The 142,727-nt window shown below is 36.8% G+C and overlaps 12 protein-coding genes across 23 annotated transcripts in view; 4 read left to right on the top strand and 8 right to left on the bottom strand.

The window, feature by feature from the left end:
* admb (adrenomedullin b) overlaps positions 1 to 1,881 on the bottom strand; it is a 2,386-nt gene extending 505 nt beyond the window's left edge. Inside the window, exons 1-6 of one of the 3 annotated variants that reach the window (XM_065282711.2) lie at positions 1,767 to 1,881; positions 1,238 to 1,350; positions 979 to 1,107; positions 636 to 890; positions 300 to 512; positions 1 to 213 (exon numbers count right to left, since the gene is read on the bottom strand). The exon at positions 1 to 213 is cut by the window's left edge and continues 505 nt beyond it. In XM_065282711.2, coding sequence (XP_065138783.1) covers positions 341 to 512; positions 636 to 890; positions 979 to 1,107; positions 1,238 to 1,338 — 657 coding nt within the window. In that variant the 5' untranslated portion in view covers positions 1,339 to 1,350; positions 1,767 to 1,881 and the 3' untranslated portion in view covers positions 1 to 213; positions 300 to 340. Of the gene's footprint in view, positions 513 to 635; positions 891 to 978; positions 1,108 to 1,237; positions 1,351 to 1,766 lie in introns of all 3 variants that reach the window. The other 2 variants (XM_065282710.2, XM_065282712.2) reach the window with 2 other exon arrangements.
* Positions 1,882 to 43,683: 41,802 nt separating this feature from the next.
* On the bottom strand, positions 43,684 to 70,690 carry swap70b (switching B cell complex subunit SWAP70b). Its single transcript, XM_065283359.2, has 12 exons — positions 70,541 to 70,690; positions 69,595 to 69,735; positions 64,702 to 64,875; positions 60,568 to 60,792; positions 59,122 to 59,268; positions 58,920 to 59,028; positions 56,752 to 56,933; positions 54,103 to 54,210; positions 50,822 to 50,988; positions 47,414 to 47,612; positions 47,168 to 47,264; positions 43,684 to 46,753 (listed from the first exon to the last, which is right to left on the bottom strand). Exons 1-12 carry the CDS (start codon positions 70,640 to 70,642, stop codon positions 46,635 to 46,637), a joined length of 1,770 nt encoding a protein of 589 aa, XP_065139431.1. The 5' UTR covers positions 70,643 to 70,690; the 3' UTR covers positions 43,684 to 46,634.
* Positions 70,691 to 70,874: 184 nt separating this feature from the next.
* On the bottom strand, positions 70,875 to 76,960 carry wee1 (WEE1 G2 checkpoint kinase). The gene is made up of 10 exons (XM_065283358.2): positions 75,873 to 76,960; positions 74,998 to 75,203; positions 74,600 to 74,666; positions 74,322 to 74,494; positions 73,951 to 74,219; positions 73,708 to 73,800; positions 73,531 to 73,616; positions 73,025 to 73,195; positions 72,767 to 72,912; positions 70,875 to 71,926 (listed from the first exon to the last, which is right to left on the bottom strand). Exons 1-10 carry the CDS (start codon positions 76,341 to 76,343, stop codon positions 71,770 to 71,772), a joined length of 1,839 nt encoding a protein of 612 aa, XP_065139430.1. The 5' UTR covers positions 76,344 to 76,960; the 3' UTR covers positions 70,875 to 71,769.
* A 595-nt stretch (positions 76,961 to 77,555) lies between these two features.
* Positions 77,556 to 87,602, bottom strand: znf143b (zinc finger protein 143b). 5 transcript variants are annotated; one of them, XM_065283355.2, is made up of 16 exons: positions 87,483 to 87,602; positions 86,428 to 86,552; positions 86,255 to 86,344; positions 86,023 to 86,118; positions 85,829 to 85,909; positions 85,533 to 85,717; positions 85,349 to 85,417; positions 85,122 to 85,238; positions 83,960 to 84,035; positions 83,748 to 83,873; positions 83,423 to 83,602; positions 83,075 to 83,302; positions 82,828 to 82,964; positions 82,545 to 82,700; positions 82,157 to 82,300; positions 77,556 to 77,920 (listed from the first exon to the last, which is right to left on the bottom strand). In XM_065283355.2, the coding sequence occupies exons 2-16, from the start codon at positions 86,534 to 86,536 to the stop codon at positions 77,837 to 77,839; spliced, it is 1,878 nt and encodes a 625-aa protein (XP_065139427.1). In that variant the 5' UTR covers positions 86,537 to 86,552; positions 87,483 to 87,602; the 3' UTR covers positions 77,556 to 77,836. The 5 variants fall into 5 exon arrangements, 4 of the variants coding, with proteins under 4 accessions (XP_065139427.1, XP_065139428.1, XP_065139426.1 ...); XM_065283356.2 differs by lacking the exon at positions 87,483 to 87,602 and adding an exon at positions 87,250 to 87,460; XM_065283354.2 differs by lacking the exon at positions 87,483 to 87,602 and having other exon boundaries at positions 86,428 to 87,460.
* Positions 87,603 to 89,042: 1,440 nt separating this feature from the next.
* c9h11orf16 (chromosome 9 C11orf16 homolog) lies at positions 89,043 to 92,977 on the top strand. Its single transcript, XM_065278607.2, has 7 exons — positions 89,043 to 89,252; positions 90,671 to 91,024; positions 91,113 to 91,246; positions 91,333 to 91,474; positions 91,622 to 91,862; positions 91,975 to 92,538; positions 92,742 to 92,977. Exons 1-7 carry the CDS (start codon positions 89,049 to 89,051, stop codon positions 92,975 to 92,977), a joined length of 1,875 nt encoding a protein of 624 aa, XP_065134679.2. The 5' UTR covers positions 89,043 to 89,048.
* A 124-nt stretch (positions 92,978 to 93,101) lies between these two features.
* akip1 (A kinase (PRKA) interacting protein 1) lies at positions 93,102 to 94,593 on the bottom strand. 2 transcript variants are annotated; one of them, XM_073815684.1, is made up of 5 exons: positions 94,433 to 94,593; positions 94,019 to 94,196; positions 93,861 to 93,941; positions 93,666 to 93,782; positions 93,102 to 93,497 (listed from the first exon to the last, which is right to left on the bottom strand). In XM_073815684.1, the coding sequence occupies exons 2-5, from the start codon at positions 94,163 to 94,165 to the stop codon at positions 93,354 to 93,356; spliced, it is 489 nt and encodes a 162-aa protein (XP_073671785.1). In that variant the 5' UTR covers positions 94,166 to 94,196; positions 94,433 to 94,593; the 3' UTR covers positions 93,102 to 93,353. The 2 variants fall into 2 exon arrangements, with proteins under 2 accessions (XP_073671785.1, XP_073671786.1); XM_073815685.1 differs by having other exon boundaries at positions 93,666 to 93,779; positions 94,433 to 94,587.
* A 2,251-nt stretch (positions 94,594 to 96,844) lies between these two features.
* Positions 96,845 to 105,349, top strand: LOC135773653 (uncharacterized). 4 transcript variants are annotated; one of them, XM_065283349.2, is made up of 7 exons: positions 96,845 to 97,576; positions 97,726 to 97,839; positions 98,047 to 98,157; positions 102,435 to 102,626; positions 102,726 to 102,882; positions 103,221 to 103,400; positions 103,542 to 105,349. In XM_065283349.2, exons 1-7 carry the CDS (start codon positions 97,372 to 97,374, stop codon positions 103,720 to 103,722), a joined length of 1,140 nt encoding a protein of 379 aa, XP_065139421.1. In that variant the 5' UTR covers positions 96,845 to 97,371; the 3' UTR covers positions 103,723 to 105,349. The 4 variants fall into 4 exon arrangements, with proteins under 4 accessions (XP_065139421.1, XP_065139422.1, XP_065139420.1 ...); XM_065283350.2 differs by having other exon boundaries at positions 96,847 to 97,576; positions 97,707 to 97,839; positions 103,221 to 103,409; XM_065283348.2 differs by having other exon boundaries at positions 96,852 to 97,576; positions 103,221 to 103,409.
* A 2,802-nt stretch (positions 105,350 to 108,151) lies between these two features.
* On the top strand, positions 108,152 to 110,624 carry LOC135769532 (apoptosis facilitator Bcl-2-like protein 14). The gene is made up of 6 exons (XM_065278894.2): positions 108,152 to 108,211; positions 108,539 to 108,685; positions 108,875 to 108,967; positions 109,087 to 109,148; positions 109,387 to 109,641; positions 109,767 to 110,624. Exons 2-6 carry the CDS (start codon positions 108,565 to 108,567, stop codon positions 109,809 to 109,811), a joined length of 576 nt encoding a protein of 191 aa, XP_065134966.2. The 5' UTR covers positions 108,152 to 108,211; positions 108,539 to 108,564; the 3' UTR covers positions 109,812 to 110,624.
* On the bottom strand, positions 110,179 to 116,435 carry tph2 (tryptophan hydroxylase 2 (tryptophan 5-monooxygenase)). Its single transcript, XM_065278893.2, has 11 exons — positions 115,824 to 116,435; positions 114,204 to 114,347; positions 113,918 to 114,104; positions 113,651 to 113,790; positions 113,490 to 113,557; positions 112,063 to 112,259; positions 111,835 to 111,970; positions 111,638 to 111,764; positions 111,138 to 111,233; positions 110,912 to 111,045; positions 110,179 to 110,812 (listed from the first exon to the last, which is right to left on the bottom strand). The coding sequence occupies exons 1-11, from the start codon at positions 116,058 to 116,060 to the stop codon at positions 110,638 to 110,640; spliced, it is 1,641 nt and encodes a 546-aa protein (XP_065134965.2). The 5' UTR covers positions 116,061 to 116,435; the 3' UTR covers positions 110,179 to 110,637.
* Positions 116,436 to 117,419: 984 nt separating this feature from the next.
* tbc1d15 (TBC1 domain family, member 15) lies at positions 117,420 to 128,758 on the bottom strand. Its single transcript, XM_065278895.2, has 17 exons — positions 128,615 to 128,758; positions 127,573 to 127,668; positions 127,288 to 127,359; positions 127,026 to 127,167; positions 124,832 to 125,036; positions 123,462 to 123,561; positions 122,852 to 123,049; positions 122,605 to 122,733; positions 122,007 to 122,110; positions 121,831 to 121,925; positions 120,848 to 120,964; positions 120,350 to 120,450; positions 120,069 to 120,168; positions 118,634 to 118,731; positions 118,374 to 118,490; positions 118,208 to 118,294; positions 117,420 to 118,111 (listed from the first exon to the last, which is right to left on the bottom strand). The coding sequence occupies exons 1-17, from the start codon at positions 128,636 to 128,638 to the stop codon at positions 117,902 to 117,904; spliced, it is 1,995 nt and encodes a 664-aa protein (XP_065134967.2). The 5' UTR covers positions 128,639 to 128,758; the 3' UTR covers positions 117,420 to 117,901.
* Positions 128,759 to 136,126: 7,368 nt separating this feature from the next.
* chtf8 (CTF8, chromosome transmission fidelity factor 8 homolog (S. cerevisiae)) lies at positions 136,127 to 137,632 on the top strand. The gene is made up of 4 exons (XM_065283344.2): positions 136,127 to 136,323; positions 136,403 to 136,496; positions 136,582 to 136,699; positions 136,859 to 137,632. Exons 2-4 carry the CDS (start codon positions 136,474 to 136,476, stop codon positions 137,090 to 137,092), a joined length of 375 nt encoding a protein of 124 aa, XP_065139416.1. The 5' UTR covers positions 136,127 to 136,323; positions 136,403 to 136,473; the 3' UTR covers positions 137,093 to 137,632.
* Positions 137,633 to 137,778: 146 nt separating this feature from the next.
* The window catches only part of has3 (hyaluronan synthase 3), a 19,703-nt gene continuing 14,754 nt past the window's right edge, over positions 137,779 to 142,727 (bottom strand). For both annotated transcript variants that reach the window (XM_065278897.2, XM_073815764.1), the window contains exons 2-4: positions 142,352 to 142,727; positions 140,721 to 140,822; positions 137,779 to 140,597 (exon numbers count right to left, since the gene is read on the bottom strand). The exon at positions 142,352 to 142,727 is cut by the window's right edge and continues 254 nt beyond it. In XM_065278897.2, the coding sequence (XP_065134969.1) occupies positions 139,668 to 140,597; positions 140,721 to 140,822; positions 142,352 to 142,727 (1,408 nt within the window). In that variant the 3' untranslated portion in view covers positions 137,779 to 139,667. The remainder of the gene's footprint in view (positions 140,598 to 140,720; positions 140,823 to 142,351) is intronic.

Genomic DNA, 142,727 nt, shown 5'->3' with positions numbered 1-142,727 from the left:
GATGTCCTCGTTTGCACGTTCCCAAAACGCATCTTGAGGACAACGATACTTAATATTTCCAAAAAGAGGTCCAGGATTATTAGCTTTAAACCGTCTTAGTCCTCTTTCCCTCTTGATATATTCTCGGTGTCCTCCTCTGTCATCGTTTGGCAGGTAGAGTAGGCAGTGGTCGTGTCCTTGGTTGTTCCCTCGTTCCACCAGCAGATGACACATCTGTGCTGCACAAGAGACAGAAAGTCAAGTCCCAAACGGTCCATAAGAATGACAAGATTGCTAAACACACACAGAGCATTGACCACCTATGTCCTCTCGTACTGCCTTAGACCCAAACAAGACTTTTTTAAAAAAAAAACATCAAATTTTCCCCCAATTGACGGGGAGTCCTCCTTATCCCACAAGCACTCATTCTCTCCAAGCGACCTGAATCCTTCTCTGGCCAATCAATCAGGCACATGATGGAGAGAAGGATGATCCAGTTGCTTGGACTTGTTGTTGTCTCAACACCTTTGTGCCTGAGAAGAGTACACTAACGTTCAGCATAGATGTTTCAGTAGTATTTCACTTTGTAAACTGAGCCAAATGCTCTGGACAAACCACAGAAGTGCATTTGTTAAGTCCCTTTTCAGGTGCCTCGCCTTTTAAGTTTTTGGATCCAGGCCAGCTTTAGACGGCCTTCATCGAAAGTTGGGAGGGTTGGTGGGAGCGACCGCCTTCGTCGACGACCGTAGCCCTTAGAGCTGATCTTCTCAGGGGGGGCGTTGTTCATCTTGGTCCGCATTATGTGCAACAGGTGGGCGAGCTCGTGCACGGAGCAGGTGGCAAGGTTACAGCCCGCCTTTTCGATTCTTTTTACAGAGTAGGCTGGTTCTGTTCTCTTTGCCCTTAAACTCCTGGAGAGAGAAATAGAAACACATTCATGTCTGTTCTGGATTTCTCTGATATGTTTACTCAATGAATGTGACTGGATGTTTTGCTCACCTTTGCTGTGGTACGTATGACTCCGTATCACTGTTCTCTTCAAGAGGCGGAGACGTTGAGTCACCCTCATGCATCAGAGACGCACTGCGAACATCTCTCCACACCCCACCCTGAAGCCAATCACTGAGCCTAAGAGACCCATAATGTTTACATTTTTACCTTTATGCATCCAAAATGACTCACAAGTGGATTCAAGCTATACAAGGTTTAGCGGCAGTCTGAGTAATTTGAACAAGAAATCAGTAAATCATCAGCTTACCTTTTTAAATCATCTCTATTTAGAGGGTCCGCACTTGTGATTTTAGGTAGAAGCGTAGAAAGCACACAACAAAGGAAAGCCTTTTGAAGCACCAAGTTCATTGTGAATGCAACCTGTGGAAGAAAGTTTGAAGATGTATTTACCATATATTTACCAAATGCATGCTAAGGTTAACCCTTTCCAGAAATGGTCCATTCCTCAAAAAAGACATCTTATGATTTTCTCATAAAAACTATATTGTATAACATGAATGTTCTTGGTGGACCCCATACTGGTCACCTATTTAAAGTAAAAAATTTGGTCAAGCACGCATTAGCAAGTCTCATCATTGTGTGGAGCTTGTAGAAACAAGTGCACGCTTGGTGCTGTGCTGCTCTATTGGAGTGCATCAGGACTGCCTTGTTGCAAAGTGATAGAGACCAACCAGAAAGTCAAACGTCTACCTAAGCATATTATTACCTTGACCTTTGGGGTGGCACCAAAATGAGCCACAGTTAACAACCAGTAGTAGCATTTCAAGAAAACATACCTGATAAATTCTGTAAACTCAAGAAATGAAGTCCGCAATTTTGGGTAAGTCCAAGTAACGTCCAAATCTCAGTTATTTATGGTTGAGTATTCAGCTGTGACACTTCTAATAGTCTGAGTTTCACAGAAAAACCTGAGTGCTTTATATGCTTTACAGGGGGTGGGAGGGGGGCGGGAGTTGTCTTGAGTGATAGCAGCCACATCCTTGTTCTTAGTTTACGTGCCCTGTCCCTAGGGGATGGAAAATATACCCCTAGAGAAATGATTTCTTGAACATTCCTGTAATATCTTTTTTAATTATAGGTGACACCATTTGTTTTGGTTTTTATCATTCTCATTATCTTTTGTTTGTGTGCATTCACAGGGCTAAAGGTTTTGAATTGTAGATGGACAAAGTCAAGATTCATTTACCAGACAAATATGCTCCGGTATCAGACTTGTAAACATTTGATGATTAACCTTCTTGCAAAGCATCTGGAATGCACATCGAATTGGTGATCGAGAGTTTATTTCAAATGGTGTGAGTATAAGATGTTGTCATTGGAATAATGGCTCTGAACAATCCCTTGTGCATTCCAACCACCTACACTAACAAGTTAGGAATGTGGAATTAATGATTTCTATATCGAGAACAACTAATCTGATACCAGATGCCCTGTCAAAATAATTTGTGAAAGAAATATACCCATATTTGTATCTGGAAGAGACAAACAGTCAGAGAAGTTTATTTTCTGGGAATATATATTCCACATTTTAGGATAATAATAAACTCTGGAATTACACAAATGTAACTATATTATTTTGTGAGCAAATACATCCAAATTGACCTAAACAGTATTTGACCCATGTATATAATTCAACATATAGTTTTTTTTGTCATTTACTGTTTTCTAGATAAAATCATCCTACATAATTGAAAATACATTCTGTGAAAATATAACCTTGATATATATAAACATTCTGTGAAAATATAACCTTGATATATATATATATATATATATATATATATATATATATATATATATATATATATCAAGGTTATATTTTCACAGAATGTTTATATATATCAAGGTTATATTTTCACAGAATGTTTATATTGATTGAGTAAGGCCATGTCAAAAATGGAAATCAAAGTTTAATGCTCCCAATCTAATAATGATTATGAGACTTTAGCTTGGATTTCACAGACAGGGTCACAAATTTAAAAATTGTATTTAGCAGCTTCTTCTGTTCTCACCTAGGGATGATTTTTAAACAATATTTAAAATAATTTTCATCTATTATGGGCTCTTATTGGCTGCTTTTTCGTTATCATTTGGTCCAAGTCACAGTAAAACTTCAAAAATTTGTTGCACAATTATATTTTTGTCTACAATGTAATTTCTAACATTTAAATGTATACATTCAGAATAAAATATTTTTTATATTATTTTTATAAATGCTTCAAAACTTCTATTCTATTCTATTCTATTTTATTCTATTCTATTCTATTTTATTCTATTCTATTCTATTCTATTCTATTCTATTCTATTCTATTCTATTCTATTCTATTCTATTCTATATATTTAATAATAACAAGATGTGTCACTGTTGTGTATTGATATGAATGGGGAGTTTGCAGCGTTCAAAATGGCCATTCTAGTCCTGCCTCGGAGTGATGCGACTTCCTTAAAAGGATGTCTAGTCTACACTATACTATACTTTACAATACTATAATATACTATCACTCCTGAAGTTTAAGGTATTTTTGAATAAACTCAGATCCAACTATATTTTAGGCTAAATTAAATCTCAATTTGCCAATATTCACTAATGTTACTAAAATTATCTATGTGTTCTACACAGTTGCAGCATGCCAATTTTCTCTGCGCTCTGTCTGGTTTTCAATGCACTGTTCCAGCACATTAGACAAGCTAGAATTGCAAATAGACTGTGTGACTATGGTAACATCACGTGAAGCGTCTGGTGAAACTACTGGAAATGTTCCCGTCAACAGAAGATATGGTCTATACATGCTCAGGAAACACAACATTACTTTAACAAGCTTCCTTTTGAGTGGAATAACACCCAGTTCTATATTTAAGTCTGAGCAAAGCTTCTGACGCCTCGCCGCCTTTATCTGTAAAACAGTTTTGAATATTACAATGACACTGTGTGAGTGTTTTAAAGTGATAAACTAGGATGTCTTAAAACATTGGCTATCTGCTGTGTTCCAGCTGGGGTCTCTGTAGTGAGTAAACAGCAGTGTAGTTGCCAGCTTGAAAAGTTTAAAGTTTACTTTAAATTGAGTTTTATTATTTGTCTGACTTTATAGTCAATCACATTTAAATATTATATTCATAGTCAGCTCCATATATGTTGATGATGAATGAATGACAGTTGAGGTAGCAGCTGTGATGCGTTTTCTGTGTTTTGGCAATAGAGCGATAACCTTCATGTTTGTTCCTCGTATCTGTACATTACCAGCTGTTAAATGTGGCTGCAACAGGTTGAAACCAGACTCGGTTATATCTGTGTTTTAGTAAAGACTGGAGAAAAAAGAGTGTGATGCTCTTCCAAGCAGATGGAGCAAGTCCCCTTGAGGCCTTGTTATTGCAACATCATCAAATCGATGAATACAGACAGCCACAAATTATTTTAAGCCTCAACAAGAGGATCTCCTCCATGAAAATGACACATCTTATCATATCGTCGTGTCATAACATACATGCCCTCCTGTTTTCATATGCCAAGTAATGCATCGCTAAACCACAATGATATATTTGATGCAAAATTCCTTCCTTCCACTTTTTATTATTTTTATTGTCATTTTGGGTATATGTGAAAGGCAGTTTTGTACAGTGACATCGAATCTAAGGGCATGTGTTACTTATTTGTTAGTTTTAATAATCTTTTCATCCACAATAATGTAAAGCATCACAGACTGATTGTATAAGTCCTATAGTGGACATTCAACAGATTTGATTCAAAACAAGAGGGTCGTGTCTTTTATACCATCGGTCTGTGTATTTCGTGTTTAGAGGGAAAGCACAAGCAGATTTAGGTGGTGGTGTTACGTAAACTCTTGTGTCATGAAAGCATTTATGTGGCGGTGTCCGCTGTGGGCCTGTAATAGTTTGGTGTTCATTTTCCCCTAGTAGTTTCTGGAATCATTCAACGTTAAGTTTAAGACACACTCAGCTTACAAGTTTATTTTCAATGGCATCTGAACATGAGGTCAAATGAGGCAAGAAATGAAGTTGTTAAATTTTTATCTCCTATTAAAATCCAACCTTTTTTGATCGTTTTTAGAGTTTCTCTTTCGATTGCTTAATTTAGATCAAACTTGTGTAAAGAACAAGAGCTTACATACTTACATGTGTAAATATATGAAATAACTTCCCAGCACCTACAAGTGCCGGGTTTTCTTGGGAAAACAAGTGCGCTTAGCTCAAGCCTATACCCTTGTATTTAACAGAAGAGTCTTTCCAGAACTGTGGATGATTCAACGTCTTGTTTCTAACTAAAATAAGCCAGAAGCATTTCGGTTAATTAACGTTCTAGGAAGCATCACCTGTTAGGTGAAAGTACGCTGACCTTCACAGCTTCCTGTACAAAACTAACTGTTAGGTGAAAATGTCGGATAATGTTACAGTCATCATTGAAGTTTGGCCGTTCGTGCACCTGATAATCCATGTCTGTCCTCTGTTTTGTGTTTTAGTCATTTCATCACTTCAATCCTAAGGCATTTTTGTTCTCTGGAAGCATTTATATTAAATCTGCCATGGCATATCTGTAGCTATTATTGTCTGGATTTTTATTAATCACAGTTGTTGGTATTTCGCAGTTTTTATTGGTCAGTCATTTTCCTTATCTGATTTAAGGTAAGAGGCTGTGGATTCTGACAAAATCGCTTATGCGTCAAGCCGAACGTGGAGTGAAATATTAGGCTTAGGAATGAATTCCTTAAGTAATGCTTCTTGGAAATGCAAACATGCTCCCCCGGGGATAGAGGTCATGCATCTGTCCTCATCACAAACTTTCGTCTGTCTGTATTCTTAGCTGTTTTGTGTGTTCACTTGTGACGTTAAGGTTATATCTTTGTATTATCTACATTTCAGAAGAACATATATCTCTACAGGAACAACAGAGAAGAGAGTGGTGCTAGTAATGCTTAGGGTTATGGGTTCGATCCCCAGACTGCATGGACCGATAAAATATATATACAATGTTTGTTGCTTTGCATTAAACTGCGTTAAATATTATTCAAAGTTATTGAACTAAGGTTATTACCATCACTTTGAATTTCATACAGATTTATTATAAATCATACTTGAATGAGCTTTATATATTATCTGTTGGCTTGTTTTATAGGCATCGCATAAAACAATTTTTATTTTTTTTTTACAGCTTTCTCCTGGTCCAGAGGAAACCAGGTCCACCTAGTGGTCTACTTTTTAAATGCACAACAGGCATGGCATTAACTGCAGCAAGGTAAGCAAATAACATAAAAAATTATGTTGCAGAGAAAGTCTATACAATGCATGTTATGAAGCAAAGATACTAAGATGGCAAACTAAATGAGGACACAACAATATTACTTCACCTGGTCATTGAGCATTCACTAGAATGCTGGTAACTGGAACACCATGTGACTTTCTCTGAAATTACTGTACAGTACAGTTTTCCACTGTATTTTTAAAAACTGGGTGAATGAATGACACAAATGAGTTGAGCTTTGTGTGAATGACACAGAGCGTTGTGTGACTGACACAAATCTCCTCTTAATAGTCACAATGCAGTGAATACCTACATTTAATATTTTGTATCAGGGTAACTTTATAATAATAGTTGGTGATGTAGTAAAGAGCATCATTAGCATAATTCCTCCCGCTTCAGACTCCCGTCAGCATTGCATTGTGCGCAAATTTTACAAACACGGTAACGAGCGGCACATTTTCAGCGGACGTCAGAAGTATTCAGGCCAGTCACAATGTACAAATTAGCTGGCCAATCAGGGACACAGAGCTTTTCAAATCAGTGCGTTTCAGGAAGAGATTGAAATCTGGAGCTACAAAAATGTACGGTATGTGATAAATAATGTGTTTTTAACCATAAACCACGTAAACACATTGTTTTATACAAAATACACATAATAACGTTGTTCTTAGCAGTGAAATAGGTGCTCTTTAAAAGTTGTAACTGTTAACATTAGTTATGCACAAAAAAACTAACATGAGCAATTACATTGGCATTAACCAATAAAGATAAATAAATGCTGAAAATTCAGACCCACTGATTTTTTTATTTGATTTGTTCCTTATGCCCTTTGTGTGCTTTCCTTATATAAGTATGTTATCTATATAAGCATAATCTTTTATTATGTATTATGTCATCATCATTGTAATTAAGATGCTTAAAAATTTTAACATTTCAAGAATTCTTCTTTCAGGGAGGTCTATCATAAAGTTTCCTCACAAACTAATTATATCTGATTTCAGAACATATGAAAGTGGAAGTTACAGCAGGTTTCTGTCGAAATTAGATGTTTTTTATTCTTGTAAGATAAACCCCCCCAAAAATACGTTTACACACAAAAAAAACTTATCTTCATACCTAATACTTAGGGTTATGTTGGGGTTACTTGAAAAATTTCCAGTCTTACGCAAGTATAACAACCAAACTTTAACGTTGATCAGCATCTTGTCTGTACTTCATATCGCCTTCAATCATAAACGCTTGTGTTATTTCAATACAAAAACCCATTTATACCAGCAAGACCTAATGCCTGCAAAATGCTTCCAGCAAAAGCATGTTATTGGACAGCTCTGATCCATTGTAAATCATGATATGTGCACCCTATAAATGACAGCATCACTTCACCTATGAAAGAAGGGCAACATATGTGAGAAAAAGTGTATAAATGGGTTTACTCATGTTATACCAGATGGGCTCTCTATAGATTTATTACAGAGCATTACTTCTGCTTTAAAATTAAAATTATCTACCCAAAACCATTGTACACTTGCATGTTCTCCAAAGTCACACCAAATGACATAATTTACTGATACCTACTGTCTGCATGAACCAGAAATTGGAGATGTGAAATTGTCCCTCCCCACCTGTGTCTGGATTAACTTGAACCTGAATAAACTTGTTTATGAATTAACCAGCTCTCGCCATGAATATTCTGGAATGGCGTAAAGAAAGAAAGAAAGAAAGAAAGGAGGAAGAACCAGAAATTGAGACCAACTTTACATTAGTAATGTGTTTTGTTTTTAAGTGAAATGCACTCATTAAATATAAAAAAATAGGCTAGCTCATTTTCTCCTCGTGCAAATTTGATTGGCTATAGAAAATAAGGTCTATTATACAAAAATGGAGTTGGCAGAAGACTGACAGTTGAAGGTGGGGGGTCAAAAGATGTTCTTCCCAAACTGTCAGACTGACGTCATTTGAGAATAAACGCCATTTCAGAGGGGGAGTACATTTTTTGATTAAAGATAACGGAAACAGAAATTGTGTGTTGCACAATTACTTGCGCAAAACTAGTAATTTTGCTAACAAGGTCAATTTTGATTCATGTGGAATTTACTTAAAGGTTATTATTAAATTCAATTCAAATTTATATCTATAGCCCTTTTACAATTTTGCATTGTTGCATAGCTTTACAGTAAATACAAAGCAATACAGGCATATATAAAAATAAAGTCTTATGAAAGAGATATGTGAAGAGTTTGGTTCCAAAACGCAACAAACGCCCTTAAAAAATTTTACTACCAAAATTAGTATTGCATCTGGTCAGTATTAAAAAGTAAATTCTTAATTTTACATAAAATCCGATATCCGCTGTGTTATTCTGTCATCGGTTCTCCCTTTTTTCCCCAAATCATCATAAACGCCAGTCCTCCTACTCTGCAATAAATCCGTTTCAACAAATCACAGCGCACCATTCCACGCATTGTAAACATTAATGGCAGTGCTTTGAATACACAAGGAATCCTAGTTTTCCTCATCTACTTTGTACTTCATGATCAACAAAAACAAAATAATAATTTGATGGCATTGATAAACCTGTGGTGGTTTTCTGTGGTGTGGAAGAAGGGAGGCCCTCGGGCGAAGGAAAAATGCCGGCTGTTGCTTGTTCTCACACGACAGCATCAAGCTTCTGTCATGCTAACACATTGATCCCAGGGGATCTTATGAAAACTTTCCATTATTTTACTCGAAGTCAATGAAAATCAAGCAGGACCAAAATATTTTACAGCTGATCGCTGTCAATAATAAATTTATATAACTTGGCAAAGATTTGGAACATTTGGAAGTTTAATGTAAGGGAAATGCCATTTTGGACATTCTGTGATCTAATGTGATGTTGTTCAAGTTCTTGTTCATGAGGACATTTTCTTTTGTTGTTGTTGTTATTGCATTAACAAGATGATCTGTTGAATTTATTTTGGGAGTGATGACTGATTGAAAGTATTTTTGGTCCAGTGCCTATATATGGTATTAGTATTAGAATTGACCAAGTTCAGAGGCTGTCATATGTTGATCAACTTACTTTGTTACTTAAAAAAAAACTTTTCATGGATTTATTGCATTTTGCAGAAAAAAATTATCAGTTTTTATAATAAATCTTTGAAAATCAAGTTATGGGTTTGAATTTTATATGTTATTTAAACCAAAACATGCTATGTGAAAGTTTGTAACAGAAAAAAGTGGTTTTCATCTTGTTACTTTCTTGGAATATAATTTTTTTTACCGAAATTAGTCCAAATTGATTTATTGCGTTTTGGAACCAAATTCTTCATATGTTATTTTGAAAAAACACTGCGTAAACAGTCAGACCATTAAATTCATAGTGCTTTCAAACAAGCCCATGTCGTTTTTTTTCATTTAATATTATATGCGCAGTTCCAACTGTAAAAATTGTTGGAACAGAATTGTTGTGTTTTTTTATCAAATTATTGATTTAAATTTAAAAAACATAAGTAAACAAAAAATGTTGACTAGGTTACATGGCATTGTTACCATTTTGGGATGCAGGTACTTTAAATTGCATTTAACTCCTGGAATGTGAAGAATTCTGCCATTATGATTGGCCACAAACATCTATGTTCAAACATTCCTAACTTCTGAGCATGAAATATGAATTAAGCCCCACTGATAGACCATCTGCACAGTAGACATTCTGCACGGTCCAGAAATAGCTTCATCAGAACTTATTATCAAAACAGAAACATGGCATTTATCTGTTTATCTCTTGTTTTATGAAATGATGATTTCTGCTGTAGTTCAAAACATAAATGATTGATGCTTCCTTTTTAGGCACCAGGGAGTGGTTTCAAACACGCTTTGTAAAGATGACATTCGTGCAAACGAATTATTTTTAGCAGAGTTGTCATCAAGCTTCATAATCTGCTTCGGGTAAAATGTCCCTGCACTTTTCTTCATTCTTAATCTGTGACCGCATTCCATATTCACATCTTGACTTAATCCAGTTTGGTCCTTTATTTATGGTCCATGACAGAATCCAGTTCCACAGATGAATTTTGACTCAGCACTTCAGAATTTCATCCAGTTTAATAAGCATTGTCACTTGGGGATTAAATTAGCCTTTCAGGGTCAAACGGTTACGCTAAGAGTATAAATAGTCAGAATTATTTACGTCTCAGATTTATGCAGGACAGTTTTTTTACATTGTATCTTAGTTCTTTAATGTGACAGTAATAAGATTTGTATACAAACTAAATTACATTGCGGTGAAATGAAGCTTAATGTTGTGCAAACTTTAGGCAGGTTATGTTTATGTTGGAAAGCTTTGCAGGATATAAAATATCAAATTCAGCCACAAACACTGATACATTTTTAAATTGATACGTTTATAATTGTTTGTTTAAACAATATATAATCTACTTTCACTTTTTATCATCTTACAGCCCTCGAGAAGATATCAATGAAAGTAAAGTCAGATTAGTTTTTTAGACGGCATAGGAATTTGTCCTCATATTTCTATGTTGTTGATTTTTAATTAAATATGGATTTTTGATTAGAAAAGATTTGTGGTTTTTCCGACCTCAAATGTGACTTGCTTTGAATCGTTTCATTTATAGAGTCAGGTGGGGTCATCTTGTAATTAAAAACCTGCGTTGCACATGTACGTTTTAAATACAAAACATGTGCTTAGTGGCTATTTCAGTCATTACACTAATATGCTATGATTGCTTTGAAATGCATGACTTAGCTGTTCTGTAGATGCATCTTGTTTATCCCCCAGATATTATTTGGCTGAAATGATACAGCAGATACTGTTCGAACATGTGTGTCCAATCAAAATGATGTAGTGTGCATGGAATGTGTGGCATTTATAGTGACTCTGGTCTCAGAAGTCAAATAAACGGCAAGCTGTAGCGCTGAATGTATTGAACTCTTGCTTTTTAGCTATATACACATACTGTGCATAAGTGCATAGTACAGTGATAACACCATGATTGAAGTGATAAATAAAAGACAATAAATATTTACACAATAATAAGAGAGCATAAAAGTAGACAATAATCAATAAAGTGCATAATGTATCATAGTAAAATGCTTAATGTGAAAATTGCAGGTGTGCAGTGAGAAAAGTATAACAACTAGTAACTAATATGAATGAAATATGACTTCTATTATGTTTTTTGCATTACAGTTATATACCTCTAACAGATGCTTTTATCTAAGTTTAGTGAAAACCCATGATTTTGCCATCGCTGGTGTTATTTCCTACCAAATGCTTTACAGAAACATTGTTTACAGGTGTATTTTTTGTTTTACACTATTGCTATGGATCTATTGCTTGGAAATCTTGGTGTGTTGATTCAACATGTTGCTGTAATTACAAATCGACAGAGCGTAAGTAAAAACAGCATATAGCCCGCAGCACTAAGACAAAAGGAGAACCGTTCCTCCTGCGCTGATGAAGGGGAACCGCTAGATTTGTGCCTTTTTTAAGACATTGTGCAAGAGATAAGTGCCAAGTTGAGACACAAGACCTTAACCATCTCCAGCCTGGCAAACTGTGACTGCAGTGTCACAACATCATGGCAAATTGTGCATAATAAACGAGGCGTGCAGTATCATCATCACTCCTGACTACTCCCTCTCTCCCGCAAATTTGCGTCAATATTACTGCACCCGAGGTCGATGTGCTGCAAACTAAGTGCTCTTCCACCATACAGTATAGTTCTCATTTTTTGTCTGCTTAAAAAATCACCACTTTTTATTTTGTGCCTTTACTAAAAAAGTTACTCGTGTAACTACTCATGTAACAGTCTTTAAAGGGGCCATTGCACAAGACTTTTTAAGATGTAAAATAAATCTTTGCTGTCCCCGGAGCACATATGTGATGTTTTAGCTCAAAATACCATATAAATAATTTATTATAACATGTTAAAATTGCCACTTTGTAGCTGTGTGCAAAAATGTGCTGTTTTGGGTGTGTCCTTTAAAATGCAAATGAGCTGAAGAAGTGCAAACACTGATCACAATGATGGTGGTTTGTTGCAATTGAAATTCAATTATGCTGTGAATTATTTTCTCTCTCTCTCTTTTTCTCTGCACTAAATGGCAGTGCTGTGATTGGATAGTGCAGATTAAGGGGTGGTTTTATTATAATAAGAGCTCCATATGACATCATAAGGAGAGCCACATTTCAACAACCTATTTTTTTAATGTGCTTGTAAAGAATGGTTTACCAAAACTAATTTACTGGGTTGATCTTTTTCACATTTTCTAGGTTGATAGACGCACTGGGGACCCAATTATAGCACTTAAACATGGAAAAAGTCAGATTTTCATGCCATGGCCCCTTTAAATGGGGAAAACATGAAAGTGTTTGGTGGCTTCCAAAGTCATCCCTGTTTGGATCCTAAGGAATGAATGTGGCTAGGCTAAATTTCAACACATTTACGATGCGCTGTACAAAGATTAAGTAGACGCATTGAAAAAAGATAGGTATGTATTAATTTGTCTAAGCTGAGGTAAGAACCTAGTAAAATATTGAAAATGGTGGTGTTTTCCTTTAAAGTTTCAAGTTTTATTTGCCATTTGTACATGCACAGATAAGAGCAAAGCTCTTAGAATCAACAATAAAAAGGATGAGCAATCATATAATAATAATAATGTCAGAATTGTCAGGGCTTTCCCCAAATAAATTAAACACTAAAACAACCATAAAATGCCACTATAAACATCAAAGAAGATACACACTTATTCACTTTAGCCTACTTTCATTTATAAATATAGAGATAAGAGACTAGAGAAAAGAAAAAAAAGTTTTTATATATTAAAAGCTGAAAGTGCACAGGGGTTCTGAAGTCTAAGAATTTTTTTTTTTTTTTTTTTTTTTGATACTTAAATTGCTTGATTGTTGTAATTTTAAAGACTTGCTACTTAAATTATGCAAGTTTTTAGCTGTAATTTAGTTACAGTATATAGACTAAATCCTATCTCTTCTATATTGTTCCCCTTTTCTAGCTCTACTTGTAAACATGACCTTGTAAACAGCAGTTTATCTTTATTCTTTCTTTAACATTCTGTGTGCCTGATCACACATATAATTTACTTGGTTTCCACTTTGTTTCCATGGTTACTTACTAACACATGCACAGACAAACAGCAACAGCATCATGAGCGGTAACTGTAATACCTGCACACCCCAATCTCAAACTGGAAGCGTGGGTGTCATGTTACTCGAGTTCTGTAAACCGGGATATGGCAAAATACAAATATTTGTGTATTGTTAATCTAGCAACCGTGACAGAAACCTGACAAACAATCACGACAGCTGACTCATAAACCGCTGACTTGAATTCTTCACAGTAATAATGTGATAAATATACTAACAGCTGTAATCAACTGCTATTTTTAAGGTCCCTTCGGTAGATGTGGGAATACAGCTGTGAATGACAGCACGCAAACATGGGACAGTAAGAACATCTGACACCCCGTACGATACCCTCTGGTTTGAATTAGACCTTCATTCCATCGGGTCTAAGGGGTATCGTAAAAACAATTTATATTTTGCCAGAAATAGTCCAGAGAATGTTATCTGTCTGTTGGGCTGTCTCTGGAAACATTTGTAGTGATGCTTAAAACGCTGTCTGTTTCGATTCTGGTGTTTTACGATTATGTGGCTGGATTCTGGGTAAACATGCAGGAAGAAATCAGCAGAATCTCTTTACCTCTGGTGTATTTTGTAACGTTTTTTAATAATGATGTAAGGGCCATGTGAGTTTAGCACCCATTCTGTATATAAAAGTTCTGTGGATTCCAAGAATTTTGTAAGAAATCTCCTATCTCTCCATCTGTGTCATCCTGACTGGAAGACGTAATGTGTTTTGTTTTCTAATTAAAAAAAGATTCACACTTGGGGGATCTGCAGATGGGTTCTATGTTAAATGGGATTCCATTTTGTCATACTTTAAAAATTTGAAAGAACTACTTAGTGGTTAATGGGGTTCTCTTTTATTTATATTTAATTTATTTATTTTCTCCCCCCACTAGTTGCTATACAGTGGGTGAAATAAGTATTGAACACGTCACATTTTTTTCGCAGTTAATATATTTCCAAAGGTGCTATTGACATGAAAGTTTCACCAGATGTTGTTAACAACCAATGTAATCTATACATACAAAAAAACTATACAAATAAGTTTCGAAATTAAGTTATGTGTATAATGTGAAATGACGCAGGGAAAAAGTATTGAACGCATAAAGAAAGGGAGGTGCAAAAAGGCATGGAAAGCCAAAACAACAGCTGAAAACAATAATTAATAAGCAATTCAGCCCCCTGCAAATTAATATCAGCTTGTTCAGTCCCAATTTATGGCTTACAAAAAGGTCTCATTGCCAAGGTGTCACACAAGACACATTTCATGAAGAGCTGTCTCAAGACCTTCGCAACCTTATTGTTGCAAAACAAAATTATGGCATTGGTTATTATTGATGCAAAGTCCGATTCATTTTTGCGAACTGGCTCTTTTCAGACAGTTCGGCTCATTGAACCGGTTCAAAAAGCAGATTCACCGGTTCCTGACATCGTCAAGAAATTACGGCACTACGCATTTATTTTCTAACTACTTGTATCAATGAAACATTTAAATAAAGTCATTTGTGTCAACACATTAAAATATTCAAATAAAAAGTTGTTTTTGTGAAGGCATAGCTGATTTATTGCCTTTAATTCAAAAGTTAGTAATGTTCGTGGTCACAGTTTCAATCGCGGATTGTAAATGCCAAAAACAACTGACCAGTTTTGACTAGCCTACACCTTGGATAAGATTCCTAAAAGTTTGGCACCTACAGCACACATTACAGACACTGATGCACAATTGCGGATGTGTTAAGTATAAAGAATAAATAAACTTGTTTTTTTAAATCATTGGTTTTCCTTAAACAACTAAAATATGTTTTACATGCACAATAAATCGTACTAAAACGAAAGCTTTTTAATAAAACAAGCATATCAAGAAAATTTGTGCATCACGCTCATTTAAATCCTCTGTGATACACACGCAGTGTCAGCAACTCATTTGTTAGAATCGTCAGCAATCCTCACCTCGGCATTCATCGATAAACTTCGACAGTTGGTTGAACCGGCTCATTCGCTTTTATTTGAGTCCGACGTGCTATTTTGGCTGTGCGTCTTGTGTCATCAACCCAGAACCTATGCTGAAACTCGGCAAACCTATTGTGAACCGGCTCGACGGTTACTTTCTGAGAACCGTCTCAAAAGAACAATTCGTTCAAGAACCTAACATCACTACTGCTTATAGGCTTTTTTAAACTTCTGAATGTTCCAGTGAGCACTATTGGGGCCATAATACAGAAGTGGAAAGACATTTCACCATAAATTTGCCTTGACTAGGTGCTCCTTGCAAGACTTCTGACAGAGGAGTGAAAATAATGATCAGAAGAGTTGTCCAAGAGGCAAGGACCACTTGTGGAGGGCTTCAAGAGGTACTGTTGTCTCAAAGAAAACCACCGCCATGGCCTGTATGCACACTCACCACACGCAAGACTCCATTGCACATGTTAAAGCTCATTTAAAGTTTGGAAAATCCAGTGAAATACTGGGAGAATATAGGGTGGTCAGATGAGAGCAAATTTGAACTGTATGAACATAAAAAAAACTTCACATAATTGGAGAAAGGATGAATGGGCAAATTTATGGTGAAATGACTGTCTTTCCACTTCCGTATTATGGCCACAACAGTGCTCAGTGGAACATTCAGATGCTTAGAAATGCACCTATAACTAATGCCATCATTATGGTTTGCAACAATTCGTTTGCGAAGGTCTTGAGACAATCTTTGCCTTTACCCATCATGATATGTGTCTTGTGTGACACCTTGGCAATGAGACCTTTTTATTGAACTGAACCAGCTGATATAAATTTACACTGACAGGGGGTTGGATTGCTTTTTAAGTACTGATAGTTTTCAGCTGTTGTCTTGGCTTTCTTTGTACCTCCCTTTCTTCACGTGTTCAATACTTTTTCCCTGGCCGTTTCTCGATATGCGTTCTTGTGTTTTTGTGGACTTGTGAAACGTCATCAGTCGTGGCCCAAGTACTGTTCCAGTTCCAAGTTCACATCAAGCCAAGTTCACATAACATCCCCGGATGTGTTCTTGATCCACCTATTTTATCAAGGATGCATCAGGAGATGAATTGTGTGGACTTAAGATAGCCAAGTTTCCCAGAATGCATTGCGCGTCAACAGCAATGACTTAGGCTTAAAACTTGCACAATATTCCAAATATTACTCTTTCTGTGTCATAAAAGTTAGTTTTAAGAGCTGTTTAGTCAAGAATATAGATTAATAAAATTCAAATATGTAGTCGGTTTGTAAAGATAGCACCTATATTAAAATTTCCTTTGGATATGTAAGTTCAAGGGATTCAGCCGGTGGTCAGCGGCGTGTACACCGCCGAGGGTAGCCTCATGTCGGCAAGTCCTTCTGAAATTTGCCACTGTCTCAGTGCAGCTCTTCCCTTCAGTGTCTGATGGTTAAACATAAAATATTCGCTCTTTGATATATCTAACTAACATTTTTTTTTGTCTCATTAAAAAAATAATTATTCATATGAAGTTATTTTAACTGGATGTTTTTCTTGTCTTTATTTCATGTTGAACAAATGTTTTGTGATTTATATCATACTTCACTTTGTAATAAATACATTAAAGCTAATCAGTGTATTCACGTGTTACCTTAACCATATATTTCATATTTTCAAAACAAAAACAATGTTTTTGCATTATATGTATTTTTCATTAAAAACACATTAAAATAAGAATAGCCAGGACTGCACGTATTGGTTAAACTGAATGATGACCTCAAGTACTCTGCTGTTCCATTTGAAAGATAACCGGACTCGCGTCCTCCCGTCATCACGAGTTCGTTCTTTCGAGTCTGAACTTGCAAGTCCGAACTACGAAGGACGCAAGTCCGAACTTGGCGTACTTGATATTGAGAAACGCCCCGTGTCATTTCGCATTATTACACTTAACTTAATTTCTGAACTTATTTGTTTTGGTTTTTTGTATGTATGGATAACTTGGGTTGTTACCAACATCTGGTGAAAATGTCATGTCAATAGCACCTTTGAAAATATATTTACTGAGAAAAATGGTGACGTGTTTAATACTTATTTTACCCACTGTATATGTACATTATACCAATAACAGCCTGGTTTTAATCACCTTTACATAAAGGAAGCCATGCACGTGTCCCAATCTTATTGTATAGACCATTTTGCAAGATGTAAACAAAACTGGTCCAGAAACACTTCCTGTGTCAGTTTTGTAACACTGAACAAAATATTAACATTAATATTGGAACAAAATACAACCAACAGAAATTTTTAACTGAATCAAAATGTAAAATAAATGTGAACTAAAAAACTTTAAAACAAATGGAAATGCTTCTGGATCAGTGTTGGTTACATTTTGCAAAATGGTCTATGCAATAAGATTGGGACCCCTGCATGGCTTCCTTTATGCTGTCAATGGGGCAGTACGGGTACATATTTTGACCATTTGTTCTGACAGTGAATGCTAAAATGCTCTTAAAGCTCTAAGTAGAAAAGCAGTAAGTAGAAAATCTTTTACTAAGTACAAAATAGAAATTGCAGTAATGGTTAAGTTAATATCCTAATATTGTGAAATAGCATTGTTTTTCGAGTCTCTCGTGACCAATTGCATCATTATGATGAGAATTTGAAGTGCTATTGTCTGTTGTGACCAACTGCGTCATGCTCTATTTCTGGTTTGAATGGAATCTTACTGTGTGCGTTACGTTCATGGATTTCTTCATATAAAGTGATCATAAATGGATTCATTTTGCAAGGTTTGCAGCGCAAATTGTTTGTAAAACATTTATACTTTTTTGCCAATTTATGCAATAAATACCTGTGACTGTACTTTTAGATGCATGTTGGGCTTTTGTTTGAGAACTGCTTGGGTTTAGGGTAAAAATATCTTTAAAACCATACATGTTTATGAAACGATTTCTATATTTACAAATACAGAAAATGAATGCGCCTAATCTAACGTAAAATGCAAAAAAACATTCAACCTTAACCACAGGTTGTTAAAGCTGCTGGAAATTTATCCCTTACATGTACCTTGACGTCGTAATAAAATGCTTGCACCAACAAACTATTCGGTTGTTATTTTCGGAGGACAGTCGCAATAGTAAGGGTGCCAATCATGTGGCATGTTTGTTATAATGTTTATTAAACATTTTCAGAGCCAGCTAATCTAATTCACAACAGTCTTCTGTAATCTCCAAAATAATGGCTTCACCCCCCACCGTCCAAAAGATAATTGCATTTGATTTACATTAGTTCAAAATTTATACCATAAACAAAATTGGAGTCTTAGAGAATCCTTCATGCCTGCATACTTTGTGTGTGTGCAATTTAGTTGGAATGTAAATGTTTGATAGATAAGCGGCTGATAAGGGGACTCTACAAAGACAATAGATAAACTTTTTAATTCTTCTTTTCTTTGCTTCTTATCTACAAAATGCAGGATTTTTGAAAGAGACTCTTACAACAAAAATTATAGCAAAAAAATGAATTTTTTGGACTTCTGCCTCTTTATCTTCCAACTTCTATAAATTGCTCTGAGATTTACATCATTACATTTTTAAGAGTCTGCACTGTGAGCTGTCAGATACAGACAGGTTTCGGCAGGCATAGCAATGATGTAATCAACGATGTTGTGTGTGTTACTGAGAAGGGGTGTAAAGTTGGTGTGAGCCAAATGTTTTCGCATGATGCATCATAATGACTAAATTATTGGCTGTAGTTAAAGGTAAACAGGAAACAAAGAGTGCATTTTTTCAGTTCCGATAGTCCGTAGGTCATCCACTTGCTTTGCCTCTGACCCCTGCAGATATTTCCCAAAATCAATCCAAGTTTTATTGCAAAATGGAAAATACAAGAATAAATCACATTTCCAAACTCTTTGAACCTGTGAGGCCGCAGACACATTTTTCCTATTTAGAGTCTCTTTCGAAGTCTCTCTGCATCCACAGTACAGCATCCATTCCAAGAGTGTTGCGTGTTGACTGCGAGTACCGCACTCTGTTCCTTGCTATTTCCTCCCATCAGACCACAGGCTTTTTTTTCTTCATTTGATTAATGCTGAGTTAATGACCCCCCATAGACCAGAGGAACAGGCACAAAAATGTTAAGCATCTTAAACCATTGCAGCTTGTTTGCTCGAACTGTTTATGGGGCACAAGGACACGCTATAAACACAGAGTAAAGAGCGAGCAATGGAAAAGATTATGTTCGCTGTGGAATGCGCTGTAGAAAGTCATTTGCTTTGTTTGGAGAGAGATGTTTCATACGTTGATGAATTACTGTCCGGCACCCCATGGCTAATACGGGTGCAGTATTTTTTTGGCTTTTTGCTTTTCCTCAGAACCGCTTAGGGTTGGGTGAGATGTGGAAATGCATCTTTTTATTGCCTTAAAAGCCATACATACTACATGAAGAGTTTGGTTCCAAAATGTGATAACTTTTTATTGTGTTTTATTGTGCTGTATTGTATAAGTTATGAAGGCTTAAATAAAAAAAAACCAACTGCAGTTTGATTGATATTAATTGGAATGCACAATCAAAAAACAAGATATTTGATTAAATTTAAAAACGGAGGTAATGTTATTTTGAAACCAAACTCTTCATATATTGTTGTATCTAATTATATTGTAAAATATTCTTAACATCCATTTTTAATATGCATTGGGTCCATTCATATTTCATATCGCCTGCACTGTCAGAAAAAAATGGCACCTACTGTCACTTGCGCATATGTGCCCTTTCTAAAGTGCACCTTTGCACCTAAAAGGTTCATATTAGTTCTTCAGAGGTACATATTGGTATCAAATTTATACATATCTGTACATAAATGGTACATATCAGGATCTTTTAAAAAGGATAATGCCTCAGTGACAGCTTGGGATCATCTTTAGACAATTTTTCTGACAGTGTGTCTGTGGGATATACCAGACTGAGAATTTGCATGAAAAAACTTTTGTGTCATGGATAAACCCATAAGATAGACATTAATTTAAGTGATATTTTATGTCACTTTAACTTAACAAATTAAGTTAAACAATTTCAACTTGTTATTATAAGTTGTGTCAACTTATAACAACTCGTTATAAGTAAACGTAAAAGTAAGTTGAATTGACTTCTATAACCAAGTTGTTTTAACTTGATGCTGCATTTTTTTACAGTGTACCCTGATCAGCCGAAACCAATTCAGGAGGTAACTTTACAATGCATAGGTGTCAAGTGTTTTAGTGTTAGACATGGCTACTGTACAAACATGCCCTTGCAAATGAACTCGAGATCTAGAGGACTCGTTGAGGATGGCACGTACACTTTGCTTTGCTGAAAGACAATATTAATGTAGAGGTTATAAAGATGCGTTTGATCACGTTTGACTGAATGCAACCATGTTTGGAAGAGTGTGTGAAGAAGAGAGACTTTAATATGTGCTGCATGTTCAAATAGGACCAGCTGTGTTTGTATCTACCCAAAGCATTGTTCTGTTTGTCATGTTCCTGCACCAAAAATCAGGTGTCATACTGTACATTCCTGGGTTTCACAAACCTCTTGTGTAACTTGACTTGTGTCTTAACTTCACAGCTATACTAATTCAGATCCTATATTATTCTGTAAGGTTTTAATGTGTTTAAGGATGAGTATCACTGTAAAAAGTGACTTAAAAATAACATAAAATTTTGAATAATTTGAGTAATTCTAAATTAACACATTATTGAGTAAATTCAACTTCATTTTATCATGTTTAATCCACTTTAATTTGTAAGAAGGAATTAACTTAATAATTTTGTGTTGACACTACATGAATGATTTTAGTAAACATTACTAACTAGGCAATAGACTCGTAGTTCCCAGCATGCTTTGCATGGGGCTGCATTTGGAGAGGAAAATTTGAATTTAAACGCTATTTTATGTGTTTTTAACTAAAAATAAAGACTTGTTAGTGTTTAATGTTCATTTATCTTCGAGATTTAGAAGAGTTTCCGTTTGTTTTCTTTGATAGTTATCATTCACTCAAAAAAAATAACTTTCACTTTTGCTAATTTTACTTAATCCTTTCATCTTGTGATTACTTAAAAAATCTAACTTAATTTAATCTAGTTTATTCAAGAAAAAAGTGTGTCGTCATCAAATGATATGTTCAGCCAACATAACATTGTTGCATAAAAGTAACAGATTAATAAAACCAATACAGACTTGCATCTCATTGCCTGAGGATTTTGCAGTGTATTATGGGTACTTGTTGTTCTGGCACTCTCTTGCAAAAGTGTAGCACCATTAGATAAGTATGTGAGTAATAAGTGGCCAAGTATGAGTCAATGAATTTGTTCTGATATATTTTAGAACAAAACAAACAAACAAACGGTTTGAAATGTAACATTGCATTTGAAATTATGAATTGTATTGAGCAGCTGCACTCTTATTAATTGATTCGGTGTTATGGACTTAATAAATCCTAATTAAAGGGGGTGAAGTTTATAAAATGGCATTATTCTATTTTTTGTCATCATTAATTAAATATTTTATGTACGATTAACTCGATTGTTGTTTGTTGACTCTACTAAGGTTTGTTAGGTTTACTTAAACTTCTATTGTAAATTGAACTAAATTATTTGTTGTTGAGATTACTTTAACAAATTGCGTGGAACCTGTTGACATAATTTTTTTAATTAAACCCAACATTTAATTTTTTGAGTGTTGTTCAGAAGACTGGTGCTTGTGCATAGATGGCATACTGAAGTTTGTTGCGCTTTACAACTGCTCAAAATTAAAGCGGGCGCGTATATTGAATAAATGCTTCGTGCCCTCATCTCACAGAAAAATGAAGTATAAATCAATGTGTATGGAAACAACAACAAATATCACATATATGTAGTTGATTGTTCTGCCATCAAATGTACTGACTCCATATAAACTCGTCAAATAACCGGAAGAAAATGCACGACTACATATTCTGAACATTCTTAATGGGGGCGGGTCTTGAGGCGAGATGATTGAATGTAGTTGATAACGTTCTTTGATTGACAGCTGCACAGGATTACCTAATGTTAGCTAGTTTTGCTCGTGTTCATAATAATAACAACATGATAATAACTTTCTATCGTAGTATGTTTACCGTAAATACACAAAACAAGCCACAACTAAGCCAAATGATATTTTAATATTCCGCTATAACACACTATCAATCTTATTTATCGAAATTGTGCAAATTTCTTTTTTTCTCATGTAAAATGCAAAATGAAAAAAAATACCCGTGAAAACAGGGTACAATGTCTAGGGTTCGATTCCACTTAAAGGGCAAACCATTAAAAAGTATTGGACAGGTCAGGTTCAATTAAATATCATTAAAAAGTAAGAGATTTGAATTATATACATTTAGTTACTATTAGACTATATTTGAAGAGCTCAGATGCAAAACCCCCTAAGGGTGTCTGAAATGTTTTCTTGTAAATGAGCATTTTTTTAATAAAGTTTAGGTTCAGTGCACTTTAAAAAATACTGGGGTATATTTAACCCAGCTTTGGGTAAAAAGTGACAAACTGTGGTTGGGTTAAATTAACCCAGATAATGTTTATATTTGAGTTAAAATAACCCAACATTTTGTGTTGAAAGAACCCAGGATTTTTTAGATTGTAATTTTACAAAGATAAGGTTAGTAATTGAAGTGCCTTATTGTCACAAATGTCACTTCTTTTACTGCAAAAACCCTTTTGTGCATGCAAAAATCTCCATTTCTAAAAACTTGTTTTTCTGAATAAAGGTGAAAAGATTCTTTCATAGTAAACAGTTGCAAAATCACTAAAGAATTAGAAACGTTGCAAATAATGAAAGTCAGAATTCAAATGGTAAAAATGAAAACTGAACCGGGTTGTATTCAGGTCTAAGTACTCACAAGGGTCCCAAGTTTTAAATGTGGTCCATGGTCAGTTCACATTCGTCTTCTGTGCACTTTGAGGACTTTGGTGAAAAATCAGCCTGCCAACAAACCACTATTTTTGGCCTGGTGCTGGGATTAAACGGATTTGAATTGAACATATAATACGTGGGGAGAGCTTTCGGTTAATATCATTATTTTATGTTTTTGCTGAGGTGGTGCTTAGTGGATTTTGCATCTGAGCTCTTTATTTACTAATTAAGAAATATTGCATTATTGTGAAAAAAATCATTAAGCGATACTCCAGTCAAATATCAAAATTACCCCACAATGTACTCCTTCAAGCAATCTGAGATACATATGTCCATTATCTTTCAGACAAACATTTGGAGTTATTTTAGTGATGTAAGTGATTAAACGTTAATGACTAAATGTAGTAAAAGTCATTGCATTTCCAAGCTTATAATGGGAGAAAACATGGATCAGGGAACAACTTCTGAATTTGAAGCCCAAAGAATTGCATTCATCCTTCACAAAGGTAATCCACATGACTCCAAAGGGGTCTTTCGCAGGTAATCGATGCAATATTGTAAGAAAAATATCCATATTTTAAACATTATAAACTAAAATAACTAGCTTACGGTAATGACACCATCTTGGTCTCATGTGATTTGATGTTTGGCTGAAGTATATCTTTAAGGCATTGAATAGTCATTAATAAGAGCTTGTAGTGTTCACCAATTAATTTAGCAATCGAATTTGGTGAACTTTCTGAGTTGGGATAGTTCACCAAAGACATCTTCAGTGTAATATGGACACGTTGTTGTGTTTTAAGTTATAAGTGCCACAAGTAGTGATGCACCGATGTATCGGCCGCCAATATTTATCGGCCGGTTTTTGATGAATTTGAAACCATCGGCATATCGGCAATAGCATGAGAAAGGCCGATACCGATTGTTTATTAATTAACTGCATAAAGAAATCCATTATATGTAAAAAATGTTGTTAATAAAATAAATGCTGAATAGCAAAAGCGACCTTTGAAGGTTGTCATGCTGTCTTCTTATATTTGTTTTAGCTTAATTTGTGCCTCTCTTATTATGTTGCTCAGTTGTATGTTAATTAGATCCAATCCATGTTCAGTAAAAATAATTTGATGCAGAAATAAACTAGCTAATAGACCAACTGTATAGTATTTTATACAAGTGTTTAATATCGGCATTGGTATCGGCCAGAATTTGTCTGTTTAAATAGGTATCGGCCCAAAAAGAATCCTATCGGTGCATCCCTAGCCACAAGTGTTGTGTTTACACTCTTTATTTTTAAAGTTATTTTAAGGGCATTTTCACCTTTAATTGTAAGACAGTGAGGACAGGAAAGTACAGCGTGGGAAAAGGGGAACACCAGGAATAGACACCTAGCCGGGACTGCACAACACTTCTGACTACATCAGTAGGTCTCTTAACAATAAAAGTGCTTCACGATGCCATAGAAGACCCATTGCTAGTTAAATTAAAAAAAATTGTAGTGAAAAAAGGTTCTTCAGAAGAAATAGTTTTTAAGGAACCAAAATTGGTTCTTCTATGGCATCGCTGTGAAGAACCTTTTAAGCACTGGAACTTTCAATTGCGTAAAAGTTAATCTTTATAAATGCATCATAAGACCCCTTGGTTTTGTTTTTACATGCTTTTTCTCCCTGCAAGTGTTTTTTTTCTGTTTGTAATGAGGTTTGGCGATGCACATTGCCAGATCGACATTTTATGTGCAGTCCAGGGGATACATTAATGACACTAAATTAGCAGCCTCACTAATAAAAGATGAGCAGAGGGTGGGCTGACTTAAGGAAGAGGAGAGGAAGCACCTGCACGTGGGTGGTTATGCACAGCAGCTTCTACGAAGTTTGTGCCGGGGGTGGAGGAGTCATGAACAGCTGACCAGGGCAAGGTGAAATTCAGAAAAAAACATATCCCCTTACCTAATTACAAAAATAACATACCCATCTCTGGAATTTCCCTCTGCCTGTTGTTATTGAGACGTTTCCAACAAAATTAATTACACACAGCTTTCTGTACACAGATGTCAGGACTGTAATTTTTATCATTACTTTCATTCCAAATGTGTTCGTTCTGTGTACATAACTTTTTGCTTCCTCTCCCGCATTCTCTCTCCACTGTTTTCCAGAATTGTTGTTGCTCTTTGATGATAGTAAACAAAGACTGCGCTTGTTTTTCTTATAAAAAAAAAGTAAAGCAGGTGCGCAAATCCTTTGAGAGACAATGTACATCAGTGAAGTATATGTAATGTCCTCTTAAAGACAAAATGCTGACTATCCCCTCTTCAGCCCCTGTCCTCACATCATCATTCTTCTGTCAAAACGATTCAAACCAAACAAGCATACAGATGATAATAAAAGTAAGTACGTCAATGTTAGGAATGCAGAACTTTAGTTTGGTTAACATTGTTGTTTTCGCCATTGCACGTTGAAATGTTTATCCATTTGACACAGAAACAGAGACTTGGCCATGTGTTTGTAATAAATTTCGTGTGTGCGTAACCAAGGGACTTTTTACACTTGCTGCATAAAGACGTCGGATTTAGATGGAAGACTTACGTGGGACTTTGAAAGACTAAACCAATTATCACCTCATCCTTCATTGCAAGGATGTTATACGGTCTCCTAGCATTAATCACTCGATGAACTTCTGCCCGCTCTCATATAATTACACTTCTAGTAATTGCCCCCAGCCTTCACCCTCTGCCTCCTTGTGTACCATTCAAAGACCGCCACCGGCTTTCTAAAAATAGATTTGCTTAAGGAAAAACACATGTGTACTGTAACCGAAGAGTGCAAACAATGTAAGCGAAATCCTGATGGATTCGGAGCAGGGGTTTGAGAAGCCATCTGTCATCAGTCATCAAATGTAGTGCGTTCAGGGTCCAGTTCATCAAGTTTGGGTCACTACTGCTCAAGATAAAGATAAACTTCCTCAACTGATATATGTTATGTGTCCAGACCTGAAAACCTCTTAAAGCTTTTATAAATTGATTTATGCAACTAGTACAATGCAGTGCATGAAGTATGATGCTTATGTTTGCGTCACTTTGTATATATTTTTTATATATTTAATATATTAGTATATTAAAGTGATTCCCCTATGATTACGAGCCATTGACCCACTTTTAGTGCTATTTAGCACTTAGTGTAGACCAGTAATTCTTAAACCCCCCCAGTGGTCCACCAAAAGATGAGCTAAACTAGGCAAGTGTTTATACAATAGTCACTTATTTAAGTAGATTTTTAATGCACTTGCAAAACTGTGATATCAGTTCTTGCCATTTTGTTTTAATAACATAAAAATGGATCAGTGGTTAATCCAAAGAGGAGTCAAAAGAAAAGATCAAGCGTCAACTGAAAGCAGCTAAAATCACACCACAGATCTATTAGTTTTGTAATGTACTAGTTCTTGCTTCATGTGTAAAATCCCTGTAAATTCAGTGATTTTGGACATTATGGGGAACATTTTTTTTTAGCATTTTATTGTTACCATACTTACAACCATAGACTTCATATACCCACCACCTCAGTTTTAAACTAATGGCTCTTTGGAATGACATTAAGTGAGACCTAGGCTGTTACAGTATGTTTAATTGCACTTTTTTTCATATGTGCAGTTTGTTGTTCATATAAAGCTGTGCCTTCGACTCATTTCACATTTACTTGTTCAAATGAAATAAAATTCATATAATAATGTCTGAACATAGTTTTTGATTGAAACAGTTGCATATTAAACTTAAATGTAGCTTATCCTTCCTATTTTGTTGTTTTTTGGGGGCATGTTAGAGTGAGATTCTGTTAGGTGGTCCTCAGAAAAAAATTGGAAGATAAAGTGGTCCTTGGGCTGACAATATATGTGCAAAAGTTGAGCATTTGACTGTCGTCTATAATAACAAAGTGATTAATATTTTTTTTGTAAGTCGCTTTGGATAAAAGCATCTGCTAAATAAAAAAAATGAAAATATTTATTGTCATATTTATTTGGATCTACCGTAATATTTTAGATTCACACCTTTATGGTTTGTCACGTTGTCCTAATATCACCATTTAGGTACAGAAAGATACCTTTGAGGTACCAATATGCACCTTTTAGGTACAAAAGTGTAGGTACAAAATCTGGGGTATAAATTTAGGTAAAAAATGTTTTTTCCTTTACAAAAAAATTCAAATTCTAGTTATAACTATGGTACAAATTTTGCAGAATCCTGATATTTTGGAGCACCTTTTGTGAGGTCTTTAAATCACATGATCAGTTTTCTGATTTTATCAACAACGGACATTGTATGATAAGTTCACTATATTTAAATATGTACCACCAGAGGCGTCATGCCCATTCAAACTGAGCCTCAAAATCAAAGAAGCGACCATTAATCTGTTATTTGTCTTTTAATCTGTTTACTATGCACAATATTATTAATTCTGTGCTGCATCCTTGTCACTTTTTGATAGTGTTTTGATCGTGTTACATTACTTCTGGCGGCAGGCGCTTCGCATTAAGCGCAGTCGCTGACGTCATCAACGTCTTAGCGCGCTCACGAGCTCTTTGCTATTGCTGGCTGCTGCATTTGGCTATCTGAGGAATTAAAACGTGTAAGAAACGCTCATAACATTTCCAAACCCCAGTACGGTAATGTGCAGTTAACCTCCTCTGTGTAGAAATTGTATGGTCTCAATGTGACCGTCTCAACGTTATATTAGTAGAGATTTCTAGATTCATCTTCTTGGTACAACGCCAGAGTTCACGGGGACGCGGAATCACATATGTTCACATATGAGGTAAAGTTATGCAAAATCCGTTCCTCTAATAATTTTTATCTAAACATTTTTAGAATCATTATTGAACATTAAACTCAATCACGTGGCTATAGCTTATGTAATTTTCGTTGTTTATAAACTTTATGGATTTAAAATTAGATTAATTGTATAGGATTATGCAGTTGTTGTGCAAAATGAATTGACACAATTTAACAAGTCATTAAACAAAACATAAATAAAAAAACATGCCGTTCCAGATGTAAATATGATGCCAATATGTCATTATTCCGATTGAATAGTATTTAGTCTATAGAAAGTTAGTCAACACTTTTATTTTGGAGGTTTTTGCATGAAGGCAGGAAGGCTCAAAATAGTGCTATGGAAAAGACTGAAAGCTCTATAATATTTCGTTTGATGACCGTGTATGCATTATGATGGGAGAAACGAAGCTTTTTGAAGCTTCGAATCAATTGGTATTGCTTCGAAAAATGATTCATTTTTTCAAAGCAGTTCGAAACACCACACACGCTGGCGACCCCTGCTGGTCAAAATAGTGTAAAGGCAGATATGTCCAAACATTTTACACTTTTTTTTACAAAATAATAGCAAGATTTTTATTAAAATATGTTTAAAAAAATATTTAACTTAATTAAGACATAGTTAAAAGTGTATTATGTGTTTTTAGTTTTATTTGGGGCAAACAAATCATCAAAACTAACTTCCCCATGACTTTGGGCCAGTTTGAAACATGCTCCGAACCACTGATTCGAAACAAAAGATTCGTAAATGTTTCGAAGCCTCATGAAGCAGTGTTTCGAAAATCACCATCACTATGTATGCACACATTTCTGTAAGTTTCGAAAATCACCATCACTATGTATGCACACATTTCTGTAAGCTGTGCACACTGTGCCCCCTTAAAAAAAATTGGTGCATGACGCCCCTGTGTACCACATTTTAAGACCACGTTCGCAAAATCAATCATTTAACCCTTTGCTTCCTGGAATTCCATGGGATTATTAAAAAAACCTTTTTGCAGAGACGTTAATATATAATCACACGTTTGAGTATGAATAACTTTTTTAGCAAGATAATGTCACAATCCACAAATTGCTTAATATTCACAATCATTTTCAAAAATTAACGCTTTTTGGTTTTGGCTCAATCATTAATTATATTTTTACATAAGCAACACACACATCTCTGCTACAAATTAATATTTGAAGTTTGTTTCTATTACTTACCATTCTTGAACCAAACATGAAAGAATTGCAAACGTTACAAATTACCCCATTGGTGGGGTTAATTGTAACAGGCAAGAGGTTAGTTGTAACACTTGCTAAATATTTAGTTTGCATGCAAATATTTCAATACTATTTTGTCTATATACTTGAAGTGGATATTGTTTACATATCTGTCTATAGTAGACAGGTACACTATTCACCCCTCATCTAACCATAGTTCAATTATAAATGGATACAAATGTCTAAATATATGAGAAAAAGCAGCACAATTATGACAAAAATATTTTTATATGTGACTCAGTCTGTAAAAAACAAAGCCATTAATTTTATTATGATTTTATCTTTGACATTACCTTATTCAATCAATATTAAAGATATGAACAAAAATACATTTTGACAAACTATTTTTGATAATACAGGCACATTTTTTTGTTGGCAAAATTTTTTTTCACTTAAATGCCACCAAGACACTCTTTCATCAATTACTCTATAGAAAAAACATTATACCTTTCCAAAACTTGCGGGAGGCCGTCTTTTGGCAGCATGAAACAATAATGAAATAACAAATCGCTCAATCCTGTGCAGCAATGTAAACGGTCTGTGTTACACCTAACCCCACGTTAGTTTTTTCCCCGCGCACCCCTATTATATGAAATTAAATGTTTGATAGTCTTTAAATAGCATAACTCATGTATGATTGGTTTATATTTAGTTTTAAACAAACACTCTGATATCTCCATCACAAAACATTTGTAATCTCTCATTCAATTAAATTTATAGTCCTGATTTACATTCTCAAGTTTAGTGAAATTCATGTTTCGAAAGAGGTTAAAATAATTGTATATTATTGTGAAACCTTCCAGAAGCATTTGTTTTGAAAGAAAACAGTAAAGCGTGATAATCGTCATTGAAAACAATTAAAAACTAACTGCAGTGAAAAATATCCATCAACGGCTTCATACATGACTTCCTATAGCCTACTGACACTGTCCACTGCTGCCGTGAAGTATCATAGCCTGTTTTTCTTGAAAGATTACACCGATCTGTAATAAAATAAGGTTCCTGCATTGTGTTGATCGATGGAATGGGTCATAATGTTTTCTTTCCAAACAGAAATTGCTATTATGGCGTTTTCAAAATGACCCTAGGGCATTACAAAGTACAAGTGATAAGACCCAGAGATCCCCTTTACTGTCTCCTTCTATTCAATGTTCTGTGCAGTGATTATAAATGAAAAATGAGTCTCTCTCTCTGTTCTCTGTTCAATTCTGTGTGACTGCTAAACCATTTAAAGCTACTCTTACATTGCTCATTCAAGTTATCCTGATTTATGTTTTGAGATTAGAGGTTTTGGTCTAGTTTGGTTGTATGTTGGATATTTAAAACACCAGACATTCCAAAAATTCAGCCAAGCAAAAGGAGAGGGTCTTTTCAACACCTTCTGTGCCCCTGCTGAACACTTTAGATTGGGTTTCAGTCCAGAGGTCAGATGAGGTTAATTTGGCTATTGGGACTTTCTGTTTAGTCCTACACTGATAAAATAATACATAATACAATATGTAAGATGACATTGAATTTTGCTCATCTTGTTGTAATTCTTTAGTTTAACTTAAATAATGTAAACTTTTGCACTTTTTTATTTTTACAATTTCAGAAATTATGGTCAAATAATGGTCCGAAGCTGTCACTGGGGCATTATCCTTTGAAAAGGTCCTATGTATACTGTAAAAAGTGAAAGTTGGTTCTTCTTAAACAAATTACTTGAATTGGTTTTGTAAACTTAAATTTTTCACCTTAAGTTGAAAAAAATTAAGGATAAAAAATTTAAAATGACTTCGATTGGAAACACCTAAAAAGAAAGCTTTATCAACTTTCTTTTTTCACTGAAAGTGAGAACATTTTAGCTAAAATGTTACCGATTGAAGTAGGGATGCTAAACAATTAATCGCGATTAATCGTTAGCAGAATAAAGTTTTTGTTTACATCACATATGTGTGTAAACTGTGTATAATAAATATGTATATATATATATATATATAAATATGAACACATTCATGTATAATTTTAAGAAAAAAAAATTTATATATTAAGTATTTATATTTATATATAATATAAATTATACATAAATATACAAATGTATATACACATGTAAACATTTATAAAACATATACATGCATGTGTGTACATTTATTTATACAAAGTTATTATACACAGTTCACACACATATACATATGATGTAAACAAAAACTTTTATTCTGCTAACGATTAATCACGATTAATCGTTAAGCATCCCTAGATTGAAGTAAATTTTAAAGTAAATCCAATTTTTTTTACAGATATGTATACATTTGGTACCAATATGTATCTTTGAGGTACTAATGTGCACTCTTTAGGTACAAAGGTATACTTTTTTAAAGTGTACCTCCCCAATGGCAATGTAAAAAAAAACTTTTTTCATTTTTTTTAAGTATAATCAACTTGAATTTACAAGTGATGAGTTTCTGTAACTTATAAGTTAAAATAACTTAAGCTTATTTAACTTTATTTATAAGTTACAGTAACTCATTACAAGATCAAAAAACATCTAAGTTGAAATATAAATTCAAGTTGATTATACTTAAAAATGTAAGTGCAATTCTTTTTACGACAGTGTAGTCTTTAAATGACTATTTAAATGGCGCTAACAAATATTTAGCATAATACATACTGTTACACTGTAAAAAGTAGAATTTGGATAAACTTTAATTGGTAACCCTAAAAGTGAAAAATTTAAGTTGAAAATGTTTAAATATTATTATCAAGTTGATAAGTTTATATTATATCAGCTTTCACTTTTTACAGTGTATAGCTTGTAAGTCATAAATGTGACATGTTCATCTCCTATTTTTTTAACACAATTTATTATATGTGACTGTCATTTAATAAATATTTAATAGATAAAGACAGATAGAAAAATGAGACTTGTGGGAATATTTCACCTCACAATATCAATTTCTGCACTTTGTAAAGTCTTTGTGTGCGGTGCTAGGCACGATTCTAACATCTTTTTGTATTCTTTGCATGACCCCTGTTAACAAACGTTGATTTTGCATGACTCATTTGCTGTAGGGTGCTCTCATATGATACTTTTTTATTTTCATAGACTTTCGAGAATAAAACAGTCACAGGTTCATGACCTGCCAAACAATTTAGGTGAGTGAATCACCTGTTAGCTGATATGCAGTGGTCTGTTCAGCTTTTAGTTTCCATACAAACCAATGTGAAAATCAAAACATTAGAAAATTACCCAAAGTGCATCTCAAGTGCACAGAGCTTCATCTTAATAGTGAAATACAGCAAAGTGATGATATACTCTACATTGTATACAGGCTTAAATTAAAAAATAGGTCAATGGATCATTTATCAAATGTGAGACTGAACATTTCATGCTTCAGAACCCATTACTGAATGATTATTTAAATAATCATTTTCTTGATAATTTTTTCACACTTTATACAATCATCGCTATTAAAAAAGTGATGCCTGAGAACTTCAAGCACTGCAGGATGAGTGACACACATGCAGAAGACAAGCGTTCTGCTGCAGTTATGACACATCCTGACATCACTACGACCGCAGCCAATACACTGTCAAATTAACAGCACATTGAGTTACCGGATGAGTGACACACTGTGGTTAAGGAATTAAGACTGTTTCATTCCAAAAGCATTTTTATGGCATTTTAGTAACTTTATAAACTTTGTGGTTGTGATCCCTGTGCTCACTGCTGGCAACATTCAGAGCAATTTGCACATCTATCAAACAATGACCTGCTAGAAAAGCACATCACGATCTTTACAAGCTTTGTTGTAATACGTCAAGAACTCGCATATGAACTATGGACTCCAGCCCCCACCCCATAAAACAATGTAAGCTATTGTTTAAAACACCTATACAACAATTTTAGGAAATCTGATAGGCTTGCCATATAAAGATTGCTAATTGGTCAGATTACTTCTTAAATGCTATGTTTATGTTACTGGCCACTGGTTACAGCTGAATACGGTAGTTAAACTTTAACCAATAGCAGTTTACGCAACTAATCATATCTTTCTTGTTATGAAACATAGAAGATGAAATGTAATTTCTCTATACAAACAAATACTTGAAATCATTGCACTGCTGTTGACTCTATGTTGAGATTTATTCAGACACTGCCTCTGATTTAGATTCATTACACTGTAAAAAAAATCCGTAGAAATTGCAGCTGGGTTGCCGGTAATTTACCGTAGATTTAAATTTATGTTATTTACTGGCAACATATTGTTCAAAGTTGAATGAACATTTAACATTTACAAGTCTTTGTCTTTACAGAGTAAAATTAAAAAAACAGCATCAAGCAAAACGTTCTGGGAAACAAAATCTGAAGCAAAAAACAGAAAAAGGTTGATGATGATTTCTGGTTCCCAGAATGCTTTGCATGAGGCTGTTATTGTATAGTTTTATTCTGTTAAGATAAAGACTTGTTAATATTTAAAATTATTTAAAAACTGCAATAACATTGTAATTTCTACGGATTTTTTTACAGTGTACTTATTGCTGGAAATGTTCATGTCTTTAAAGAAAGTGTATTATATGTTTCTACAAGACGAAAAGCCATTCTTGTATTGTTTCAGGCTACTTTTTAAAATCATTTTCCATCGCTGAGTAAATATTTGCATTTATTTAGTCCCTTTTCACTGGCTTTTCTCCCAGCTGTCCATTCTGTAATATTTAAAGCACATCCAGTTCTTAAATGAACTAGACCGTCTGCTCCAGCTGGCTACAGATGCAGAGAGTTCAGAGGTGCTTGTATTGAGTTTCCCTAATAGTCTTTTTTCATTCAATAGCCGGAGGCAGCTAGAAACCATGACATAGACAATGTTTGCTATAATTGTTATATTTTATGGGTTCAGGGGTTAAAGTTTTGTTTATGCTGTTAATAAAATCATTGTGATCTCCTGCACTGCACTTGAAATAAGATTTATTGCATACGTTTGAGAATCTGCAAAGACAAGCAAAACCACTAGGTGGTCCATTAAGATAAGACAGATCAAACACTCACATCCTAAAAAGGGAAAGTTTAACAAAAAATGAAAATTGTCTCATTGTTTACTCGCCCTCGTGTTGATCTGAGCTTCTTTATTCTGTTTAACACAAAAGAAGATATTTTGAATAAATGATGATAGCAAAAACAAATACTATGGAAGTCAATAGGTATGTCTACTGTGTGCAGTGTCCTGCATCAGTGTTGGGTCAATAAGAGATTAACTGAACATTTTCTGGGTTGTTTCAACCCAAAATGCTGGGTCAAACATATAACATGTAGTGGAGGTTTTCCCAGACAGGCAGACTAAAATGCATGTTTGAGCTGTAATTTAATCCCCAGACAGGGTTTAGATTAATCCAGGACTAGGGCTTTTTTACAAACATAACTTAAAAAAAAAAAACATTACTGATGTGCATTTTGAGACAAAATAATGGCACTGATATTTGTTAAGATATGTGAGTGCAAGGTTTTTTTTATTAAAACAGCTCACACATGCATTTTAGTCTGGGACTAGGATAAGCCCTGTCCAAGTAACTGCCTCATAAATTTGAATGGGTGATTCTCTCGAAATTAGACTTATGAGGTGTCATGAAACATTTTGATGAAAAAAGTAAATGCAAAGTAAGAGTTTCAACAAGAAGCATACAGTTACAAACATCTCTTCATGTACTCTTTTTCACATGATATCAAATGACATCATACAAACCAATTTTGTTGTTTTTTACACATTTAAGGGGAAAATGTTCATTACCGCAACATGTCCATGACCATATTTGGGTTCTTTGACATTGAAATATTTATAATAAAAAAATCTAAAAAATAAAAAGCTTTTATTGATCATTGGTAAATTTAGAGACAATAATAAGGAATATAAATCTGTCCAAGACCAATTTTCTCATCCTCCGCAACAATTTTCAATCATTGTTTAAGCCCTTAAGGAACTAAAATTTTCAAAAAAAAGATTAGTTGGAAGGGGCATAATTGACTGTGACACTCAAAATGGCTACCAGGTAAGCAGTTCTTATTTTTTCTCTCCAGATAAAAGTTACAATTTTGTTTGTCATAGTACCTAGACAACTTTTTAGTTCTCATTATCGAAACACGAGTTTGTAAATGCATATATTTAATGTAATGTCATGTTGCGGTAATGATAATTTTTGATAATGATAATCTAAAAAATGTAAATAATTTTATAGGAAATATTTTTGGTAATGGTTATAGTAAGTTCAGACCTAAATCTTATATATACAAAAATTTAAATTGGCTTCAAGGGCTTTAAAAAAATTCTGAGGCTGAACACCTTAATTCAACCCTAATTTAACCTCATCCTGGGTTTGTCCCTTATTGACTGGGTTGAAAATAACCCAGCATTTTATTATTGTGTAGTTCTTGAAATCTACACTATTTCATTTTTATGCAACTGTCACTAATTAAATTTTCCTCTGTGTCCCCACACAAGAATGACGGGGGGTCTAAACTTGTCACACTGGACATCTTCCAGACATTGGCTCTGGATTGTGAGCTCCAGTCTCCTGCCAAGAGAGTAGGAATTTGTTTGCTGCCAGTCAATAAGACTGACCCAAAAATAGACTTACTGTACGAGTTATTCTTTTATATAAATGAAAACCCACTATGGTCACCAATACAGCTCTGCTAGTGTTGCACAAGTGTTGTTAAACATCAGACGGGTACCAGATGTGATTTATTCTGTGGTATATAACTGTTATATGTGCCATGGTTGGAATAATGGAACATTACCAACCATTTTTATTGTAGTCAATCTTACGACCACAACGTGATTAGAAAAAGGGATCATATGGAAATGTGAATTGAACAGATTGCATGACCATTGTACACTCTTGGATCTACACATCTGTGTGCGTTAAGCTTATAACACATTATGTGTCATTTTGTGTTAAAATATAAAACAAGTTGTGTTAAAATGTGTTGTTTCAATAATAACACAGAGATGGGTGAAATTCTGGGACAACGCATTTAGTGTGTTGTCCAAGAATCAAGACTAATGTGTTGTTCTAAACACATTCGTTCTAAGAGTGTACAATGTCTTTAAATCCTGTGTCATTGCCTAAACAGAAAACGAAACAAAAAAACTACTGCTTCTAAAGTAAGATACTGCATTTTTTTTAATAAGGGTAAACAACAATAAGGTTGTGATTGTTAACATTAGTAAATGCATTAGCTAGTATGAACTAACAATGAGCAATTTAGATTTTAAGCATGTATTAATCTTGGTTATTGTTAGTTAAGGACAATATAATTGTTGATGTTAGTTTATTGTGCATAACTAATGGTACCAGTTACAATTCTTGATAAAAAAAGTATCAGAAAATGCTAAAATTGGCTTAAATGAGTAATGTATTGTTCATGCATTAGCATATGTTTCAATATATTCAGCAACTTACATTTGCATTTACATTTGCATTTACATTTGCATTACCATGAGATCCTAATATTATGTTTTGTGTCACAGTCCTTACATTTTTTTAAACAATTGTAATGTACCGAAGCCCTCATGAGTTTACAAATGTTTACAATCAGCAAGCATTGAATTGTTATCTCATAATGACATTTCATCTTAAAACCAATGACCCCAAAAAACTTTTGGTCCCTTTGTAAACCTCTCTCTCTCTCTCTCTTTCTCTCTCTCTCTCTCACTCTCTCTCTCTCTCTGTGTGCTATTTTCAGAGTTCAGTGTAAATTTCAGCAAAAGCTTGCTGGTAAACAATATACTGGAACTTCAGATTTCTGAAGCAGGCCAGACGTCTGAGCCAGAGGAATTATAAGGAGACACAGATTTTGAGGAGTTGGCAGGGAAGGGGTCAGATCCATGGGGGGCCGTTTGCATTTTTTTTGTCGAGGCACTTATGTTTTGTATTTGCTCATTTGCTCACATTTCTCTAAGAAGAGGAGAAACAAGGATGAGGAAGGATTGTGCCTAAAAAATGCCTCCTAGTTATTGGCACATTCACAGTTTCAAACAGATGCACAAGTGCACTCTGCCCTATACTCAAGGCAGGCTCCCATAGGACACGAGAGGGAGAGCATGCAGTGGTGAACTTCAGATTGTTTGCTGTCTGACCGTCCTTTCTATTTAAACTTCTTCTTTACAAAGGTCCATGTGGCCACTGAGCATATTTATAACCATATAGAACAATTGCGGAGAGGTTGGTTCAGTAGTTTTTCTTTGAAAACGATCCAGGTTTGTTACAAAATTATTTTGGGCTCAATCTTTATCACAGTTCCTCAGGAAGAGGCCGAGAAAAGAGGTCAAAAAATAAGCAAGGGAAATGACACCATTCAATTTTATTACAGTATCTAATCATTACTCCGCATATTTAAAGGGACCAGTGGCTGCCGGTGACTTCTTTAGGGGTTGTGTACACCAAAACTTTTACGCCCGCGGCCGGCGCATGTTTTCAATTGTATCCAATGGAAGCTCGGCGTTTTTCAAATAAGCCAGCAGCTAGCGGGTTTTTTCCGCCCTGAAAACCGGCGCTCGGCGGTTTTTCCGCGCTCGGCGCTGAGCGTCGAGAGTTGAAAGAGATTCAACTTTGGGAGAAAAGCTCCGCTCGTCAAAGTCAGTTCTCACACGGCCACCCAATCACAGTGGAGGAGGGGCGGGACATTCCCACAGCAACCAACCGGCTCGCAGCTGAAGTATCACAGCTATCAAAGCGCTCAGCTGAAGAAAGCTGGCACTCAGCCGAAAAACAGCTGGCATTCGGCGTCCTCAAGGCGTTTTCAGCCGCGTTTAAAAGTTTTGGTGTGTCCAGCCCCTTATTTTGAGGGCGCTCGAAGCGAAGTTCGTCACAACATGTATGTAGCCCGTCATGTGTGTGGTTCCTTTTTCAAAATCTGTGTTCTGCGCATTTAGAGATCCTGTGTGCATCACATGTCTTGTCAAAATAAGGGCCTGGTGCAGGGTTTGTGATAAAAGAGACGCTCGCGTTTGCCAGATACTCACATAATCTCATGCATAATCAGAGTTTATTGTTAAGGGAGTGTCTTGCATGTATTTTGTATTTATCATAAACGGTTTTGACGCGTGTGCAGCAGGCACTTATTTTGACAAAACACGTGATACACATGATTCACATGATGCAACAAACACATATTTTGAAAACGCAAGCAACACACATGACACTCTGAACACTTATTTTGAATTAAAGCCCATTGGATAAGCAGACACGAGCCACCACTGAAAAGGACTGTAAGTAGATTTTAAGTGTTTTATTCATCAAAATCAATGTCTTTATTCATAAATATGTCCTCATTGGTGTCAAATGACCTCTGCCAATGATCTGACTTTTCTTTGTAAGCTTAGAATTTCTTCTCTTTACTTACATTGAACGGGTAAGTCCAAAGCAGCTTCTATGTCGTTCCGCCGTATTTATAAACTATAATAGCAGAGAGGGACAAAAAGCACTAGCCTACCAACATGTTTCCATTCAGAACACGTGAACCAGCTGAAACGGACACGGAGATCAGTGATAACATAACAGCTACCGTAGTTGTAACACGCATTTGGAAAAGCGAGGCGCTAGAGAGTACTATTCATTTGAATGCAAAATACAATTTCACCACTAGATGGGGGTAAATCCTACTTACTGTCCCTTTAATGCATTTTGCACTACTACAATTTTGTTGAATCTGATAATCCATATTTTCTTATAAATAATATTTATATGTTATTCTTACAGGATCTCATATGGAAATCTTGTATAAACTTTCAAAAACATTTAATCTTTATCATTTATAAATCAAATATAATGTAAAAATTATACAATAAATTATCATTTCATTACTGCTTTAATGCATTTTTGTGAAAAAATATCACCTGTAACTATATTTACATTAAATCATCCTCACATCTACTGCATATGTGAAATAGTAGATTTTAGGTTTAGGGCAGTCACAGCTTGTTTAGACTGGATGTATGCACTGGGTTTTTGACCCATGTTGAGTAAATATGAGACAGAACACGCTGCTGGGTTAAAATTGACCCAATGCTGGGTTGTTTTAACCAAACTGTTATTACAGTATACCCAGGTTGCATAACAACAACCCAACATTGGGTCATTTTTAATGTGTTCTGTCCAATATTTACCCATTATGGGTCAAAAATAACTCACTGCATTTTTAGAGTGTATATCCAGAAATAGCAGGAGCAATAGCAGGTATCATCTAAGAGTTTCTCCAGTGCCACATGTAATGATGTTGATGTGAGTAGTGTCATCTTTTAGGCAGGGGTGCATGATATGCACCTCTGATTAGACCCTATAGTTTTTCTCATATTATTCCATAAAAGTAATAGCCTACATTGAACAAAATGAAATATGATTGGAACAATTTTATGGGTTGGATGAATGCCTCCATGCTATCAGTGGTGAACACGTAACTAATCGATTCCATGGATAGCTGTGACTTTTTTATAACACACTGACACATTCCAAAGACTCGGAGAATTGAAGCGAACATACAGCTCTCCAGAGGTGCGAGCAGCTTCTCTCACTGTGCAGATGTAAAACGCCTCTCTGCGGACACTCCAGAGCGCCTTTTTACAGTATGTACGGAGGGGCCACGGACAGGCATAACCCGACGATGTATTCCAGATCAGGAATTTGATGTATTTCTGTTTCACATCATTTCTCTGGAATGTTGCGCTTGTGCAAAAGGCCCCAAACCGGAGCTGATGGATTCAAGGAAGTTTAAAAGTGGAATGATGGGATGCAGGCGCTGCTGGGGAGCGGGGCGCATCCGGAGCGCCTCGCGAGCACCGCCGTTAATGACCCTCTATCTCGTTGCGTAAAGAGACGCCAGTTAGCTCAGCCAGAACGCAGTGCATCTGGATTGCACATTTACTCAGAACGTGTTTCTTACTCTCCGTCACTCATGTAGTATGCAGATATTTTCACAGTGTTTTATTTTTTTTAATACATAATTGTTTTTGAAGGTCGTTGAAAAGAGATTTTAACTCAAATCTTGTGGGGTGGTGAGACGTGAGGTCCCTGAAGAAACGGCATTTGATGATGGATAAAGGGCTGCAATAAAATTAATGCATATTATTCTTAGATTCTTAGTGCTGCACTTTTTCTGGATGTGATTTTCAGATTTTGCAGGAATGCAAAGAATTGCTCATTTACATCACTTATGACGTCTTTCGCAATCGGCCATTGGGGTCATAGATGAGATAAATATTGCTCCTATCATCAACTATCTCATTGCACGCAAGGACTGCAGTAATTGCCCAAATATTGAAGCATAAATTGACTGCATTTTTTTGCAGTTGCACGTCCTGATCAATATGGTTTTCATTTATAGTCTTAAATTAGAGCTTACAATGCCTCAAAAGCGAATTGCAAGTTCTTTGAAAAATATATTTTAATTAAAATACCTTGCAATCTGCCATTGGGATCATAGATGAGATAAATATTGCTTTTATCAACTTTCTAAAAGCACGCAAGGATTACAGTTTAAGCCAAAACATAGAAGCATAAATTTTGCAGTTCGTTTTTTGCTAATCCTTTGTATCTTGGTCCATCTTTTTTGCACCGAGCCTTGGCATGATGTATGTGTCACAAGACAAAACCTCATACCAATAGTTGCCCAATTAAATCACATATAAAAACTTTAATTCGGTGGTTTTCACCTTTGCAGAGGTCTGTAAAAATAAAATTTTCTCTGTCTCATTGTTATATAAAGTTTGACATCATGTAAACAATCATATACACTACAAAATCATCTGTAGATTTTTCTCAGTGTAAATAGAAAAACTTATCTTGGTTTTTATATAAATTGAAATTGCATAAAAATAATACATTGTAAAAAATGCTTGGTTATTTTCAACCAAGCCTTGGGTCAAAAGGGACAAACCCAACACATTGAGTTGTAATTTAACCTATGCTTGGTTGTTTCAACCCAAAAAGCTGGATTGTTTTAACCCAATTTAGGGCAGATATAAAAATGTTCTGGGTTAATTTAACCCAGTGTCCGAGTTTGTCTCTTTTTGACCTTTTTTATTTTTAGATTGAATAGAAAATAATGCACTTTTTCATTAAAGGGATAGCTCACCTTAAAATGAAAATTCTGACATCATTTACTCATCCTCATTTTGTTTTAAACCTGTATGAATTTATTTTTTCTGATGAACACAAAAGAAGATATTTTGAGAAATTATGGTAACCACACAGCAGATAGTGACCATTGACTTCCATAGTAGGAAAAAAAATATTTTGGAAGTATTGTGATAAATGATGAAGAAAATATTTTGATAAACGATAGTAAGCACACAGTTGACGGTACCCATTAAATACCATTATATTTTTTATTTCTACTATGAAAGTCTATGGTCACTATCTGCTGTGTGTTTACCATCATTTCTCAAAATATCTTCATTTGTGTTTATCAGAAAAAAGAAATTCATACACGAGGATGAGTAAATGATGACAGAATTTTAATTTTAAAGTGAACTATCCCTTTAACAATGCAAACATCCAGAAAAAGTTTCACCAAAAATTTTGACTCAAATGAACCCGTATGTCACCATTTATACTTAGAGCATCAATATGTCCATATAGTTAATTATGCATCACAATTTCAGTCTTGTTTCAATGAATCCATGCTGTACAGAAAGTACAAAAGTTGTTTAATGAGAAATTGCATACTTATTATCTGAATTCATTGCTGAAATTAAGCCTCATTTTAACTCCACCAATTCGAAACTACATTCGTGTGTTGATTGTTTAGACTATAAGCAATATTTAATCGCTTATAGACAGAAATAGTTTATGGAAAGTGTGAGTGTGTCAGGAATCCAATTATCATATCCTCAGAGAGCATGGTGGACTGAGAGGTGGCCAACCTTTTAATAGCCTCGTGTCACGCTTGATCAGGAACACATTTATGCACACGCCAGTTTAAAGACCTCTGCATCACAAAGTAAAGGTCTCCACCTCCCATTGACTTTCAGAAACCACATAAGCTATAACATATGTTGTTCATCATATTCAGAGAGCAGCTTATTTAAATTACATAAAAATGTGATTTCATAAATAAGCTCTCTGTCGTGCATCAGTTTCACTGTTTATCATATGTTGTTAAGCTTTAGATATTAAAAACATCATGAAAATCATATTGGAATTTAGCTTCAAATTTCTGTCCTTCAACTTTCAACTAGGTTTAATTTTTCACCACCTGTAATTTTGGTTTTTCTGCACTAAATGATTTTTTTAAACATTTCTGTTAATAAACCTGTCTCTGTTCAATGCAAAACAAGACTCAGCTCTTCCAAGAATCAGATGAATCAGTGTTTTGTGTGGTATTTAAGAGACCCCTAGTGTCCAGTAACTAAAAAGGCAACTCCTCGTGCTTAAAAAAGGTTTCTTGATTTGTGCCACAGACAGGAGACTCTATAATAAGAAAATAATGAATCATTTACAAGTCTCAAGTCTTTAATCTGGGCATTAATTAGGAAAACAGAGCAAACTAATACAATGTTGACCATTACTGCATAATCCCAAAAAGATACACATAAACTGTTTCATTTAAAACAATTTGTTAATAACTTCATTTGCATCATTAGTAAATACTGCAACTGTGTCTCCTTCAGTGAGAACCTTACTTTTCATTAAGGTAACATCTGATAAAATAATTACAATGTTTTGAATAAAATAAATTATATATAAAAATCATTAGTCTGTTCTGCACACTGTATTAGACCAAAAAAAAATAAATTGAAAAATGTTTGATGCTTTTTTAAACTGCTGAAAATGTTTTGTTAAATTAGAGATTACAATGCCTCATAAGTGAATAACATGTTCTTTGAAAAAATATACTACCTGGTCAGTGGAGTTATGTCCTCTTAATTAGACGCTTGACATTAATAAAGTTTACTTATAAACTACGGGTACAAAAACATCTGCCATTACTTTGGTGAAAATGCACCTAAATGAACATATTCACATAACGTGAAACAGCATACAAAAAGTCAAATGTATAAAATCACTTCAGTGCAGTGGAAAAATGACACGGGAATGTTATAGTACAGTTTGGAATGGTACATCATCTTTAGATTAGGCCAGACTACACTTTACCCTATGTAAAGTCATGTAGGCCTACATAAAATTTTGTTTTAGTGTGTTTAAAGACTAACTCAGGAGAGGCAGTGTACTTCACTTGTGATTCTGTCTATTGTAAATGTGTGTTAAAGCCACAATATGTAGATTTTCACCACTAGAGGTCGCTACTTCACAATAACTACAGTGTTTCCTCTAGGATTTTTTTCAGCTGTGGCGGCAGGGGGCGCCCATGATGATTATAAATGTACATTATTTTTTTTAAAGTAGAATATAGGCTACAGTAAACTAACATGTATTTTTTTATCATTTTCATGCTGTCATTTACTTTTCCTTATATTTATAGCATATTGCTTTTCTATGTTTGATCTAAAATGTATTTTCTTAAAAAACGTTACATAGCTACGTACGTAGTTCAGATATTTCATTGTAGTTTTAATGTAGTGTGCATTGCAAGTTGTGCTCGTGTTTAGCGTTACAGAGCTGTTGCAAACTCACGCACAGTCCTGTTTGATAATCCGCACAGCTGTGATTGACCGAACATCCATCAGCAGCAATTTTATTTCACACCCGGACCATTTGATAAAGACCCCGAGCCGGTCACACCGCAAATCGCGCAGTTGAATAGAAACCTTTAACGGTCTTCAGACAGATCTTAAACACAAAGCACGGGGCCATTTAAAAACGAGTCGAATTTTGGTCTTGGATGTTAGACCCGCATTTTACTCTTGTCTATTGAGTCCCGACCTGCATCTACAATGCAAATGACGCGCGAAAAGCCTATTATTACACCCGTTACATCAAATATTATGCTGTTCACCCGCGGGTACCCCGACCGTGCTGTTTCGTCTGAAAACAGATAAAACAGTCTCACCGTCTGCCTCAAGTTTCTATTACCAACGTTCTTCTCTTCCACGGGAATAATGTAAGTTTCCTTACAAACAGATTCGACTATTAATGTCTTGCAGTCGCATATAAGTAGTATTTAGTATTTAGCCTTTTGTTTTTGGACAAATATCATATCATTTAATGTGAAACTTTGTGAGTGTCGATCTAAAGCACAGACGATTGACTGACAGCTGAGCGGTCAGCAGTGCGCTGCGCTTATAGCCTATATTCTGAATAACTAATGACCAGATAAGTTGATAATATGAGTACAGTGATTCCAAATGAATGTCCAAAAAACTCGTAATATGTTAAATCGAAAGTTTAATAATGTCTTTTCTCGCAGCCCTGCGCTGCGTCCGTGTATGCGCCGGTGAACATCAAATGCGTGATGACCTTGCACCTTAAATTACCCTAAATTTATTGTCATAAAGATAAAAGTAAAACAATATTCGAAACTTCAAATGATGTATTTTTATTTGTGTAAACTCACAATAAGGAGAAAACTTTGTGCTTATTTAAAATCATTAAAAACATGACGTGCTTTCTGCTGGTTTGGTTTTAGAGCACGTCACAAAAAAAAACAGAAACTCAAATACTTTTTTATTCGTTTTGTCAATTTAATTATTATTTAAGTGTAACATATTTCGTATAGGCTTATTTATTTTATTATTATTTCTCAAAACAGAGACGTAGCCTAATCATCCTCTGTTGATTTAAATCTATTTGTTCACTAAACCCATGGAAGAAATTATGATACTTTAGGAGATTTATTTATAAATGAGTTAACAACGCGAATCCAGAAAGGAATTTATTTCTAAGACAGCCAGTCTGGCAGGGCGGACATTTCTGTAGCTTTTTTGCGAGCTGCCGCCGTGGGTTTTGTCTAGAAGGGATACAGCAAATGCCGAAAAGTTAAGGATTAGATTTGGAGGTAGGATTATTAGGATGAAAACAGCGGCTCTGGCTAAATGAGATACAAATACATCCTACAATCGTGTGAAATTTTGTGTTTAGAGTTGGGTTTGGTTGAAGGATTAGGATAAAACAGTGGTCATCCAGCGAGATTTCGTTTGCTGTATCCCTTCTATCCACAACCGCAGGCGTGGCGGGGATGTTTTAGGCATGGCGGGCCGCCACGGTAGAATGTATATAGCGGAAACACTGAACTATAACACAGGCAAAACTTAATGACGTTATGAAGGAGATTGTAATAATGGGAGAAATCCAGAAATGTATGGAATTCAATAATCATGTTCACAGATGAGGTAATGAATTAATGTTTTTACCTGTGCATCTGATCACATTATTTTATAACATCTTATACCACGGGGCTGTTGAATGCTTTATTCTGATTGGATGAGAGATGTTCCAAGGGTGTTGATTATTTTTCTGTAAAAGCGCAACTTATCTGGCAAATGTCTTCAAATAAATATAAACGGAATTATGTCCTGCATTATCACCTTGGGTGGGTGTGCATTCTTTTCGAATAATTCAACAACCCATTGTCAATTATTTCTTACATAATGAATTACAGGGTTCCCACACCTTAGTTAACTTCAAATTCAAGGACCTTTCAAGGACTTTCCAGGTCCAATACCCTCAAATTCAAGGACTAAATGTGGGGACACATTCCAAGTGAGAGCAAGGTTTCATTGTGTTACCTTTTAAGATAGATTGTTACGGTTCCCTTTCGAGGGAACTCGCCCTGCGTCACTGCGGTAACATTTTGGGGACGCCTCCAGGGGTAAGTGCGTCTGAATGTGTATTTAAAATTCAACCAATGGTGAGGCTTAAAGACAAAGACGGGGAGAAACTGGAGCCAGAAAGTATATCGCTATCTGAAATATTGCCAAAGACGGCGTTACAGGGACGCAGGAAGTATGGCAAGGGAGACGCAGCGTCTCGTTCCCTTCTCAGGGAACAACAGTTACATGCGTAACCCGGGACGTTTTCATGTGCCAAGCACAACTATGCAAAAAAAAATTCCCCAAGATTAACAAACTTTCAAGGATTTCAAGGACCGTGGGAACCCTGGAATTAGCTGCAAGGCACAACGGCTGTGTGTTAGGTGTTGTATATCCGCCACTTCTGTGTCCACTCGTGTTGTGTTTCCACAACCAGAAACTGAGGATAACGCAGATATTAAGTCACGTAAAGTGCGACAATTTGAGAACTTTGGGATAATGTAAGTACATGAGTGCATTAAATATGTCAAACTGTGCAAAAGGTTTTGGATATTTTATTACAAAAATCTTACATATTGTGGCTTTATTAGGGCACTTGAAGGGGACTACTGGGTGGAAGCAGACTTGCTTTTCTTTTCCTGCCAGTCTTTCTCTCTCAAGCTCAGTTCTGTATCTGTGAATGACGCGGGTCCCCAATTAGTGATCTTCTGAGGGAATTTAGGGCCTGAAGAAAAAATATGCAATAATACTAAATCAGATTCATCCCGCATGAACAATACTTTTATATTATTTTTAATATCAAAAAAAATATACAAACACAGTTTTACATAACCATCATCTATAATAAAAGTAATAATATCTATAATAAAATCCATATAATCTATAACAACATACAGATATTTTGGTAATAATTTAACAAAGTATCAATTTACGAGCTCAGATACAAAAAAGTTTACAGAACGCGGCGAACACATTTTTTGACATGACGTGTCATGATCGTGCGCTCTCGAAAAAGTAGTCACTGCCCACCACTGGTTAACAGTGTTACCCACATTACAGACCAACATTACAATTCATAGTTAATTTTAGAGTCGTTTGTATGAAATAGCTAAATATGAGATGTTATGCAAGATGTCACCTGGCTGAATGAGCCGTATGAGACCCTCATGCTGGGCCACCTTGTCCTTCCAGCTCTTTGTATTATTCGCAGCATCTGCAAGTTTCTTCATCACCTCCTGTTCAAGTATACACAGAATAAAGGTTTGCTATCATGTTTGGTTGCATTGCAGAATACAGCCACTGGATGGCAGCCAACACAGAATCATTTCCTAAGCACTTGAGGTCACAGACCAGCTTATACATCTATAATTATTCAGTCTCTTACCTCATATTGCTCCAATGCACCCTGCCTGTCAGCCTCTAGCTGCTGCAGTTGGTGCATGGCATCCTGCAGCGCGCTCTCCTTTGCCAGTCTTTCTCGTTCCAGTTCCTGCTTCTCTGCCTGGGTCTGAGAAATGGTCTGTTGTTGATACAAGTGTATTTGCTCCAGCTCTGCACGCTTAGATACTTCCTCCTCTAAAAGCCTGCAGCATACAAAGTTGCACGTGAATAGACAGACAACATACAGTCCAACAACTCAAAGTTCCCTTAAACACAGTGGCATTCTCTGGGTGCTCTTGTAAACTCCATCAAGGGAAGCAAACTAAGTCGACCAAGCCACAAAATATACCGGATTATCGGAGCTCTCTCTCTTTTCATGTCCACGCAAAGCCAGCTCAAATGCGTCACAAAATTGTATGTAGTCTATCACGCAGACTTTGAAACAGCAAACAGAGAAAACAATAAAAGGCATGACTTACATTGTGTCCAGCTAGCCAACTCTGTTTGTAATAAGTGCTCATTGTCATCACTTGACTCCTGCTGATCGATCTGCTCTTTTATTTATTCTTCAACTGAACGCCTTGTAAAGGTTGATTTTGTAAGGATAAATTTGTATTTTCTTTTATCTCAAGATATTTCAATTGCTTCCACTGATCAGTACTGTAACCAGCAGTTACATGACAATCTGCAACCCGGTTATCAGACTACAAGAACGGTCCAATCATATGAGGTCAAAAACATAAAAAAAACAATATGAATTAATTTACAGCATAAGTGGGAGGGTTTGGGGCGCACAGTGCTGTGCCCCTAGGACAATCTGAAACAAGCCAATTAGAGCTCAGGCTCAAGTCACATGTTTTTAACAAGTTTACTGACCTACATACACCCTTGTTTGGGTGGCGCCCCAGACACACACGACACACACAACAAAATACAGTTTTTTAAAATAAATTATAATATGACTAACAGTGTAAAGGGCGATTTATAGTCGTGCGTAGGTCCTACGGCGTAGCAGCTACGGCGTAGGTTCCGCGTCGGTTTGCATTTATACTTGTGCGTCGCCGTCCGCGTCGACGTGCAAACACACGCGAAACCGCTGGTTGGCAGTAATCACGCGTGTAACCACAGTAGCAGCAGAAGTCGTCAGAGAAGAAGCAGCTAAGCAAGTTAACCCACAAACGAAGAAGAAATAGCAACTTGTTGTGTATAATTTGAGAAGACCAGCAATGATGGAAGTAAATAAACAGCGACTTATGTTGCAGTTTGAGTTAAATCACTCCTCAACTTGGCTCATCTTTGTTTTCACCGTCTCAACCGGAAATACATATGACGCAGTTTTTTTACCTGACGGGAGGGGTTCTGGTGGACCAATCACAGAGCTTGCGGTCCGCGTAGAGCCGACGCGCTGTTAGGAATTTTGTGAGGTGCGCGTCAGGCTACGCAGAGCTACGCACAGGCTACGGGGCGTAGCACCTACGCACGACTATAAATCGCCCTTAACAGTACAACTAAATGATTTTATTTTGTATAAATTTGCACTATATATTTAACTTTTTGGTAACATGCTAAAGTAGCTTTCCTCTCTGACCAATTTTAAGGGCATTTACCAGCCGCCACTGCCTACAATGTCATATAAATTAGTTTGTTGATGGAATAGCAAGATTATGTTGTACCTTTAAAGGTGCAATGTGGGACTTTTTATAATGGAGAAATACAATATAATATACTATATTATCAGTGGTGTGTATAAACCTTACATAATGAACTGTATTTTTTTTATTACCTTAGAATGAGCCTTCGTTATCTACAAACACCGCGCTCCTTACATGGAAGTCGCCGCCATGTTTCTACAGTATCCCTAAACGGACAAAACTGTTCTACAAAGCGCATTTCATCCCTACGTTGTCTCAGACAGTGTTTGTCCTTGGGCAGCTACCGTAGCTTTACTATGCATTTGCAAATTGAGAGGTGAGCTGTGAACTGAGTAAATTGGTTGCAATTTACAATCACACTACTAGATGCCGCTAAAACCCCACCCTGGACCCTTAAGGTAATTTATAGGGTATACAAAATGATGCGTAACCTAAAATAGATGGCATTATACACACATACATTTTTTTATTTATTAAAAAAGTTTCTGAATGGCATTTGTAGACATTGTATAAATTGTATAGATGACCTGAAAAATTTCCTCCCTGGTTATCAGTAGTAACTATTGTGTCAAGTTTTGGGTAAAGTGATGAGCTGGTGATGGGTCAGCACAAACACAGGAAGAGAAATGGCGTTGTTGGGTGAGACAGAGAACAGGAACTGCAGAATTGAACTGTCAGACATCCTCATGTGTTTGTGACGTTACTCAGACTTTCCTCACTGACAGGAAACAGGCTTTTACCGTATGTCTTTATTCTATGTGTAACATGATGAAACTACTACATTGTAAAGTTTTGTAATATTTCAACTGAAAAATAGCCATGTTGATTTTACACTTCTGAGCAGATCAGACTACAACTTGGTTCATAGACGCCAATCATCCAGTGTCTATCTGCATCAACCAGCATTTGTGAGGAACTAGGAGACTAGAAGATATTCTTTCTAATAACAAGTCCTCACACAAATTGATGTACTGTAATACAACGGATGTGCTGATTTTTTTTACAAACTATATTCAAAGTTCCTCCTGGGAAGCTGTTATTGGGAAGCAGCGGGCAGTTATTTTAGTCGTGCAGTTATTTTAGTCTTTTTTAGTTTCAGTTACTAAAGTAATTAAATGGGGATTTCTAAAACCGCATGCTAAAATCACAATTAAACAACATATTTATGAACATCAGTTAAAGAGCTCAGATGCAAAACCCTCTAAATGCGTCAAAATGTTTTCTTGTAAATTAGCTTTTTTATCTTAATTGATTCTGCAAAAAAAAAAAATATTTCTGAATGGCCTGAGGCAGGGATTAAGTGGATTTAAAGCTAGAAGTATTTCATGAACGTATAATACTTGCCAAGATTGTTTGGTTAATATCATTATCTCATTTTGACATAGATGGTGTTTAGTGACATTAGCTAGGGTGACCATACGTGCCATTCTTCCCGGATGCATCCGTTGTTGACCACATAGGCCATTCAGTTAAAAACATAAGATATACAATCGTAGTTTCATTCTTACCTTAAAATGTAACGGTTGCTGTTCTTTAATAATAATAATAATAATCCTCTATGACGTATGCTGTCGACAAATACGACTTCCGGGACATGAACACAAAATCCTGGACGGGATGCGTCCGGGAAGAATGGCACGTATGGTCACCCTACATTAGCTTGCATTTCCTTAGGCCTATAACTTTAACACAGTGTATTCAGGAAGTCACCTACTTTTTAAAATAAAGTATAATATAGATCCATGATATTCTTAGTGTACCTGGCTTGGAGTTTTCTGACAATTTCCTCGTCTTGCCTCGCCTGTTTTTCCTCCTCTAGTGCTTCTTCCAAGCTGTGGAACATAGTCTCCAGTTCACGCACGCGCTGCAGGTATTGCTCTAACTCACTGGACTTTTGAGCCACCTGTTCTTCCATTTGCTGGCGAACCTGTAACAAATACAAATATTATTTAAAATTTACAGTTATATTAAATACTGCTGTACAAAAAGTTTAAATAGCGAAAAAGAGATAAAATGATTGCAAAAGTGAAATACTGATTGGGTCTTAAGGTGTACTGACATTAATAACCATACCCGGATACATTTGACACCAAAGAAAGTTTTGACTGGCTAGTTTGATCGCTCCCTACTGTACCAAGGTGCGGTATGCATAAGCATACCCTGGTACGCTTTGCAAAGGTGGTCTTGGGTACGGTTTGCTTTGATTCTGTGGCGGGGCAAGCGTGCTGGAATGCGAAACTTTAGTTGTCACTATAAAACACTCTTGATACGCATATCACAAATACATAAATGTCTGGCGTCATGCGCATTTATGATATAAAAGCAGCACAAGAGTTACTGGACAGCAGACTGCTCCTAATATGCTTTTAAAGGAGACATTTCACAAGACTTTTTTAAGCTGTCACATAAATGTTTGGTGTCCCCAGAGTACGTATGTGAAGTTTTAGCTCAAAATATCTTGTCCATAATTTATTATAGCATGTTAAAGTTGCCACTTTGTAGGTGTGAGCAAAAAAGTGCCATTTTGGTAAATAGCAGTGCCATGGTTGGATAGTGCAGATTAAGGGGTGGTATTATCTCCTTCTGACATCACACAGGGAGCCAAATTTCAATTACTTATTTTTTCACATGCTTGCAGAGAATGGTTTACCAAAACATAAGTTAATGGGTTGATCTTATTCACATTTTCTTGGTTGATAAAAGCACTGGGGACCCAATTATAGCACTTAAACATGGAAAAAGTCAGATTTCATGATATGGTTATTTTATTGCCATACGTCAATCTTTTAATGATTTAAACGTACTCAGGTACAGATCATAAAGTGTAGTGTGAGTGTAGACGACTAGGGGAGTGGGGACAATCATACTCGGTACGGTTCAATACGTTTTTTTTTTACCCAAAAATTACAATTCTGTCATTTTCTCACTCTCATGTACAAACCTGTATTCATTTCATTTTTTTACTGATGAACATGACGGAAGATATTTTAAGGAATGTTTGTAACCAAACCAATTATGAGCCCAATTTACTTCCATAGTAGAAAAAAGAATACTATGAAAGTGAATGGGGTCATTAACGTTTTGCTTACAAACATTCCTCAAAATATCTTCCTTTGTGTTTAGCAGTAAAAAATAAATTAATACAGGTTGTAACAAAATTAGGGTGAGCAAATTATGACATAATTTTTATTTTTGGGTGACCTATCCCTTTAAGTATGACCTGAGTGCGCCCTTATTTACTAAGCGAGTACACAAAACTAGTGTACACACTTCAAATCATGATTCAAATATCAGGCTTTCCACTGTTGGGTCAGTGAGAATCAGAGATATTGCTTATAAATAGCAATGGTCCAACTCACGTTTTAAAATTTCCTTTGCTTTATAGATGTGTATTAGTACATGTTAAAGATATGCAAAAGGTACATATCCCAAAGTAAACGATGATGCAAGTTATCGTCTCCAATGTAAATCTCTTTTCTTGGACTACAACAAACACACAGATTGGTGATGTAGACAAGACCGATTTTATCATAATTCCTCTGGCTTGGGCTCACATCCTGTAAGTTAACTCCTGTTAGCATTGCATTGTGACCAAATCTTTCAAACATTAAGGAGCGTCACATTTTGAGCTGACGTCAGAGGTATTCAGGCCAATCACAACGTATATATTAGCTGGCCAATCAGGGACACAGAGCGTTTCAAATCGATGAGTTTTGTACACAATCAATGCGTTTGAGGAAGAAAGTGAAATCTGGAGCTACAAAAATGTACGGTATGTGGAAAATAATGTGTTTTTTGAACCATAAACCACGGGAACACATTGTATTATACCAAATATATGAAATAACGTTGTTTTAGCAATAAAATAGGTGCCCCTTAAAATTTACAAACTTAAAGGTAGGGTAACACATTTTGAAAAATGCTAACGGTAGCCGCCTAGCAATGAAATCCCGATCCCACCCTCAAGTCAAATCCCCATCCAAAGTCACGCCTCTTTCAAAACACATGAACACGCACAGATCAGACATTCACATCTCATGTCTCATTCACCAGTGAGAAGACTTTGCAGTACAAAGCGAATAACACTTCCAAAATAACCAACATAAACAACTGGTTTACATCAGAATTAGTTTAAGCACACGTTCGGTTGTGTAGACGTAGTAACTATATCGTTACGCTAATCCGTAAACGAACACAAATTTCATAAGCAACACAACGTTTCATCAAAGTAGAATATCTGAATCCATCTCAATACAAACATATACCTACCTTCCCAAAATAAACAGTGCAACGACCCTTTCAGACCCTTTGCCTCCTGCAGCTGTTTTCATCTCATGGTAAAGCAGTAAAGTTACCGATGTTAATTTGGGTTTTTGCTCTTGCTGATCCAGGCAGTTTTCGCTGTTGTTGTTATAAAAGATGCCTTTAGTTTTGTGCCTCCTGTGTAGGTTGTCAATTCAGCAGAAAAGTTTGCTGTTCTCGCTGTTTACAGACAGGAGGTGAGCGCACGTGAACGCGCCGATGACGTATGGTGTCTGCGTGGACTCACTGCACGGTGGGCATTCAAATTACGCTTACGTATGAGGGACAAAAAAGGAAACGTCCGTTCGGACCGAAATCTATGATTTGTTGAACATTTTTTGGTCCTACGCCTTTCACAGATGATGTAAATTTCTACAAATACATTTAAACAACTTAACACAGTGATTGCTATCAGGATGTGAGACGACTTTTAACCAGCATAACAAAAAATGTTTCAGGATCAAATCAGTTACCCTACCTTTAACCCACAAAGCAAAAGGTAAGTAACCGTTTATGTGAACAAATCTGTAAATCAGAAAATCTATGCGCGAATATTTTCTGCACACATAAATACACAATTATAAGCCTGTTGTGTTACTGCAGTAAAAAGCAGAACTTAAATGAAAGTGTACTTCCTACATCATTGCCAATATGCCGATATAGAAGTCATATAAATACCCAAACTGCTAAAACAGTCCCAACCAGCAGCCCTGCTACAGGTTACAGCTCAAACAAGTACCATTTTCTCTTTCTCCATTTCGCCCCTGTAAAGATCCTGCAGCTCGTTCTGGGTCTGCAGACGTCTGTGCTCCTCTTCTGCTGCATTCGTTGCAGCATCCTCCAGTTTCTGTCGAAAACAAAGAAAACATAAATTAGCTTAAAATAAATAACATGCCATACTGAACCAGATTTTATAAGTTGACTGTAAAAGAAGGTATGAATCCACTGTTGCTTTTCATCACACCCCACATACCATCATAATATAACACAAAAGTGATCAAACTCAAATGAATAAAAATAAACCTTCAGCCGAACAAACATCAGCACACCCCAAACTTAATGCACATAAATAAATAAAAAACAATAAAACAGAGTCATCCATCACAGCCAAACCCTTTGATATTGTGTTCCAAAAACTGTCCCGTCTCATCTTGCAGTTTTTTGACATTAGACACCTTCCTTATGTAAATGCCAGAGCAGAACTGTGGATTTATACACCTGTTAAAGTGGAAGTTCAACATAAATGAACCATATCCTCTGTTAACACAGCTGACCATTCTCATCCAATCTATTTGGTTGTTGTCAGATGATGGTCTCCATGAATAGCACGACCAACATTGCAGGTCAGTGTGAGAACCCAGGTGGCCGAGCTGAGTGACAGGGCACGTATTGTTTCAGCATGGATTGGGAATGACCCTCACTATCTCTCTCTCCAGGCACCTATTGTCTGACTCTGCATTAGAGGACGGGGGAGAGGCACTGAAACATCAATAGAGGACTGTTCTCCATTCAGACAACAGTTTAGACACAATCAGATTAGACAATAGGAACTTGTGAACCCTATAAATCTAATTATTATTCTCAGTTAACACTGTCTGTACTGTATTAGACTGCTTTTCTCTTAGTCTAGAGGGAATACTGTGTTGTGTCCATGTGTGTAATGTACTGTTTACCAGCTGTCAGAGTGGTTTTGCAGTTAGTTGGTTGGATTATTGGTTTGTGCATTTAATTTAGGATTGCTTGGAAATCTGTAACCACAAACAAACGAATCGCAAATCCCATTTGAGTGTATTTCTCAATATTTAAGTCAATGACTTGAAATATACTAATGTAACTAATACATTAACTAACAACTAACAAACATGTCATGCCATGTATTTATTATGACTCATGAACCCTCTATTGACCCCAACCGTGTGCATTTGTTTAACATTAAGTGTCTGCCATCATGATAAATTTGCATCATTATCTTACCGACTTAAATCCACTTGTTGATCTCATTAGAGTTAAGTCTATCTAAATCCTGATTTAACAATATTAAAACAGTCAACCGGAAAAGATAATCAGGATAACGAGAGATGTAATAAAGAAAGGTTAAGAGGGGTTAAATCTGAAACCAGCAGTCGGCCAGACACCCAACCCCCAAAATCTCACACACCTTTCATCCAATTCACATCTCTTTACAGGGTGTGAAACAACATACTACAGCTAATCTGATTTCAGCTTTCAGTACTGGCCATTAGGCAACTTCAGATGACTGGTTTCTACCGAGGTTATAAATAAAACAGGAGGTGTGGCACTTGAAAGCACAACTAGAGGTTGCAGTGAAACTCAAATTCATGAATTGTCGAATGAGATTACAAAAAACCAGTATGGGTTCCTGGGGAAACAAGCAATGTTTCATTAATGGTCAGTTTGACAATAGATACAGTTCCTGTTTCACTGGTTCAACGGTGCATGTTAGTAGTTCTGAAGTAGCTTTTTTGAAATTGCTCTGAGTTTACACCTCAAATATATTTAAAATGTCAAAGTACAGGGTTCCCACAACTTAGTTAACTTCAAATTCAAGGACCTTTCAAGGACTTTCCAGGTCCAATACCCTCAAAATCAAGAACTAAATGTGGGGACACATTCCAAGTGAGAGCAAGGTTACATTGTGTTACCTTTTAAGATACATTGTTACAGTTCCCTTTTGAGGGAACTCGCGCTGCGTCACTGCGGTGACTTTTTGGGGGACGTCTCCAGGGGTAAGTGTGTCTGAATGTGTTTATCAAATTCAACCAATGGTGAGGCTTAACGACAAAGACAGGGGGCAGGAAGTATTTTGCTAGCTGAAATGTTACCAAAGACAGCGTTACAGGGACGCAGGAATTATGGCAAGGGAGACGCAGCATCTCGTTCCCTTCTAAGGGGACAATAGTTACATAGATAACGTTTTCATGTGCGAACACAACTATGCAAAAAAGCATTTTGGTATGAATCAACATTTACATACAGAAGACATAAGCATTTAAAGTGAACAGTTTAGCACGTGTGCTTAAAAAGTCAAGAATTTTTAATGATATTATCCTACACTACACAGGGAATAATATGGATTTTTTTTCCAGAAAACTTCTTTCATAAAATATATTCAAGCACTTTCAATGACCTGTATCTATGTACGTATATTTTCAAAAACTTTCCAGTGCCTTAAATTTTTTCCCTAGATTCACAAACTTTCAAGGATTTCAAGGACCCGTGGGAACCCTGAAAGTTGCTGATATATAAATCACATATAAAGACAAGGATGTGAAAAAAAAAGGTTAGAGAAAGACATTTGTTTGTCTGAGTGTCTCAAAACATAATGGGAGTGTAAGGACAGCTGCTGTTTTTGTAGAAATTCACAGACCTTCCTCAAGGCCTCCAGTTCTCTCTGTTTGTTTTCATTGGCTGTTTGCAGTTCTCGCATCCTCAGCTCAAGCTCCTCCTGTTCGGCCTGTTGCTTTTCCCGCATCTCGCGTCGTTTTTGTCGCGCCTCGTGGTGCGGAGCTGGACGCCCCACCTTTAGTAGCGTGATACAAGTCTGAATAGCTGTGTAGGGACAAAGAACAGGATTGAGATTTAGATTAACCAGTCCAAATTAACTGTTAAAAATGTCATTGAAAGTTTTGTAATAAAATGTATATTAAGAATTTATATTGAAGTATTATAAATCTGTATTCACAAGTCCTTTTTTACACACAGATTATGGAAAATACATTGAAAATGTGTCCGGTATTTGTCTGGTGATCATTTGATCATTTGACATGCAATCGTTCACTAGGTGGATTTATTCTGCAGAGTCTTAAGTTTGGTTATTATCTTCGATTTCTCACCACAAACATGCACGTTTATTTTTGATTCGATCATAAACTTGCGCATGACACGCTGTTCTATTTGTCATGAATGTTGATCTGCAACTTAAAACCCTTTGTCTTAAAGCTGTATAATAACTTCTTCTTGCGACGACACATGCACGCATCCTCACTAGGGGTGGGCACGATATGACCAAAATCTTCTATCATGATAGGATTAATTAATTTTTAATGTTTTAATAAGGTTTTTCTGGTATTAAAATCTTTAATACAATAAAAAATTTCATAATTCTCACAAAAACCTTATACAAGCATAAAAAGAAGATAAAAACAAACAAAACTCAAGATCACTGAAGATAAACAGTCAATGATAAAGGAATGATAATAAATAATTATGTATGTATATATATATATTTTTTTATTGGTATAAAAGTGATTTAGTCAAAAGCAGTGAGAGTTTTCTCTTAATGCTGTTTCATAAACATGAGTGACAGACAGGAGCAAAATTAGGTAACTTCCCCTTTAAGACCGGATCCGATATACTGTTACACATGCGTTTTCTCTTTAGCTGTTCACTTTCTATTAAGCCCTATATGGTCATGTTTTTGAGGATACTTGCAAAGACGGGAATTTTGATGCATATATGTATGTAAGGCCATTAAAGCGGGAAAAATGCTCACAAGCTTAATGAGCAGCAGTAGCGCGACTTGCGCACTCCTCACACACAGAAAGAGCGCACGCATATACAGTAGATCTGTTGTTTGAGTTTCAATGACTTAAAATAACTTGTTTCAAAACTGTGGCGCTTAAATATATGTACAAACGTTATGTTTTCGTGACCAAGCACACAGGAGCATGACTTGGGTGCGTAACCTGGATAGAGACGATAGTCCAAAATTTCTACCGGTTAATCATGTCTACCAGTTTATCGCCCACCCCTAGTCTTCACTATGACGCACCCCTTCAGCATTGTTTCTGTTTCACACAGGACGCGTTCTGGAAATTTAACGGCAATTTTACTAGCGTGCTTTCCGGATTATAAACCGCACTGGAGTATAAGCCGCATCATTCAAAAATGCGTCATTAAGACGAAATAACATATATAAGTCACAGTGGACACAGCCTCACATTTATTTAGAAAATTATTTCACAAAATCCAAGCCGAAGAACAGACATTTAATCTGGAAAGGCAAGTTATTCAACTAAACAATAGCAGACAGAACAGCAGGCTGAATAGATGTACGTTAAACTAATATTATCAGTTATTTAAACGATAAACCATAGCATACAAAACTTACCTGGAAGGTTGAATAGGCTAAATTAACCGAACAAGCCAACTAGCGTGAAGTTCGCATACTCGTCATTCCACATTACAGAATCCATTGAATTACATAAATACAGGAGCAACATATGGCGGACTCTCGCGGCTGTAGACGGTAATGTTGCCTTTTGCCTCGTAAATGTAAAAAATTAATGATTGTAAGACGCAACACCAGACAAGTTATGAAAAAAAAACGCGGCTTATAGACCGAAAAATATGGTAGGTCCCCTTTATCCATTACGGGACTTGTTTGCTTCACACAGAACTGGCAATTTTTTTGGGATTTAACATGCTGTGTGAAAGTGGTTCTAGACAAGTGTATCCAAACCTTTAAGTGGCTGATGTGTTTTTAGGTTTGTAGAAACTGCATCAGAATGAATCATGTAAATAAGTCCATCCCACCTTGAATCCACTCTTGTTTTTTCTTCTTATCTGAGGCGCTGATCTCAAAGCTTTTGTCTGAGCACTTGATGTAGAAAAGACACTTCTTCCCTTCCTTATCCGGTAAAGACTGCAGAGGAATGTGTGAGGTCATCAGAAAACATGTTTTAAGACTGTATGAATTACAGACACATTTTGTGAAAAATGATAAAAAATAACTTACCTCAACACAACAATTTCCATCTAGTAGTATGTCTCCTTTCTTCTCTGTAAGATCTTCGCTAACATAGTATGAAATCATGTTGGGCTTCAAGAGGAACCATCGTTCTGTCCAGTTCTTCCTTCTGTGGCCCTTCTTCATCATGTAGCCCTGTAACAGATGATAGGAAAACATTACAAGTCACATGTTAACAGATACATACAGAAAATACTGCTTATAGACCCAGGAAATGGAAAAAACTGTGAATGGTCATCCTTAAATTATCCATGAGTTTTTGAGACCAAACAGACCAAAATTCTTTGAATTCTCCATGCGGACTCGTGACTTCAGAGTATTTAAAAGTGTTGGTCCTTTTCAGGGGTCTGAGCGTGGTTCGCTGGGTTTCTGGCCCATATGTGAACACGCTAAATGGTCTCAGACTCTGTGTGAACACAAACCGCCCCAGGCTCACTTGTTTTCCCAATAAGTTCAGTTATGTGTGAAGAGCTGCATGCACAAATGAAGCCCAATATATATTTGAATTTGGAGCACTGTGATGCTTAAAAGGGCTGTTCAACACAATGATGAGATACAGCATCAATGCAATTTGAAATCATTGAAGCGCAAGCTTCCGTAGTTTCACCGCAGTATTTGTAGTAAAACTATGGTGATAAATGTGAACATAAAGAGATCTGAGACCCTATTACTGCTTCAGTGGACCAAAAAATCATTTTTGACTTGGTTCACCTATTGGTCCACTTTAAGGGCGGGGTCTGAGTTTGGTTCTCTTTATTTAAATCCGCATTTCACCCAATGTAAGTAATACACCCTCTTGAAGTATTGGTTTCCTATGACTTAGTTAATCTGTATCTGTTCCTCTCTGTGCGTATGCAGCTGGCCTTGGCACCAATCTCTCTCTTTCAGTCACAGTCAAAACAGAAAACAAGTGCCAGTGTGTTTTATTCATACTGTCCTCAGATCCCAGAAGTCAACAGAGACATTTAAACTTAGACACCAGATACTATTGCTAATAGATATGACATTACATTTACAAGGGTATCAAAACCACATACACAGTGAATGCATTGCAGGTGTGACTTACCATGACTGAGCATGAGGAAATTGAGTATTTATTAACAGGTTTGGCAAGAATTGGCACAGAGAGACACTTTGCTTCGCCTGTCATTCAAGGTAGACTGTTGTGAATGTATAAATGATTTAAATGTATGCAGGATCAGGATCTAGAACTTGCCAAGCACCAAATGAGAAAAAAAACTTTATAGAGTATACCTGATACCTCAGTGGCAGACCATTGCGTTTACAGAGCAAAAGAGGGAACACAGATACTGATAAAAAAAATAGTAAGTCGCTTTGGATAAAAGCGTCTGCCAAATGTATTAACGTACGTGCTCAAAATTGTGCTAAAAATCTCATTGACATAGATATATTTTTACTGCATACAGCATTTACCTGTTTGAGCATATCCAGAATAAGTTCCTGGAACACTTCAGTGATGCCCATGGAAAGGGTCTGGCGGTCCATGCCTTTACTAAACTGACCCTTGCCCACCAGTTCAATCAGTTGCCATACGCTTAGACACTGTCTGTTGCTTAGCTGAACCTTGTATTCTTCAAACTTCTCCTCAATCCAGCTGCCGCCCATGGCCTCTGTAAGCTTACGAAGGAAGTACTCTATCTAAAGGAGAGGACATAAACACACCATCATGACACACTTTTAATGCCATGTTAAGATAAGACTGCATTGTTTTAATTAAGTCATCGTTCAAAACTTAATTCTATTGAGTTATATCCACTGATCTATATAAATAACTGGATTTGAGCATAAAACGCTAAGCGGCCATCTTGGTATGCCCAACCGGCAGAGGGCGTCATTGACTTAGGGGCTGTTTACACTTGGTATTAAGATGTGTTTTCATCGATCGGATCACAAGTGGACGAGAGAGACACATATTACGTTTACACCTGGTATTTAAATCCGTCTCTTTTGTCCACTTTCGACCGCTTCTGTCCTGAATACTGTGAGGGGGTGGTCCGTGAGACAGTGGGCGAGTCTCTCTGCTGTCATTCAAACCCGAGGGGGAGTAATTATGAGTTTATATGGACTGGAGACTTATATGTTGGAGCTTTCTCTGAATTTTCAGCGCAATTGATGAAATAGGATCGCGCAACTTTCACGCTTTCAAAATGAAACTACGGAGAACACCCGCAGTAGTTTTATCAATGAAAGGCTAAAAATAGCGCTGTTCACCGTATGTTCACGGCAGAAGTCAAAAAAAGACGTAAAACTTGTGTTTAATACCTCAGATTAGATAAATGGGCAGAGAGAAGGCGGTCGCGTGTGGCTGTTCGAACACATTCAACCATATTTGCGATTTGATCGAAAGTGGTTTCGACTACCTCTGGATGTGGTTGAAAGTGGTCGAAACTTGTGATCCGATCGACGAAAACGCATGTTAATGCCAAGTGTAAACAGCCTCTTACATTGAAAATCATGATGTAAATTCACCCGGTTTAAAGCGAATGAGTCACACAAGATTACGTTTTAGGATATGTGTACGTAAATTAATTGTTACTTCTGATGTTATTTGCAATTCTTATGTTAAATCGGGCAGGATAAGAGATTTATAGAAAACATTAAGGCAGTGGCGACTTGTGACTGCTCTCCCGAGTGCCGTAAATTCAAAATATGTGTTTGGAGTGTCATGTGTGTTGCTTGTGTTTTCAAAATATGTGTTTGTTGCGTCATGTGAACCATGTGCATCACGTGTTTTGTCAAAATAAGTGCCTGCTGCACACGCGTCAAAACCGTTTATGATAAAAGAGATGCTCACGTTCACAAAATACACGCAAGACACTCCCTTAACAGTAAACTCTGATTACGCATGAGATTATGCGAGTATCTGGCAAATGCGAGCGTCTCTTTTATCATAAAAACCAAGACACGTGAAGTTTACTCGACGAGCCGAACACATATTTTGAAATTACGAACCACTCATGACGTGACGAACTTCGCATCCTGCACCCTCGAAAAAAGAAGTCACCGGCCGCCACTGCGTTAAGGTGTCACGGTCTTGTCAGACATCCGTGCTAGATGTTTGTCTGAGTGCATCTGACAGGACCGTGACAGTATTATGTTCTGTGTGGGGACATGTGGAATCACATTGTTTGGGTGGCTTCCACATGTTCCCAGTGTCTTGTCGCTGTCATGGTCTTGCCAGACCTTGGTGTAGATTCAGGTCTTATCTCAGAGGGCAAGATTATGGCAGCATTGTGTTCTATGTGGGAATACGTGTGTTTTTACATCATGTATGTGTAACACGTGTTCCCAGTGTCTTGTCACTTTTACCCTACTCCCTTATGTATTTCGTGTCTGCGTTTGGGTTCTCTTTAGTTTTTCCTTATTCAGTGTATTCGCACCGTGACAGAACGCACGCGCCTAACTGAACCCAGCGGACTATCACTATGCAGTGTGCGTCGGACCCGGAGTGGTGAACTTCTATTTCTAGACAGACCCTTTCTGGCGGAAGTCCTTTTCCACCGCAGAGAGAACTTCCATTCAGGGAGTATGCCCGGGCGGTGGAGAGTAATAAGGGGTGTTACCCGGAGGTTCTCACCAGCGCTTACCTGGTGGCCAGGATGAACGACCCCCCACCGATTCGGGAGCGAGTGGACCTTCTGCAATTGTCGTATTGGGACTTGGTTGACCGTCTCGACCGCCGACAGCAACCACAGAGATCGGCCGAGACGGTCGTATCCAGTGCACCCGCATCTAACCCGAGAGCCATCTTGACCGGGGCTGTCAGACTGGGGAGGTCGCCTCCCATCTCTCCGGCACCGGAGACCACGCCTTCACCAGAGGTCCGTCCAGTCTCCAGACGGAGGAGGAATAGGACGAAGAGGGCTTCGGAACCGGCACAACCGGAGACTCGTCACACGCCGGCGCAGCCGGAGACTCGTCACACGCCGGCGCAGCCGGAGACTCGTCACACGCCGGCGCAGCCGGAGACTCGTCACACGCCGGCGCAGCCGGAGACTCGTCACCCGCCGGCGCAGCCGGAGACACGTCACCCGCCGGCGCAGCCGGAGACACGTCACCCGCCGGCGCAGCCGGAGACACGTCACCCGCCGGCGCAGCCGGAGACACGTCACCCGCCGGCGCAGCCGGAGACACGTCACCCGCCGGCGCAGCCGGAGACACGTCACCCGCCGGCGCAGCCGGAGACACGTCACCCGCCGGCGCAGCCGCCTGCGCAGCCTACTGCGCAACCCGGACCACGTCAACCCTCTGCTTTTCAGCAGAGTGGTGGGACTCATTTTCTGCACCCTGGACTTTTTGTTCCCCCTGTTTTTGCCCCACCACCCCTTCATCATGTACTGTTTCTGTTAAATCACCCCAACCCGTTTGTCACTTATGTGTGTTTACCATTGTTAGTTATTGTAATTTTGTCATGGTTGTCTTTGGTTGTGCAGTCTCTCGTTCCTCGTGTTTAATGTGTTGTTTTTGTGACGTCTAGTATCCGTCATTAAAGAGGGGGGTACTGTCACGGTCTTGTCAGACATCCGTGCTAGATGTTTGTCTGAGTGCATCTGACAGGACCGTGACAGTATTATGTTCTGTGTGGGGACATGTGGAATCACATTGTTTGGGTGGCTTCCACATGTTCCCAGTGTCTTGTCGCTGTCATGGTCTTGCCAGACCTTGGTGTAGATTCAGGTCTTATCTCAGAGGGCAAGATTATGGCAGCATTGTGTTCTATGTGGGAATACGTGTGTTTTTACATCATGTATGTGTAACACGTGTTCCCAGTGTCTTGTCACTTTTACCCTACTCCCTTATGTATTTCGTGTCTGCGTTTGGGTTCTCTTTAGTTTTTCCTTATTCAGTGTATTCGCACCGTGACATAAGGTGTCTGCTGCATTCTGTTGTAATGACACGTGTAAATAATGTTTTATGACATTGAAAGCCTACACGGTCAGTGTTATTTCTCTGAATCAGAGAGCCCTCTCCTCGGACAGCACACCAAATATTTATTTGTAAGTGTGAACTCTTGAAATAGAATGTTTGGGCATACCAATATGGCGACGCGGTGGCTTCACAATTGTGACGTCATGCTAATCCAGTCATTTATATAGATCAGTGGTTATATCACCACAGATCAGGCTGACAACTTCCCCTTTACGATACTGATCACAAACGTTGGGTGTGCCAAAAAAAAGAAGTACCAGAGAATGTTTATTTTAGATTAACGTGTTATAGGATTACAGAAATAGGAAATGCAATATTAAAAACATGAGGAAAGCTGTTATCTTTTAAATTACAAGTAATGTATGGCATGATATTCAATAGCCCAACTATTCATGTCTGTGATGAATCTAGGAAATATGACTTTCAGTATGCATGACTGAAACTACAATCAATGACTAAGAATCACATGAGGCCCTTACTGGTTTTCCTCCCATGTGACCCCACAATGTTCAATCAAGCTGTATGGTTTGTTTTTGTTAACTTGACCTAGACACAATGGCTTTAAAATGAGGACTTATGGGTAATTTCGTGAGAACAAACCGAAGTACTTCCTCTTACCTCTTCTGTGACCATGACCAATGGATATCTCTCCTCAGACAGGAAGTTAAAAATGCACCAGATCTTACAAGCGTCATCATCAGAGATAAGCAGGTGGTTTCTGTTGAGGTTCTTTCTGGCAGAGAGAGTCCAGCACATCTTGTTAAAGTCCATTCGATCGAAGTTGTCCTGGACCTGCGATGCAAAATATATCCGTAAGACTTTGTGTATATTAATACGACGATAACCAACAACAGATAAAAATGGACAGGACATTTAAATGTTGTTTACAAGAGAAGAAAAGGCTGAAGGCTATTCAAGGCACACACAGCAGTACAAATAAGACACATTTTCCTCTCCAGTACTTAACTAGAGTTCCCATGGATACTTTTTGGGGCATTCTGGGCACAGTTTAGCTTCCAGTGCTCATCTTAACAACATTCGGTTGGGAAACGGCAAAGCTGAAACGCAAACGTAATGTCTAAAATCCTGAATAACATCATTATAGTTAATTATTCATAAAGCACAGACGTTGTATTGGTCTGCTTTCCCTTTACACATAATTGATTTAATTTACATTGTAATAACAACAACAACAACTTAAGTGTTACATTTTCTATCATTTTTGAAAAGACAAGTAATTCTAACTTGTTACAAACTCAACAAAACCTAACCACAAGAAGCAGAGCTGCTAGCATAATCTAGCTAGCCATCACTATTCACACAAAGGGCTATTTATAGACCAGACAACACTATAATCCACCATCACAAACATGTACAACAGTCTCGGTTGCAGTGGTGTAAGCATGTTTGATTTGCAACAACAGCTTTACTTTGCAACTATGTGTGCCAGATTACATCTCTGACTCACACATGCACCTCCCACCGTGCCAAGGCTTTCTCCTGGAGACGTACAATAGGGGCCTTGTGAGACCTGAGTGACCAGTGGAGCTTCTGTTCTACACCAGATGAAGCTGTTCATTTGTATTCAGTGGAGCTCGGGGTCCGTCACTTTCATAAATACACTTTATCAGGCCTCTGAATAACTGCTTTATGGTTTCTCTGACTCGAAGGATGGTAAGGGCTCATGTTTTACGGTAGGGAACGTTTGGAATGAGCTAGACGGTGTGGATATATGCTGCAATCAGTTCTCTATGTGATAATTAAATTATTAATGTGCACTGCAGAGGTGGCACGTGCATTTTGGGTGGCATTTCGATGCATTTACACAGATTGTTTAATTCTTCCAACAGGAAAATGTGCAATTGAATAATTATGTTATGTAATGTTTGAAAACAAATATGAAACCCGAAATATGAAACAAACAAATGTCACTTTAGTCATTTCATTGGTATGTCTATGTAACATGTTTGGTATTTAGGATTTTGAATTTGATTTCATAATCGGCCAGGATTTTTTATATTCTGTAGTGTGAACGTGGATTTAGAAGACTTTGCTAAACAATTTGACGTGGCTTTTAGCAGATTCTGCCCACAATGCGTTTTTTTCTGAACAAGGGTATTTGATAAACACATAATACGTGCCAAGAGCAATCGGTTAGTATCATTATCTCATTTTTGATGGAGGTGACGTTTATTGCATCTGAGATCCTCATATCTTCTCATTAAAGGGATACTCCACTTTTTAAAAAAAAATATGCTAATTTTCCAGCTCCTCTAGAGTTAAACATTTGATTTTTACAGTTTTGGAATCCATTTAGCTGATCTCTGATTCTGGCGCTACCACTTTTAGCATAGCTTAGCACAATGCATTGAATCTGATTAGACCATTAGCATCGCGCTAAATAATAACTAAAAAGTTTCTATATTTTTAGTTTCTATATAGTTAAATTGTGTACTAAGACCGACAGAAAATTAAAAGTTGTGATTTTCTAGGCAGATAGCTAGGACTCTCATTCTGGTGTAATTGTGAAGTGGTGGTGATGGTGCAGTGGATAAGACACATGCCTTTGGTGTGAGAGAACCGAGTTTGAATCCACACACCATTGTGACACTGATCAAGACACTTAACCATTAGAGGCTGTTTACACTTGGCATTAACATGCGTTTTCGTCCATCGGATCACAAGTGGACGACGTTAATGCCAGGTGTAAACGGTATTCAAAACATTTTGAACGCGTCCACTTTCGACCACTTTCAACCACATCCAGAGGACGTCGAAACCACTTTCGATCGGAAAGCTTTGGAGTTGCGGAACGCAAATGTGGTTGAATGTGTTCGAACAGCCACACGCGACCGCCTTCTCTCTGCCCATTTATCTAATCTGAGGTATTAAACACAAGTTTTACGTCTTTTTTTACTTCTGGCGTGAACATACGGTGAACAGCGCTATTTTTAGCCTTTCATTGATAAAACTACTGCGGGTGTTCTGCGTAGTTTCGTTTTGAAAGCGTGAAAGTTGCGCAATCCTATTACATCAACTGCGCTGAAAATTCAGAGAAAGCTCCAACATAAAATTTACAAAACACTGTGCAGCATGTATACTTGCTAAACAAGCAGGGTACTCCGACATAATTAAGTTTGCGTCCATATAAACTCATAATTACTCCCGCTCACGTTTGAATGACAGCAGAGAGACTCGCCCACCGTCTCACAGACCACCCCCTCACAGTATTCAGGACAGAAGCGGTCGAAAGTGGACAAAAGAGACGGATTTAAATACCAGGTGTAAACGTAATGTGTCTCTCTCGTCCACTTGTGATCCGATCGATGAAAACACATCTTAATACCAAGTGTAAACAGCCCCATAGTTGCTCCAGAGGTGTGCGACCTCTGACATATATAGCAATTGTAAGTCTTAAGCCTCAGCTAAATGTAATAATCAAGGATTTTGCTGCTATAACATGGCTGTAGTTGTAACAAAGTCCTTGATTATTACGCCAGAATGAGAGTATAGTCCTAGCTTTATCTGCCTAGAAAATCGCAACTTTTAATTTTCTGTCGGTTTTAGTACACCATGTAGCTACAGAGGAGTCAAGTTTTAAATAGGAAAAATATCTAAACTCGTTGTTTATTCTTTAGCGTGATGCTAATGGTCTAATCAGATTCAATGGATTGTGCTAAGCTATGCTAAAAGTGGTAGCGCCAGACCCCGAGATCAGCTGAATGGATTCCAAAACAGTAAAAATTTAACTCTAGGGGAGCTGGAAAAGGAGTATATTTTTAAAAAAGTGGAATGTCCCTTTAATAACACAACTACTAAGAAAGAATATAAATAAATGACGGATAATATATGTGTGAGTTTAAATTGTTAAATTATTTGAGAAACGGAGACCACAGAGCAAAACGAGACATTTGGTACGACATTGGTTGCCTGGGATAACAGTCAGCCTATACAGCTTAACGATAATAATAGAAATATATCTGAATACAGAATGTGAACAAAGCGCAAAACCACAATATGTAGAAGAAGTGGGTCACACTCACAGCACTAACCAGTTTTCAAAGTGTCACTCTATTTTTGGTCTTTTGTTTTGTTCCTCATTTGATATCAGAGCACTTTTAGTGGTCTCCAACATGGTGCGCGCAGGCAGTGGTGGGGACAGAGGGCTGTCTGGAGTACAAATTTAATGCACTAGGCGATGCGCATCATACCCACAGATAGTGCACGTGCACAGCTAGAGCTTAAACGAGTTCATGTTCACGTCTTTTTGCCTCAAATAGCCTAAATTTAAATATTTATTTATTACTTTTTTGTATAAGCTTGGTTTCTTTATGTATGTTAACATTTTAAACAATGATAAAACATATCAATAAGTAAAATAAAATAAAATCATCAAGTAAAAGAAAGTTTTGAGAAGACTATATCAAAAAAGTAGCCCTCCAGATTGTTTTATCCATTATGGTAGCCTTTGCTTACAAGGAGGTTGGACATTCCTGTTATAGACAATGCATTAATGGAATCAAAGACTAAATATAATACACAATAATATACAACATACAAACTAAAACATAAGTGTGTGGAGGTGGCTTGCTTATTTGTGAGAACAACCACACTAATGTAAGAATAATGCAGAGTAAATGTAATGTGTACGTAAAGGTCTCAATGAATATGGTTGTGTGTGCTTGTGTATGCAAAAGTGAAAACACTAACTATAGCAAGTTCATTTGTTTTTCCCCTTTGAGAATATATTAAGAAACTTGGCAGAGATTAAGAATAGAAGGCAGGGAAATGGGAAAGGCGGGTCTCTTTGCAGTAGGGTGGAGTGCGTGATCGGTCACTAACACAAATCATACAATTAAAAGCATAACATAACCAGAGAAAGTCAACAATGTGTGCCTAGTGATTTAAATTCCTCTAAAGAGCATTACAGACAATGAGACTTCCAACACGTGTTAAATATGCAAATGTCATAACCTGTTTTTCCATTCTAGGAATTTGAGGTATTGTTGGTACAACGCTGCCAACAACACTTGGCTACAACAAATTTTTCCTTAACACCAAGAATAGTTGCCGTGGTTTGTGGTACATTATGAAACAAGTCTCTTCCCTGCTTGATTTCCTTTTGCACAAGAAAATGAGAAATTGCAAAGAAAGCAATTCTTCCTCGATTTCAACATCATTTCTCTCCAAAAAAAAGCGGCATTAGCAAATTCACATGCTGACATGAATCTAAAATACACCACTTGTTTTAGTCACCACTTGTTTAGATAGCAGCAACCTTTAAATATTCATTAAAAAGAAATTCAAATAAATGTAATGCTTAGAATGTAAAATCGCATTATCTACGATAATAATGAAGGCCCCCAAAACCAGTGTTTGGCTTATAGTTATTATTTCTCTATACAGTGATCTGTATAACAAAGTTTATTAAAGGTATGGGATTTCCACATCAACTTTCATTTCTCACAAGGTTATAATTCAAAATAGCCTTGATTGGACAAACATGCTCACCTTATCCAGAATGAATCTGTTCAGGTAGGGCATGTATCCCTGATTGGAAACAGGACCTTCATCATCATCCCTAAAGTGTTCCTCTAGAGCCACAGGATCATGAGGGATCTTCATCACTGTGCAGAGGTTATGAGAAAGCACCTGAAGGATACACATAAAAGATTGTGAAGCTTTCGCCATATTAAATCAAAGTTTAGACGTTTAAGCGGAAGTCACTGTGGCTTTCCTTTTCCCACAATATTTATGGAAAACCTAGATTTTGCATTATTGCTCGCATATTCTTTGCAGTTTATTTGCTAAAAAAATAATACCTCAGACCCCAAAACAGTAGATTATTGTATATAATTCTTCAACTTTTTGACAACTTCAGAAAATTATTTAGTTTATTATAAAACAGTATTTAGTATTATTATAAATAAATAGTATTATTTACTTTAGTAAGGATTTCAAATAAACTATTGTAGTACACTTTAATATGTAGTATAGTATACTGTAGTATATTCTAATAATTAGGCTAACACTTTTAGTTAATGTATGTTATATTATTCGACTATAGTTGTAAATACTGTAGTAAATAACTTTTGTATTTAGTATTACAGTAAAGTGTAGTGTTTTTAACCTTAACATGGTAACTGTTAACGTATACAGGGTTCATGTGAGAGCGTAAATATTTAGGATGTTGCCGTTACTTATTAGCAAATAACTCAACCGTAACACAACTCTGACAACTATTGCTACAAAAAAAGCTAATTTAGTCACTTGTCTTGATACTTTGTTACATTTAGTTTCACATTATTTTAAATAAACCCAAACTCAACTAACTTATTAGGTTCATTTTTTTTGGTTATCGTTCGAGTTTCCTGTCCTGCTTTATTAAATCAACGCTTACATTCCGCCACCGTTTTTTTTTAGGAACAATACAACTAATTTAAAAGCACAAACTAACCTTTAACTGTGATTTAGATACTTTTCCACTTTTATCCACATCCAGTGCTGTGAACGCATGCCATATTGCCTTGAGGAGCTCTTCCCTCAATCCCATGTTCATAGAGACCAAACTGCCGAGTGTCGTGTGAACGCGCTTGATGTGAACTGTTTTCTCATAAAGTTTTACAATAGCGCCGTCACGTGACCTCAGTACAGTCATCGTGCTTTGAGCACCACTTAGCGACGAGCGCGTGCTTGTGGCGCTCGACTGAAGGACTTTGCAGGAATGCGTGACATCACAATACAAAGTCCTGAGTAATCTCAAATGTCCATACAAACGAGATGGGTAGACATGTGATTAAAATTTATTAAAAGAACGTATTTACATACAAAATGAAAGCTTCATGAATTAACAGGAGAACCTAAACAGTACCCAGGAGAATGTAAAAAATTAACTGACGACATCCAATGAACATGAGGATTGTCTAATGCTACGTGGGTTGGAGATTTGTGTACATTGATACCATCTGCTTCCAGTTTTATATACACATTTGTAACATGGTGAAATTAAATATTGGTCAGAGTTTGGCAGAAACAAGGGTGGCCTTGCAAAAATATGACACTGGAGCACAGACAGTTTTGAAGATATAAAACATTGTTTGCTTGGATGGGAAAATACAACCTAAAAAAAAAAAATATTTTACAACCCTAAATGGATACAGACGAACATGAATAGCAGCAGGCTTTCCCTGGCAAGCTTGCCATTGCCTCCAAAGTGCTAATTTTAATGGCAATCTAACTCCAACTTCCAAAGCCCAACAGACATTTTTCCACAGGCAGTAAGGTGCACAAATCTTTGATCTGGTACATTCACATATGAGGGCTGTACAGGGGACACACATTTCCCGTTTGGTGAAGCCTGCATCGGGAAGCAAGTGCAGGGAGACCGTGTTGACCCTTACCAACAGAATTTAAAGCAAAGATTAGGAAGTTGAAACTATATTCAAAATGCATCCATCATAAGGCAAATGTCTCTACATTTTGACAAGGCAAACCTAATTGGTAAGGCAGATCTGCAGTGTGTACAATGCGGCAAATAGATTGCCAATACAAATTATGCAGAGGATGCCAGTAGTCTTTTGATTATCCCATGGTACTTGAACCAACAGTATAAGCACTATAAGTCACAGGACAAACGTAGTTATCCTTCCAGCTACAGGCATTCTGCTTAAGTCTTTTATCTGGAGTTTAGTAAATGGTGAGGCTAAGGGAGCGGTTCATCTTTTTCCCGATGAGTCGAGACGTTCTTGAGCTGGATTGGACTGTGGAACGTGTGAGAACTCGGTCTGTGGTCAAAACCCTCTCCTCTGCCGCTGCCTTTGCCATCTGTGCTTTCTTTAGCTCCCTGAGACACAAAAACAGAATGATTAATTCAATGCCACGTTACAACTACATATCAGTTTCAAAGCAAAAAAGTCATGATGCTTATTACAAGACAGGCTTTCCATGTTAAACGGATTTAAAGGGAACATATCACAAAAATTTGACTTTTTCCATGTTTAAGTGCTATAATTAGCTCCCCAGTGCTTTTATAAACCTAGCAAATGTGAAAAAACAACATCCCAGTAACTTGGTTTTGGTAAACCATTCTCTGCATACATGTGAAAAAATAGGTAATTGCATTTTGGTTACCCCTGTGATGTCAGAAGGGGATAATACCACCCCTTAATCTGCACTATCTAAACACAGCACTGCAATTTAGTGGAGAGATCAACTCATTTGCATTTAAAAGAAAACCCAAAACTGCACATTTTTCCTCACACCTACAAAGGGGCAGTTTTAACATGTTATATTAAATTATCGATATGGTATTTTGAGCTACAACTTAAACTAAAACACATACGCACTCTGGGGACACCAAAGACTTATTCGACATTTCAAAAAAGTATTGTGAAATGTAAGTTAGTCCATGCGTCTCCGACCATGTTCCTGGAGGGCAATCAATCACACCTGAACCTGCTAATCAAGTTGTTCAGGGCTACCTAAGGTGTGCTGGAACTAAAATATGCAGGACAGGTGCCATCCAGGAACAGTGTTGAAGACCCATGAGTAAATCCGTAAGAACGAACACAAAGAAATGTAGAACCTTGAGATTTACAAGAGCTATCTGAAGTTGGGAAAGATCAAGTACATCATCCACTACATTCGCTCACACACAAGTATCATTTAGCCGTACATCACATACTTTTGCAAAAGTGCGTTCTTGAACTTCTCAGCATTGAGTTCTACACGTAGCTGGTCAGCGTTCATTCTGGAAGCAGTCAGCAGAACAGGATGCCTCACAAGGTCAGAGGTTGAGGGTCGTCGTGTTGGGTCAGGATGGATCATAAGCTATAAGGAATATATTATTTATTTATTTATTTATTTATTCAACTTAATGTCAGAACTAAGATAAAAAAATGTTTTGCTGGTTAAAGAGTAGTAAATATAATAAAAACCTTACCTTTAACAAGCTTACAAATTCCTGGGAGAGTACTTGTGGGATATGGGGCAGGATACCCTGTCGGATTTTGTGCCACTTTTCTCCATTAGTAGGAAGGGGCTCTGCTCCAGAAGCACTGATCACTGTCAGAGCCAGAGCAAATATGTCGGCCTTCTTCAGGTTACTGTAGTCCTGTGTGCAAAAGCAGAAAAATTAGCACACAGCATAAAAATACCATAACTTATCACAGTGGTTCCCAACGTTGGGGGCGTGAGATGATGCCAGGTGGACCCAGTTTTAAAAATACATAACTTTATCATAAATTCAGTGTTATAAAACTCAGACAAATACATTGTACCATTTAATATGTTTTGTTTAAATGAAATTTTAAGTCTGAAACCAATTTGTCATTTCTTTTTTTGGGGGGGCATAAAGGCATGTATCCTACTCTTTTCAAAAAAAGTGAACCAACAATCAGAAATGTTTTACATGATACAAAAAAAATATGAACAGATAAAAGTGTTTACCTCCTGAAGCACTTCATTCGCCAGGTATCTACTGTCTCCTTCTTCAACTTGGGGATTGTTAACTCTCGTCACATGACCTAGGTCACCTGAAAAAAAGAAAATGTTAAAATTGTGTCCATTTCATACGCACATTCCTATTAAATGCAAGTAAAGGCATCCAATTTCCATATATTTTACCTATTTTGTAAACCACACTTGTGGTGGGTCCATCTTCTTCATCTTCAAATTCCTCTACACTGGCAGCAGGTTTGCGTGAAATAAATATATTGCCTGAAAGAGATTATTAAAACAACGTTTACAAAAAGGAGTCATTGTTTATTTATAATTCTACACGTTTTGAGACCATATTATATGTCCATGTATTCGGAAATGTTACAAAACAATTAGTCATTTAAAAGGCTGTAACAGGCATATACGTACTTGGCTTGATATCCATGTGAACAAGTGCTGTATTGTGAATGTACTTGAGTCCACGAGAGACTTGAAGCAGCAGATCCTTAAGCTCCAACTCAGACAGGAAGTGTATGCGTCTATTGTTCTCAGCAATGACATCAGACAGGGTTCCACCGTTACAGTACTCGTTCTGAATCAGCATGTGGTCATCTTCTGCCCAAGCAGAATAATATCTCACGACGTGGGGGTGCTGTCCAAGAACCGCATGTGCGTATACTTCACGAAGTGCGTTTTGCCTATTGGGAGAGAATTTAAAGTAATTAATAAAAGGCAAGGAAAACTTATTTTTCATTGCAACACTAAATGCTTGGAGTATATAAAATGCAAAGTTCACTTACTCATCCACGGAGCCTGCCAGCGGCTTTTTGGAACGTTTGATTGCATATATACAGCCATCCAATCTCTTGACGCATTTGAAAACAGACCCAAACTCTCCAGAGCCAATCTTCTCCAACTCATGAAACTCAGATGCATATCTGGACATCATGTTGTTCTCCATCATAGTGATCCTCTGTTTTAAATTGAGACATGTTTTATTTGATGTGAGCAGCAGCACTAAGGACCTAGATTTGTACATATTATGCAAAAAGCAACTATTAAAAGTATTCAATTTTACCTTTGAGGGTGGAATTAGTTCATCCTCCATCTCAGCATCACTTGCTTCCATATCCTCCCCACAAGAGCTAAATAAGGACAAGTCATTATTAGAATGAATGCAAATCACATATTCAACACTAGGGGGCAGCGGACAGCTCTGACTAAGCACGTGGCGTTATGAGTGCTGTAACACGAGGGTTTGATTCCTCGCCAACTTTTTGTGTTGTGCGGATTAAGTAAACGGATTTAACGAACAGTTCTGTAACCTGTGCCATACCTGTCTAAGACTGGTATAACGTTTTAATAAACCCAAACTCTCTTCAAAATACCCAGGAAAACTGGGACGATCATTTAAAACGTATTAATAAAAACTTAAATATATTCGGTTAACGATGTATAAAAAATACACAAACGTACTCATTCCAGTGTGATCGTTTCCGGTTGTTTCTTTGTATTGTGGAAGACTGCATCAGGATTGAGTCTGGGGTGAAGGGGTTGATGTTTACTAGAGGTGTCTGGTTTCGTCTTCCGTCAAGACAAGCTTTGCTCGTGGAATCCACATTCTTGAACAGGGCGACTCTTCGGCTCGTCGATCCCATCGTCCTGGCCCTCGACAATAAACTCTGTATATTTAAAAAAAATACATATAGTCAGTTAATCTTGATAATTAAATCAAGTAATACAATACAGAATAGCCTTTTTCATGAAGACTAGGGCACGTTAACAGGGATGTATTTCAGTAAACGTCGTCTTAAACATATCTAGTAAGCATACTTAAACATTGGACACATTTTGGATGATATCTGGTTTGTGGTAGTATCAACAGACTGATTCATTGTTGTCATTACGCAACTTTGTACAGTTAGTCAGATATCTGGGTCACGAGGTGAAGTCATCAACTTGGGAGAAAGGCACGGCTACCTTTTCAAAACCCAACAACTCAATTTGACGATTATGTAATTACTTTTTTTGAAAAGTAAACATTGTTTAATTGTAGTAAAAGTGTAAAAAAAAGTTTTTGACGGATTGATTACCGTTTGTATTGCAATAGTTCTGCCACAAATATAATATTTTAACTGTAATTACTATACTAACACCATAGCAAATTTGTGGTTATTGTCGTTTCACTACAAAAACCGCAGTTAAAATGTGGTTACTTACTGTAGTAAAAACATGGTTACTTTTCATAAGGAAATAACAGAAAAACGTTAAAAAGATACATAGTATACATTTGAAAATGTCATATTATTCGCTACATTTGTGTATACATGCATTTTTAACCTATTACAAACCTTTGGCGTGTGAGGGGTATCAAACAGACGAAGTTTTCGGAAGGTTTTATGTGGTGGTGTATCAGGACAGTCCGGGACAGGGGAGCTTGATCCATCCATGTCATCGTGAATATATCCCCTTTCGGGCGAACTGTCGTATGCCTGGGGACCTTTCCGTGGCGACGGGGAGCTTTTCATGTAAAATGTCGGTTTGACGCGAGTCGGTGAGCTGAATCCCTCCTCATCCCATGACTCGTCGTCGTCTCGGGTTCGGCTAAGGGGGCTACTTCCCAGGTCTTCTGGCCTCTTATCCACACTATTGCGCCGCAGGGAGAGGGGAGAATCCAGTTCTGTGAAGCCCGATTCGGCTCCCGTGCTGTTGTTCGCGTCTTCCGTACTGTCCTCTTCGCCATCGCTAGCGGTAAACTGTAACTTTTGGCGAACAGGTTTAATATTTGGAGACTTGCCGTGTCTCCGTAGGCTGAAACTCATCTTGCCAGCAAAAAGTTCAGTTCGCGATGTGTAAAAATAAATGAAACTTAAAACACGTAACGTTAAATACAATAGTGTGTACAATTAAAAAGCAGCCAAAACGGCTGGCAAACTGACAGAGGTGGTGTAATTTAGATAAACATATCTAAGATTGATCGTGGGCTGATGAACGGTCCCGAAAACTAACGATGAGATTTCCAACTTAATCCAAAAGGAAAACCTTCCGATAAAGGTTATTTGAAGAAAATCTCCTCTCTGGATCTTCACCCGATAACTGATAGCTCCTTGACAAGTCCAAACACGTTCAGTTTCAACACTTAAGGTTATAGATCCTGATAACAAAGTTACAAGAGTGATACAGCTTCCACGGCGACGTAGTATCGGTCAAGAAAATGGCTGCTCCAAAAACTCCCCACTGTCGTTTGAAAATTATGTAAAAATACAAACTGAAATATTGATTTTGCTGTAACGTTTAACGTCGACGTAAAAGAAAAACTCTTTAAAAAGGTCAAAGCATCTAAAACAACATCGTTAAAGACAATAATGTTTACAAAAGTAGTTTGAATGACGAGCTGCTACTCCTCCCACCAACAAGCGTGATCAAAAGTCTTCCCGCGACCGTTGGTCATGTGACGTGTTATGTACCAATGAGCGCCGTCTTTCAAAGTTTAAAAGAAAGGCGGTTCCAAGTGTGTACGTCATCACGCTCCGCCTCCAAACATGGACACTGCCTGTGACTTCAATTTGGCGCGAATGCATATCTTTCATCTATGTAATCCTGTCGTTTGATCACCGAGTTGATCAGAAGCGGATTAGTGAAGATGGGCGTCGATATGGCACATTGGAATTTGTCTTTGGCGGCGGAGGAACAAGTTACATTAACTACATGTGATGAGATTAAATATTTTAATGTTGTTTTGATGACAAGCGATGGTGGTGTAAATTAGCCACATGGACATGTTTACAGTGGCTTCCGTGGAAATGGATGACAGGTAACCAATGGCCATTTTACTTGCCCGTTAATTATACTCATGATATTACGTAACATTATTAATGGGCATTTGTGGTGGCAGTGTATATTAAATATATACCTTCTGAGATAACTCGCATCCCTTCCTACATACATTGATTTAACATAAAAATTAAAACCCACTCGGACACTATTCGGGATATATGATAAGTGACCCATTATAAAAGAATACAAAACAAATGACACATTCCATTCGTTTTTTTAATCATAATTGCAGATTTTTCCTTGGCAGATTGCAAAAAATAGCATAATCAAATATATACAGAAAAACTCTAGTTTTAAAACAGCTATGTACATATCCACACAAAAATATTTTAAGTCCTCTTGATATATAACAATCATGATGTCAGTATTAAAAACTATGACGCATGACAAGTTTTTAATACACATGCGCACAAACACACACACACACACACACTCAGACACACTCTTGAGGAGTTTGCAATAAATTATAAAGCAAGAGTTAATCATCCATTCCCGGGGTCTCCCCTTGTTGTATTCTTGATGCTATTCTGATGGCTTCTTCTAGGGAGGGCTGATCACTGAGCTAAAAGAGAGAAAAGATTTATTTAATAAAACATTCCTCAGCATACAATTTGCAATACATTAACAAAGAACACATCCATTGTTCCCAAACTAGCAATGCTCAGTACAACACCCACCAAGTAAATGGTCACCCTCCCTGCAAGAACGACTCTTCACTTTTTTGACATTGAGGGCTCATTAATCAGAATTGAATAGCAGATCAGTGTAAAGATCAATGCAAAATTTATTGGACTTGACTACATTGCCCAATTTGTTCTCCATTAGTAAAACAAAGAGAAGTGATAGTCATTCATCATTACTATAGGATTATAATCTGTTTATAATCGATCAAATACAATAAATATAGTACTGAAAAGATAAAAAACAATGAAATAAATAGATCTTTAAAAACCAATGAAAAACCATTTAACAGCTCTTAAGTATTGACAATTTAACTAGAAAACTATGTAAATGGCAGATATAATACCAACTAAAATACTAATTTGCACTAATTTGAAGCATATATGGTTTGTTTAAGAAATAAAGCATAAAACTGCAACTAACCGATAGAGTTCATTTCTAAATTCAAGGAACTCCATAAATTAATCCTACATAACCACACCCTTATAGGAATACTCCCACTTTCATAACAAAAAATCCTGATAATTTACTCCCATGTCATCCAAGATGTTTATGTCTTTCTTTGTTCAGGGGAGAAGTTAAGGTTTTTGAGAAAAACATTGCAGGATTTTTTCTTAATTTAATAGACTTTACTGGATCTCAACCTGTTTTAATGCAGGTTAAAAATGCACAAAACAATCTCAACCATGGCATAAAGGTATTATCTACCGAAATAATCGTCATTTTCGCAAATAATAATGTTTTTTTTTTACTTTTAAACCACAACTTCTCATCTTGCACTATCCATGTGACATTATTATATTGAAAGGTCACATTTTAATATGTGAAACACACACTTGCGGACCATTTTAAACAATTAACAGGCACAAAGACATTAATTAGTATCATTCCACATAAAAACAACCTCTGAACGGTCCTTTTTCCACAATTGTAAACAGGGGCATAGGGTTGTGCCGATAGGCGATAGTATCGTGTATCGACGATCATCAGACATAGCCAATAAAAGGCTTACATGACGATAGCTGGCGATGGTTATTATCATAGTCACAGTTTCACATTAACATGCGCATTTGTGGGTTTCACTTTGGTGAGAAAGACTATCAAGTATCGGTGATCTCACAGGCTGAAAATCTCAAAATGGGGCATATCGCCCAACACTACTGGGGCATGTCACATGGCTAGTGCATCAAGAAGTTGTGGTTTAAAGTACATTTGTTTTTTGGTGAAATTGACAATCGTTTTGCTAGATAAGACCCTTATGCCTCAGTTAGGATCATTTAGAGCCCTTTGAAGGTGCGTTGAAATTTTGAATGCTGCAATTTTAAACTGCATTGAAACTGTGAACTCTTTAGGTCCAATAAAGTAGAGTTGTTCTGATTCCGATACCAGTAGCGGAAATGCGTCCGATACCCCAAAAAATTCTGGCATCGGAATCGGCGAGTACTTGAACCCATTTACCGATCCTATACCATTTTCTTAATAAACCTAGTAATGCCTGTTATAGCTTACACTAAGGGCGTTTTCACATTAGCACTTTTGGTGCGCACCCGGGTTCGATTGACATCAGAGTTCGGTACATTTGGATGATGTGAACGCTGTCTTCCGAACTCGGCTGCGCACCCGCGAAACGTACTCGAGTCCGCTTAAAAAGGGTGGTCTGGGGTCCGGTTCATGTGAACTCCACGTTTCGCGGGTTCGCTGCTAATGTGAGTGCAATCGTACCAAATCGCGGAAGTGAACCACTGTTAATTACGTATTATATGGAATTTCCCACCAAAACAGACGTGTGTGTTTGTGTGCGTGCACTTACCTTGACAACAAAATGCATAGAATGCTTGCTTGACTTTTGTTCTTATTTTTTTAAACCTTTGGTTTTGTTTTCAAAGAAATAATACAGAAACGCACTTGCGTCTGTCTGCCCCAAACATACTAAAGTCGTTTCGATGACAACGGGCTGTCCGCCAACGTAAATTTTTGCGGAGGCATTCAGAAATCATCGCTGCGTCCCAAATCGCCTACTTCCATACTATATAGTAGGCAAAGAGTACGAGAAGTAGTGCTTTTCGCCTACTATATAGTATGGAAGTATGCGGTTTGGGACGCAGCCCATCTCTTGTCGTCTTCTCGTTTACAGCGGTTACCAAGCAACATGAGAACGCGCCTGCTGCAGCTTGATGATGCAAGCGTACCGCGGTTCGGATGCAAAAATAATATGTGAACACAGTCCATGGGGGGCATGGGGAGGGGGGAGCAATCGAACTCAGGTTTGGACCAGGCAATCACACCAAATGTGAAACCGTCCTAAAGCTAACGCTGCAAAGTGAAACACATTTCTTCTTCACTGCTCTGAATGCAAACACTAGGAAGTAACCACACGCATGACGCAACCACTGTTTACTTAGAATGGCGAAGAAATGAATGTATATAGTGTACCAGATGTCCACTGTTTGTTAGTATTTCTGACTAATAAAACGTTGACATGTCTCAAATGCCATGCTGCATTTTCGATGGGTTGCACAAGTACTAATAACTTTAAAACAAGTAACTTATTATAGCATTTGAAGACGCTTCACCCCGAAAAACACGATGGTTACACTGAAGTCTTATTTCACTACATTGTGGCTACACTAAGTGTCTTTAAAGGAGCTTTATTTTACTTTTGTATTTAAAAACTGAAATGCCTTTTGTTCAACAAAATTGTTTCTGGACTTTTAAGTTTTAAATAGATTATTTTTTTATATTATTCATATAATTTTTTATTCCTTATTTGTTGCACTGTTTTATACAGTTATATTCTAAAACTAAAATACCCTTTCAGTTTACAGTGTTAGATTTGTGGCTCTTTTTCACTTAGGAAAAATAAATATTACTGTCAAATGTCTTTCAGATAATAAAAATACTCTAGTTTACTGTATGTATTTGTTCATGTTTTATACATGAATAAGTCTGAGGCACAACATAAAACAGTTATATCCATTCATACAGGGCTAGTAGTATGTACAGCTGTATATTATACAGATACAAACCCTGGTATCGGATCGGTACTCGGTATCGGCCTATACCCAGAGCTCAGGTATCGGGAAGAGAAAAATGGTATCGGAACATCTCTGCAATAAAGTCTATTAACCCATTTACTCCTTAAACGCCTCAAACCTATGTTATTCTAGGAAAAATACCCTTATCTCCTGAGGGGTTTTCAGAAAAAATACTAAGAATTGTCAACGTCTACCAAAAACTTAATATCTAAGCCTCTGTAGCACTTTACAAACATGAAATAAAAGTAACCGGCGGTAGATAAAATGTTTATTCATGCTGCATTAGGCGCAAGAAAAAAATCATGTTTTCCTAATAGCAGGCTTTCATGACGATAGTTGGCGATGGTTATTATTATCATCATCATAGTTTCACAATAACAGGCGCATTGTGTGCTTTTCCTCACATTAGAGGGTTTGTGGGTTTCACTTTGCGCGAGAGAGACTATCATGTATCGGCGATCTTACAGGCTGATGATGAGACGATCTCAAAATGGGGCATATCGCCCAACACTTCTGGAGCAGTAGTTTCCCATGTGTCATGTGCGTCACCTGGCGCAACACATGGCTAGTGCGAGACGAGAAGTTGTGGTTTAAAAGTACATATTTTTAAATTTTTCTTGGCGAAAGTGACAATCGTTTTGCTAGATAAGACCCTTATGCCTCAGTTGGGATCATTTTAAGCCCTTTAAAGCTGGGTTGAAACTGCAATTTAAAACTGCTTTGAAACCATGAACTTTCTAGGCCCAATAAAGTCTATTAAATTAAGAAAAATCACGGAATGTTTTCCTCAAACAACATAATTTCTTCTCGAAAGATAAACATCTTGGATGTAATGGGGGTAAATTATCTGGATTTGTTTTTTATAAAAGTGTAATATTCTTTTAAGTAAACAATCCCCAACACACAGATTTAGAATAAATCCATGATGTATCTTAAAAGGGTCTTTAGGCTTTATTTAACGGACACTCACAGCTAAAGTAAATAGATGATTTAAGGTCTTTAACCCCTCCCTTTAGTCTGTGTTAATGTAAATAAGTAAGTTTAAAAGACAGCGTTTGTTTTCCAAATGAAGTTTTCCATACCTGCACAGCAATGTGTGTGCCATTAGAGGTAGCCAGCAGTGTGACTGGGTGTGGACTCGTGGAAACTATGTGCTGTTCCTGATCCTGCACAAGCTCCCCGTCTTCTGTCTGGTACTCAGACAAGTCTGGTGTCACAATAGCCACCTAAAACACAAACAAAGTTAACTAAATAAGAGCTTACGTTGTATGTGTATCTAGGGGGTTACTTCAGGCAGGTTAAACAGAATACAGTGAGTCTAAGGGCGTACTCACACTATACGAACCAAACCATACCAGAGTATGCTTGACCCCCAAAGTCTGGTTTGTTTGACTAGTGTGGTCGCTCCGTACCGTACCTGGGAGCGGTACGTTCAACGGTGCCCTGGTCCGCTTAAGTAACAACCCATACCTGTCCCTCTGTGCCATCTGCAGAAACCATGGTAACAGAATGTGCCCCTCCTGAGGAAAGCATTGCTTCATGTGCTGGGATGGTTATGGTCGTTCCCTCTTGTGTTACCATGGTTATCGTTCCTCCCATAGCTTGCATATCTGCTTGAGAAAGAACCTGAGAGGGCAAAAAGCAACAAAAGTATTTATCTGTTCAAACAATCCAAACCCTAAAATATAATTTACAACAGCAACGAAAGATTTAATGAATTAAATCTGTCAGTCTACAAAAACTTGTAGGTTACCCGTTGTGTGCCATCCTGAGATATGAGAGCCACGTGCTGTTGTCCCATGACCTCTGACCCACCCGATACCTGCTCGGACCCAGAGTCATCCTCCACAACTGAAGGTGTATACATTAACCCAGGCTCATCAATGGCCTCTGAAACAGATTACGATTTTATTTTAGGAAGGTAATATGTATAACGTTCTTTTTCCCACAAAATGAACAATACATATTACCAGAAGTATAAAAATAAAAAATGAACAAACCTGCAGGAGGCTCAAAATAACCTTCTTGTTCTTCCTCTATGGGCTCAGTGTCGTTGTGCGCCGTACGTTTATGCATGGCCAGGGTAGAAATCTGCTTATACGTCTTTCCACAGTGATTACAGTTGTAGGGTTTGCAAGGTGTATGAACCACATGATGCTTGTAAAGGCTGGAGTATTCAGTGAAGCGCTTGTCACAGCCAGGCACAGTACAAACATAAGGCTTCTCCCCTAGAGGTGATCAGTCAAACACAATTCTGATATTTAAAAAAAGGTATTATTTCTTTAACTGCTGCTTCAATACATTCAGATTCTTTATTACATCACAAATTCATTCAAAATAGCATGTACCTGTGTGTATCCTCATATGGTTTTTGTAGTTTGTGGCACTTGCAAAGGCCCTTCCGCAGTTGGGCTCAGAGCAGTAATATGGCCTTTCGCCTGTGTGAGTACGGATGTGAACTTTGCGAATGTTGGATGTGGTGAAAGATCTCCCACAACCTTCAAACGGACATTTAAATGGTTTTTCACCTGTGAAAACAATGAAAGGTTTCACATGACATTTCTGCCTTTTTAAATAATATTGTTGTTATTGCAATTTAAATGAAAGCAAAATAATGTTACATTCTAGACAAAGACAGATAATTTGGGTGGGGCAACCAGGTATAAAACATACCTGTATGTGTTCGTGTGTGTTTTTGTAGGTCTCCAGATGTTTTAAAACACTTAAGGCAGTTGAGTTCCTGGCACCGATACGGTTTCTCTCCGGTGTGTGTTCGGACATGACTCTTGAGGCCGTATCCTAAACACAGCAGAGAAGCATGAATGCACATGCACATACACAACATTGATGGAAAAAAGAAAATGTGTTCATGGAAAAATAATTACCTGTTGCAAATTTCTTTCCACATCCTATTTGGTCACAAATGTATGGCTTGTCCCCAGTATGCGATCTTTCGTGTACCTGGAAGCATACAGAATGCCACGTTCATTACATTAAGCTTATCGCAACACAAAAAGGCTTTGTGGATCATATGAAGAGTTTGGTTCCAAAATGCAATAAACAGCGTTTAGAAAAAATGTTACAGCTAAAATCAGTATTGTATTAGGTCGGTATAAAAAATTCAATTCTTCATTTTACACAAAATCAGATGTTATTCTGTCATCTTTTCTCCCTTTTTCCCCAAAACGCAATAAACGCCAGTCCTCCTTCTCTGCAGAATGCAATAAATCTACTTTACAAATCACAGCACACCATTCCACGCATTGTAAACAATAATGGTGGCGCTTTGAATACACACAGATCCTAGTTTTCCTCATCTACATTGTACTTTGTGATCAACAAACAAACAAAAACAAAATAATAATTTGATGGCATTGATAAACATGTGGCAGGGAAAAACATAAGCCATCAAAATCGAATAATTTACTTGAGAGCCACTCGGGAGACAAAAGAATGCCGGCTGTTGCTTGTTCTTATACGACAGCATCAAGCTTCTGTCATGCTAACACATTGCCCCAGGGGATCTTATGAAAACTTTCCATTATTTTACTCTAAGTCAACGAAAATCGAGCCGGACCAAAACATTTTACAGCTGATCACTGTCAAAAAAAGTTCAGCAATGACGTCCCAAGGATGACAGCAGTAATGACAGTGTTCTTAATATGACAAAGTATGTGTTTTGATTAATGCCATTCACGTATATATTTTTTAATCAGTGTATACCACTAGTCAACTAAATATAAATATATTTATATGAATATAACATGAATGCACATTTATATATTGATTCAATAGATTTAAAGCATTTAAAAAATAACTTGTCAGGGATTCATTGCATTTTGTGGAAAAAAATAAATAAATCTTCGAAAATCAAATTATGGATTTGAATTTTTAATGTTATAACCTAAAGATGCTGTGTGAAAGTTTGTAACAAAAAATTGTGGTTTTCATCTTGTCACTTTCTTGGTATAGAAAACATATTTTTACCCAATGGATTATTTCTTCATATATTATATCTCTTGTATGCAACATATGATGTTATTTTACTTTTAAATGATGAGCAGTCGTATAGAGTTTTCCACATCCCTCATGTTCACAGCGGAAGGCCTTTTCCCCAACGTGCTGAATTCTAGGTGATCTGCCGTCTTGACCCTGCAGTACAATCTGACAAAGACAGAATCACAATTTCAGCATCCCAATAAAAATATTATTATAAAAAATGCATTAATAGAAAGAGTGCAGAAAAGAGTTTGGGATGAAATAAAAATCTCTACCTGCATATGGACACTACCATCTGAGTCTCCTCGACCAAGTAGTCCTGTGCCACATTCTGTACCCTCCATCTATCAAAAGAATACAAAATTTAAACAGATTTGAGATAAATTTATCATAAACTGCCACCAAAATGGGCAATTAATGTACACCACAATATTATGGCAAAAATGTCATGATCTTAACCTTGGAAGAGTACTGCTCCAGCACACTGATGGTCTCAGCATCAATAGTACCCTCTGTCTGCAAATCTGCTACAGTGCCATCCGCCTGTATGGCCAAGATGGTGTTGGATTGTGGCATATGCTGTATATATGCAGTGGTGCCATCCTCCAACTGAACAGCCTGTAAACCACCCTGATCATATGTTTCTAAAAAGATTGGAAGGTGGTTTTACTCATTTCATATTGATGAAGTCATCAATGTAGAAAAGCACAGTTTGTTAAGACAGACAATAGTATAGCAAGTGTTCATAAACAGACCTTTAGGTGCATGAATGTAGGCCGTTGTTCCATCCTCCAGTTGCACAGCTTGTCCGTCCTCTAGTCGTAATCCTTCTCCACCTATGAAGTATTGGTAAAGAAGGTACTTAACAAATCTGGGATGTGCAGGATAGCAGACATTGATAATGAAGCTGCAACCATTACAATGACCCCTGTTAGTTCACATAAGATACCTGTTTTAGACATAGGTAAATGCTGGACATATGCAGAAGATCCATCTTCCAACTGGATCACTTGTCCTTCCAATATCTTGCTTTCTGAGAGAGAAACTATTAAAACAGGCAATACGTTTGTGTCAAATTAAATGACTTTATATATCCACTGATACTACTTTATATAGCGGTCAACAGATAATCTGATTATATAATCTAAAGCATGCAGAATACTTAGTATGGTTTTTTGTACCTTTAGGGCTATGTTGAATGTATGCTGTGGAGCCATCCACCAGAGTCACTGCCTGCAAACTCACAGTGTCCATCCCATCAATGTTATCATCTGTGTGGTCAAAGTTGGCCATTATGTTTTTTTTTACTGTATTATGCATAAAGTATAATATCACTGTAGATATTTGATCTCACCTCCAACTGTTACTGCCTCCGTCAAGCAAAGGGTGACCTGCTGTGGGTCCCCATCAACACTTTGAAACTCCATGCCCTGGGTGTCTCGATTCACCTGGGCAAAGAGCATGATCTACCTGTACACACTAACCAACAATGGTTTTATAGGTTTTGCTGTTTTTATTTAAAACCAGAGTCATTCATAAACTCACAATGACAATGTCATGTATTGCACAGAACTGTTATTTTGTAACATTACATTAACATTTCTTAAACATTTAAAAAACCTGCTTTGCATTTCATTTTTGAATTAAACTACATATGTCTAATATGAAATTTGTAATAACTTTATTATTGTATTAACTTACAAACGCTTTTTAATTAATAGTTTATTAATAGTTTAAAATTATGTTATGGTTATAACTATATGTGCTATATGCAGAACTGGATATCTTACTACTGTAAATATGCTAACGCGGGCATTTCCTCTCTTAACCACAGTTTTAACCAGGAAGCTACGAAACATCTATCTAAAGTTTATAATCCGTGTATAAATATAAAATAAATGAAGATTAAACAGCAGGAATGTCAATGTAGCACCGTTAAGTTACTTATACGTGTATAGTTGAGTTGAGTTGACAGGGTATCTGTCATGCTAACAGTCACAACATGTTAGCATATGCTACAATAACATTCACGTTTTACTTCTGCCGTTTCATAAGGTTTAGATATTGTAGTAGCCGTTGGCAGTCAGACCATAAAAGGCACAAATGCAAAACAACGCACAATAATTTTTAATAAAGTCGTTAAACCGCGTAGAGACGACAGCTAGCCCAAACTGACTTTGTTGCTGCGTAACTTGACAATCACAATCGGCACGTTACAATGTTGCACCGATTACAACCCTCAGTCCAACTGGCTTTAATAAATAAAACATTGCATCCAAAGCATTTTCACTATTTTATTTCGTTCTGCATCCCACATCGACTTCCACAACACTTCCATCCCAGCTCTCCCCAGCTAAGCGGCGTCTGAGGAAATAAGGCACACTGGGTAAAACACATTTATATACTAACCTCCGAAAATTTTCCAACAATCCCTTCGTTCGACCACCATGCACCAGGGCAGGAAACGCTATGCAGACAACACAACCCCGGAACGTGAATAACGGCAGCGCTTCTCTGCAGAAGGACCAACCGATTCCAGATACGCAAAGGTGATTGGCTGAAAAAGAAAGCGGAAGGCTTCCTATTGGTTGATCGTCGTTTCATGCGAATTCTCGCTGTGTGAAATTCATGTTCAGGGGCACCTTTAAGACGCCATTCGGGTCTGTTGGGTGTATTGTTCAAGCATGAATAAGCAAAACTAGCACAGTAGCGTATTGACTTGTATATTGTCAGTTTGCGGATAGATGTCGGGTTTTTTGTTTATATATGTTTTAACTTCTTAATGCGAACAGTGGTTTTACAGTTTATAAAACTGCATATATACACTGTGTGATAGAAAGAGTTGGTAGCCATTTTGAATGGCTAAGTATGTCATGGCTGAAGTGAGGATGTATGGGCAATGCAGTGCAAATCCACACGAAAGCTATGCGGTTCTGAAACCAAGCTGTATTAATAGACAGACAAATGTATTATTTTTACACACCTGGATGTTTCTATGCAGTAAATAAATATAATAAGTATAAAAATGGTATATTATATTGTATTATATTACATTATATTGATAGTAGCTACATAGATAAGTGTACTTTTATGAAATGTGATGTCTGCCTTTGTGTCTTATTATTATAAAATTAGTCTTTTAAAGTTGGGTCTGTTTTCAGAACATAGTATAGTTTTTTACCTCAAATTTTAGCTTTAAAGTGTGGAAGAGAAAGAAGACTACACATCTATTTTTGAATTGAAAGTCTTTCCCAGGGTCTGTCTCATGTTCATGTGGCCTATTTTGGTGAGGGGTCTGAAATAGGATTTCTGTCGAACACACACTTTTTACTTTTTAACAAAGTTTCCCTTTGCCTACTGAATCCAAAATAATCCTAATAGGCTGCAGAATAGAAATTAAATACAAGTGTTATTTTAAGAAACTTACTGAAATACTTTTAGCATCATATTCAAGTTCTACATAAACAACAAGCTCTTCATACATTTACAATTATGCATTTGGCACTTTTATTCAAAATTACTTACAGGATATAATTCAAATACATAGTAAAAATTTCAAACAATCATACAGTGATTTTCTTACATTCAATGACAGATGTCTTCGAACTCATTTGATGTACACATCAGATTCTATCTTAACCTTTCACCACTATGGATGTATGACATTCTAGTTTAGCCTGGTCAGTGGTCACTATGGCAACCCCAGTACACAGTCGAGAACGGGATCTTTATTCAGAGGATTGTTACTGGAGATTGCTACAGTTTCTGTATGAACAAGATAAGGTTTGAATACTTTTATTGTTTAAATTTACTTTTAAAATCTGAAAAATTATTTGTACTTTTGTTTACTATTCAAAGAAATTGATAAAGTGTCTTATTTATATCAACAGAAGGTAGTCACATGGGTCTTTACACTGTCTTTATGTTGTCAATAACTAAGCAAATGCAACTTTATTACAGATAATTTTGTTGGTGATGTCATCAAACCCTCCGGTATCTCATAGTCAAAGTGTCCTTCCCTTGTTTATGGGTAAAGGCAAAAATGTCACATTTGTTCTGGACACCTGTGAAGGAACGAATGCCTTTATGGGGCCGGTGAAGAATCTTATCATCCAAACCCTTGTTACTAAAGCTTCACTCAGAGACTCACTCTTCAACATTATCAGCTTTTCATACAAGGTACATTTATGATATATCAATCTGAAAATATTAGAGAGAGAGTTCACCAAAAAGTGAAAATTCTTTAATCATTTACTGACCCACGTATGAGTTTCATTATTTTGTTGAACACAAAAAAGATATTTTGAGAAATGATGGTAAGCACACAGTTGACGGTACCCACTGACTTCCATTGTAGGGAAAAATACTATGGAAGTCAATAGGTACCGTCAACTGTGTGACGATGTTATGCTTTGAAGATGCTATGCAGCATATGCTAAAATATGAAAAAATGTAAATAAAAAACAATTAAATGTAAACTCTTAAAAGGGACATATCATGAAAATCAGACTTTTTCCATGTTTAAGTGCTTTAATTGGGTCGGCAGTGCTTCTATCAACCTAGAATATGTGAAAAAGATCAACCCAGTAGTTTTAGTAAACAATTCTCTGCAAGCATGTAAAAAAATAGGTAATTGAAATTTGTCTCTCCTTGTGATGTCAGAAGGGGATAATACCGCCTCTTAATCTGCACTATCTAATCACGGCACTGCTATTTAGTGCAGAGATCAACTCATTTGCATTTTAAAGGACACACCCAATACAGGAACATTTTTGCTCACACCTAAAAAGTGCCAATTTTAACATGCTATAATAAATGATCTATGATATTTTGAGCTAAAACTTCACGTGCGTAATCTGGGGACACCAAAGATTTATTTGACACCTTAAAAAAGTATTGTGAAATGTCCCCTTTAAGTATCATTAAACTGATCGGGGCAGTTTCCAGAACAAGGGTTATCCTATTCACAGACTAAAATGCTTTTGCGCTGCCTCAATTTAAAAACGTACATATTTTAACAGTTATCTGTGTGGTTGTTTCGTCTCAACATGCACACCAGTAGGCCTAACATTTATTGTAAGGAAAAAATGACTTAAATGTCCAAATTTAAATAAAGCCTAATCCTGGGTTAATCTAAACCATGTCCGGGAAACTGCCCCATCAACTTTTAGGGAACAGGTTATTGAACAGGTTGCTAGTATCTTTATGGAAATGGTATCATAGATTCTTGAAAATCTGGTTTTTAAAGCCACCACGTCTCTGAAATCCAGGCTAAAGTCTCAATCTAATTATGAGATTGGGAGAATCAAAGTTTGATTCATTGATTTCACTATGATTTCAATATTTGACATGACCTTACTCAGTCAATATTAAACATATCAAGGTCACAGAATGTTCTTTAAATTATGTAGGATAAATGTATGTAAATCACTAAAAATACTGGGTTTTCACAGGTAGGGTCACATATAATAATGTGAATTCCCTGCGTTTCCCATTTATTGTTTGATAAGATATAATTTCATTTTTGTGGACATTTTAAAAGACATCTCAGCTGTGCCTTTATAGCTACTGTCATTTTATTGTCATCATTTTTTTAGGCAACACCATGGTCTTCTCATATGTTACCCTGTACCCCTGATATTGTTTATCAAGCACTGAGCTGGATTCACACACTACAGACCAGTCCTGGCAGAGACCTCCAGACAGCATTGGCTTTAGCCTTCTCTGATCCTGCCTGTCAAACAGTCCATTTAGTGACCAGTGGTCTCCCAGACAACCCCACACAATGCCTGGGTTCATTATCATCCCCGGTGACCCGCCCAGTGTTAACTTTTTATATATCTGACAGTCCCATGAATAGTGACATTTCAGACTTCTTACAGTGCCTCACTTCCACCACTAGAGGAAGCTCTTACAACATTTCTGTGAACTCGGAGGGTGGTTTGGACCAGGTATGATCCTTAACTCATGTAGTCTATAACATTGGCTTTTGTGAGTAAAACTTTTATTAATGATTTGTATTGTTTTAAATTGTAACAGGTCAGTTTGTTGCATTCAACGGATCACCAGATTCAAAAGCCATCATATGTAGAGGACAGGTGGCATTCAACGGTGGAGTTTAATCAGGTCCCATACTACAGCTGTACTAGTTGTGTATGTTCTGCACCATACTGGTATGTTGTCTAATTAATCATGCAATTTGAGATATTTATCGTTTTATAAAGCAAATAATGCTAAAAAAAATGAATATTTTTTACAGGTGTTCTTCTAGAAATCCATTTAGCACGGTATCATGTATTTCTGCAAGGGTGATGAGAGGTGCTGAGATTTATCCTGGCTGTCGTGTTTTAGCTAGAAGAGAGAAAGATGGTTTTTACTATCTGGGGACAGTCGTACATCAGGTATAGAAAGAAAAAACTAAAAGTTCTCAACAATTTTTATAGTATTCTTGATCATTATCATTCTTAAATTGCAACAAAATGGTAACTCCATGAACCAATGAATGCAAATTTACATGCATCATTTTACAAATCTATGGTGGTCTCTAGGGCAGAGGAAGTGTTTATATGGTGGAGTTTGATAAGATCACAGGACCTGAAGGAAATGCCTTTATGGAAACAATAAATGCAGTTCAGCCAACTTACAAGCCTGATATGGTGAGCCTAAATATTGCATATGGGCACAGTATAACACCAGGAGACACCGTTCTTGCACCATGGGAGCATGACTTGAAAAGATATGGGCCAGGAAGAGTCATCTCTGGAATAGAGCTGAGAGACTCAATAAAAGGTCATGTTTATAGTTACAATTTCTTCTAATATTGTAGCAACCAATTATAACCTAATGAGTGTCATATGCCAAGTATTAAATATTTATTTTATTTCTGTTTACATCATTAAAGGTGATGAAGTTAATCTTGGACTTCAAGTTCTCCTTTGGAATGGGATCACAGTGCACATCCCCAAAGATCTTGCAGTATGGATTCCAGCTTCTCATTATGAGCAAGTGATTAAAGACCTTCAGCATTATTCAGCCAGACCATGCTGCTGTAGGGTCTCACAATGCTGCACCATGAATTGTTCTGGATTTCCATGTCAACAGTCCATCCATCACAGTCTGTCTTCCATTCCACCCTGCAAATGTTCAGTTAGGAGATGCTGGCCGATGTTAATGTCACCTCCATTACTGAACAACCAAAGGAGAGATGACTTGGAAAGCAAAATAGATCTCCAATTAAAAGAACTACACAGCTCTCAAAAGACACAAGTACTTTCATCTTCCTCATCATCAACTTCTGACTCAGAAGACTTTACAGCTGAAGAACAAAGGCCTAGGTCAGAAATGGTGAGCCGCTCGATTAACACAGAGATTTCGTGTCTGAAAAAGCCTTACAGTCAGCTTCAGACCAAACCGGCCTGGAGATACTGGAAAAGGGGATCTCCAGAACCACAGCACAAGCAACCAGGTATTGAAATGCATGCAACAAAGTGCTTAAAGATGGACAAATACAGGTCATTTAAACATTAACTAAGAATTCATCATTACTTTTATGGTATGCTTGCACTAGACTAGTACAAAAGTGCCATTCATGAGATCTAGAAAGATGTAGAAACCAAGCATTATCAGTATTTTACAATTACATTTTATCTGTCTTTCTTGGTATTTCAGGAAGAAGAGCCAGGTCTGCTAATGTAAACTATTCCTGGCCTGGAGACAGTGGGTATTCTGGATGCTCTACAGATGACCGTTATGAGACCAATCACAGCTCTTTATTTAAGTTGGTTTCTGATTCACCAAAACAAGGTGCTTCTGTCAGGGAAATATTTAGATCAACTGAACCAAAGCCGTTTTCTAAAGCTGCATCTCCAATAGTTCTGGCAATGACCAAAAGGCAAACAAAATAGATGCTATAGTTAACCAACCCAAATTAAGTGTTGGGATAGTTTATTTTTTTAACTATATATATTTGCTTTTTTAAATAAAACATCATTCAATAGGTGTATAAAGTAACCACAAATGACTAGTATGTAAAAATTATTCAAATGTTTATTAAAATGTTAGGAGGAATGCACAAAGTAAAAGTAACTTTGTGTCATTATGGCTTTAATTCCCTAAAATAAATTTTAAAAATGTATAAATATATATTCATGAGTAAAATAAGTGCATTTGAGGATAATAAAAATATATTTGACACATCTGAGTCAGTGTGATAACAATTTTAGTGCAGGAATTGTTCAAGCTTTGTCCTTCACCTATATAATGCACAGGTGAATTTATAATTCAGAGGTTAAAGGTGAGGTTCTTGCTTTCCCCGGCGGTGATGCAGACAGTTTTGGTTACTGGCCTTGTATTCTGCATGGCTGCTGTGATGGAATAGGTTCCTGGAGACACTTCAATTAGGAAATCCTCTGCCTCTGATGAACTCTTTTTTAAAATATGTAAATGAACCAAACTGAGGATTTATATAGAGCAAATGTTCTGGCAACTATGTCCTGGTTAAATATAATCTCCATCAAAGCCTTTACTTTTATAAGCTACAGTTTTACACCAATGACAAACTTTTGGCAAAGGTTTTCAAAGATCACTTCTTACAATGTCCGGTTGAATGGTCTGTTTTTCTGTTTTCCTTAATATCTCCTGGGAATGATATCGACAGATATGTTCACACTCGATGGGCTCGGCCTGGTCCACAGACTTGTAAAACATCTGCTGAAGAAACACAAGTTCTTGTTTTATTTGAAAATTTAATATAAATAAAAGGTAAATAAATGAAAAGCATTGTTTCACCTTGCACTGCCTGGTAGTTTCTGCCATGTACTCCACTATTGTTGCAAAAGCCCGGTCCAGGTTTGAATGGGAAAAGTTACTCTGAATCACAAATGACAAAATCAAATGCGTGCATTCCTTCCTGGTAGACTTTCTAGTGTTTAACTAACACTACTAACCTCAGGGTCTCTCTTGTTCTGACTGAACATTGGTGATGGTCTTGGATTAGGCCTGTGAATGGAGCGCCTCTTTGCTTTCTCCAATACCTCATGGCTGAGTTTTGATGACCGGCGAAGGGAACACTCCATCCAGCATTCATCTGCCATGTAACTTAATACAGTACAAAAGTGTCCCTACCTGCATCCCAATGACACACACTTAATATTATGTATCAAATGCACGAAATGAGTTTCAAACAATGACGTCACGTCACAATACAAACAAAAGTACATGCACGCGTCTCCTAATAAACAACAATGTATATGCTAAAATTTCGAAGCAAAAGTTCAGATAGAAGATCGTTTTCTCATAACAAAAGAGCATTGGAATTTATGAGATTTTAATATGCATATTAATCCACACGATTTACTAACCTACTATTTGTAGTGAGCTCGCAGAGAGTGCTTGATTGGTGTTGGTCTTTAATATTTCAGTGATTTTCCATTCATTTCAAAGTTGTATCACACACAGTTACGAGCGGGCTTTTGCACTAAAGTGAAAGTGGAAACGAGTTATGGTTCTTCCTGCCCCACGTGCTGCTGGGAATTGAAGTCTTTGTCCGTGATAAAAAAATGTCATGAGCAAGAATCAATATGCGACTTGCCTTTATTATGTAATAATGGTTAAAAAAAAAAGAATCCATGTCAACACAGCAGTTTGCAATACTTAAGCTATAACGTTTAAAAATAGCATTGTCCAGTGTGATCTCATTTGTACGACCATGAATATGTTAATTTTGAGATACCCTTTTGGATGTATATAATCCCATTGTATGAGGCTATAAAAATGCAGCACTTATTACGGCTATTGCCACAAAAGTGAAAAAATATAAATATTAATTTGAAATATTTTATTAGCTGTAATACATAAGAAAATAGAAAGCGGAGTGATATATTAAACATATTTATCATCAAGTAGTACTAGTCAAGATGACTCGCAGACAGTACCCGGATGAGCGGCGTTATTTTTTTATAGTTATTCCGATAACGGCTATTTTTAGAGCCGTTTTTTAGAGCCGTTATCGGAAATGTAGCGACTGACCAATCAGAATCAAGAATTTGAGACAGCTGCGTAATAACAATGTATAAATTACTTTACCTCATAATTTTAACCTAAAATAAGCATCATGAAAAAGTAATTCAGCTTGTTAAAATGTTATTTGACAAATTCCTAATGTGAATTATTACTCATATTGAATGTTATTGAAACCATATACAATAAACTAAATACACGAGACAAATTGTCTGTGATTGATTTCCTGTTTAATCGTTTAGTGGGAGGCAATAACCTTTTGTGTTCTGCATGCTTGAGGAATAAATATTTGAGAGATAAGATTAAAGCCCCAAGCTATTTCACAAGGTTTACAATACATTTTAATGCATGAAGCAACTTTGAGATTATTACTAAGTCATATTTTTTATTATTTGTTATCCGCGTCATTCTTCAGTTGGGGTGGCAAATGAGAAGTAGAAATTGTAAAAATGCTTGTTTGTTTTCTTTTAATAAAATGTATTTTAAAATTGGTTTAATATGCTATTTCCATTAAAATTGAAGCTTAATAAAAGTTTTAATTTTAAATAATTAAAAAAATTAAAACACTGGTTAAATATCCAATATTTGAAGTAATTAAGACAGTAACACCACAGACAAATGAGCCTGAATCAGTCTTTTCTAAAATGGAGGCTGCCATTATGATGATTTCAAGATCAGGACATTTAGGAAATATTAATAAGTATGTATTTATCATTTTTTTTTTTATATTTCAAATCTGCAAGTTATAAACATAACACTGCAGACACCAATAAAGTGTGACACATGAAATTTAGCTAACTTTAAGAAAATTTATAAGAAAGAATTCACTCACAAAAACCCCTCAGATCAACCAGCACCTACAATGACCTTTACACACAGAAAGTTTTCATAAAGGGGCGACATCCACCAAAGACATGAATTTGGGGGATACTTTTTCTTAAATATTACAAAATATATATATTTTAAAACAATTTACATGTTAACATGTACAACAATTACATGTTAAATAAAATCTAGAATCACAATATAACCACTTAATTTGTGTTCAAATGTTATATTGTTGCAGTCACAATCCATAATACCTCTCTGAGGTATGGCGGGAACATGCATATTTTGTTACAAATGCAATCTCTCAAACTCAAATTTTTTTTTTTTTTATGTAAATGTTAATAGTGCACGAATTGTGTTTATCCTACAGAATACAAAGATTGAAACATTTTATAATTTATTGGTAACTCTTGTAAAATAGAGGGACACCACTTGCCAAAAAATTGACAAGCGTGCTACAAGGATATCTAATTATGTAATTATGTGTATGAACATAAAAAGTCCATATTCCATGTCAACATTTAGTGGACTGTGTTTCTGAGACCAGTCTTGTGACTGCTGTCTGATTCATAAAAAATTCATAGGGCATTCGACAGTAAGACCCACTGGAGATAAACAAAAAAGGGACTGCCCACATCAGATACATCATACCTAAGAGTAAATACTGCTATATAAAAATAGTGCCACTGTTACCACGGTTTCAGAGTTATGCAGAAAGGAAACCTCCCAATAGCATTTCTCTAACACTTCCCACACAGTCTAACGCAGGCTCTCCACATACTGAGATTGAAACCCACATTGCTCATCCAAGTGAACAGAATTCACACCATACTGGTGTTTGGTCCACGTGCCATCTGTAAACACCATCTGCTGCGGCATGATTCGATGCACGCATGCACAAACACTTCATTGTGCGCAAGGAATCACAATGCATTGTACGTCAACATATTGATTCCATTATAGAATATAAATATATAATACGCTATATTCCTGCAGATCATCCTTCTCATTCTCATGTAGATATGGGACAAAGGCTCACATGCACATCGCCACATGCCCTGATTCACCCATGGCTATCCTGAGGGAGAAAGAGCGCGTGCACGAGTTACTGGCGAGATGGGATCAGGGATTTAAGAGTGCACAAAATTACATCCACACGTGCACTTCATGTTATGTAAGAGCCCTGACTGTCTCACTGTGTGCTGTAGGATAACAGAGGCAGTGAGCGGAGAGAAGGAGCAGATGCTGCATGCACACACATCAGGGAAACCTGCATTTATTACAGAAAAGAGGACACACAGATCTGCTGCTTTCAGAAGATATGGATATGGCTTGGACAAAAAGACATCTTTTGTGAGACTTCTTTTTGGAAGTGCAAGTGGATTATGGTCAGCAATGGTTGGCTTGCGACGCTGACTACTGTAAGAACCTAAGGACATATTTGCTTTGTGCTATGGCCCCTGGGGGGCCTTTGATAATGACATCATTGTGGCCCTTGGTGTGGGTTGTGTGTGGACTAAATGTATGGTTTCCCCACACTCACGCAGCCTCAATGAGTCCTATTCTGCTCACAACCTCAACTGCCCCATCTACCGAGGAGCAACCAACAGATCCAGAACAAAATGAATCTACAGATCCACCCAGCAACAATAACACAGGTGAGAACAACTACAGAAACCACAGAGTAATGAATGTATTGCAAATTGACAGACCGATAGATTTGCACGACAATGTAAATTCAATTTTGTTTCTTTGTCAGCACCACTAATCATTTGTTAAACACTAAAGCTGAATTATCCTCACGCAGCATCAGTGATTCCCATTCTGCTCATGACCTCCCCTGCTTCATTCATTGAAGAACAATCAATAGCTCCAGATCATCAAACTGAGCCCACAGATCCATCCAACAGCAACAAAATTGGTGAGTAAAACTGATGCAGACATACCAGAGTAATAAATACATGGGAAAATAGAATGATGGATGGATAGATAAATATATATATATATATATATATACACTGGCTTTTCTGTCCTCATATTGTATGTATTTGTGTTTCTTCAGTTAGTACTGGTATATTTCTATAAGCATAATTTGTTGTAATTCAGTTTAATAACTACCCTCACACAGCCTCAGTGACCCCCATACTGTTCATGACCACATCTGCTCCAGCCACTGAGGAACAATCCACAGATCCACAACATCAGACTAAAGATCCACCCAGCAGCAACAACAACACAGGTGAGCAAAATTAAGACATCATAAAGTGTGAAAAGCCTAATTTAAACAGACAGACAAACAGAAAATATTGTAAATATGACAATTTATATACAAGATGTGTGTACAGTTTTTACATTTACACATTTGGAAGCTTTTATCCAAAGTTACTTACAGTACATTATAAGCTATACATTTTATCAGTACTGAAAAACAAACGGTGCTAAATAGCACTAAAAGTGGTTCTTTGCTCATAATCATAGAAGAACCATTTTTAGTACTATATAGCACCGGTGAAGCACCTATGAAGAACCTTACGGAGGCCATATAGCACCACTATAGCACCACATATGGTTCTACATAGCACAATATGGTTCTACACAGGTGCTTCAATGGTGCTATATGGCACTAAAAATGGTTCTTCTATGATTATGAGCAAAAAACCCACTTTTGGTGCTATATAGCACGATTTGTTTTTAGAGTATGCAATGCTCTAACAATTGAACTACAAGAACAAGTTATCTTTTTATCCAAAGCAAAGTAGATTTTAAAAAGTTTATGTTTTATCCGGGGATCAACACAATGCTCTCCCAGTTAAGATACAGCAGTGGTTCTCAAACTGGAGGGAAGGCGCCAGCTTAATTACATTTTATAAAATACATTAATTTATCATAAATTCTGTGTAATTAAACAACAGAATAATAACCTACAGTATTGAAATGTATGCTACCATGTTTGAGATTGTTTTATGACATGAATTTATTTTTGGGGAGACGCGATCCTTACAGGAACCCACTAAAGCACAAACCTCTCCTCACCTGTGCTCAAAAAGCTTTGACAGAACATGTCAGCTGTGTCCTAAGTGCACTTTCAGAGCTTCATAATAGTAGTAGAACTGTGGAATAAATCAATATTTGATAGAGAACATGATTTTTTTTAACAGATGCTATTCCAAAACCATGGAGGCCTCCAGTCATGGCAGAACAGGGGGAAAGGTTTTAAAATTGAGGGATGGGACATTTAAGAAGATGGTTTAGAAAAAAGATCTGATGACATCATCATCTGATGACATCATCTAATTATTGGCATCGGTCGATAAATCTTTTCAATCGGCCAGTAAATTTCTATATTACTTAAATTTGATGTTTGTAATTAAAATGACAGTCAATTTCCCTAATGTAAAGCCAAAGTCTGACAAACAAATGACCAGTGGCGGCCGGTGACTTCTTCTTTCGAGGGCGCTCGATGGGAAGTTCATCACAACCAGTGTTGGGGAAAGTTACTTTTAAAAGTAATGCATTACAATATAAAGTTACTCACAAAAAAGTAACTAATTGCATTAGTTACTTTTCATGGAAAGTAATGCTTTCGTTACTTTTTAGTTACTTTTGCGTTACTTTTTGTTGGCTGAGGCTTGATCTCTTTCAGGCCCTTGCAGGTGTTTTTATGACTGAAAAGTACTGCATTCAGAAATTGCATATTTCATCACAAAAATGTCGAGCTCTGGCCTGCCATCTCAGTTACTTCAGAAAAGTAATATTATTACATAATACACGTTACTTGTAATGCGTTACCCCCAACACTGATCACAACATGTATGTAGCCTGTCATGTGTGTGGTCTGTGCGTCGAGTGATCCTATGTGCATCACGTGTCTTGTCAAAATAAGTGCCTGCTGCAGACGCGTCTAAAGGGTTTATGATAAAAGAGACGCTCACGTTTGCCAGATCCTCATATAATCTCATGCGTAATCAGAGTTTACTGTTAAGGGAGTGTCTTGCTTGTATTTTGTGAATGTGAGCGTCTCTTTTATCATAAACGGTTTTGACGCGTGTGCAGTAGGCACTTATTTTGAAAAAACGCGGTATGCACATGATTCACATGACGCAACAAACACACATTTTGAAAACGAAAGCACACATGACACTCCGAACACTTATTTTGAATTAGCACCCGGTCAACCTCTACTGGTGACATTAATACACATGCACCCAAATACAGCTGAACTCAAATACCTATTGCAGAATCTGCAAAATGTTTTATTGTATTTATAAGAAAAACTAGGTGTCAATTGCAATTTATTTATAGAGGTGGTTTTCTGGACAGGGTTTATCCTATTTCAGATTAAAATGTATGTTTGAAAAAATGCTGCATTTGCACTGAAATATCTTAACATATTTAGGGCCATTGTTTTGTCTCAAGATGCACACTGTAAGGTGTGTTTGTAAAAATACTACTTATGTCTTCATATAACCAAGAACGGGAATATAATATAAACCCTGAACGGGAAACCGTGGCATAATGTTTTCATATAGTCCACGACACAGAATAAAAACTGAATTAACAAAAAAAGCTCAGTTTAAAAGTAGTCTACATTCTTAAAGGGCACTTATTTAATTGCTAAAAACGTTATTTTGTGTATTTTTTGTGTGGTTTATGGTTCAAAAAACCATAAACCATTATTTTTCACATACCAAATATTTTTGTAGCTTCAGATACAACCCATTATCACGAAATTTCGTACCTATGCACGTAATTTTGTGAGTGTTTTCCATGACCCTGATTCCGTTTTTCTGCCTTTTTGCGTGAACATGTCACATATTTCTGTGAACGTGTCACTGTCACGGATTGGTTACTCAACTGTTTTGTCCTATTTTCTTACCATTGTCTCTTCGGTTTAGGATTAGATTTACATAAAATTACATCCTTACCCAACTCTAACCCTAATGCCAGGCGACAATGGTTTAGAAATCATAAATTATAAAAAAAAATAAATCATGAAAAAGGTATAAACCAATACTTAAAGTGATATCCTAATGCAAACATCAAATCTAACCCTAAACCGAAGTGCCGTGGTTTGAAATAGGACAGAACAGTTGAGTAACAAATACGTGAAAACGCAGAAAGGCGGAAAAACGTGTCAGTGTCACAGAAAACACTCACAAAATTACGTGCCACATAATTTCGTGATACAGGGTTGTCAGATATCATGCCTTGCTCAAACGTTCAGATTTTGTACAAAGCTCACCGATCTGAAAAGCACAGTGTCCCTGATTGGCCAACTAATCTATACATTGTGATTGGCCTAAATACTTTTCACATCAGCTGGAAATGTGATGCTGAAAGATTCAATCACAATGCAATAATAACAGGAGTTAACTTACAGGAGGAATTATGATAATGTCAGTTTTGTCTATCACCAATCCCAGGAAGTAAACTGTTGCCAATCTGTGTGTTTCTTGTAGTCCAAGAAATTTTTTTTAAGTTGGAGATGATAACTCGCTTCATTGTTTACTTTGGGGTTTGTACCTTTTGCATACCATTAACATGTACTAATACACACCAAAGGAAATGTAAATCGTGAATCGGACAATAGATGCCCTTTAATACTGTATGAAATTACCAACCAAAGACAAGGGCCAGTGTCACAGACAAGACTTAGCTAAAGCCAGAAGTAGACCTTAGTTTAATTAAGATGTTTAAACAAACCTTACAAAAATATGTTACTGATGTACAAAACTTGAGACAAAACAATGGCTCTGGCATATTTTAAGATCTGTACGTGCAGTTTATTTTCAGTTGAGACAGTTCATCATACATGCGTTTTAGTCTCTGGGTTGCCTTAAGCTTTGTCTGCAACACCGGGGGTGTATGTAATAATTGTTCATGATTCTCTTCTCTTGTTTGATCTGAACCAGTAAACTGCAGTTTTTCAGAAAAATCCTGAACATTCTTTGCATTTTTAGCATCTTTTGGATATCTGTTTTGTATAACAATACATTTATAACAAAAATATACAAGTATTTTTACTGGCCACGTAAGATCACACAGTATATGAGTCTTTTACTGGGTATGAAACTTTTGATCAGGGCTTTTATGTAATTCATGTATTATTCTGTGTTGTGTGACTTGTTCAGGACAGTACTAAATAGAAAACAAACTCGAGTTTACATAACCCCTCCTACTTTTTCTTTAATACTCACATTTTGTAGATTTTGCAAAAAAAAAGGTTAAATAAACTCATTGAGCTCAATTGTACTCTCAGACCCCTACGCATGCAAAAAAGACCCATTTAACTATCTCTGTGGTTGACCACAGGATACAATGATGCACGAGTTGTGTCACTTTTTGACAAATGCAAATCATGATGTCACGTTCCTGATGAAGGTTATCAACTGGACAGGAAAATAACAATGATATACTCCAAACAGCTTGAACAGATATGAATCTGGTAGCATTTTTAGCTTATTTCAAATTGTGAGAATTCATGTTTGCTTGTGTATCTCCATTTATTTCTCTCAGGACTGGCATGCGCGTCTCTGCTGCCCCCTCGGAGGGGGTCATACTATGTGGAACATGGCACAGGGGTGTCTGTGGGGTCTATGCTTGTCTTCTGGTGCAGGGAGGGCTACCAACTGGTGGGCCATGAGAAAATCACCTGCCTCCTGCGAGCCGGTGTCCCTCGATGGAGCAGCTATCTGCCAATCTGTGAGAGTAAGAGAGCCATCGAATTGCCTTTGGATAATCTGTCTTACCAGCTTTTTTTATAGCTGGCCATAATATCAGCAAAAAACTGACATACTATTTTTTCAGGTATACCTAGACCGAATGACCAGGGACTTCGCATTGCTCTGCTGGTCTCTTTAGTCAGTGGGGTGGTCATTCTTGTCATGACTGTCTGCTTCATCATCTGCTGTTGTCAAGAGCGCATGAGTAAAACAAGGGAAAAGCATCGGACAGGCAGAAGCAGGTTAATAACAAGAGCTCCAACTCATCCAATGAATGCAAAAGAGCGGCAGCTCTTGTCACTTAAGAACATGTCCATAACAAATGCACCTGTGGTTATACTGCTGGGACACCTGTGTTTACCTAATACAACTCAAGTGATACATTTTAGGAGTGGCTTAACCTAACACATTTTCACATACCTATATGACCCTGATGCTTATGTAAATTTACATTTCTGTGCAAAATTCACAGGACAGTTTTGATGATACTCATTCTTAAAGCAAAAATCAGACAAGGTGCAACACTAAGTTTTAAAATGAGGAATCGTAATGGCAACAACTTTGATTTTGTCTTTCCTAGGAGAAGGGAAAAGCGGAGCTCTAGATCACGGAGGAGCCCATCCTGGTTGGAGAGAGAGCACATAGACTGGGAGGCATTCCCACCACCTAAACTCTTTAGCTTGTCTCAGCGTCTTGATCGACCGCTGCCCCCCAGAAGCCCCGTTTATTCAGAGATCATCAGATCCTATGAGAACAGAGGGTATGAGAGGTCAGAAGAGACATAGGCCCACCTCTGTTCATGTGCACATCTGGTTACTTACTAAATCTTTTTATTCATGCCAACCTTATTCGCAATTACGGTAAGCAAAAATTCTCACAAAACTCTCTGCTTCCTACCCAGGAGTCAGGAAAACCTCCAGAGGAGTTCACATACTGCATACCCCACATACCCAGCGCTTGTTTTCCAGAGGGTCCAAACAGAACCAAACCCAACATCTTCCTCCACCAACCCGGTATACGTACAGATTTCAACTACTCCCCAAAACAGGACTCCACGTGGTCCTTCAGTCACTCATCCATAGACTCCTTCAAGGGGACGCAACTATTATTCATTTTCTCATCAGCAGCATTGAATGTGGCCAAAGTGACAGCAAATAATGCACTGCTGAAAACCATATGATGGAAGCCAAATAAATAATGGGAAGATTTATATGGTCCTAGTGACCAGGACAAGCACTTTGATATTTCTAAAGTAAAGCTAATGATATTTTTCAGTGTGCAAATACATTTTCAGTATTGTAAATATGTTCCGGTTTGGGGTGGGCTTGGTTATTCTTGTCATATCTTGAACTGAAAGGCGGCCGGTGACTTCTGTTTCAAGGGCGCATGACGCGAAGCTCGTCACAACACGCATTTAGCTCATCATGTGTGTGCTTCGCCATTTTCAAAATTCATGTGAACCATGTACTTCACGTGTCTTGTCAAAGGCTGCGTCCAAATAACCACACTTGCAGTCTTTGCACTTGACTATTTACTTGAGGTACTTCCTGTATTTTGCCCAAGTGTTCTAGTGGGCGTGAAGATCCCAAGGGTGCATGTAAAAATTATTCACCCGATGGGACACACTAGCAAGTGTTCAAATGTCTAGGTAGTGGCAGCAATATTCACCAAAACGTAACTTATTCATTTTATATTTAGGCTACTTAAAATATATATTTTTAAGATTTGCTTTAAATAAAATAAACACATAAACAAATTAATAAATAAATTAACATTTAAAGAATATTATCTACACTCATATGAAACTTTCAGACGCATAATTCTTTGCACAAGTAAAAAAACTCTTAATATTGTGCATGTAGCTTTATCTTTATGTAGTAGTCCCTGAATAAATGACACAATTAATGTTGTTTAAATGTTATAAAAGCAATTACCGATGTTTTTCAAAATACATAACAATGTTTGCACCAATGAAATATGGAACACATTCTGTTTTACTACCAAAATATGTAAAATCCATTTATTGACTTACAATTAAAAGTTTCCACATCTCACGAGATTTGGGCAAAAGTCTCCTGATTTACATCCTGAACATGATATATGACGGCATACGCTTAGCTTTGAATACCGGGCACTGCACTTTGCCAGTTTTAAGACATGGGGCAGTTTTGAGCACTTACTTCCTGTCGCGTGCACACGCTCTCCAGTGGCCAAGACCGCAATTTGGACGCAGCCACAATAATTGCCTGCTGCAGAGACGTTTGCCAGATACTCGCTTTATCTCAAAGTTAGTGTCTTGCGAGTTTTGAGTGTGCAGCAGTCACTTATTTTGACAAGACGCATGATGCACACGGTTAACATGACACAACAAACACATATTTTGAATTTGCGCCCATTGGAAGAGAAGTCACCGGCCGCCACTGATTGAAACTTGTAAATAGAATTTTAAACAATATTGTAAGTCAACAACCTAACATTAACCAAAATCTTTTGTTTTGCACATTTCAAAAGTTTGCTTATGGTCACCAGCTATGCCACCAGTTTAAATTAATTATTTGTTGTTAAAGAGCAATACATACTACAATTTTATACAGTATCAAGCTGAGCCATTTGTTAACATATCACCTAACAGTAAAACTTGCACTTTAAATGCACTGACTCATTTGTTTCACTTTAAACTAATTTGTAATAAAGCGTTGTGTATATCTATTTTTGTTTATCCCTTTAATTCATTTTGAATCGTCTGGAGCAAATAATATTTTGCCTTTAAGAGAATACCCCCGCTGATTTAGATTGGGGGTTCTCAAACTTTTTCACTTCAATATGTAAAGGCGCCCTACAATTTCTACCAAATAAAATATTTCAGAGCTTGGCAACACTAAGTAATATTCAGATTTTTTGTTTAGTTTATTGCTTGTTTTATCTTATTCTTAATAATTGTAAGCCATTTTATGTCCCCCTTACAAGTTTGTTGAGGCCCCCTGGTTGAGAAACACTGATTTGGATAGAATTTGGTAAAGAGGTTATCTGAAGCAGAAAATATCTCATTTTCATAGGATGGTGGACACCTTGGGCTAAATGATCCATCACAGATATTCAAATAATTGTGTTCAATTTACATTGACACAGCTGAAAAGGGCTGAAGAAAAAGTATATAATACATTGTATATACATTGTCCAAAAGACAGAACACAAGAGACAGCAGACACTTAAAACATCTTACTGTACAGTATATCCAGATGAGGTGAGTCTATATACTAAGTACTTTACACATAAATTTGGTGCATGTATATGTGTTTCAATTTATATATACAATATACATACAAGAGAGTATGTGTTGATATATAAATAAATACATATCAATTTATTTATACACTGTAAAAATTAGCTGTAATTATGCAGATTGCAGGAGCTATTTACTGGCAACAGTTTGTTCAAAGTTAAATGAACATTAAACATTAACAAGTCTTTATCTTTACAGAATAAAACTATAAAATAACAGCCTCATGCAAAGCATTCTGGGAACCAGAAATCCTCATCATCGTTTTTTTTCCTTCAGATTTGGGTTCCCAGAATGCTTTGAACAAACTGTTGCAAGTAAATAATACACTTAAATCTACAGTATAGTTACTGGCAACCAGCTACCGGCTACAGAATTGTTTTTTTATGAGGGGGCCAATAAAGAAAATGACCTAAATCTCCTTATGATGGCTCCAATCTATGGTTTATGGAGCATAAAGATGACTTCGTAGATACAGTGGTGGCATTTATAAAGAGATTTAGGTGATTTTACTTACTGGTCCCATCAAAGTCCAGGTGGAAAATAAACTGCACTTGTAGGACAGCCTTTGGTTTGAGGAAATATATGACATTATGCCAGGTAGATATGCTGCTGTAACTGCTGCACAAGGTTGACATATCCAATATTACAGTAAAAAGTGGATGAAACAGCACGACTCACTTCATCTGATATTTGTTGTGCTCAGAGCAACCATCATTACGAAATGAAAACATGTGTTGTAGGCAAAAAGTCAATATTTTCAGATCTGTCAGGTATTTTATATATAAGTGCAATATAAGATTCTGAATGAATAATATTTTTTATTATCTTTTTGCATGTTTCTGTATTAGTGCAATGTTCTTTGTTGTTTATCCACAGTGATCAATCAACATGGACACCAGTACAATAAATCAAACCAACACCAACATAAGCAACAGTTACCCCGACTGGGGCATGCTATTTCTTAGGATCGTGGATATATGCAATTCGAATGATGCGTCCAATATCCGCGTGCCATTTGAAAGCGTAACTTTCCTGCTGGGCTTCCCAGCAAACGTGGCTCTACTGTGGCTGTTAATGAGGGGCAACAAAGCACTATCACCGTCAGAAGTTTTGGGGCTTAATCTTGCCTGTCTGAACATAATCTTCTGTCTAAGTCTTCCTGCCGATATTTATCTTTCGATTGGTCAACGTACCGGACTGCTCCTATTAATTACAGAGGCCATTTCTGTCCTCAACATCTTTGGGTGTCCCTTTCTCCTGACCAGCATGTGTGTGGAACGCTACATGGCAGCAGGACATGCAGTACTCTACATGAAACTAGCGAGTAAATGGGAATATCGGGTTTTCTGCTCTGTCCTAATCTGGGCGTTAACTTTAGGCATTGCAGGACTGACCTCCCACCAAAGGCTGCCTCAACTGGTTCTGTACTTGTCCCTGATCCTTGATGTCTTCGTACTGATCATGCTAGGATCTCTGATAGGCATTGTAAAGGAGCTGTGCAAAAAAGGTCCAGGTGCTGGGCAAAGCGGCGCTGGAGGCGGCTCGTCCATGAAAATGAGAGCGCTACAGAACACTTTACTGGTTCTGTTTCCTTCACTTATAATCTATGGGCCTTTATTGGTACTAGGTCCTTATATAATGACACTTACTGAAGAGCGTTCACAAATTACCAGTTCAGAATGTGATGTCATGCATCTGTTAAATGTCTACCCTAGCCTTGGAACCTGTATTGGGCCTTTGTTTTACATTTCCCGTTTAAGACAACTTTTATGCAGAAAGAAGGATGATGGAAAAGAACAGTTGACTACTCAGGAGATACAGCAGCGCAATTAAAGGGTTTTAGGGCTTATTTATCTCACAAATGATACAGATAAAAGTAAAAATATGTAAAGATGAAAGGGTTGTTAAAAGTCAATACTGTTCCGATTATAGTTTTTTTTTTTACTGTACATGATAACAGGTGAAGATAATACAGGTATTTGCAAAAATAAAGAGTATGTCACATAGATAAAAAAATTATGGAAAAGCAGACTGCATTATGGATAGAAATGAATAACAAAATAACTAAAGAAAAATTGTAGATTAATACATTTAGCATGTGAATGTATTTATTTACCAATATAAATAAAGTTTAATATGTTTCTTTTGTCTTTATATTAACAATATCAATGTTTTAAACAAGCAATGCTATAAAATAAAATGAGCTTTCATGCATGCCTGAAGTGAAGTAGACGTTCATACGATCGTGCGTCATTACGTCACGCCTGTTTTAAGGACGCAAGTTCATGGTAAGTTATACGTCTTCCTTTTGACTCAATACCGTTGTTTTTTAACACATCTGAATTAACTGCATGTAGTGTAATGTAAAAAAAATATGTAACGTTACGAGGATTTGCTGTTTGGGAACCAATACTTCTGACGTCGTGAAATATTTTACGTCGTTTTTTCGCCTTATAAGTAACTCTCACGTTATGACTGTGAACGTCACAGCAGTATAACGTTACAGACTTAAACATGGGAGTTTGATAACTTTACTATCTTAAATATAAAATTTAGATACAAAGTTATCGGTTGTATTTTGTACTCACAAATACATTTCCTGTTTCTTTATGCAGCCACTGGTTGATTTGAATGACTTACAATGGAGGACGATTCGTTTATAACAAACAGTAATGAATATCGATTGCTGGAGGTGTATTACCAGAAGAGAACGTCAAAAATCACACCTTGTGTCTGCATGTTTTCTGCACAGTCAGCAACAGGTTAAGATTTCACCACATAAAGTTTGTGATTCAGAGAGGATCGCCTGTATGTTGCTGAACAAAGAGGTCGGCGTATGACCTAGCATACCAAAGCTCTCGCGGTACTGTGATGTCATATGTCGATAGGTCTGCGCAGCGCTGTACCAAGTCGAATACACATATTGAAATAACCTGTCTGTTACAAATTAGGTGATGAAGGTTTCCACAATGTGGCTGAAAAACTGACTCAGATTGTCGACAGCGGGCTCATTGTTTCAGAGGGGGTTGAAGCAGATGGCAACGGTAGATAAAACATAGACTGTAATGTGTATTTCTAGATGTTGAATTGATAAGTGTTTATATCTTAAATGTTCGTTTTCTATAAAATTATTAATAACAGTTGAATTGTCTTGTGGTCCTAGATGATATTATAGAGAGGCTCGTTGAGTTACTGAAGGAATCGGGGGACGAGCTTAATGAGAAGGTAATCATGACGTCATAAAGCCATATTGGTACATTAATCTTTTTTTTATAAACAAAGTCTCCTTGCACATCCCAAAACCTACAAATGTTATTGTATAGAGTGCAAATTATGTTTATATAAAATCTGCAAGTTTCTTTTAATAGCAAGATTTCAATATCATATTTAGCCAAACATAATTCATATGAAAGGCATTTTTTATGCTACTTTTCCGCTCTTGACACTTCCTCTTCTTTTTCAGATTAAGAGGAACCATAAGCTTTTTGAAGATCTGCAGCGTGCTATAACTTACAGCATGTTTGAAAAGTTAATTACAACTTTCATCAAGAGTGTGGTACCGCAGACCACAAGGAACCGTGAGCAGATAGCCCTGACCTTTGAAATGACCAGCAGGCTCAGGGCTCTGGATCTACAACCCATGAACAGGGTGATGGGATTTGGGGCTCAATACTTACAGCAGCACTTTACTCCCTGGGTTCAGAAGCATGGTGGCTGGGTGAGAGTTTTGCATTTTATAGTCAAATTCTTGGTAAATGATATATTAATTTAAAACAATGTATTGGAAAGCTAGTTTAAAGAATTATGCATTACTTCATGTTATTGCAATTTTCACCCTAATAGGAGAAAGCATTTGAAGACGACGATGATGAGGAGGAGGGTCATTGATGCAAGACATTGCATTGAAAATTTTCAGGTGGTTAACTGTGAAATTCATTGATTTGTAATATGAAGATTAATTAAATGGTTATTTTCATATTGATTTAAGTGTAGCATGTACAATGGAAAGTGATTACTTTCCTATTGTTTGATCAGTTGTTTACATGTGTCTAATACGTTTGTCAAATTAAATAAGCACAGATTATATTAACACAATGCTATAGAATTTAAACAATCAGCTAAAATATAATGCTAAAATATAATGCTTTATTGATCAAGTTTACATTGTTAGCAACAAATACAGCACTAACAGACTTACAAATACAATACAGCATTGGAATCAGAGCAGTGCTCACCATGTCTACATATATATATATTTTTTTTTCTTTGATACATGTCATCTAATTTTATTTGCTACATGCTGCAACAATCATTTAAAAAACACTTAAACCTGTTCATTTGTCTTAAGCACAACAGTACAGTTTTTAGAGGAGGCACAAATAGGCAATGTTTGATAACCAGCAAAGACTTGAACAATACTAAATAATTTGTTTTCCTTAAGTATCTTGGTGAAACAAGAGCTGTGTTAATACAGTTATGTTAGTATGATATAACTAATTAATAATGCCAAATGATGATTTTGGTTGCAGTATTTGTGTTACACTTTAATTTAATGCTTATCCTGATAACAAGGAGAGACAATAATAATCAATTTAGCCAAGAGAAGCTGTAGCAGCATTTACTTCATATGACTTGAATTCAGTCATATTCTACTGTAAACCAATGTTGCAGTTAAAACGCATACTAAGCTTAATCGTGGATTAATTTGATTGGCTCAGATGCCGAGGTACGTGTTCATTTTTCCCAGAGCGTCACAGACGGTGGTGAGGTCGCTGCGTAGATCTTGCACCACATTCTCGATGCTCCTGGTGTCCTTCAGCAAATCAATGCTTTGGGTGTACGGATTGTAGTAGACTGAAAACGGTCTCTTTATTGATTTAGCAAAATCCCTGTTTAGAAGAAATGAGGATATCATATGTTGTGTCTTTTTTGCAATCTGTAAGAGTTTTTCTTATTGTCATGTCGGACTGAATGTACTGTACATTTACCTCATTTTCTCCTTTGCCTCTTCAAAACTCTCAGAGACAAAATAAACATCTTGAAAAGTTGTAATGAGACATTCCTGAAAGCACGTTGTTTTGGGATCAAACACCTTCACTGTGGCTTTGTCAGATAATGCATGCTGCAGAATGACAGACATATCCATTTCATTAATAATTATGTTGAGTACTTGCATTACAAGTTGTATGTATTGTTAATGACGGGTAGTTGTACCCTTAACTCTCCAATTGAAGACAGCAAACCTGCTCCGTAAGCTCTCAACTGACCATCCTGTTTGCACAATCCAAACTCAATTGTGAAGAAATAGCACTGGGAAAAATAAGCACAGTGGTTGGTTTATTGCATTATTAGTGTACAAAACTAAAAGTACAATTGTGTACATTGCAAAGATTTAAAAGCAAAAATAAATAAATCTATTGGCTATAACCCACTGCAAGTCTGTAACATACTTGATTTTCATCTACTTTGTTAATGTTGCTTCAGGCCCTTATAAAAGGCACCCACTCATATTTCAGATCTGATTGTCTCTCTCCACACAGTACTACAGATCTCATTTAAATTCATGTGAAAGATAAACACCATAGATCAAAACCTGACAGTTAAACGCTAAAATGCCGCCACACAAACAATCCTGTGACCTTCTGGCTATGGTTATTGATGATGTTGAGAACCATAGGGAATATTAAGATGACTTTTCATGGTGTCAGACTTACAGTTGCCAGTTTTTGTATGTCCTCATCGGAAGCCCCAAGAGACGCAAGGCCAATCTCCTGTGAAAACTGAGCAAACTTGGGATCTGCCAGGAGTGGTACATGACCAAGCAGTTCATGGCAGGTGTCCCTAAGAATAGAAACGGTTAATAATGTATAAAGTTGTCATTTGGAAATATTTGCGTGCCTCTTATACTCACGGTTCTGGTGTATATAGAGGATCTGTGCTATGACGTATATACTGAGTGCAGTTAAACACTCGGTAAGCCAGACCGGCCAGGAAATCACGTGGTGACAGATACCCGGCTACAGGTCGTACGGTGAACCCTGACCTCTCTGCACATTAAAACTGCACATTAGTTACATTCTCAGAGTTAACAGCTATATTTGTATAAAGCAAATTGTGATGTTAATGCTTTCCATTTGACCTCTCAGGAACATAGAAACGTCTTCCAGCTGTGGGATGTTGTCCTCTCTGTACCCACAATGCTTTTTGAGCAAAGGGAGGTTTTTCAAATATTCGCGGCAGGCATGAGTAGGATAGAGTTTAGTCAGCTCTCTGAACACCACACCCCACGTCCTCACCTCCTCGGATGTGTACTCTATACGCGGGATGGGCTGCCCGCTGTTTGAGAAATGTATGCTGGAGTGATTTGTAAGACAGCTAAGTGCAGATTCATACCAACAAAAAGGAACTTGAAGTGCATTTAAAGGGACATTCAACTTTTTTGAAAATATGCTAATTTTCCAGCTTCCCTTGAGTTGAACATTTGATTTTTACCATTTTGGAATCCATTCAGCTGATCTCCAGTAGCATTTTTAGCATAGCTTAGCACAATCCATTGAATCTGATTAGACCATTAGCATTGCGCTAAAAATAACCAAAGAGTTTAGATATTTTTTCTATTTACAACTTGACTCTTCTGTAGTTACATCGTAGTGATATTACGCACTGCCCGAAAATAGTTACCTTGGTTACTTTCAATAGCAGGTGACTATTTTTGGTCAGTGTGTAATATCACTACGCCTGCTGCAGCCATGTTACATCAACAAAGTCACTGATTATTACACCAGTTGAGAGTATAGTTCCTAGCCATATCAGCCTAGAAAATCGCAACTTTTAATTTTCTTTCAGTCTTAGTACACGATGTAACTACAGAAGAGTCAAGTTTTAACTAGGAAAAATATTGAAACTCTTTGGTTATTTTTTTGCGCGATGCTAATGGTCTAATCAGATTCAATGGATTATGCTAAGCTATGCTAAAAGTGGTACCGCAAGACCCGGAGATCGGCTGAATGGATTCCAAAATGGTAAAAATCATATGTTTAACTCTAGGGGAGCTGGAAAAATAAGCATTTTTTTTTTTTTAAAGTGAAATGTCCCTTTTAAGGGGACATATCACGAAAATCTGACTTTTTCCATGTTTAAGTGCTATAATTTTGCTTCTTTCAACTTAGAAAATGTGAAAAAGATCAACCCAGTAAATTAGTTTTGGTAAACCATTCTCTGCAAGCGTGTGAAAAATAGGTAATTGAAATTTGGCACCCCTTGTGATGTCAGAAGGGGATAAAACCACCCCTTAATCTGCACTATCCAAACATGGCACTGCCAATTAGTGCAAAGATCAACTCATTTGCATTTTAAAGGACACACATGTTATGATAAATTATCTGTGGGGTATTTTGAGCTAAAACTTTACATACATACTCTGGGGACACTAAAAATTTATTTTAAAAAGTCTTGTGAAATGTCCCCTTTAAATTATACATTACATGAGTACATGCAATACTTGGGAATCAACACATGATCTTAGCATTGCTAGTAGCATTTTTTTTTACCAGGAATGATACTAACAATTTGTAGTTCATGGCAACCTCCACAAAATACTTCCTCCTCTGTCGGTACACCTTGTCTTTAAAGCCCTGTGATGGAGAAAAGAGAATTTCATGACATTTGGAGTAACAACCAAACTTTGTCTATATGAAAACAGGAACCGCTTGCTCTTAGGCACTTACTGGATGATCAGCATCCAATTCGGATCCATACATCAGTACTCTATGAGAACACTGGTCCAGCTCTGAGATCTTATGAGGAAACCAGGGAATCCCATCCGCATCCGGCAACCCACCCAAAACACACACGCAGTCCAAACAATCTACAATATGAACACAATTATTATCATATATGCATTACTTCAATTGTGCATTTTCTCTTATTCAATAACAGAACAAAGTCTCAAATACAGATTGTGATTAATAGAATTTTTTTTATGAGAGTCGTACCAAGAGTCTCTGAAGACCACACTTTTTGAGGTGTGTTGTATGAGACGATGTTGACGTGATCTTTTAGGTGCTGCACAAGCTCATTAAACTCCTTTTTTGTACAACTGCACTCTGCATATATCTCCACATCACTCGATATTTTTTTGGACCTGCGAGACTCAATGTGGGCCAAATTCACATGCTTTTCCTTTAAACATAGAACAAACATAATCAACCTCATGCCAGCTGTACTGTTGAAATTATGAATTTAAGTGTACTAATAATAAAGGATAAGGTATTAGCTTACCTGAAAGAGTCTCAAGGCTTTTACAAGACAGCCCACTTCATTCTTGAGAGAGAAAATCACGGCTAATTTCCCAGGGTCAAGGCTGGATTTCTGTTCTTCTTTGTCAGGTCTCTCCTCTATCCGATTAAAGGATGTTCTCCGGAGCTGTGCGGAGAGGTTTTTAATTGAATATATACCTTGTAGTGATGGAAATGGACTGAAACACTTGCTAAAATAAGATTCTTACCAAAAAGTCATATAAAATTGTTTCATTTAACATCCAGTATTGTTTCGCAAAAAATAATTGATCTTAAACTTAACTGGTTGTGTGACTATGAGGTGATTAAATGTGTGATCGGCTTAAACTATTTTGAGTTACTTTGACCAAGAATCATAATATTGTTGTTATGCATGTTATGAATTTTCTCACTGAATGGAATTTTATACCCGAGGAGGTTAGACAGCTCAACACTTATACGGCCTTTACAAAACAACTGAAAATCTGGCTTATTGATAATTATGTCTGTCAACATTAAAAGCCTAACCCACTGAGCTGTATTACATAATTGAAATACTATAGTTTTTTTTTAATTGTGTGTTTTGTGTGTCTTACTACTGTAATAGGTACAGTGTACCTTATGTTACTTTATAGTGTAATTTATATTGTAGTTAGTCAATTTCCCATAGATTTGTAATGTATTTTCTTGTTTGTCTTTTTATGCTTTTTTACATCTTGGCCAGGGGACTACAGATGAAAAATTGCCTTTTGGCTAATTCTGGCTTTTTTTAACCATGTTTGTACATGTGTTTTATGAAATTGCGTTGTCCCCTTTTAAATAAACCATTAAATTAAATCAAAATGCGTTCACTTCAAACCATTGTCAATATGATATCGTTTGAAATATGCTCATAGGATTTCCCTTTTTACATCAGTGGATAAAACTGAGCAGTTTTCATATTTGTGACCCAGTATGTGAAATCCCATTTAATTTTTTTGTGATATTCTGTTTTCTACAAAAAAAAAAAAACGTTCTACTTAATGTACATAAAATTTTGTAAAAATATAACCTTGATTTCTTTAATATTGACTAAGGTCATGTCAAAGATTGAAATCAATTCACTGTAAAAAAAAAAAAAACCTATTGGTTCACCTTAAAAAAATAAGTGTTTGTGCTGCCTTTGAGTTAATTAAATGTAAAAATATTAATTGAGTCAACTAATAATTTTAAATTGAATTAACTCAACATTTAAGGCAATTGAACACTTTGAACCAACAATTTTTTTCACAGCGTGTGAAATCAAACTTTCATGCTCCTAATCTCATAATTAGATTACGATACTTTAGCCTGGATTTTACAGACGGGGTCACATTTGATTAAAGCACTGCGTCCACTTTTGGTCCAGAATGAATTAAATAAGTGAATTACACATTTAACTTGATTTCTCTGCATCAGAAACAGATTAAATGAATACATTTTCAGGGTTAAACAAACATTGATGCAAAACTGTTTGAGAAAATAAAAAAAAAATCATCACTTACCATTTCCGAACTGAAGTCAGTTTCCCTACAACGTTATAGATTTCCCAAATGGCATTATACCACCAAAAAAAAAGGTCACTAGGGTCAACTTCTATACTCACCATGGATGCTCCAAGGTGCTGTTGATCAAACATTGCCGAATCCAGAGACATCCCTCGCCGAGCCCAGTATTTGCTGGAGAACATCATCATGGAAGGTTGCATCTTTGGCATTGCTTCTTGACCCCTTTTCCTTAGAAGACCAACAGGTGATTTAGGAGGTGTCTGTGGCCCCTTTGGATTAGGCTGCAGTTCAGAGGACATAGTTACTGTCTCTTGAGACGTCTTCTTTCCCTGCATTTTATATGGTTAACTCTGAAGATTTTCTTGCAGCTCTCCCTTTGAATTCATGAAGCTCTTTGGATGTGCCACCGTCCCTGACGCGTTCCCTGTCAGTACCAAAGCTGGGATTATATACCGTGGCGAATGACGTTGATAAGCGCGGCTCTCTCACGTCTTGGGCGATTGCTCTTATTAGCTTTAGAGGTTCCGGTGCCTGCATTATGAAATGCTGACATACCCAACACCTGATGAAAATGGATAAGCATGCCGCATCATCTTACCTCTTAGAGATAAGAAATCAAGAGGAAAACAATTTTGATTTTAAGAAATTCGGTTTCATTTCTCTGCCAAGAGATGATGAAAGAGATCAACATAATGGTAAATCACACCAAGTATTTCTGAGCATGTTTACTATAGAAAACAAGGCAATAAGACTATCATATAAAATGTATATACCAACATAAAAACTAAACCTTTTTTTCCCAGATGAACTCAAGAAGTGTTAAACAATGAGAGTTTTGGATTTAGGGTTTTCTCTAAATAAAACACTTGATTCAGCTTTTCCATACTTTAGTAGACTGTCAAGTCTTAAATAGGGGTCAGAGATATTTAAAATGTTAAATACATTTAACTCACACATGTGCAAAACACCTAAGCAGAAAAACTAAAGTGTTTCATAATCATAATTTTTAGGTGAACGCAAAGAAGCCATGTATAAATTAGCCTATAGTGGGAATAGAGCTATAACTTGGTTAAGTATGAAATGTCCTTATTATCATTAATGAATACATGACAGTAAAAGGATATCAATGTGGAAAATGCTATCGGACTGATGCATATTGTTTACAGGTTTTGCTAAATGAGTGGATGTTTTTTTAGAGCACAGAATAAGCTGGCGTTTTATTTTTTTAATGAAAGCGAGCTGAAGGAAAGATAACATTACTCTGTTGAGCAGTAAGCTATCAGCTGCCTCTGAGGCAATTTCCCTTTCCACAGGAAATGAAAGAGATGGAAGATGATTCCCAGTGGCTTTGTTGTGGGCTCTGCTTACATGTGGATAAAAAACATTTCAGCCCTCAATCAGTATTTTACCGCCTTGTGTGCATCTCATGTGCAAATGTCAGTGTGGACAGACTATATATAGTCTCAACCATTTCAGAGGCCACATTTACATTCCAGTTGGAACCAATCCACCAACTTCAGTTTATAAGGTTCATTCGCTCTCTTTTAAACACACACACATGCACGCACGCTTTTGTGGACCTTTGCGAAGTACTCTCATATAATAGTTTTGAATTGATTATGTAAAAATGATGCATGGTAGTATTACATAATTGTAACTGGCTCGCTTCATTGAACAAAGACAAAAATAGCAGGCATAATACATTTTGGTTGAAATTTCATTTTAGAAAATCAATTCAGTTCCACCACAAATTATTTTTTTTTGTGCTAAATAAACCTTTTAACCTCAAATAAACTGCATTCTGAAATATAACACACAAGCTAATGGGAGAAAACCGATTTTTAATCTAAATCCTTATTATTTAGGAAAAGATCAACTTATGAGAAAAAAATATTTTAATATCAACAATGGAAACCCCACCTCATTATGAAATCTCTTTCTCTATACAATGAGAAGGAATGAATATTTCAACGAAAGACAATATGGTACAAGAAAGTTACAAAAATAATGCTTTAGGATCCTTTTGGATCCTAGTTTTACATCATATATTTTCTCTGGGGTATTTTACAATGTGGCATTTGGTAGCAAATATATACTACCCAATACCCAATACTGTTCATCTTCCTGGATTACAGGGGTTATAAAATCTGTACTGTACATAACATAGTGCTGTACACTAGGAAATAAAGGCTACTTTGCAGCCATTTTGTGTCGTTTCTTTTAGGTGACTGTGGCCATTGGACACGACCTGGTCTTGTCTGTGCGTGGATCTTGGTGAGGTCTGTGGTGACTCGAGTATTCCATACTCACTGGTTTCTAATGCTGCTGTTGAGGATTTCAAGGCAGTGGGCAGACCCAGTATCTCACTTACTGAATTTGGTAAGTCCTTAAAGAGAATCAAAAGAGAATCAAGTACCAATTCACAATAAATCACATCCTGATGATATAAATACACACAAAAGAAGTAGTTCTTGGGACATACCTTACAATTCTTTATCTGCAAACAGATAGACTCGGACTTGGTAAGGATTTCCTCAATGTCCAATTTCATGGAGAGTTCATTTATGTGCTATAATGATAAAATATTAATGGGTTAGCGATTTTCCAAAAGCTAATTAAGCAAACATATTCAGAGGAATCCTGCTAACCTTTAGGATTTCATTGAATCCATATTTTCTGTCCATTATTTTTTGTTTCTCCGAGTCTAAAATGGCACAGCACACCAGAAGGTGAAAGTTTTGGCAAGGCAGTCCGGTCCACATGACCTGATGGGCAAAATAGTGGAATTTGGAATCCAAATTTTAAGATAAAATGTACACACAGAAAAAAAATAGCATGTAAACAGTGTAAAGGTTATATAACAAAAAAACATATTATATAACAAAGTCTGAATGTGTTTTTTACACACCTCCCAAAGGCGAAGGATGTCAGGAAAATTAAACTCTCTCTTAAATCGGATCAATAACCATCGAAAACAGAAATATAAGTATCCAGAATCCTGTGCCTCTGTAAGAAGACACAATCACAGATGTAAACATAAATACAATACGGTGACAAATAAAGTATGAATAATAGAGATGCATATTAAATTTATCCAACGATACCGATAGCCCATTATTCAGACTGAGATCTGCCTAAACAAATAGTTTGGTATTTATATTAACTTGCATTAACCAAAATATGAAGATTTATTTTTCTGAATGTTATTCAATAATGATGATTAACATTGAACATTAAAGGAATAATCCATTTTCTTAAAAGAAAAATCCAGATAATTTATTCACTACCATGTCATCCAAAATGTTGATGTCTTTCTTTGTTCAGTCGAGAAGAAATTATGTTTTTTGAGGAAAACATTGCAGGATTTTTCTCATTTTAATGGACTTTTAATGCTTAACTCAACACTTAACAGTTTTTTTCAACGGAGTTTCAAAGGACTATAAACGATCCCAAACGAGGCATAAGGGTCTTATCTAGTGAAACGATTGTCATTTTTGACAAGAAAAATAAAAAATATGCTCTTTTAAACCACAACTTTTCGTCTAGGTCTGGTCCAGCGTGACCTAACGTAAATATGTAGTGACGTAGAGAGGTCACGTGTTACATATATGAAACGCACATTTGCGGACCCTTGTAAACAATAAACTGACACAAAGACATTAATTAGTATCAGCTGACATACAACAATGTAGGAACGGTCCTCTTTCTCAACACTTGTAAACACTGGGGCGGAGTTTCGCGTTCGTCCTCTGTGACCTCTTGACGTCATGACGTATTGCGTGGGGTCACGCTGGCCTATCACGACCAGATCTAGACGAGAAGTTGTGGTTTAAAAATGCATTTTATTTTTCTTGTCAAAAATGACAAACATTTTGCTAGATAAGACCCTTTTGCCTCATTTGGGATCGTTTATAGTCCTTTGAAACTCCGTTGAAAAAAACTGTTAAGTGTTGAGTTAAGTATTAAATGTTGGGCTCTATTAAAGTCCATTAAAATGAGAAAAATCCTGCAATGTTTTCCTTAAAAAAAATAATTTCTTCTCGACTGAACAAAGAAAGATATCAACATTCTGGATGACATGGTGGTGAATAAATTATCTGGATTTTTTTTAAGAAAATTGACTATTCCTTTAAACTAGTGATGTTTCTTTACATTTTCTATAAACCGAGCTCAAATTCATTGAATTTTCCTGTTCTCTTTTGATTGACAAGATATTTCTGTCTGTTTTGAAACTATAGGCTGATAGTGTGAAAAATTGCTTTCATCAACAGATATTGATTACTGGGCGCTATATTAATGCATCTCTAACAAAAAAAACAAAAAAGAATAATAACATTAATTACCAAGATAGTTCCAGAAGGCAAGGTCTTGAAGACGTAGCAAAGAGCTGAGCTGAATCAGCTGGGTCTTCATTCCCTGCATCTGTTCCTCAAAGTTTTCGTGCTGTGAGACATTGTGAAACACATTTAAATGAGGCTTTTATCTCAGTTCCTATTTAAAGTGCTTGCGAGAAACAGCAAGGCAGAAACATGCTTTATTGATGTAGTCAAATCATCTCAGTGGCATTCATATGTAGACAAGTGCTAAAGAGACAGTGGCAGTGAGATGAACTAGAAGACTGTACCATCTCATCCATGAGTGAAACAAAGCACCAGAAGGCATCAACTTCATTCTCCATCACAAAGAGAATGGGAGATAGTAGGTCACTCATGCCCTGCACATAACCTGTACACAAATAGGAAACTGATTAAATGCAGTCTCTGTTAAAGGGGTAGTTCACCCAAAAATAAAAAATAAATCACCATTTACTCAAAATATTTTGATAAATGATGGAAAGCATGATGGTACCATATACTTTATTTTTTTTCCTACTATGGAAGTCTATGGGTACTGTCAACTGTGTGCTTACCGTCATTTATCAAAATATCTTATTTTGAGTTCAACAGAATGAAGAAACTCATACATGATTTTCAAATTTACATTTTTGGGTGAACTATCCCTTTAAAAGAAATTGATATTTTTATTCTAATCTAAACTGGTCGATGGGCATTTAAAGTAGAAATTAGATCAACCAAAGGATTTAAAGCATTTATAAAAACAAATATGAAATGTTGTGACTTGCCTAAATCAAAGTCGTACATGCTGTAGGTCATCAGGATGTCATGTAGTAATATTAAGCCAGGGTTGTCCAGGCCTTCATAAAACTTGTTAGTGCGGTCGGTTCGGTTGACGTCTTTTTCTAAAGAGATTCAACAACCAGAAATGGAGTTTAAAGGGGACATTTCACAATACTTTTTTAAAATGTAAAATAAATCCATGGTGTCCCCAGAGTACATATGTAAAGTTTTAGCTCAAAATACCATATAGATAATTTATTATAGCATGTTAAAATTGGCAATTTGTAGGTGTGTACAAAAATTTGCCGTTTTGGGGGGTGTCCCTTTAAATGCAAATGAGCTGTTGAAATGCAAACACTGATCATCATAATGGTGATTTGTTGAAATTGAAACTTTATCGTGCTGTCAATTATTATTTTTTCTCTCTCCCTTTGCACTAAATTGGAGTGCCATGGTTGGATAGGGCAGCTTAAGGGGCGGTAGTATTATAATAAGAACCCCTTGTGACATCACAAGGGGAGCCACATTTCAATGACCTATTTTTTCACATGCTTGCAGAGAATGGTTTACCAAAAAGTTACTGGGTTGATCTTTTTCACAATTTTTAGGTTGATAGAAGCACTGGGGACCCAATTATTGCACTTAAATGTGGAGAAAGTCAGAATTTTATGATATGTCCCCTTTAATTCCAGATGAAAAAAAGTTGCATATGTTCTGAAGTTTTATTATTTTTATTAAATCTTTAAAAAAACACCAAAACCTATTGGAGTGGTTTCCCAGACAGGGCTTAAGCTAGTCCCAGACTAACTTAAATTTTAGTTTTGTCTTGATAAAAAACAGCTTGCTCTGACATATCTTACTTACACCAGTAATGTTTATTTATAAATTATGCTTTTTAAATATCCTAATTTAACTAAGACCTAGTCCTGTTTTAAGGTAATCCCTGTCCAGGAAATCATCCCTTAATGTAATTGATGTAATGGCATACCAATAAGGCTTCTGTAATCTCGTAATCTGGAGTTTCTGCGTTCCTGCTCCTCGCTTATGGATTTCCACTGAAGCTTCATTCTGAAGTATTCGTCTCTGTTGACAGAAAAACACATAATCTTACTAAAGCTTCAATATTGAGCTGTTGCCAGCATTTGTTGGAGGAAACCTGCATACGTTTTTCTCATCTGAAGTATTTTTCTTTCTTCGTGGGTGGTGTTCCATGGCAAATATCCAAGTAAAAACTTCCAAGCCTCTTTTCTTACAGCATGGCAAAGGCCCTGTTAAAAATAAACAAGCAACATTGATAAATAAGCATAAATAATACCTGTAAAATGATAAAGCTCAAAGTTCACTGACAGGCAATATATTTTCTTTAACAGGATTCGCCTTTCAAAGCCTACAGCGAACGGCTGGTTTGGACTACAGCCCTCTACTTCCTGCTTTAATGACGTCAATAGAACAGTTTTTTAACTAAACTCCGCCCACAGGAATACGTCAGTCGCCAGCTAAGCTAACGGCAAGCTAACTTGCTATCGAATCACAACACACTAAACAAACGACACAATCAGAACTCATTACGTATTTCTGAAGGAGGGACCTCATAGAACAAGAAAGACATCAGCCTGTTTTGAGAACAGTGAAAACAGCTCTATACAGATAAGTAAATTGTGTGAAAAATACCGTGTTTGATTGCGCACTGTAAACGCAATCAAAGCTTCAAAAACACAGAAAGAACGGGATCTTTAAAATGATTTTCAAAGTAATGCCATACCCCTTTAAATATGAGATGCTTTATGTGAGGAATGTTGATCAATCTTCCTTCTGAATCCTGGAACTTTGTCCATTGTTCCATTGTAACCGGACCGTTCCTCTGCACTTCTGGCCTCGGCCCCAGATCAAGCTGGAAAACACACAATTTCACTTTTAATTACTTTTTAAAGACTTATTTCAAATTACAAATATTTTTGCATGTGATGAGTGATGCTGGGAATTACTACTATAGATCCAAATCCACTCACTCTGGTAATGACTTCAAAGCCTGGCTCTTCCTGTTGGTTAATCTCTAGTCCAGGAATGAGCTCTCCCAACAGGTCAGCAACCTCCTCTTCAGGCCGCTGGTGACACTCGGAATCAGGCACCCGAAACTGGTCAAATAGAAAGTTAGTGACCTTGGAAAAGCCACCGAGTGTTGTTGTGTAGGGATCCTTCTTGAATTTCTATTTAGAGGGTAAATTTGCATAGCCATAATAATCAGTGTTAAGTCTTTCACCTACTTAAAGGGATAGTTCACCCAAAAATGAATTAATCACACTCATGTTGTTACAATCTGTATAAATTTCTTTGTTCTGCTGACCACAGAGGAAGATTTAAGCAATGTTTGTAACCAAGCCGTTTTTGAGCACCATTGACCTTCATAGTAGTATTTATCTTACTATGGAAGTCAAAAGATCTTATTTTTTCTGCTTTATCACAAATATATTTTCGATAAAGTTTAAAGATATTTTAACTGGTTTGAAACAACATGAAGGTGAGTGAATGATGACAAAATTTTCATTTTTGAGTGAACTATCCCTTTAAGCAAAACTTTACATTCAAAGAATACTAAAATCACTCAGACTTATCTCATACCTGTACAAATCCATAGTTTACATCATCCAGAAGGTTCTCAAAGGACTGTGAAAAAGCTTTGTTGTAGGTGCTGACAAAAAGGACGCCTTTATCATCTGGGCTGATGAAAAAAAAAACAGGCATGAAGTCCACATCACACTTGACATCAAGACCTATTGTAGTAGTTCAATTCTGTCATCATTTACTCGCCCGCATGTTTTTCTAAACCTGTATGAGGTTTTTTAATCGTTTGAACACAAAAGAAGATATTCTGATAATTGAGTAAAGTAACCACCACACAGTTTATGGTACCTATTGACTACCATAGTGGGAAAAACAAATACTATTTAAGTCAATGGGTGCATTCAACTGTGTGCTTATTAAAATATCTTCTTTTGTGTTCAACAGAACCACAAAATGTATACATCTCGAGGGCAAGTAAATGATGACAGAATTGTAATTTAAGGTGAACTACCCGTTTAATAAAGCAATCCTATCGATAATTATCAAAATAAAGCTAATTTTTTAAATAGTAAACACATGACATCATTGGCCATATCGCTCTAAGGCTGAAATGACAGAAGAAGCTAAGCCAACAAAGCCCAGCCTATGTTTCATTATGGAGACTGAGATAAGAACTTTAATAACAGCTATCTTCTCCTCAGAAGGGCTGAATTCAGAATGCTCACAGCCGGATATAATCTGTTGTGATATTTAATGCCGTTACTTTCATAAAGCCTTAACTCTAAACAGACAGCTGCTGTTCGACCTTACACGAGTCACACGCATGGCCTCTCGCCATGCAACACATGCCGGACTTCCTCAAAAGTGGCGAGAAAGCGAAGTGTTTCTCATTTGCATGCAAATAGGATTGTTTTGATGAAAGCCGCTTGATGACGAATTCTGACTGACGACGCGTGGAAGGTTCTTAGAAAATAATCTTACTGACTGCGGTATTCAATGAATTATAAGGTCATGGGTTACTTTAAAAATAAGGTCTGGAAGAGTGAAAGAATTAAGCTGTGTTAATTTAGCGAAAGAAACCAAGTAAAAGATATAAGCTATATAAAACTTTTTTATTAGCAATAAGCTTTATTAAAAAAAGGTTGATGTCGCTTTAGCTGTTTACACTGAAAAAATGAAGAAGGTCGGGTTTGAATCTATACCTACTGAAAGACAAAAACACAAAATAGTATTTAAATAGTAAGTAGTAACAGTGTTGTATTCTTAGCTGCAAAAATCAGTGTGCAAAAAAGCATGCTCATTGGTGTAATGGTTGTAATGCATTAAACGCACTGGTCAAATGCTAATGCTAACTTTTTCTACAGCTAAGCCAAGGATGAGGCTTCACCAGTTAAGACAGGAACTCAAACCCCAGATAATTCACTTACTCGCTGATCTGAACGGATTTCCTTAGGCTATCCAGGAACGCTGTGCTCCCTCCCTGGTGAAAATGAATGATTGGTAGTGAAGTGCCATCCTTCAAGCGGAAAATGAGGTAAGACCAGCCCTCACATTTAACTGTGATAGACCTGAGGTCACACACATTAAAAGAGAAGGCCCATCTGTTGCGGTCATTTACGTGGTTTGATCCACCTATTAAAACATAAAAATAAAGCTTGGTCACGTTAGAAATCTAGAATTTTTGTTTTTGAAAGACAGACAAATGTGCTTAATTTATTGGCTAATGTAAAATATTTTTTGGTAAACATTGGGTCTCATTCACTAAGCATGCATACGCAAAAATGTGTTTCTTAAACAGATGTTTTAACTTACAAATCATGATTTAACAAAAAAACTTTCATACTGAAATTTGTTTTAAACAAATGCAAAAACATAAGAACAACTTGAACAAGGAAAAAGAACACTATAATATATCTGTGTTATATATTTTATATATTTGTTTCTTGTTCATGATTATTGCGCCGTACATGTGGTCTAAGTTGTTCTTACGTTTTTGTATATATTATAATATAAGTACGAAAGTTTTTGTTGAATCATGATTCGTAAGTTAAAACGTCCAAACAAATTGACTTCATATTGACTTCTAGCAGCTGATCTTAGTACCGCAGTCAATATCAAAATATTGGAGATGTTTTTTCCCTTGCCAGATACGTAAAGGAGCGCAAATGACGATGGAAAGCGAAAGTGCATCTGCTCAATTTTACAATTACAATGTTTTTTTGTTTTCTGCAATTTACAGACCCGCTTGTGTGGATTTTTATAACTCAATCTGCAGCTTAATTCGGATGTTGCATCCACCAGAGGTTGGACTTATAGGCCATTGCGGTCTCATTTAACCAACCATGATAGCCATGAGCTGTTAAAATATACTTTTGGGTAAATTTCCAAAAACATTCTGCCAGTGGTTTTGCAATTCCTGGTACTTTACTTGTAATTGATGTCTTATGTTATGATCTTTTTGGGAAATATAAATAAAAAAAACTAAAGTGACCTTTCCAAATTCACTTCAGCTAAATATAAGATATTAGTAACATATAACCATTTATTAGCAATAAGCTTTTTCATAACAAAGGTGACGTAGCTTAAGCTGTTTACACTGACAAATATGAAGCAGGTCATTAGCCTGCTTAGTTTAAAACAAGAGCATACTTTAAATTAAATAGCGTTGTATTTTTAGCTGCAAAAATCAGTGTGCAAAAAAGCATGTTTGTTGGTGTAATGGTTATAAGCATTAAACTGGTTTATGCATAACTCTGTGGTGAACTCTACTGGTCAAATGCTGCTAAGATTACAAGTGCACACACTGCAAGAATTTTAATAAATGTTTAGCTTATTTTTCCTTTAGCTCAGCCAAGAATTAGGCTTTACCAGTTAAGACAGGAACTCAAACTTGCTAATTTTTACAAAATTAAATTTTACATTTTTTGTTGTCCCGCTCGTTTGGATTTTTATAACTAAATCTAAGGGTCGTTTCGGAGATTGTATCCATCGGAGGTTGCATTTATGGGCCATTGCGGTCTCATTTGGGCAACCGTGATAACTGCCAACTGAGCTGTCGAAATTTACTATTGGGTAAACTGACCAATACAAAAACAGAAGGCGCATATCGAAAGGAGAATAACTGGCAACAGTGTTGTTTTTCAGAGAAACTTAGCATGTTTCCTAAATATCTATGAATATATTATAGTATTTTTTAGTAAGTACAGTCAAAAACCTACATATAGCTTCTTTAACGAAAAAATGCACAGATACACCAGTTTGATATTGAAGTGAATTTGGATAAATTTGGATAAAAATAAATTTAGCTATTTTTCCAAAAAAGATTTGTAGTAACAACATAAGACATCAGGTACAAGTTAAATACCAGGAATTGCACTGTCACAATGTTTTGGGATTTCTCCAATGACATCATCCAGGCAAACAAGCTCATTTGCAAGGAGTGTCTTTAAAACAAGACTGCCCTGTTTTAAAAAAAACATTAGTTGAGAAGGCTTATGAAAAGGCTACACAAATCAGGGCAGTCTGCTAAATCCCAGACATGAAAGCAATAGAAAACGCACATTAAATACAGATCATAAATATAAAAACACTGATATTCAAAAAGATTTATGCAAAGTTTACCTTCTCCGTGGCTATGGGTTTTCCTCCTGAATGAGACAGCATTGATCATATCCCATTCTGTTTCATAGCTCAGCTGATGGTCAACGGGTCTGTGAGGATTGTTTTCTGAACTCTGAGTCCATTCAACCACCGAGCTGGAGTCCTTCAGAAAAGCATAAGAACAATAATTATAAATCAGGATTGTAATCTTAATGTGACTCCAGAGAGATTGTGAAGCGAGTGATGGTGTGGTACGGGACAGTTTTTGAACAAACATACAAACCTTGCAGGCACACAGTATGTTTGAGGGATCTGCGTCTTCCAACGGCTTGTATTCCACAAGAGTTTCACCATCCTACATTTAAATAGAAATAGAAAATGGCAAGGGAGACTTATTACACATTTTAGCTTGTCAAAAAGGGGCTGCTTTTCAAAACCATAAAAGAATGTGGTATAACTGCTTCATAAATCACGTAGGTCACACTTATTTTTACATAGAACGTGATGAAATCCTTATGTACAACAGAACACAGAAACAAACATTTAACCTTAATAAAGCCTAATATACTTTTTCAATGATCCTGAGGAATCCTGATATTAAATCCTGATCTTCAGATTCATCTGGAGATGTGTGTATAAAAACTCCCTCATGTTCAAACACAACCTGGAAAACAAATAATACCATGTACATATACATAATATAGTACATTAGTCAACATATATGCAATAAATACTTATAAAGAGAACATTGCGTCTAACATTTAAAGTCTATCTTTCTAAATCGATACACAAAACAAAACAGTTCAGGATTTTGTCTTGGTATTTCATAAATGCAGGTTAGCCTGCTCCTAAGGAATTAAATGCTATTGTCATAAAGTGACATATAGACAAGGAAATGACCTTACAGTTTTATGCATAAAAATAATACATTAAAAATGCAATAGTTAACAGCTCAGGTAACGCACTACTCATACATTAACACACCGTATTTCTGTTATTGACAGCTGAATGTACAGTACGCGTGTTGCCTTATTAGGGTACTCAACCATGGTTGTATACTTTTATGCAAGTTGCAACAGATGAGTTAACGAGCCATCTAAACATTAAATTTAATGTAACGTTGGATGACAAGTAGTTAAAGAGATGAGAATATGCAAGTTAAGTTTATTGAATTAACTGTCAGGAGCCTCAAACGTGTTTTATGATCTAGATTATAATCTATATTACTGTGCGCTTATTTACAATCCAGGCTAGCCATATAATGACTCAACACTAGTTAAAGCACATATACGACCCTAGTAAACCATTATTATTTGTTAGACACCCCATACAGACCACACACTGACGACGAATCACTACTGGCAGCGAAAATACTTTTCAGAAATCCGTTTATCGTAGTTAGTCCTGCAGTATGCCACAGTACTTGGGTTGTTAGCAGTCAGGCTAACTATTGCTAAACAGAGCAGTTTGTTAGAGTACTAAATCATCGATATTGCTCAAAAACCGGGCAAGCAGTATATCTACGCCAAATCCTTCTTTGAAGCACTAGTAATGTGGAGTATTTTAAGTTTTTGACCGTGTATTGAAAAGAAAAGCAGCATGCTCAGTACCTTGGGAGGAGTTGTAGCCGCCATGTCGACTGCTAAGTAGACGTAGCACAGCTCACGTGCCTGTCAGCGATCCACAACAACACTGACGAGTCATCTTCCGCATGGCCCGCGCCACGCACGCGCATTCACATCATGGAAAGTCGTAATCATTTTAAATTTAAATAATAATTACATGGAGTTTGTACAATAACAGTGGAAACACTAAACTTGAACACACTGCTAACTATTTATTATTTTTAAAACCCCAACCCCAATTGAAGCTGTTCTCTTTTCATATCATTACATCATACCTGTAAACGTGGCTGTTCTTAAAATAAACTGACAAATCTGTAAGTCAATGTGACGTATATGTAAATGTGAATGTATTATATTAGACAGCTTCTTGGTAATTGCTTCAATCGAACGGTCCTACAAATTAAAGACAGTACATTTTTCTAACAACAAAGTAAACAATGTAAATACTGTAAACTATGAAAAGCGCTCTTTAAATTTATATACTAAAAACTACTACTGCGTCACTGACGGGTAACTTATATTGTATAATCATTATATACAATGTACTAGTTATATATTTTAGTAATATATAGGGTATACTATGTGAACTACGTGAGTATATTGTATAAAGTATTACATAGTGTGTTTATTAATATGTGATTCAGTTTTTTTATTAATGTGATTCAGTTTGTGTCTTTTATACTACACTGACTCTATAAAAAAGTGAACTTTTATACCCAGCGTTTGTCATGTAGTCTGACTTTACAATGTGCCAATGTGAATTTTACAAAAAAATACAATCTATAGCTGTGTCCCAATTCAAGGGCTGCGACCTTCTAAGGACGTATTTTAAGACCGATTGCGTCACAGCAGCGCGACTTAAGGCCAGTAAGCCCGTCCCAATTCAAAGGATCTGGCTGCTGGGGATCGACCGGAAGTTGGATACGAGCGATTTGAGGATCTGGGTAGGAGAACAAAAACTTTTTGGCGGTGCATAAACTGATCTGTGACTGGACTAGGATGTCAGGGAGTAGTGATGGAGATGGTGAGGGTGGAGGTGAGGGTATGGATGTAAATGAGTGGACGGAAGTAAGGAGGAATAAACGAATTAGAAATAATAGTAGTATAGGAGGTAGTAGTTCCGATGAAGGGAAAAAAGGTAGGGTAGTGTGGAGGAGAGAAGTTGAAGAAGAGGGGTTCAAAGTTATTGTGAGGTTCAAAGAAGGACATGAAATAAGGAAAGTTAGTCCGGTGGCACTGACTCGTGATTTGAAGGAAAAAATTGGTGAGATTTTGATGGCGAAAGTGTTGGGAGATGGTGGATTGTTAATCAAATGTAAGGATGAAAAGCAGAGGGAAAAGGTAATGAAGATGACTAAAATATGTGGTAGAACGGTAGAGAAGGCCAAGAAGACAGGTGATGGTCCAATTAAGAAAGGAGTTATATATGGTATCCCAGTGGAGGTAAAGTTGGAGGATTTAAAGTCAAACATAAGAGGGGGGAAAGTTATTGACATTAAACGTTTGCAAGCAAGGAAAGGCGGAGAAAGGATTGATAGTTTGTCAGTGTTACTGGTTTTCCAAGAGAGGGAATTGCCAAATAAAGTGAAAGTGGGATATATAAGTTACAATGTAAGAGTGTATGTTCCACCTCCTTTGAGATGTTTTAAATGCCAAAGGTATGGACATATTGCAGCTGGGTGTAAAGGAAAACAAAAGTGTGGAAGATGTGGAGGGGAGCACGAGTATGGGAAGTGTGAAGAAGGGGCAGTGATTAAATGTGCTAATTGTGGAGGTGCACATACTGTGGCATATGGTGGATGTGAAGTAAGAAAGAAGGCAGTGGAAGTACAGCAGATAAGAACTAACAAGGACATATCATATGCAGAAGCAGTAAAATTGGTTCAGATGGAAAGTAGAGAGGAGAAGAAGGGGAAAGATATAGAAGAGAATCATACAACTGAACACCGTGTGTCAAAGAGGCAGATTGAAGATGGTGAAATGTTACTGGTTAAAAAAGAGGATTTTGTGTATTTCATGGCTGAAGTAATTAACTGCACCTTCCAAGCTAAAGGGAGATCTGAAAAGATTGAAATAATAGTAAAGAGTGCAGCAAGATATTTAAATATTCATGGACTATCTGGCAGGGGGGTACAAGAGGAACTTAAGAAACAGGAACAAGTTAGTAGGGAGTCATGGTCACAGGATTAATATTACTTATGATAATTCTTCAGTGGAATGCAAGGAGTCTACTGTCGAATGGCCAAGAGTTTAAAGGATTTCTTGAGGGAGTGGAATGTAAGCCTGATATAATATGTGTAGAAGAAACATGGCTTAAACCTAATTTAGATTTTGTGATTCAAGGATATGTGTGCATAAGAAGGGATAGAGAAGGGGGTAATGGGGGAGGTTGTGCTACTTTTGTTAAACAAGGTATTTCATATAGAGAAATAGATAAAGGGAAAGATCTGGAATTTGTAGTAGTTGAAGTTTGGTTAGAGGATGGTAGGATGGTCATTGTTAACTTCTATAATCCATGTAAGAGGTTAGAATTAGAAACATTGGAGGCAATAAAGGGACTAGATAGTAGACAGATTATTTGGTGTGGTGATTTTAATGCACACAGTACTCTTTGGGGAGGGGAAAAGACGGATAGGAATGGTATGATAGTGGAGGATTTAATGGAATCTGTGGGACTTGTATGTTTAAATGATGGGAGTTTTACGAGAATTAATTGTAGTACAGGCACTGAGTCAAGCTTAGACCTGACGTTAGTGTCACAGTCATTGGCAGGTATTTGTTTGTGGGAAGTTATGAATCAGTCAACTATTGGAAGTGATCATTACCCTATTGTGTGTAAAGTAGGTGGTGGAAGAAGTGTAATATTAGAGGATCTATCAGATAGATGGATATTTGGAAAAGCACAGTGGGATAAATTCAGAGAGATAAGTGAATCTAATTTAAAAAATATAAATCGAGAACAGGATGTAGAATTACTTAATGGAAATGTAAGAGAGGCAATAATTGGGTCTGCTAGACAGACTATTGTAAGGAAAGAGGGTATGAAGAGGAGGAAGTTAGTTCCGTGGTGGAATGATGAGTGTAGGGATGCAATAAGAAAACGCAATAAAGCTTTTAAGGTGTTAAAAAACACTCACAATTTTCAGCATTTCATAGAGTATAAAAGAATGCAAGCAGTGGTTCGAAAGACTATTAAAGAATCTAAAAGGAATTATTGGAAAACATTTTGTGACTCAATAGGGAGAAGCACAACAATTGATGAAGTATGGGGAATGATAAAGAAAATGAGTGGAATAAGACGAGAGTGGGGATATCCAGTATTGGAAAAAGGGGGTGTGGTGGCTAGTAAAGATGTAGAGAAAGCAGACATGTTAGCTAAAGTGTTGGTTGAAGTTCATAGTTCTAGAAATATGTTAGAAGAGGGGAAAAGGGGAAGACAAAAAACAAGTGAAGAAAATAAAGAACTGCTGGAAAGACAGGAAGAAAAGGATGATACTATTAACTCTCCATTCACATTAGAGGAAATGAAAAGGTCCATATGTAAATCAGGACTAACTGCTCCAGGAAAAGATCTGATCTGCTATACCATGCTGAACCATATGTCGGATGTAGCATTAGAGGTTATTTTACATTTATATAACAAGGTCTGGCAGGAAGGTAAATTACCAGGAAGTTGGAAGCAAGCCATTATAATACCCATCAGGAAACCGGGAAAGGATCCCACTAACCCATCAAATTATAGACCAATAGCATTAACATCTCACATGTGTAAAATAATGGAACGTATGATTACAGAAAGATTGACATATTATTTGGAAATAAGGAATCTTAGGTCAAAATATCAAAGTGGATTCAGAAAAGGTAGGGGAACAATGGATCCAATAATATGTTTAGAATCAGAGGTAAGGAAAGCACAAGTGAATAAAGAGGTAGTGGTAGCAGTATTTTTTGATGTGGAAAAAGCTTATGATTTATTATGGAAAGAGGGATTATTAATTAAAATGAAAAGATTAGGAATAACAGGGAATATGTTTAGATGGGTAAAGGATTTTTTGTATGGACGCTCTATAGAGGTGAGAGTGGGAAAGACCTTTTCAGAAACCTTTTTGGTAGATAATGGAACACCACAGGGAAGTGTTATTAGTCCTTTGCTGTTTTCAATAATGATTGATGATGTGTATAATAGTATTGGGCAGGGTATAGGGAGATCTCTGTTCGCAGATGATGGGGCACTGTGGAAAAGAGGTAGAAATGTAGAATATGTGTTGAAACAGCTGCAGGAAACAATGGAAATAGTAGAAAAGTGGTCCTTACAATGGGGGTTTAAATTTTCGGTGGAAAAAACAAAAACAATTTTCTTTACAAGGAAAAAAATAGGAGCAGAGTGTCGACTGTATTTATATGGAAAGGAGCTTGAAAGAGTTGAAACATTCAAATTTTTAGGAATGTGGTTTGATGTGAGGCTCATATGGAATGTTCATATTGACAATATTGTAAATAAATGTAAAAAGGTTTTAAATGTTATGAGATGTTTAGTGGGAACTGAGTGGGGAGCAGATAGGTCAGCTCTGAAAACAATATATATAGGTTTAATAAGATCAATTATGGATTATGGGTGTATAGTGTATGGGACAGCTTCTAAAACATTGTTAACAAAATTGGATGTAATCCAAGCACAAGCATTGAGGATATGCAGTGGGGCTTTTAAAACAACATCTGTGCCAGCGTTGCAGGTAGAAATGGGAGAAATGCCATTGGAGTTAAGGAGACAGCAAATTATGATGACATATTGGGTGAATTTACAAGGACATCATAATCATCCTGCAATAGATGCTATTGAGCCATGCTGGGAACATGGGAAAAGGAAAACAAAGAGTTTTGGTTGGGTTGTTAGGAAAAAGGCAAGTGAAATCAATATACTGGATAGGACTTATTCTCCAACGGTAGTACTACCAACTATACCACCTTGGTTAGTGCCACAACCAGAGATAGATCTTAGCCTCCTTGAAGTGACAAGAGATGATCATGAGGGAAATAAAACAATATTTAAATCATATATAAGGGAGAAATACAGTGGTTATTTACAAATGTATACAGATGGTTCTAAAGACCATAAGACAGGGAGAACAGCAGCAGCAGTAGTAATACCTGAGTTTAGCATTGAATATGGTAAGAGACTTACTGATGATATATCAGTCTTTGCATGTGAGATGATGGCCATGGTTGTTGCATTGCAATGGGTAGAGGAAGTAAGGCCAGAGAAAGTGGTAATTGCATCAGATTCATGTGCAGCATTAATGAGTTTAAAATTTTGCAATTCTAAGAATAGAGAAGATTTACTATATGAAATACTACAATCATTATTCAGATGTCATAAAATGGAGGTGTCTGTTACATTTGTGTGGGTTCCGGCACATGTAGGTGTTGATGGAAATGAAAGGGCAGATAAAATGGCAAAAGAGGCTGTGAAATGTGAGAATAAACACATACATGTAAATATTAGTAAGTGTGAATCTAAAGTGGTGATTAAGGAACAAATCAAAAAGATGTGGCAGAATCAATGGGACAAAGAAAGTAAAGGAAGATATCTTTATAAAAACAACCCATTAGTTGGGAGTTCAAGATTTGGAGTACGAAATAAAAAAGAGGATAAGGTTATTACAAGATTAAGGAATGGTCATACTGGTCTAAACAGTTCTCTATATGTTATTGGAAAGCATATTAACGGAAGGTGTGAATATTGTGGAGAAAAAGAAACAGTGGATCATGTTTTATTCTATTGCAAGAAGTATGATTTAGAGAGAGAAGAGTTAAAAAATGCTGTAAGGCAAAATGGAGAACAAGACATTAGTAATATATTGGTAAAGTCTCCTGGGGACAAGAGTTGGGATCTCCTATTAAAATATTTGGGAAAAACAAGATTAATTAATAGAGTCTGAGGAATTAAAAAGAATGATGTGTAATTATAGTATATATAGTATTATTATTGTTTTGTTTTTTTTGTTTTGTTTTTTTCTCTAAAACAGTTAATGTTAGTATAGATCTTTAGTCCACACTCCAGATCAGTGGGTGGCGGTAAATGCACCCGAAAGTTGTTTGCCAACCGCCAATAAAATCAAGAGAAGAAGAAGAATTCAAAGGATGCTCCAGAGTGGGAAATCTGCATGTAGACAGGATCTTTTAGACGAAGTTCATCAGATGATTTTCAGGATAAATCAACAGAAACTAATGTTACAGTTCACTTGGGTTCCAGCACACACAGGTATTGAGGGTAATGAGAGGGCAGACAAGTTGGCAAAAGAAGCACTTAAAGCAGAACAAGTAGAAGTACAGGTTCGACTTAGCAAAACAGAACTGAAAATAATAATTAAAGATGGTGTTCATAAACTTTGGCAAGATAAATGGGATAAAGGGGAAAAAGGTAGGCATTTATATAGTATTCAACCAAATATAACAGTTAAAATGAACGGTTCACTTTCACGACAGGAAGAAACCTGGCTAACAAGGCTAAGGTTAGGACATACAGGACTGAACAGTGGCTTACATATAATAGGGAAACATGAGACCGGAATGTGCCCATATTGTACAGAAATAGAAACAGTGAAGCATGTACTTCTGATATGTAGGCAGTATTCTGACGAGAGAGAAAAACTGAAGAGAGTATCAAAGAACTCTTTGACTTTGAGCAACCTGTTGAGTCTATCTGGAACACAGTTTATAAGCAAAGCAGTGATAGAATATCTGAAAGAAACACAACTAGCAAGAAGACTTTAGCCCAATTTTATTTTATATATTTTTTTATTTTTTATTTTTTTTTTTATATATATATATATATATATTTATATATATATATATATATATATATATATACATTTATTTTTTGACTTCCCAATGTGATCACACCTCAATCCAGTAGATGGCGGTAATGCACAAAGATTGCAAACTGCCAATAAAATTCACTGAAGAAGAAGAATTCAAAGGATGCTTAGAATGAAGCCTCAAAATGCGTCCTCATTTCTCCGCGCTGTTAAGGATCTATGTTAAGGATAGAACGAATGGATCCTTAACAGCCGAGGATATCCCACGAGTCATTGCGCCTCTGCAACGGCTTCATAATGGGTGGATATTCTAAAATAAACAATTAAAACCTTTATTAAATAAAAATGTATTTATCAGAAAACATTGTTTCTTGTCACTGTTTTAGTATTATAAGTTATGTTTTGTGTTAATAATATTCTTTTTATGTTGCGTATATTTATAAGATTGATTAATTTGGTATACTGTTGAATAGTTTAATCTACATCAATGTGTCATATTTCTAAAATAAATTAATGATTTTTCTGATGTCATATTTATTTTAATAAGTCAGAAACGTGCAGGTGGGCGCGTGCAGCAGGTGACGCTAATTATGGGTCCTCCGAAGGTTAGACCGTCTCATTTCAGTTCTCTTCGCGAACTTCTGAGGCTTCCACCTTGAAATGCTCATAAGGTTGCAGCCCTTGAATTGGGACACAGCTTATGACCGAAACACAAACATCGTGGACAAATCTTGAGCGACCTCTAGTGTGTAACAACATAAATAAAAGCCAACCTGCACTTTGTTGTGGACTTTTATTTTGAAACGTAATTTCAGCTGGCGCGAAACTTGTGTGTCTGTGGAAGATCATGAGCAACTACACAAGTCTATCTGACAAGTAAGTGACTATAAATGTAGTATCTGCACACATTAATCGGGTGATTTTTGACTCGTTTTTGTCTTGTTTCAAAATTCAGTTGAGACGTTCATTAAAACACGAGTGATTTGTGTGAATTCTGAATCCTGATTCAACGAATCGGATACAAGGATGGTTCAAATAATCATCTCAAAGTAGGTGTCATCTCAAGACAATTTGCGCAAATCGGCAAATTAATGTTTATCATTTTATAAAAACTGCTTGCGTTGTGTTAAGCAGTGGTGCTGGTGAGGGCCCCGCTGAATGGCTTCTGGTGGAACTGCAGGGTGAAATGGTGTCAAGGCACAACTCTGGACTAGCGGGACACCTGATGGGCGACCTTCACTACACTAAAGAGGTTTGTCTGACAACACTACTACGTTTTTTTGTCAGGAAAGTATATTTCATCAACACAGGCATGTATTTATTCTTGCTGGATTTGAAGTAGATATTTTATTTTAAAATGCAATCTGACAATAATTAAAAGTCTTACTCTGTATTCTGTCCTTTGTTCAAGGGTGTTCCAATCCTAATAGTTGGACATCACATTCTCTACGGCAAGCAAGTTAAACTCGAGAAGCCCTTTGCTGTTCTGATGAAGCAATCTGGTGCCTCTCAAGATGCTGAGGAAAGCATGGAAACCAACCAAGACAGACCAACTTCTTACACAGTCTCAGCCCTCATCAAAAAGAAACTTATCTTTAAAACCCGGCCCAAGCCCATCATCACTAATGTGCCAAAGAAAGTGTAGACAACGGCCAGAAAACACAGACAAATCAACCACAGAGACACTTGGACAGTTTGTTTGCTCTTTTGCTGCATATTTATATGCAGTGAAGTCTGATTATATAAAAATATGCTTATATTACTATGGATGAATACTATATAGCTATAGTGTTTAAGGTAGCTATGTTCCAGTGACTGTATGCAAGTGAAAAATTAAATTGCATGGTGGATTTATTGTTAAAATATGCTGTTGCATTTGTTATTGAGAACAAAGTTCCTGTTGTTTACTGTGTGAAATGTTAAATGGATCCTCTGATGATAATGAACAAAAAACTACACATTTTAAATCAAAGTTTTATTGTCTCAAAACATTTACAAGTGTTTGCAAAAATACAAAGACATGGCCAGACTTAAGGTATCCCTTCAGACATACTGTACTTAAGAATAGACATAAATACATAAAACATTATTGATATCATTTATTATCCTAAAAGACCATGATGATCATTTTAGGTATTATATTATGTACTAGTGACGCCCACAATAAATGGCGTTTAATGTTTCATCTGTACCTTTTGTTTTTTCTGTGGGTGGATGTAAGCTGGCAATTGGTAAAAATCTGTTTCATTTAAAAAAACTAACTGTTTTTTCAGTGACATGTCCCATATTGAAAAATCAATAATTTATAACATACTAATTGTACAGTGTCATAATGAAAACATTTTTAAAAAAAAAAAAAGTATCCTAGGAAAACGCTGATCCCTTGATATGTGTCTGGATTATTAAGTGAGAGCTTTGCATTACAAAAATATATATATTACTGTACAATACACTTGAATGACTGAAAAAACGTATATTTACAAAACTGGATCACCATCCACAAATTCATGTTTGTGAATAGATCGTCTATTGCATTGGTTCTGTACAGATTTTTTTGTATCTGGCAAATCTGTTTTTACTGTTTTTATTTTCATCTCTTGCTGTAACTGCTTAAACCTAATACTGGTTCTGAATTCCCTCTTTCAGTGATCCTTGTGTTCCTGAGAAGCATGATAATCCCAAATGTTTGGCACCTAGTTTGCAAAAGTAAAAGCACACAAAGTGAACAGATTTTAATTTGTGACCCAGTCTGAAAACCCAGCTAAAATTTATTTTTTGTGATTTACTGTTTTCTACATAAAACCATTGTTCATAATGTAAAGAACATTCTGTGAAAATATAACCTTGATATCTTATATTGACCGAGTAAGATCATGTCAAAGATTAAAATCAAAATCTAATGCTGATACTTTAGGTATATACCGTCATGATATACCTGTAGGAATTACACATGTAATGAACCACGCAAAAAAACAGATGGACAGACGTTTCATAAACTCACTCCTTTCTAAACTTATTCATGCACACACACACGCACGCACGCGCGCACGCACACACACACACACAAGTCTCAGTGTTTTCATTTCTATGCTTTGAAAAATGGCCAAAGTTTAATGTGTGTTCTTGAAGGTTTGTGAGTTACATAAATCCACAAACTGTTGCATTTAGACGACTGGACATGGAAAAATGCACCACTGTTTACCTTTGCTGGATTTGTAAATACATGATGCATGGTAAACTAAATCCTCTGGCCATTTTTTAAACCACCATAGTTTAGCATACCATAAATAAGTAATGTCATTCCTATTCATATCTGTCTAGCAGAACATTTTATTGACATAACTAATAAGAATCATGTACATAGAAAGGTTTTTGTCTGAAAATGTCAAGGCTTTGTGTGTAAAACTAACCTCTACTTATTTACTTTTAAAATGATCAGTTTTGGAGGAATAAAACATTTCAGGAACAAATAAAAGTATGACTATGGACAAATCTGGATGTTACTTGATGCATCTGTAAACATCCTGTACAGTGGGGTTATGATGTTTTGTTGTGCATCATAAACGTAAATAAATTAAATGCACTTTGTACAATGTCCCAACCCTTCAGCAGCACCACAGACAATGATATTAAGAATTATAGTGGACTATCAGAGAAAAGACATACAATATGATTATTTTAGGTGTTCCTGTGGCTCAGTTGGTAGATCACAGCAACTCACAACTGATAAAATGTATACTTCGAAAGTTGCTTTGGATAAAAATGTCTCCCAAAGGTGTAAATGTAAATACTAGCTGGCTTTTGGCAAATATCACCAGCCTAGTTTCTACCTCAAGTATTGGCACACACTTCGCTAACCTTATCGTGACGTTCCCATAATACCAAGCAAGCACCAATATGAGCCCTTTGACTTAAAATGACCATGCTGGCTACATGTCACTACACTTCATCGGTAACCTTTGGCTCAACGTTTGCTCTCAATCTTGACTGGCCACCTCAATGTGTGCTTTATTATGATGAGAAGCACCATTAACCATTCCCCATTTCAGCTATATAAATTATGGCACTCTCGAAGGTTCATTATGGCCACCGGCTAAAACCTTTTTTCGTAGCCATACCGCTTCAACCCGATACTCACAGATCTGTAATCACAATAAGGAATGCAGCATCAGGAAAAGATGGGATGAGCCCTATTAAGTCCTCCAGCACCACTAAAGTTGCTAAGCTTTAGAATAGGGTAGGTGAAACTGCTCCTCTCTTTTGTTGCAGCGTCTGGCCACTATGGCCAGGTAGAGTACTAGAAGCACCACCCAGTAACACGCATAAACTACTGCGCCGGCAATAAGAAGAACCTTCTCTGTATCCGTGAAGGGCTCTTGCACCTCGCAGTAAATGGTGTACACCAAGCCGCCGAGCAGAATGGCTGCCCACACGGTCACAGGTATAGCACCGATCACGTTTACCACTATCTTCTTCCTTCCTGATGTGCCCCAGCCTGATTTGTTAATAGTCAACAGGGCAAAGATTTTAGCAGGCAACAAGCTAGACATGTAAAGTAGAGCATACAACGACATGAAGATCATGACAAGGCTGCCTCGAAGGAAACACGCATAGGTGGCCTTAACCATGCCCACCAGCTGGACTGTCAGCAGAAAGAGAAGGATGTTCCACAGGCGACCTATGTAGAACAGATGGATCACTGTAACGACCAGAAAAAAGGGGAAGAAACCAGTCATCACAGCCTCATAAGTCATCCAGAGATTGTGCTTGTGAAACCAAAGAGCGCTGTACAGCCACTCTCGAAAGTAAGACTTGCTCCAGCGGGTTTGCTGGTTCAGCCAGCGCAGGTATTCTGTGGGGGTCTCGGTCTGGCATTGGGAGCGTGCCGTGTACTTGGTTTTGAAGCCCAAGCTTAGGACGCGGTTGGTGAGGTGCCGATCATCACCAAAGCTGCACTTGGTCCCTAAGAAGGTCTGGTTATACCAGGGCTCCAGGAAGTCCTGGAGGAGAGAGTTGCGGTACATTCCCAGCGGGCCGCTAATGCACTGCACGCATCCAAAATAAGACTGGCAGGCCCGTTCCACATTGAAGGCCATCCAATAGCGGACACTGCTCAAAAACGAGATCCAGGAAGCATACTTGTTTAGGATCTAAAACAGACAATGGAAGAACTTTGGGTGGCTGAAAACTACGAAAAAGTAATTTAGCAAAACACTTATCGGCTGATTTAGTTGCATGTTAAAAGTTGAATATAAATAGATACAAAATATTACCTGAACATCTCCTCCCACTGCACCCACATCTGGATCTTGCTCCAGAATCTTAAGCATCTCAACTGTGCATGCTGGATCAAGTACAGTGTCTGAATCACACACCTGCACACAAAATAAACAGAGATAATATTTCAATAAAATATAGGGTCCGTTCACACAAAACATGTCTTTGCATCTAAAAAGGTGACGGAATGCTCAGGAATGGTTTTAAAAAGGATTTTGAGACACACATGCGCTTCATCCGCCATGCTTTTGTTAAGCCATGCCAACTTGCTACTTTAAACAAAAGTCAGCAATACTTGCGCCACCTCCCGGTTCTTCTGATTGGTCCACTATTCTGTACTAATAAGCTGTGCTGCGTGTAAAGGGCCCTTCACACTTTAAGGGACCAACCACAACAAACGCGTTTTAAACGCTTGTACATGCAAGGTGCGCCACACTGCCTTTTTTGATCACTTTAAAAAGAGCACAGCAGTGAGGCTTTTTATATTGCTAGGCAACCACCAAGGCAGCTGTCCTGTCAATCAAATATTGAAGCGTGAGCAGTCTTTTGCTGTTAACTGTCATATAAGCAGAAGCTTTAAAAAGAGCACGTTTGCTCCGACTTTGGAGGGTGAGAGGTGCACAAACACATAGGAGACAGTGAGTGACTGCAGTCTGGTTGTTCCAAGCAACTGTAAACTTCCGTCACCACAACGGAAGGCCTGCCTCTCTCCTTATTTGATTGGACAATGGAAAAACACGTATGATTTTGTCAGCTTTACTGCTCCGTCAAAAATGTGTGGTGCGCAGGCGGCAAAAAACGCAAAGCATTCGGCGTGCAAAAACAGTGCGCATAACGCTCACTGCCCATAGAAAATCATTAAAAAAGGTGCCTGCAACTGCAATAAACACGTTTGGTGTGATCGGCCCCCTAACTATAACCATAATGCTAACTATAGACGGTTTCAGTGACAACAACATAAACAAATGGCACTGCCATTTAGTGCAAAGAGAAAGAGAGAGAAAAAAAGTAATTGATAGCACAATTGAGCTTCAATTTCAACAAACCACCGTCATGGTGTTCAGTGTTTGCATTTCATCAGCTCATTTGCATTTTAAAGGACCCACCCCACAACAGCAGATCTTTGCTCATACCTAAAAAAGTGGCAATTTTAACATGTTATAATGAATTATCTGTGGGGTATTTTGAGCTTAAACTTCTCATACACACTCTGGGGACACCAAAGACTTGGAAAATGGAAAAGTAATGCAGTGGAATGGAAAACATGTTCTGTGTGAATGGCCCCTTTACACGATTTAGTTTATAGAATTTTTCTCGTTCTTTATTTAAATCGGTTGAGGCTGATGTCTGCCTGATCAACAACTGACATTTTTAAACAACAAAGGCACCACAGATGTTTCAAGGTCATTTTTCCCCCTCTAAATCATATGCTAAGCTAAGCAGAAACAATGAAAGGCTGCTGACAGCACACGCACAGGTGTGCTTTAAAGACTGCAGGTGACAGGAAGGTAGTGAGAATGACCTTTGACCTCTGCTGCAAAGTTTTAGATCATACTGACACTGAGGGGCAAACTTTGTACCTAAAGGGTGCATATTACTACCTCAACGATACATATTGCAGGCTCACCTGAATGTAATCCACAGTGTTTCCCAAAGCTTTGAAAGCTGTGTACATCACTTCCCTTTTGCCACCCCACTCTTGCATGATACAGGAGTGCTGGCAATTTCGCACCACACTGGCCACGTGTTCGGTCTCCTTCGTGTGGTGTAAGTCACTCCCTACTCCTCCATAACCATCGCTATGGTAATTCCCCTTCCACACCAAGCAGCCCGTGTGCTCTGTTTCCCCCATCACCTCCTGGAAGATTTTCATCATGTAGGCATCTTCCTTCCGATTCCCATCCACCACCAACACCACTTTAAGTCCGGGAAAGGAAATGCGGCGTACGCTTCGCAGACACTTGCGCAGGTAGTCTGGATCCTCTTGGTAGGCCGCGATGCAG

Source organism: Paramisgurnus dabryanus, chromosome 9, assembly GCF_030506205.2.
Source record: "Paramisgurnus dabryanus chromosome 9, PD_genome_1.1, whole genome shotgun sequence".
NCBI classification, from domain to species: Eukaryota; Metazoa; Chordata; class Actinopteri; order Cypriniformes; family Cobitidae; genus Paramisgurnus; species Paramisgurnus dabryanus.
The sequence above is the reverse complement of the archived record's forward strand: the minus strand, read 5'-3'. Positions and strand labels throughout refer to the sequence as shown.

Bases quoted from the DNA above. Each gene is read 5' to 3' on its own strand.
- swap70b (XM_065283359.2), bottom strand. From the start codon at position 70,642: ATGAACATGGGATTGAGGGAAGAGCTCCTCAAGGCAATATGGCATGCG. The intron at 59,269-60,567 runs GTAAATGCTGTA...CATCTGTTACAG, and splicing joins TTCTGGATATGCTCAAACAG to GGCTACATGATGAAGAAGGG. The intron at 50,989-54,102 runs GTACTTGTTTGA...TATTTGTTACAG, and splicing joins AAATGGAGAAAGAGAAAATG to GTTCGCCAGCAAATGGAAGA.
- wee1 (XM_065283358.2), bottom strand. From the start codon at position 76,343: ATGAGTTTCAGCCTACGGAGACACGGCAAGTCTCCAAATATTAAACCT. The intron at 74,220-74,321 runs GTAAGTGAACTT...CTCTCCCAATAG, and splicing joins CTGGCAGGCTCCGTGGATGA to GCAAAACGCACTTCGTGAAG. The intron at 71,927-72,766 runs GTATGTGATGTA...TTTGTGTCTCAG, and splicing joins AAGAACGCACTTTTGCAAAA to GGAGCTAAAGAAAGCACAGA.
- znf143b (XM_065283355.2), bottom strand. From the start codon at position 86,536: ATGCTCTTTGCCCAGGTGAATCGAGACACCCAGGGCATGGAGTTTCAA. The intron at 86,345-86,427 runs GTGAGATCAAAT...TTGACCACACAG, and splicing joins GGAGGCAGTAACAGTTGGAG to ATGATAACATTGATGGGATG. The intron at 82,965-83,074 runs GTTTGTTCATTT...AATCTGTTTCAG, and splicing joins TTATTTTGAGCCTCCTGCAG to AGGCCATTGATGAGCCTGGG.
- c9h11orf16 (XM_065278607.2), top strand. From the start codon at position 89,049: ATGTCATCAAACCCTCCGGTATCTCATAGTCAAAGTGTCCTTCCCTTG. The intron at 91,247-91,332 runs GTATGTTGTCTA...TATTTTTTACAG, and splicing joins GTATGTTCTGCACCATACTG to GTGTTCTTCTAGAAATCCAT. The intron at 91,863-91,974 runs GTCATGTTTATA...ACATCATTAAAG, and splicing joins GCTGAGAGACTCAATAAAAG to GTGATGAAGTTAATCTTGGA.
- akip1 (XM_073815684.1), bottom strand. From the start codon at position 94,165: ATGGCAGATGAATGCTGGATGGAGTGTTCCCTTCGCCGGTCATCAAAA. The intron at 93,942-94,018 runs GTTAGTAGTGTT...TTTGTGATTCAG, and splicing joins AGAACAAGAGAGACCCTGAG to AGTAACTTTTCCCATTCAAA. The intron at 93,783-93,860 runs GTGAAACAATGC...GTGTTTCTTCAG, and splicing joins AAACTACCAGGCAGTGCAAG to CAGATGTTTTACAAGTCTGT.
- LOC135773653 (XM_065283348.2), top strand. From the start codon at position 97,372: ATGGCCCCTGGGGGGCCTTTGATAATGACATCATTGTGGCCCTTGGTG. The intron at 97,577-97,725 runs GTGAGAACAACT...ATCCTCACGCAG, and splicing joins ACCCAGCAACAATAACACAG to CATCAGTGATTCCCATTCTG. The intron at 102,627-102,725 runs GTAAGAGAGCCA...CTATTTTTTCAG, and splicing joins CTATCTGCCAATCTGTGAGA to GTATACCTAGACCGAATGAC.
- LOC135769532 (XM_065278894.2), top strand. From the start codon at position 108,565: ATGGAGGACGATTCGTTTATAACAAACAGTAATGAATATCGATTGCTG. The intron at 108,686-108,874 runs GTTAAGATTTCA...GTTACAAATTAG, and splicing joins TTCTGCACAGTCAGCAACAG to GTGATGAAGGTTTCCACAAT. The intron at 109,149-109,386 runs GTAATCATGACG...CTTCTTTTTCAG, and splicing joins GGGACGAGCTTAATGAGAAG to ATTAAGAGGAACCATAAGCT.
- tph2 (XM_065278893.2), bottom strand. From the start codon at position 116,060: ATGCAGGGAAAGAAGACGTCTCAAGAGACAGTAACTATGTCCTCTGAA. The intron at 112,260-113,489 runs GTTAGTATCATT...TTTCTCAAACAG, and splicing joins GTTGCCATGAACTACAAATT to CGGGCAGCCCATCCCGCGTA. The intron at 110,813-110,911 runs GTAAATGTACAG...TCTTCTAAACAG, and splicing joins GAGGCAAAGGAGAAAATGAG to GGATTTTGCTAAATCAATAA.
- tbc1d15 (XM_065278895.2), bottom strand. From the start codon at position 128,638: ATGGCGGCTACAACTCCTCCCAAG. The intron at 120,169-120,349 runs GTACAGTCTTCT...AATGTCTCACAG, and splicing joins TTTCACTCATGGATGAGATG to CACGAAAACTTTGAGGAACA. The intron at 118,112-118,207 runs GTATGTCCCAAG...ATTCTCTTTAAG, and splicing joins TGCAGATAAAGAATTGTAAG to GACTTACCAAATTCAGTAAG.
- chtf8 (XM_065283344.2), top strand. From the start codon at position 136,474: ATGGTTCAAATAATCATCTCAAA. The intron at 136,497-136,581 runs GTAGGTGTCATC...TGTGTTAAGCAG, and splicing joins GTTCAAATAATCATCTCAAA to TGGTGCTGGTGAGGGCCCCG. The intron at 136,700-136,858 runs GTTTGTCTGACA...CCTTTGTTCAAG, and splicing joins ACCTTCACTACACTAAAGAG to GGTGTTCCAATCCTAATAGT.